Genomic DNA, 120,909 nt, shown 5'->3' with positions numbered 1-120,909 from the left:
AGGATCCTTGGTATTATGGAAACATAGGGCCACAGTAGAGAGAAGTACTCAATTGAGGAAAATAGGGTTAGAAAGTAAATTTGCCAACTTATTTCAGTAGGGATGATAATAACAGATCGAAGACTGTGCAAGCAAGACATCTAAGAACTCATGCAAATACTGAAAATTAAAAGTGTGGCCAAATAATATTTCAGATAGTGATCTATATTTTTACTCTTCTTATACTTCTCCCCTGCCCATTCAAGCTGGTGGTCACCCTGTCCTCATCGTCTCGAGGGAGGGATGCCGCATGTTAGCAGAAATCTGCAAGACTTCCTGGCTTCTGTTTCTAAGGGGTTAAATTCTAGAATAGGGAGAGAGTAGATAATGTGTCTGTCTGAAACCAAAGCAATAGTGGCTAAGGGGAAGGGAAGTGATGAATGAACAGAGATCTCTGGGGCCTGGAGCAAATGAGGGTGGTAGGAAAACCCTAAAGAGGAAGTAGCTTCATGGTGCTTCCAGGCACACAGGATCCTAGGCAGCCTTGCAAAGATTCTGGTGCCCAAGCGTGGGGCAGGAGCAGAGGGGCATGCTGACTGGACTGTGGGACATCTCCACTGCAAACTGGGCAGGCTTGTGACCTGGAACCAGATTGTGACCCCTATTCCCTCATCTTTGGCACCATGTAAGGTTCTGGAGCAATGGCACAAGCCAAAGTGAGTGAGGGGAACCCCCAAAGAATTAAGGCTGCTTCCCTGTGAGATGAGAGCTCAAAACAGAAACAGAAATTTAGAAAATCAAGTTATATTTCCTTGACACTTGGGCCTATGGTTTGAGATTTATACCCACTATAATTCGTCTATTTTCTGTAGAAATTAACAAAATTTTCAAAAATCCTAAAAAGAGTACTAATGGGAAACAGTGTCATTCTCAGCTATATTGCTTCAAATCCAGGCATATATTTTTATGGGGCGTAAAGCTTTCTGGGGCAGAGTGGTAGGACATAATCCATGTAAATTTTGATAATATCCTGGAGTTATTTAAAAATATCTGACATTCCTTCACACCATTTCAAAGGAATGAAGCAGTGACTTGGACATTTTAAGAATTGATTTATAATATTTAGAAACTTTAGAATTTGCTTTAGAAGTTTAAAAGTATGCTTTAGTGTTTATATTAACTTTCAGTGCAAGTTAACAATGTCACATGTTTTACCATTCAGTAAAGTCAATTAGTGGCTTATCAGGGTCTCTAATGTTCTAGCTTGATCTAAGAGTCAAACTTAGAGTATTTACATCATGAGCTCTATTCTCTCTGGCTACCCTGCAAAGATAACATTTCTCATAACCAGATTTGTGATAAGGATCAGACAGAGAACATTGCAGGTTATATTATCTGGTAAGTTCACATTGGGCAACTTTGCTTTGAAGTCTTTTAACCTGATCTGATTGGCCAACTAACTCTCAGAGGACTTGATTCAAATATAAGTGACCTAAGGCTTTACAGGGAGATGTGGAGATGAGAGAGAGAGAGAGAGAGAGAGAGAGAGAGAGAGAGAGAGAGAAATAGATGTGATGGAGAGACAGACATCGAATGAATGGATAACTGCTTTTCTAGGGGGGTCTGAACTAGAGAATTAGAGTCCTAGCTCTTCCTCGGTACTTATGTGACCTGAGGTAAGCGGGTTAAACCTCAAGGCCCCCCTCCTCCCCACCCCGTCCCTGTCCCCTCATCCCCCAAATTCCTCCCCTTCCTCATGTGCTCCAAGAATGCTAATAGTCTCCACCGACTTCCACGGGGACAGGCTCACGTGAGAGATGATGTGACCGAATGCTGCAAAGGCCCTGGCTCACCTGGGCACTCGGTGTTCACGCCCCCAGGGTCCTCCTCTTTTCTGATGAGGCTCCTTAAAATTTAGAGAGAGACTTATTTATGGAGACTGGCCATTTTATAATCCATATCTCCTTCCAGCAGAAGTGTTTTTTGGTTTTTTTTTAAGTAGCAGAAGGACAAACTTGACCGAGCGCTCTGGCCCTAGTTCTCTTTCTCTGCGCGGTCTTGGTGTCCCGGAGACGCCGGATCGAGCGGCCAGTGATAAGACCCCCTCTGCGGTCGGCAGGGGCGTCAAGATCAAGGCCACACCCCGCACGCGTGGCCAGTAATTCCTCTTCGCCTTTTACTCGAGGTAGGCACGGCCGGCCTTCAGGATGGGCTTGTCGTAGCGGCCACCTCCGGGCACCACGCCGACCACAGCTCTAGAGGCTGGCCAAGGAGATGACCTTCTTAGAGCCCCAGGCAACTTCACTAGGGTCTTCTTGGTCTTGAGGTTGTGGGAGCTGATGGTGGCGTAGTTCCCGGAGGCTCGGCCCCCTTGTCCCAGTCTCCAAGCTTCTCCTCCAGGTAACACAGGACAGTGCCCTGGGGCATGGTGCCCATGGGGGGCGCATTGCTGATGTTGAGCTGGGCCTTCTTGCCGCAGTACACGAACTGGCCGACGTGGATGCCCTCGGCGGTGACGAACAGCTCCGTCCGCTTCTTAAACAGGCACGGAACACGGAAGACCACCTAGGTGAGTGGCGCAGCCCGGGTCGTGGGTGACATCCTTCACGATGCCCTTGATGTAGCCGTGCCGCTCCGCGAACTCCACAGCACGCAGACGCGCGGCGCCCTTGCAGGGTTTCACGCGCGGACGGCAGAGCCAGCGCCTTTCCTTTGCCCGTGAATCGCGGGGCGCAGTGTGGCTCACGGTCAGCGCCCGGTCGCACCAGGCCCCGCAGCTGTCCCCCCAGGAGAAGTTTTAAGGCTGCTCATCGCCAGGTATGGCTCTAAAAGCAGGTAATTTCTTTCTCTCCCTGTCCACAGTTTAAAGACATTTTGCACGAACTGGTCATAACTGTAGATTCTCTAGGTTTTATCCTCAAAGCTGTTATAAACAGTTCCGTGGTCATCGAGCTGGTCAGATCTTGTCTCACGGTCTTAGGTGAACAGAGGAGAAGGACAAATGCAGGGATTCTTGTTCGCTCTCGTACTTTGGAATCCGACCCCGTGGAAGAAAGAAAGGACTGAGAGGAAGTCGAGTTGAGATCTTTCCTGGAACGCGCTGTTCCACGAAGTCAATTTACATTAGCCATCCTCATTTACAGAGGATGTTACAGCAGAGTTCGTGGAACACTGATGTTCTTCTGCAGCAGAACGGAGAAGTGAGGTTTTTGGGGGTCTTTCTAACTGGGAATTTTCAGGTCGAAGCAACAGTCAGGCAGTGATTCTCAAATGCATGCAAACAAGTCTGGGAATCTCTTTGTGGTGAGGGGAAAGGAAGGGCATGTAAAGTTTGAAAACCCATATTTGTATATATGTTTAGAAGATAACTACTTTTAAAATAACATGAAGTACATACGATGTGACAGTGTTTTTAATTCTTATCTAATGGGGATATGAGTAAATAAAGCTTGAGAAACTGCTTTAGGCTGCAAAAGAAGGTGCCAGAAGGTATAAAAGTATAGCCCCAGTGTGTGCTAACTAGGAAATCAATAGCAGTTTAATCAATATACAGAGTTACAGAGCTGGAGGGAGCTTAGAGACCACGTGGCCCAGGGATCAGCAAACTATAGCCCCATGAGCCAAATCCAGGCTGGCTGCCGGGTTTCTTTATGACGCGCTAGCTAAGAATGGTTTTTACATTTTTAAATGGTTGAGAAAAAAATCAAAAAGAGAATAATGTTTTATAACATGTGAAAACTATATAAAATTCCAAGTTCAGTGTCCATAAAGTTGTATGGGAGCACAGCCATGCTTATTGGTTAATGCACTGTCTATTGCGGCTCTCCTGCTACAAAGGCAGAGTTGAGTAGTTGTGACAATGTATGGCCCGCAAAGCTTAAAACATTTATTATCTGGCACTTTACAGGAAAAAATGTTCTAACTCCTGATCTAGCTCAGGGTTCAAGCCAAGAAATTGAGGCCCTGAAAGGGTAAGTGGCTTGCCCAAGCTCAGACGGCTAAATAATAGTAGGTTCTTAGTATTATTCATGATATCCCTTTTCATTCTATGTCTTTTTAGTTGTCATTACTACGTCAGCAGTTCTCTTCTCTCTTTGAAGTTTTTCTAGCTCCAAAGATCTTCCCTAATGGAATTTTCTAGAGTGTACCCACAACTATTTTTGACAAAGACAGGATATGTTTTGCTTTGCTTCAAATGCCCTTTTAAAGGATATTCAGGATTTTGCTGACCTTTCCAACTAAAGCATCTTGTGACCTGCCTGAAATTTCTTTATAAGTTAGTTTCCGAATCCATTAACAGGCAGTTTATTACCTTTTAAGAACTTTACAGGCAATTAGGATCTATTGCCACCAAGTGGCCAATGACACCTTGGTATGCTTGCCCAACTGAGCTGTCATAGAATTGTCATAATATCACAAGGTCTCATAGTTGGAGCAGACCTTAAATTCCAACCACTTAACAATGAGTCATTGGTTAAAGAGATTGTAAAGCTCTCTAGTCAATTTTAGAAATAAAAATAGAGGGTTTATTTTAGACAAGCATGCATACTTAGTTACTTTTAAAGCCAGATATAAAGAAATGCAAAATCACAAATACAATTTGGTGCTATCCGCAAGGCTTCAATTGTTGATAAAACTGACCCTGTTGTTAGACTATATCACAGCTTTTTAACTCGTTCTGTTGTTTACGTTTAAGTACCCCTCAGAGGTGTTTTAAAACAACCTGATATTATCAGCCCTCGCAGCTTGCTGGTATTTATCTTTTTATTAAAAGAGAAGTTGGTGGCCTCTGTAGCTGCTTACCATCCATCAGGACAAGCCTGCTCTCCTTCACGGCCCTTTCTCCTGTCACGTAATGGTGAACCGTGTGTTCATATCTTCTACCCATTTTTATACTGGGTTCTTGGTCTTTATTTCCTTTGACTTCTAAAAATAATTTATATATTAGGGATATTGCGCCTTATCTGTGATATATGTTGCAAATATTTTTCTGTCAGTTAGTGATTTGTCATTTGACTTTACTTTTGGTGTTCTTTTATGTGATGTGACAATTTTTTTATTTTTACATAGTCAACTATATCAGTATTTTCTTTTACTGAATCTGGATTTTGAGTCACAGATAGAAAGTCTTTCCCCAAGTTCAGGTTGTACAGGAATTCACCATTGATTTCTTCTAGTATTTATGTGATTTTATTTTTTACATTTAGATATTCTAATCCATTTGAAGTTTGTTTTTGTATATGGTTTGAGGTATGGATCCAATTTTATCTTTTTCGAAATTGTTTTCAAGTTGTCTTCACATTATATATTTACCCCAGTGATTTTTAGATGCTTCCTTTATCGCATTCTAAATCTCCACATATACTTAAGGTTTAATTCTGGACTTTGTATTCTGTCACATAGATCTGTCTGTTCATGTGCCAATACCAAACTTAATTATAGAAGTTTTATAATATATTTTACTATCTGGTACAGCTGCTTTTCTCTTATAGCTCTTCTTTTTCATATTTTTTAAAAAAGCTATACTTGCATGTTTATTTTTCCATATGAACTTTAGTATCAGCTTTCTAGTTCCAGAAACAAGCTTATTGGTATATTTATGGAGAATCCCATTTAATTGAGAAATAAACTTGGGAAGACATCTTTTTAATGTGAGTGATCATATTTGAGAACATAAAATGTCTTTCCATTTGTTCAAGTCTATTTTTGGGTGTTTCAGGAGGTTTTAAAGTTTTCAGGTTTTTTTTTTTTTTGGTGAGGAAGATCAGCCCTGAACTAACATCCATGCCAATCCTCCTCTTTTTTCTGAGGAAGACTGGCCCTGGGCTAACATCTGTGCCCATCTTCCTCCACTCTATATGGGACACCGCCATGGCATGGCCTGACAAGCGGTGCCTCGGTGTGCACCTGGAATCCGAACCCGGGCCGCTGGCAGCGGAGCACGCGCACTCAACTGCTACACCACTGGGCCGGCCCCTAAAGTTTTCAGGTTTTAAAGTTTTCTTCATATTGATTTTGCCCATTTCTTGTTAAGCTTATTTCTTTGAATTTATTTATTTTTGTTGCTATTGTAAACAGGGCTTTCTCCTTGATTATATCTTGTAACTGGTTATTGTTATCTAAAGGCTATTGATTTCTATACATTAGTTTTATATCCTGCTAATTTTAGAATTCTTTTGTTACTTAGTTTTACCATGGATTCTCTAAGATTTTTTGGGTATACTATTGTGTCATCTGTAAGATGCGGGCTTTAGGACTGAGGTGTATATATTTTATTACATTAAGGAAATATGAATTAATTCCTATATTCTTGAGTGCTTTTTTACATCAGGAATAGGTGTTGAGTTTTGTCAAATATTTTTCCACCCTTTATGGAGGTCATCATATGATTTTTCTCCTTAGATCTATTAATATGGTGAATTATAGTAATTGATTTTCTAATAATGAACCACCCTTGTACTCCTGGAATAAAGCCATTGGACATGGTGTATTATTTTCTTAATGTGGCATCGGATCTTGTTTACTAATATTTTAATTTAGGATTTTTGCATCAACATACATAAGTGATATTTTTCTGTCATTTTCTGTACCTTATTTTTGTCAGGTTTAGGAATCAATGTTATGCTTTAATTCATGAAAAGAAAATTTGGATGTTTTCTCTCCTCTAGAACAGTTTGTGTTGCATTGGGATTATCTGGTCTTGGAGGACATGATAGAATTTTCTTTGAAACTGAGCCTGCTGCTTTTTTGTGAGTAGTTCTTGCATAACTTTCTCTATTTTTGTGTGGACGTTGATGTGTTGAAGCTTTTTATCTCTACTGGAGTCAGTTTTGATAGACTGTATTTTAGTAGGAAATTATCCATTTCATCTAAGTTTTCAAATGTATTTGCATAGTGAAGTACAAAAGATTACCTTGTGATTTTAAAAAATATTTTCTTTGTTTCAATGATTATTTCCCTTTTGTCATTTATTATTTTGTTTGATTTTTGTTAGTTTTTCAGAGAACCAGAGTTTTGATTTATTAATTAGTTCTACTGTTTTTCTGTTCTTTACCTCATTGATTTTGGCTTTTAGATTTATTAGTTCCTTCCTTATCCTTTCTTTTGGTTACTTTGTTTTTATTTTTCTAGCTTTTTGAATTTAAATCACTTATTTTCATTGTTTAATTTTTATTGCTATGAGTGTTTAAGACTATGAATTTTCCTCAGATCACTTTTAAGTGGATCCCATAGATTCTAATATGTAGTGTTTCAGTCTTGTTTTTTTTTTCAAATTCAATAATTTCAAAGAAAATAATTCATATTTTCCCTTTGATTCAAAAATTGCTTAATAGAAGGTTTCTTAATTTTAAGGTGGAATGGCCTTTTTGTCTTTGATTTTGCCATTAATGTCTAGTTTTATTGCATTGTGATTATCTTAATTCTCTCTCTCTCTTTCTTATTTTGGTGAGGAAGATTGGCCATGAGCTAACAGCCGTTGCCAATCTTCCTTTATTTTATATATGGCATGCTGCCACAGCATGGCTTGATGAGTGGTGCGTAGGTCCATGCCTGGGATCTGAACCTGCAAATCCCAGGCTCCCAAAGCAGAGCATGAGAACTCAACCACTGTGCCACTGGGCCAGCCCCTCTTAAATCTCTTTTTAACTAGTATCTCCCTTTTTCTCCATTGATTTATTGGAGAAACCAGGCCGTTTATCTCGTATAATGTTCCATGTCCTGGATTTGGCTGTTTGCTTCCTCATAATGTCATTTAACTTATTTTTTAATATTTCATGTTTCCTGTAAATTGCTGTTTACACCTAGAGGTTTGATGAATCTGATTAATGTTTTATGCAATAATACTTCATGGGGATGCTATATACTTCCCATTGCAATATGTCATGAGCATGGAATGTCTTGTCCTACTTGAGTGATGTAAATCTTATTCATTGGGTTTAGGTGAGTCAGCCTGATCCTCCATCATAAAGTTCACTATCAACCTTTTATGTAATGGTTTTAGCATCCACTGATATTGTACCCTCCACCCGTTATTTCATTGGGTGTAGCAAAATGGTGATTTTCCTGTCATTCCTTTTGCTATTTTTGGTTGTTGTAGTGCTATTTACTTTTTAAACAGCTTTACTGAGATATAATTTATGTATAAGAAAATGCATGTATTTGAAGTATACAATTTAATTATTTTTGACAAATTTTTATTCCAACACAGATTATTATATAATGTATTAATAAATATTATATATTAATAACTGAATTCTTCTATAAAGAAGAATTTTTCATCATCAACTATTTGATTACTCTGAAATACAGTTAATTTGTCAGTTAATTTGTAATGAGTTGGTGCCCTGGAAATGTCCACTGATGACAAAGTGTTTTTTTTTCAATTCTTTTTTTTTGAAGGGAACTGGGTTAGAAAGGTATTATTATGAACTCATGGATTTTTATATATTTGAAATGTTCCAATCAATTAGTCACTGTCCTTTTATTAATGCTCATCTTTTCCCATGTTAGGCTCATTGGGGCCCCTTCAAATTGGCTCTTATGTCTTTTTGATACAATTCCAATAGTCTTTGATAGCTTCTTTGCTTTTTGGTACAAAAAGATGTCATCAATTTGTCTTATATATTTCCTACCACAGACCTGGAGTCAACGTTTTTCTAAAGACTCTTGGTTCCTTTTGGTGGAGAATAGTATTTAGAGCTATGGGCTTTTTAAAATGTTTTTATTTTTAATCTTTCTAAAATTATCTGTTGGTTCATTACTAATTACTAATGGTATACATTATTGACATACATTATTGGGATAATTTTTTTATATTAATTGTTTAAGCTAATAGTGTTTGTGTGTTTTTTTTTTTTTTGGTGAGGAAGATTGGCTCTGAGCTAACATTTGTTGCCAATCTTCCTCTATTTTGTGTGTGGGATGCCACCACAGCATGGCTTGATGAGCAGTGCATTGGTCTGCGCCTGGGATTCGAACCTGTGAATCCCAGGCTGCCAAAGCAGAGCGTGCAAACTTAACCACCACGCCACCAGACTGGCCCCTAGGTTTTTGTTTTTTTTTTTTTTTTGGGTGAGGAAGATCAGCCCTGAGCTAACATCCATGCCAATCTTCCTCTTTTTTTTTTGCTGAGGAAGACCAGCCCTGAGCTAACATCTATTGCCAATCCTCCTCCTTTTTTTCCCTTTTTCTCCCCAAAGCCTCAGTAGATAGTTGTATGTCATAGTTGCACATCCTTCTAGTTGCTGTATGTGGGACACCGCGTCAGCATGGCTGGACAAGTGGTGCATCGGTGTGTGCCTGGGATCCAAACCCCGGGCCACCAGTAGCGGAGTGCGTGCACTTAATCACTAAGCCATGGGGCCGGTCCTCCAGGTTCGTTTTTTAATGTCAGAGCTAAATAATAGTTTGGGGTTATTTCAAGTAACATTATTCTTTTTTGCCTATTATCTTTACTCATGTGGTCTGACTTTACTTACCACAAAAATTATGAAGAAAGGGCACTGGAGCCAACAAATCAGGAGACCTGGGGACTCAGGCTCACCCTGCAGGTGGCATGAACTTGAGTGAACTACCTGCTCTCTCCTTTATGTTTCTGACTCCTGGTCTACCTAGGCAGGGGTGAAGACGGTGGGCTGTCTCTGTGGACGGCCTACAGCTGTGTATGCTGCTTGGTGTATATCACCTACTCATTTGGGTTCAACAGTCGGTTGGTCTTAGCCAGAGAAGCAAAGGCAACCAAGAAAGGTCTATGTGAGGGGCCAGATAAGTTAGAGACACTTGTTCCTTTCCATCTTCCAGACCCAGAAGAAGGAGAGGAGTAGGAGTGAAAGGATAGACCATGACCATTTCTCATTCCATTTCTTTCAAGCCAAAGTTGGCCTCGTGATGGGAGGAGGAGAATGTGATCGTTAAATTGGATATGAAATGCAAATTTTGAACTCAACCAGACTATTTAGTAAATGAAAGTGACTGGAAAGGTATAGATTCTGCCCAAAATGTTGTTAAAGGATGGGAAAGAGAGTTTCAACAAAGCCTGATCAAAGGCAGTGGCGGGAGAAAAGTAAAACTGTTTGAGTTTGTAGCCCATTGTGTTCAGAATGTTCAATAAACTAGGTATCTTTGGTAACCATGATGGGAGAAGTTAAATTTTTATATTCATCAGTGTAACAAAGAGAGATTCTGGAACAGAAAATTTAGAAGGAATTTCTTTACTTTAAGCTTGTTGTTACATGCCTTCAAGTCAGCTCCGACTCCTGGCGACCCTATGAATGAGTGCTGTCCACAGTGTCCTGTCCTCAACAGCCCTACTCAGCTTCTGTAGACTCATGCCTGTGGCTTCCTTTATGGAATCAATCCGTCTCAGATTTGGTCTTCTTTTCCTGCTACCTTTTGCTTTTCCCAGCACTGTTGTCTTTTCCAAAGAATCCTGCCTTCTCATGATGTGCTCAAAGTAGGACAGCCTCAGTTTATCATTTTTGCCTTGCGTGATATTTCAGACTTATTTTATTCTAGGGCCCACTTGTTGGTCTTTCTGGCAGTCCAGGGAATCCATAGAGCTCATCTCCAACATCATATTTCAAATGAACCAATTTTTTTTTCCTATCAGCCTTCTTCACTGTCCAGCTTTCGCACCTATACGTGGGAATTGGGAATATGAGGGTGTGGGTAATCTTGGCCTTGGTCTCTAATGACGCTTCCTTCCACTTGATGATCTTTCCTAATTCTTTCATTGCTGCGCCTCCAAGTCTCAGTCTTCTCTTGATTTCTTGGCTGTAGTCTCCATTTAAATTGATGACTGAACCAAGGTAAACAAAGCCATTAACAATTTCAGTGTCTTCATTGTCTACATTAAAGTTGTGTAGTTCTTCTGTAGTCATGATTTTTGTCTTCTTGATGTTCAAAGGCAGTCCTGCTTTGGCACTTTTTTCTTCCTCTTTCGTCCGAAGTTGTTTCAAGTCGTTGCTGCTTTCTGCCAGTAAGATGGTGTCATCTGCATGTCTTAGACTGTTGATCTTTCTTTCACCAATTTTAACTCCCCCTTGATCTGAGTCTAGCCCAGTTTTTCATACGAGATGATCTGCATACAGATTAAACAGATAGGGACATAAAATACACCTTTGTCTGACACCTTTGCCTATAGGAAACCATTTTGTATTTCCATATTCTGTCTCCACTCCTTGTCCACAATACAGATTACATGTGAGGACAATCAAGTGCTGAGACATGCCCATTTCTTTTGGAGCAACACATAGCTTTTCATGATCTATGCGGTCTAAGGCTTTGCTGTAGTCTATAAAGCATACAGTAACCTTCTGAAATTCTTTGGAGCACAGAGGTTGATTGTCTCCCCTACTCACTCACTTCAGACTTTTCCTGTAATTCATGTATGCTCCACTAGGTGGCAGCAAATAGCTTGGCTACGCCATCCATGAGCTCAAATTATAATTTTCTGCTTAAATTTCATTGTAGATTTTTAACTGTATATTTTTCAAATAAAAACTAACAACGTTATTTAAGTATTTTAATAAAAACTTTAAATTATTAAGTATTGCTTTATACTAATAGAAATCAATATTGACCAATCAGATGTTTTTTAAAAACGTCTAAAAGGCCGCATAAATAAAGCTATTTTTCATTCTATTGCTAGCTAATCCTGTTCTTTTTTTTTTTTTTTGTTCAGGAAGATTGGCCCTGAGCTAACATCTGTTGCCAATCTTCCTCTTTTTGCTGAGGAAGACTAGCCCTGAGCTAATATCTGTGCCCATTTTCCTCTATTTTGCATATGGGATGTTGTCACAGCATGGCTTGATGAGTGGTGCGTAGGTCCATGCCCAGGATCCAAACCTGCAAGCCCTGGGCCACCAAAGCAGAACACCTGAACTTAACCACTACACCACCAGGCCAGCCCCAGCTACTCCTGTTCTTATCTCTGGATTGACTAGAGTACTATTCCTTAATTCCCTCTGATGTTCTCTTGTAGTAATGTCAATAGGAAATGGCTGGCATAGCTCTGAGACTTCAGCTAAATTGGGTAACACAAATTTCTTGTAGTTTCCTTCTGCTACTGGCTCTAGGATGTTGGGGTTCAGGTAATAATTTTTGTGTCTGCCTTTTTTTTTTTTTACTTGTCCGTAAGTTTCCATTTCTTATTTTCAGAGTTTCGCTTTTATCCCTTCTATTGGCAGAATCAAGAAATGAGAATTTCTGACCTGCTGAGACCAAAAATCCCCATTCCGCCAGGTTACTTTCTTCAATTAGAGGACAGTAATTTTCCACTGATTCATAGAATGACATCACTTTTTTCCCATCAGCTTTCTAACTGGAAATTCATTTAAACTACTTTACATAGGATAGTACTTACTTTGCCACATCGTAGCCACAAATCTGAATTATTTTAGAAAGTTCTAGACACAGAGGGCATTTTAAGCCAAAATGTAAAGTTTCTGAGCAGTAGTTCCACAAACATTTATATAGTTTTAAAAAATAAACTCTCAACTTTTCATTACAAAATTTCTAAACATTCAGAAAAATAGTGCACTGAACACCCATATACCACCACTCAGATTGAACAATTATTAATATTTTACCACATATTTTAATATACGTCTATAATTTTTTGTGAAACATTTAAAAATTGCGGATATTGTGACCATTTACCCCTAAACAGTTCAGCCAGCATCCCCTAAAAATAAGGACGTTCTCCTACATAACCACATTATCACCCTAAGAAAATTAACAGTACTTCCTTAATTTTATCTAATAAGTAGTTTATATTCACATTTCCCAAATTTCCCTCAAATTCAAGTTTCACACATTACTTTTGGTTGCTATTTAGAATCTTATAATCTAGAAAGGCCTTTCGTTAAGTAATGATATTGACTTTTGAAGAGACCAGAACAGTTGTCTTATAGAATGTAGAGTATTTTGGATTTGTCTGACTTTTGCTTGTAGTGCAGTTTGATTCCTGTCACCATGTGAAAGTTTTCAGAAGTTGCAGTGGTTTGAAGCCACAAAATCTTTTGGTCTGACTGATTCTTTCTGGAAGACTGTCAACCATAGAATGTCAGAGCGGGAAAGCCCACCCCCACTGACCCATGAGAAAAGGGTGAGTATGATAGTTTCCTGCTGCTTCTGGAACAAGTTACCACAAACATAGTAGCTTAAAACAACACAAATATGTTATCTTATAGTTCTGAAGGTCAGAAGTTCAAAATGGGTCTCACTGGGCTAAAATCAAGGTGTGGGCAGGGCTGCATTTCTTTTTGGAGACTCTAAGGAAAACTCTGTTCCTTGCTTTTTCCAGCTTCCACAGACCATCTTCAGTCCTTGGTTTATGGTCCCTTCTTCCATCTTCAAAGCCAGCAGAGTAGCATCTACAAATCTCTCTAACCCTGACCTTGACTTTCCTGCCTCCCTCTTCTACTGATAAGGACTCCTGCGATTACACTGGGCCCACCTGAATACAATCCAGGATACTCTTCCTGTCTCAAGGTCAGCTGATGAGCAATCTTAATTGCATATACAACCTAATTCTCCCTTGCTGTGTAACATAATGTATTCACAGGTTCTGGGGATCAGGATGTAGACAACATTGGGGCCATTATTCTGCCATAACAGCAGGTGACCTGACAAAGAGTTGTAAGTTACTCCCAAGAGTCCTTTTAATACACTGCAACCTTATATGTTTGTTTGTTTTGTATTGGAATTCTGTAAAAGGTGATCCTATGTTGAAGAAAGTTTAATAAAAGAGGCATTAGAAGGATTTTATGACAAAATTACTTTCTTGTAACCAGGTGGATCCACAGTTTGGTTCTGGAGGATAGTGCTGATTTGTGTATCTGATATACCTGAAGTCAGATTGTTTCACTTGCCCATTTTATTTTGATAAGGAAGTTAAATGTTTTCTTTGATTATAATTAAAGAATCTCCATGGCTTAAATCTTATAATTCACTTCAACTCAACGTCTCAAATTGTAGTTATCTTCTTCTATCATGTCAAGCTACAGTAAAAGAGCCCAAAAATGTAGGTGGGGTCACATATAGCTCCTTCTAGGTTATCTGTTCAAGTCAGAACTGAGGTGTGGATCATGAGATTGACTCCCAGACTCATGTAGTGTCAAGACTTAATACTTTACTAAAGGGTGAGGTTCTAAAGTGGTCTCAGGCCCACTCAATATCCGCAGGGCCCTCTGGGTGCTGATCTCCTGTTATGATAACTTTTATAACTACTAATGCAATAGAAATTTTTGTTTCTGCTTCACATATTTTTCTCAGATTTAAGAAAAATCAGACTCATTGATGTTTCGTTAAATGCAATAAAATCTGTCCTACTAATGTGGGGGTTTTCTGAAGTGGCAAATGAAAATTGTTGGGTATTATTGATCAGATAGGAAAATCTAGATTATTGGGAAAGGAAAATTATGAGGTTTTAGTTAGTAGAAGTGAAATGTTTTAAGTTAGTACATTTAGGGGGCTTATTGAGGGAGTCAGACAAAATAAGAAGGAAGAAACCACAGAATCTTGAGTTGAGCCAAGAAAATAGCTCGAGTTGAACCAGATGTATGAGAGAGTTCAGTTCAAGTCTGAAATTTCTACTCTTGGGTGCCCTGATTATGAGGCTTACTCTTTAAATTAATGATATTATAATGAGAAAAGCCACAGCCTCCACCTTGGGGGAAGGTCTGGAAGGAGTTTGAGAGGGGCTTGTGAAGTGGACTGAGGAAGTGATCTTGAAGGCGTGGTCTTGGATTGCAAATAACAGTGATTATACAGGCCTGTGAGCTCAAGAACATCTTGGAACTTCAACTATGTTGAATGTCCCACTTAGGTGGTTGTGTCAGGGGAAGTAAACTGAGTGTTTTTGTGTGGTATCCACATTGTGTCATTTGTTCTGCCCAGTGGCCATTGCTACCTGGGAGAGAAACCCAGGGCCATGGGAATTTAGAGCTTATTCTTCTGTGTGTTCTAGATCCTGACCAAGAGGGCCACCTGCAGGGGTCAACAGAGAAACTAGAGATACTGCAGGATGCTTAGAAGTAAGTGAGGAGAATGCATCACCTCCATTAAGGAACCTGCAGGAGAGGGTTTCCCAACAATGGAGGGGGTCTCACACCCATGAGCAAAAGAGTCAGCTATGAATACCCACTGGGTACCAGTCAATATGGGACTTTTCTGTCCAACTTGCATTTTCTTCCTCCCTGTGCCGCAACCTTGGAGGGGTTAACCATATATGTAGGGTGGAGAGGGCACAGCACATCTGGGGTAAATAGGGAACTAGCTGACCACATCCCCTTCCCTGACTGCTGGCTTCTCTCTCTGCAGGAGGCGTGAGCTGAGAGAAAAGGAGGACACCTTAATTAAACCAAGAGTTTGACTAACATGAAACTGGACATTTTAATTACTGATTAGAACCTCGTATCACCTAAGAGTTACCAGAAAAGTCATACCCAAGTTTTTCATTTAGGAGCTGGAGAACTAGGCTCACAGAGCAGATTTGGATGGATATGTGAAACAAAAATAAAGTTACTTTAGGATTATATCCCACGAGCCTTGCTTGTTCAGTATGATTGTTACAGTTGTGGAAGTCCAGGATGGAGATGCCTGGTGCCTTGATTAGCATGCTGGGGGAGGGGAGAAGGGTCAGGAGACTGGAAAAGAGGAGAGACTGAGGAATGCTAATGACATCTTGTTTGTGTTATATTTGTCTTGAAGTTTACTTGTCATATCTGTATAACAAAGAAAGTGATTTTTAAAATTATTCTTTGAGTGTTTTACCTTCCACCTTATCTAAGGTCACTTAATATTGGCCAGGGTGTAGGAAATGGATTAACATTCTCGTTGGCCTATCCAATCAAGAGTTCTGGTGGGTTTCGCTCAAGAGCCCACGAGTGATTTCTTCTAATTACTGACAACTATAATCTTGGCTTTCTTAGTCCTTAAATCATAGCTAAACTACCTCAGGTGAGGCTGTGTTTCTTCCTCTTTCCTTCCTTCCCTTCCACATTTCAATGATGTTATATAACATTACAAAAGTAAACAAACGATAGACTCTATTTTCCTCCCCTGTGTTCCCTCTTCTTCCTTTTCACTGAAACTTCATTGATGTTATTCTGTGTGGACATACTCTTCTGTGTCCTGCTCTCCCCTTAACGTTACTTCTAAACTTGATGACGAGTTTTGACATAGTGCACACACTTGTCATATCTGATGGCTGTGGGCTCTTCCACAATGGGATTACAGCGTAACCGCCTCGGTGTTGGGCGTCTGGATGCTTTCCTGTTTGTGTCACAGGACCTCAGCAGTGTGTCAGTGCTCCCCTGGGTGCAGTCTCCCTGCACGTGGCCCCGGCAGGTGCTCATTTAGCTGGAACACGGTACTAATTAATTTTGCTGCCTATTGGATTATTTCCTTAGGAGTGTGTACATAAAAGAGAAATAACTAGCACAAAGGCTAAGAAGGGTCTGTTAGACTTTTAAGCCTTTTGCCAGAGGATGGTCTAGAAAACTTGAGCCAGCTGACAACTGGTTCATCTAAGGATAAGATCATGATAGATCACATCAGAAGATCCAGGGAAACTTGTCTTTCATCAAAATCCAAGAAGGCCTTTCTGATAAGCTTCAAAGAATTACTTTTGGAACCATGTTGTGAAGGTCTTAATTTTATTTAAAAATTTTTGTTTTTCAACTAAAATTTTAGCTTCTTGGCAGACTTTTAGATTCTTTCTGTTTCTGTGAGTGTTTGATGGACTGACGTCTCTTGTGACAAATGGGGCCAGTCAAATCACTGAAATTCTTTTGTGTGATTTTTTTGACTGGTGAATTCTTTTTTATCCTTTGGGTGATTTTTAACATATTTTTTTTTTATTATGGAAATGAAATAACCTTAAATTTTAAAAAATTAAAAAAAATGGAAAGAACAGAAAAATGAAGCCCCATGTACCCATCACCCAGCGTCAACAACCATGAACTTTCTGCTGTTCTTTCTTATCTTTCTCCCGATATACTTACTTCCTCCCTCATTGTGGTATTTTAAAGCAAGTCCCAGGCATCATATGATTTCACATAAATACTTCAGTGTGCATCATGTTTTGTTAAATGACTTCAGTCCGTATGACAAAGCAAATGGGGTAAAATGTTAACAATAAGTGAATCTGGGTAGAAGGGGTACCATGTTCTTTGTACTACTTATTTTTGCAAGTTTTCTGTAAGTTTGAAATTATTTCTAAATAAAAAGTGAAAAAAAAGAAGAAAAAACATGACCACAGCATCACCACATATGATACTCCAAGGAACAGATTTTCCTTGTTTTCCTATAAATCATGCTCATAGAAAGGAATTAAACGAAAAAAACAGAAAAATATTAAAAAGAAAATAAAAATCACTTATAATTCTAACACCAAGACATAATCACTATTAAATGATTATGTATTTTTTTCCAGGCTGTTAAACAGACGCAGATACACACAGACAGACAGGCAGACACAAACATATGCATATCATTCAAAAAATCAAGTAGCACTAAAGGGCTTATAATCAAACACGCTGATTCCCATCCTCCCATCCCCTCCAGTCCTGTCCCCTGAAGTGCTTGCCCCTGCTTGCTTTCTCTTTTATCTGCCAGCAGGCTCTCTCTCATGGCAAAATGCCAGCTGCAGCTCTGTTTTCAGCACAGTATCTTTCTGGTAAACCACAGCTCTTAAGATGAAAGGGAATCATATTTTGCTTGTTTTTTCTCAGGAGAGTATGTTTTTCATTTTGTGTTTGATCTTAAAAAGGCTTTGTTTGTGGGTGATGGATCCTGAAGATTGGCTTATTCATCACCCACTTTGACCTGCTTCTAGCATGTCTTCCTATACTATAGAGGCTAGACAGCAAAGGCCACATTTCCAGACTCCCTTATAGCTAAGATTCTGCACATGGCTGATGGAAGACCTGGAAAGTTGACGTGAATGGGACCAAGCACAATGGCAGAGAGGGTTGGTTCCTCCAGGTGCAATGAAGGTTCTAGTGTCTGGTTTCCTGTGTCATGGGTGCTGAAGGGAAGGCAGGAGAGGTAGTGAGATTTTTGCCAGAACAACCTCATGGAGGAATTAAGTATTTCTCCTGGGTGCATTGTTCCTGGTTGTGCAGCATTCAAGCTTGGATCATCAGAAGTTTATAAGCATCCTATACCCTATAACAAATCTCTTTCTGCTTAAACTAGCTAGAGTGGATTCCATTGTCTCTGACTAAGAAATTCAATAGAAGAAATCATTGAACTCGATGGTATTTCTTGAGTATTTAAAAGCAAACCCTCTAAACTTCAGTCACTGTGGTTTTAATGATTTTCCGTATTTTTCCCATACTTCCCTGGAGGCAATAATTTTACGTCACTTATTTCATTTGGCAAATGACCATAGTTGGTAATTATGGCAGGTAATATTATATCCTCTTTATATAAGAAACTGAAACAAAGAAAGATTAAGTACCTCATCCAAAGACATATAGTTCATCTGTTATGCTGCTTAGAAGCCCACTCCTAGTTTTCCACTATTTCGTATGCCCAGCCTGTTCATGAGTAAATAAAACTAATAAAAAAATAGTTCCGTAAAAGTCCTGGGCCCCATTATAGTTCTAGCAAAACTGTATAGGAGTGGCAACTGACCTAACAGGGTGATTCTTATCTAAAATGGTATGCTTATCTGTTTAACACTTCATTACATGGTTATTAAATTCTTTTATTTTTCTGATCTAATTTTTTTGCTCGACGTACAAAATCTGGGAAGTATAGACAATTTTAAAGAAGCATAAATGATTAGTGCACCATCAAGCAGCAATCTGTTTATTTATTTAATTATTTTTTTTGTGAGGAAGATCAGCCCTGAGCTAACATCCATGCTAATCCTCTTCTTTTTGCTGAGGAAGACCGGCTCTGAGCTAACATCTATTGCCAATCCTCCTCCTTTTTTTTTTCCCTAAAGCCCCAGTAGATAGTTGTATGTCATAGTTGCACATCCCTCTAGTTGCTGTATGTGGGACGCGGCCTCAGCATGGCAGGAGAAGCGGTGCATCGGTGCGCGCCCGGGACCTGAACCTGGGCCGCCAGCAGCGAAGCGCGCGCACTTAACCGCTAAGCCACAGGGCCGGCCCATCAATCTGTTTATAATTTGAATATTTTTAGAGGTCAGAGAGTAAAACAAGACATTTAAAGAAAATTGGAAAATTTTGAGCAATAACCACATCTTTGGGTTGATGTCAAGGAGAACAGGCACATTCTTCCAAAAACATTTTCTGTTGCTTTTGTCAGAGCTCAAATCCTGTACTGACCCTGAGGGTTATTCTCTTACCTATCTTCCCTATACTTGCAAGCATTTGCCCTCCATGTGCTGGGAACTCAGTCCTAGAGTTAATTGCTTTTATTGGTTCTGGCCTCCTACTCTAGCTAGCTATCCAGGTAGCTAGTGTCCAAATTTCAGAGGGAGGCAGCTCATGATGTGTCTTTTCTCCCCTCTTCCTTCAGTCCAGCTCTTGATATAAACAGGTGCCTCTACCTCCAATCCCAACCCCCCCACTCTTGTGCAGGATTCAGGGGAGAGGAGGGACATGGTGGTCATTCCAGCAGAGGAGATGGTCCTCTAGCCCCACTTGATGCCTGGTCATAGTTGTCCTTCTAGTCCTCAGAGGCATCTTCGTGCTAGTTCTGCCTGGTGGGCTGCCCCTGTTGGGCCTTCTTCTAGTAGTTCTTCACTTCTCATCCCGCTGGCTGAGCAGCTCCCCTAAGGCTAAAACTCTTCTCCCTGTCTTTGGAATGCGTCTTTGTTCCATGACTGGTCCTCCCCTGTACTTGTTGTGTCCCTGACCCCTACCTCACTCCTTCATAATAGCAAAGTTCTCGTCCAACCCCTAGTACCCCTAATACTTTTCCACGATCCAGGACAGGAAATCCAGGTTCTCTTGGAGACCAGTGATCTCACTACAACAACTTCCTTCCACCTATCCCAATTCCACCCACTTTTGGGAGATGCCTTTTTCTCCAACGGACTCCTAACATGGCCAGCCAGGCTCAGACCAATGCAGGCCACCTCCTCTGGTGATTAACCAGCACCCCTTACTGATGTTCTCTTGCTCTTCCAGCACTGATGAGTTCAAATGCAGGAGAGGAGCAGTGGAAACTGGCTCCATGCAGAGCGGGCCCACAGCTTATACGACTTTAGCCAGGCCAACAGGAGAGACAACATTGCCCTGCAATGCAACTTTTAGAGACAGAGGTAGGGCAGCCCCAATTTCCCCCAGATTGAAACTAATGCAATTAGACAGGTTTCGATAATCATAGGGACTTTTAGGGTGATAATGTTATGTGCTGATTGTTACCTCTAAAGTTCGAATGTAAATTCTTAAAATCTTCCAGGAGACGCTTTCATTTGAGTGAAAATCCTTCATAACTATATAATTCATTTTTATTTTCAAAAGAAAGATAGAGAAATAGTTTCACATTGCCAATGGACTCTAAAGAATCTTTCCCAAAACTCCTAACTTATTTTACATCAGAGAAAAACAAACCCTAGTTTGTTGAAGCTACTGTTTTTCAGGTTTCTGCTACTAACAGATAATAGATTGAGAGAACATGGTTGTTAATTATCTAAAACCAAAACCCAGGAAGACTCAGAACACAAGGTTTATACTTTCCCAAACAGATCTGGAGGAATAGCACATTGGTCAGAACTTTTTTCTAGGAGGAGAGAGAGTGAGCGGGTTGGAGGGCAGAGAGCTAGAGTGAGAGCAGGTGTGGATCTCTGGGGAAGGCCCTGGTCTGTTGCCCTGAGCTGGCAAAGCTCAGGGAAGGAGATGACAATAAAAATGCTGTGTTAGTTTTCTGTTGCTGCTGTAACAAATTACCACAAATTTAGTGGCTTAAAACAATATAAATTTATTATCTTACAGTTCTGGGGGTCAGAAGTTCAAAAAAGGTGTCTCAGGCTAAAATCAAGGTGTTGACAGGGCTGGTTCCTTCTGGCAGCTCTGGAGAGAATTGGTTTTCTTGCCTTTTCCAGCTTCTAGAAGCCATCTGCATTCCTTGGCTTGTGGCCCCCTTCCCTATTCAAAGGCAGCAGTGGTTGGTGGAGTCTTTCTGACATCACATCACTCTGATGGTGATTTTTCTGCTTCCCTCTTCCACTTTTAAGGAGTCTTGTAATTACATTGGGCCCACCTGGATAATTCAGAATAATCTCCCTATCTCAAGGTCAGCTGATTAGCAATCTTAATTCCATCTGCAGTGTTAATTCACCCTTGCCATGTAATTTATCATCATCATAGGTTCTGGAGATTAGGGCATCTTTCCACAAATGCCTATACTGGTTTGGAGATATGCACCCTATTTCTCCTCTGGCGTCTTGGAAGCTTGTTAGCCTCTGTGAATACTCCATACCAGCATGGGGAGGCAGCAGTCAAGTAGACATGGCAGTGCAGGGGCCGGGAGGGAAGGACCTGAGAGCTGCAGTAGTTCCCAGGCCCCAGTGCCCTCTCTCATGAGACAGCTGGCAGGCCTGGGAGGGGGGCTGGCAGTTGGGACAGAGTGACGCAGCGTGAAAATCATTGTGGATCCCATGACTGGGGACCCTATGGGAATATGATGCCTTGGAGGATGGCAGCCTGGAGGCCTAATAATGACTGAGGGCCAGATAAGAATGTTCTCAGAGACGTCAGCAGGAGCTGCTGATGTTTGAGGGACCCCCCACTCCCTTTACACTACAAAGACCTTCCCGGAAGGTGGAAGGAAGAAACTTCTGAACTGACCCCCAGAGATCTAAATTGATTCAGAAAACTCCAAAGTTACTGAGAAAACCCCTATTTGACTAGATGAAGTTTCCATCACTAGGCTGAATGGGACTTTGAGACAGAAACTAGGTTGTTACAGAAAAACACTGACAGTTCATATTTTATACCCCAGATTTTGTGCTGAGAGTTGTGCCTGTTACGTATAAATAAGGACAATGATGTCTGGTCTCCCTTTCTGCCCAGAATATTGGGAGAGACTACTTTATTTGCAAGCACTTGGTGAAATGAAGCTCAGCGTAAACGGTGCGTGTGTTCCTTGGTGAGCCTCCTCCTCCAGACCAGCAACGTGAGTGAGCTGCACATTGAAGTCAAATTCGGGAAGGATGAGTGTGCGACATTTTGCACAGCAAAACTGCTGTTTCCACATAGCTATTTTGACACATAAAAGCCAAGCCATCAAATTTTCAGCTTTTTTTAAAAGACCAAGTAAAATGTTAAATAGAAATCTTCACTCAGCCCTGTGCCTTGCTCAGAGGTGTGACCAGGAGCGGCAGGAGGGGTCTTCCTGTGCGTGACCTTCTCTGTTTCTCACAGTGGTGCTCCTACAAGGTGCCTTCTAATGCCTTTTCATCCAAATTAACAACTGTCATATCAAGAAGTTACTTTAACAGTCATGGACAGGCAGCCCTTTGGAAGAACGTGGTCAGAGGAAGAAGTCATGGGGAGCTGTGGCGTTTGAGGCCTTTATTGCTATATTTGGCCTCGGCTTAAGAGCAGCGTTTAGAGTGGTCTGAGAAACTACTGCCAGACTGGGACAGTCTTCTCTTGGTGCTGCTAGAGATCCGCGTGTCGGTGCCACAGAGGCGGAGCACGGGGCCCTGTGGGGGACTGGCTGACCTTCCGGTTTCTTCACCATGAGCCAGTGTTCCTAGGGCTGACCCCTTGACCTGGGCCCCAGAGTTCTTGGGCTTATTATGGAGAATGTTATTGTGATCAGTGGGCTTGTCATTAAAATCTGTTATTAAAATCAATAAATAAGCTTTGTTTTTGTGAAAAAGTGAAAAAGATAATTACAATATCAGTAATAATATTAACTAATATTTATTGAGTGCTTACTATGTGCTAGGCACCATGCTAAAGTACTTTACATACATTATCTCATTTAATCCACATAAGAGCTCTGAGGGGAAAGAACGATTATTACTCCCTCTTGGAGACAAGAAGCTGGAGCTTAGCGAGGTTAATGTTCCTTGCCTGTGGTCGCCCAACCTGTAAGTGGCCAACCCAGGGCTTGAACCCAGGTGTCTCTGGCTCCTGAGCCTGAGTGCTCTACAGTATGCCATTCAACATTCAACCCCTTTAACTACCCGTGGACAGACTCCCACTTGGAGGGACATAGGTATGGCATTTAGGGGGTGGAGTGCCTGGCTAATGCCGGTGAGAGCTCTCTTGGAATCACACTTTCTTACCCCAACAACTGGTAGGGGGCCAATGATGCGTGCTTATTCTCCGTAGGGGCAGACATGGATCTGAATCCAGGACGCCTTTGGAGCAGAGATGGGGGTGGCTTCTGGACCCCTGAAAGGGCTCACTCACGGGGGTGTGGGTGGTGGGTGGGCAAAGAAAATGGAGCTCAATAATACTGCGTTGTATAAACCAGACTGTGACTTTTTTTCAGTTTCTATCGTCCATGGACTATTACAACAGAAGCATTTTCTTAAGGATAAAGCTGCATATAGCAGTACTCATTACAGATACAGCTCATGGATTCATGCAGTCCCTTCCCAATAATTTGAGGTGATTCTTGTGATCCTGGACCCTAAGCATGGCATCACTATCACATTCCAGACAGAACCAGATGTACTGGTACAGGAGGGATGCCGACTTTCTGGATGTCACATGATAGCAGCAGCAAGTAGGAGACCAAATAGCTTATGGTTTTCATAAATAGGAAGGGACATGTTGACCTTACGGTTTTGAACATTTAAAATTCTTCCTATTGTCAAGGTGTTGGGCAGCACCGGTGACATTCTGTCTTTCGACTCTTAACTCTAGGGGTGGCCAATCTGATGTCCTGTCACTGCACACTTTTGTCTCTGGGCGAGGCTGTCTGCAATGTTCAGGGCAGGCATTTCAATATTAGAAAAATAAAACAACAGAGAGAGTAGGTGGGTAGCTTAAAGCCTTGGTTTCATCTCTGGGCTTTTGGTTGGGATAGAACAGAGGAAGAGGACAGAGGAAGAGACACAAACAGCAAATCTGACTATGGTAACCTCAACGCTCTGACAAATCCAACCACGGAAGCACATGGCTCTTCTGTTTTTAATTTTAAAGGGAATGTTAGTCAATTCACTGTCATTTAAAACAGTGCAAATAAGTTCAAGGCGTTTGCTGTGTCTTATTCCTCCTTCCTTGGAGGAGAGAGTCTGGGGCGATTCCTCATCCCTATCTGAGAATGTGATCCCGGGAAACCTCTCCGGATTCTCCCTGGACTGGTCTTCTCCTTCCATTTTACGAATGCAGTATGTTTTCTGTGACAGTGCTGCCTCCACCGCTGATGACAAAGCTCCGTGAATTGGACATTACAAGTGCTGGGGACATCTCTTCAGGGCTCTTCTTCTCTGGCTGGCGGTCCCCACCCATAGGCCCTTGCAGGCGTGTCTCGTGGGCGCTCAGTTGTGAGTCTGTCTCTCCGCACTGCAGCGGGAGTAACGCCTGGTGTCTGGTCAGGGTATCGTTGCTTTTCTGGGCCTCCAGGGAGTTGTGGTGTGTGGAATTCCTGTGAGCCATGGCACTCTTCTGAGGCTCGTCAAAGCTCAGCGAGAAGGTGACTGTGCCACTGCCGAAGATGACCTTCTGCTTGCATCTGGGCTGCTGCTGCGGTTGCTGCTGTTGCTGCAGGGTCAAGGGCTGCTGCGGCGGTGGCTGCTGCTCTTGCTGCGTCAGGCCCAGTGGCTGCTGCTGCTTCTGCCTCTCGGGCTGTGGGAAGGGGTCTTCGCTGTTGCTCTTGCTGCTGATGGAGGAGGAGGGGGTGGAGCCCGTGGAGCCCCCAAGGCTGCTGGACCTCTTGCGGGAGACGTTGCTGCGGCGCAGCGTAGCCCGGGCTGCCACCTTGAAAGCGTGAGCAGCGGTGCTACAGCGCACCTCCTCAATGGTGTTACGGGATGGCTTGAAGAGGATGATGTAGACCTTATTGAAGAAGATGCAGGCCAGCAAGCCAAAGCTGGCTGCCAGGATGGCAATCACCTCCACGGCAGAGACAAACTTGCCGTAGGTGCTGGCGTAGGCTGGAATGAAGGAGATCCAGACGATGAAGAAGATGAGCATGCTGAAGGTGATGAACTTGGCTTCGTTGAAGTTCTCTGGCAGCTTCCGGGACTTGAAGGCAAAGAAGAAGCAGATGGCAGCCAGCAGGCAGGTGTAGCCAATCAGGAAGCCCAGGGCCATGAGTGAGCCCTCATGGCATGTGATGAAGATGATCTCATCTTCCAGCTCGTGGTTTCGGTAGCTTGAGGGGGGCGCTGTGTAGAGCCAGATCACACAGATGACGATCTGCATGAAGGTGCAGAGGAAGACCAGCAGGAACTGCAGGTTGAGCCCCCACCACTTGCGGTGGAAGCTGGTGGGGATCTTGGCCTCAAACACCAGGAGGACGCGATTGGTTTTCACCAGGATGCAGGAGATGCAGAGCACGAAGCTGATGCCAAAGGCTGGCTGGCGCAGGCGGCACGTCCAGTCCTGGGGCTCACCAATGAAGAACAGGGAGCTGGAGAAGCAGCAGAGCAGGGAGAAGAGGAGGAGGTAGGAGAGCTCTCGGTTGGTGGCCTTGACGATCGGCGTGTTGCGGAACTTGATGAAGACACCCAGCACGAAGGCTGTCAGGAAAATGCCCAGCACAGCAAATAGGGTGAGCGCAATCCCAAAGGGCTCCGTCCACGACAGAAACTCAATCTCTTTGGCAATGCAGGAAGTGTGATTCTCATTGGACCAGAAGTCATCGGGGCACTTGTCACAGGCACTTGCATCTGTAAAACGTCCCAGTGAATAGTTAGTTACTGGGTCAAATTTGTGAGTGTGAATGTAGTGATGAGGGGGCACAGGTTATTGGATGTGAGCACCTTAAATTTTCTTTATTGATTAAAAACTGTGATTTTTACATTATTAAATAATATGCTGAATCTTGACTTATGTTTAATTATATTCTTAGTTAATTTCATGTACCTTTGATGGTTCTGTATTTTTTCCCTTTGTACATGGTGGAGGGTGCTACAGTCTCCTTTAATACTACCTGCTGATGGTTAAGAATGACCATTCTCAGCAGAGTATGACCAATCTTGTTGGATAGGTGGCTGCCAGGGGTCTGGTGTAGTCCATCGACTTTTCACAGAGTGATTTAAGCTCAGCCTGACTCATTTTGGATATATGGATGGGCTTTGTAGACATGCCAGAGCAGACTTCTCTTAGATCAAGGCAGAATGTCCCATGCATATGACCTATGCCTCCCTTACTCCACATCCATGGCTTTCCAGTGAGGGAGGCTGCCGACTCATTCAATAAACAAACATTTATTAAGTCTCTGCTAAGTCCCTGGCAGTGTGCAGTTTTGGGGAGGGAAAGGAGCATGGGCTTTGCAGTCAGAGATCTGGTTGGGAATCCTGACCCTGCCATTTACTAGCTGTATGACTTTGGCCAGGCTCCTTAACTCTCTGAGCCTCAGTTTCCTTATCTGTGAATGAGAGCAATAATAACCCCATTATTGTGGTGAGGATAAAATGAGATAATAACAATTACAGTTGATAGTTATAGAGTATTTCCAATACACTAATCAAGGTTTTCATTTAACAGACATTTATCTAGAACTTACTATGTGCTTTACCAGTATTAACTCATTTAATTCCCATTTTAGAGATGGAGAAACTGAGGCACAGGAAAACCATAAGTAAGACAGCAAGTACAGTGCCAGGCACCCAGCAGGCAACTATCATGGCCTATTAACTCTGGCACATTGAACAGACAGAACTTTGTCTATTCAGGGCCACTGAGCTATAAGAAAAGGCAGACAATATTGGAGAGTAATATCAAAGTAAAAGAAAGGTGTGTAACAGGTGTGTTTGTAACCTTTATTGGTGTTACAAGACATCTACTATTCCTTTCCCATCCCCCTCAGGGCCCAGCCCAGCACGATGCTCAGACGTACCTTGTATAATGAGAAACTGTGCTAAGCACCATCTCAGCCCAGCCATTCCAGGGACTTCACTGACTCCAGGGCCTCAAAGTGGACCCAGCCCTGCACAGTGTCCATGAGGGGCTGTTCCTTTACCTGTCTCATCACTGTACTCCCCATCGGGACACTCCACACACTCAAAGCAGCAGGTAGGCTCCCCCTCAATGATTCCTTTCCTGGTCCCTGCCAGGCAGTCTCGGCTGCAGTTGGAGAAAGGCACCTGGAGGATGGAGAGCACAGAATTGGGGGGCTGAAGCTGTGGGATCAGTCTTACAGCTCCTTTGACAAGTGCAAGGGGGAGGATTTGGGCACAAGGACTAGTGAGGAAAAGGGGCTAGGGCTTTCACACCTACACACCACTCATTGGTTAAGGGTCATCTCAGGGAAATGTAAATTACTAGACTCCTTTGCCACTCTGAGCCTGTAGGCATATTGGGTTCCATTAGCCTGCAGGCAGTCTTCTGAAAAAGAGCAGCAAGTTCTGGTTATTGGAAGCAAACGTATACAGAAGTCCTGGAGGTGCATATAAGTCTAAGGAATCTGAAAGGATGTGGGAAGAGTACAACTATTTTTCACTACTTGAAAATAGATGAAGAATACTAAAACATGAACAAACAAACTCGAAGGGCATACAAAAGAAAATACACCATGCTGATGTTGGGTTTAGGCCAGGAACGCGAACAAGTTTAATATTAGAAAATCTGCAAGTGTCATTCACAGCAGCAATAAATTAACACAGGAAAATATGATCATCATTAGAGGAAGAAAAAATATTTGATGAAATTCAACACAAACTAGTGATACAAACTTCACAGAAAAGAGTAGGCAGAAATATCTTTAACTTGAAAAAGGGTAACATAAAAAAATCCTTAGAGTAGACATCATTCTATATGAGACAATATTAAAAGCATTTCCTCTAAAACAAGGGTGCCCACTATTACCACTATTATTAAACTTTGAACTGGAGTTCCTAGCTAGTGGAATAAGACAAGAAAAATAAGGATGTAAATATTGGAAATGACAAATTAAAACTATTATTTGCAGATGATATGATTGTCCACATCGAAAACCCAAAAGAATCAACAACCAGATTATGAGAAATAATTGGAGAGCAGCCCCAGGCTAAAATGCCACAAACTGCCACCATTCTTACCCAAGTTTCATTAGTTTCTCTTAAAAAAATGTACACTTTTGTTGTATGCTTTTGGTCGATTTCCAGGTACTTAAATTGTTATTTTTGATGGTTTTGTCCAATTTATCATCACTTAATCATTTCAGAAAGCCTGCTTCTATCTCATTCTCTGGTCATCCTAGATAACTGAGTACTTACTCTAGAAATTTATTACGTATTTACTATCTAATAGTCTACGTGTAGCAGAGATAATAAATATACCATAAGAATGAAGTCTGTCTTTCAAAAGCATACATTTCTTGAAGGTAGGGAGCAAGTCTTACTCATCTTCGTAACCCCAGTTACAAAGCTTTGAATAATGCTTGGTACATAGTAGGGCTCATACTATTTCTAAAATGTCTCTTTAATAAGACTCTTCTCCTCCTTCCACCTACCTGCTTGAATTGGAGACATCTTACAGAGTTAAACACATGGAAAGCAATAAAATAATTATTATTGCTTCTAGCAGAAAAGAAATAACTGGTTTGACAAAGATTTTTTAAAAACTTGAACAGAAGATGATTGGCATTATCTTCTAATGAAAGAGGAATAGAAATGGCAGTATTGGACCTGATGGTTGCTAAGACTCTCAGGACCCTGGGAAGGAAAGGAAAGGAAAGGAAAGACTTAAAGTCAGTACACATTGGCATGTTCAACTATGGTAACAAGGCACCCTCAGAGACTTTCTTTTAATCCTTCTTATCAACCTATTTGATCATCTAATGAAAGCGATAGATCCAGTTTCCCAAACCCACACAATAGCGATGCTTGTAAATTTTTCCTATTGAAGAATGATGGTTGCTATATCCTTTATCAAGGTAAGGTAAGGTAAGGTAAGGTAAGGTAAGGTTCCCTTCTACTCCTAGATTGATAGAGTTTTTGTTTTTAATCTGAAAGAGTGTTGCATATTACAGAATGCTTTCTCTGCATGTTGACATTACAGTAGAATTTTTTTCTTTTATTCTGTCAATGTGATAAACTACATTTAAGAACCTTATAATGTTGTGCTATCATCACATTCCTGTAAGTTCACTGCAAACTCTACTGCGTCATGATGTGTTATATATTTTTTCATTGCTTTTCTACGTTTTCTGATATTTTACTTATGATTTGAGCATCTATGTTTTAAATAAGATTGGCCTATAATTGTCTTCTCTTTTACTGTCCTTGTCTGTTTTTGGTGTCAAGATTATATTAGCCTCATAGGATGAGTTTAGTAGCTTTCCCTCTTGGCTTCTGTTAGGCTGCAAGTGGCAAAAAACCTCAAAATAACAATGGGTTAAATAACACTGAAATCAGTTTCTCTCTCATATCCATGTCTGGGGAGGTGGTCCAAATTGATATGGCACTCCATGGTGTGGAGACCTAGACTCTTTCTATCTTGTTTGTCTGCCATATTTAGTCTTGGCATCATAGTCCTTGCTGGTGGCATCTGGTTTCCAGGAAGCAAGATGGAGGAAGGGATGAAGTAGAGAGCAAAGGATACTTTCAAGCATTTTCTTAAAAGAAGGTTCCCAGAATCCATCACACAACACTACCACTTGCATCCCATTCTCCAGGATTTAATCATGTGGCCACACGTAGCTGAAAGAGAGACTGGGAAATATCTTTATTCTGGTGGCCATGTGCCCAGCTAAAATTGAGTTCTGTTATTAAAGAAAAAGGGGAAAACAAATATTGGGGGCCTCTAGCAGTCTCTTTCATGCCTCTTTTTCTCTTCTTGATAATGGTTAAGGAACAGGCTCAAGGTCATACAGTGACCCATTGGAGAGCTGGATCCACACCCAGCTCAGTCTTCCAAAGTCTGCATTTTTCACTTTACCCAATCCTGCTTTATGATAGTCAAATATTAGAAGGATGCCACCCTCTGAGTCCTCTTACTGCATCCTTCTGCATCCTTCAGCTAAAGAGAAATCCCACCACCAAAGGAGCGGGCTGTGGCAGCCACGAGAAGGATCCATTTTGCAAAAAGTCATCAAGTGTCTTCAAGTATCCCCAGCAACTTCATCAAAGATGCCTCTTCAATTCTGGCCAAGGAATCCCATCTGAATTCCAAGACCCCAATGAAATATCCCTTTTCCTTCTAATTTGTTGCAATAAAACAAGGAAATAATTATGGAGAGTATAGTTTAGAGGATGGAGCACCAGGATCAGAGCTAGGGCGCTTGGATTCTAGCCTCAGCACTTACACTGACCATCTGTCTGGCCTCGGAAGTCACCTTTGCCTCCCTAAACCTCAGTGTAATCAACTTCAAATTGTGATGTTGGATACAAGGATCTTTAAAGACCCATGTACCTCTAAAGTGTTTCCTTAGAAAGTAAATTGAGGACATTGATTACGATGGTATAATGCTATATTAGTTAACATTTTGCATTTGTATAGTATAATTCAGTTTATAATATACTTTCACTTCCTTGATCTCAATAACAACTTTGTGAGATATGTAGGGAAGTTATTAATACATAATGTATAGTTATACATGGCATTTTTTGTGGTAATTTCTACAAAAAGCACAGAAAAAAGAAAAAGAGTGGACTAGACCCTAATATTTGTTGAGTGCCTAAGTGTGCTAGGTTTGAGGTAATGCTTCTATGGAAAAATTAGATTTAACTTATACCTCTGTCAATTATCCCAGAAGCATAAATGACGGAATTTATAAGGATTCCCTGTGTTACTTATTTACCAGTGTTGAAGCCCATGATGTGCACAGGCTGGTAGAGGACATTTGTGTTATAGAAAACTGTACCGGATGTCGTTTCCATGCAGGAGGCAAGATGAGACAATTAGAGACAATCAATTATGTGCATTAATGGAGGTAAAATATAACCTGGATAATTCAACAGCAGGGAATCAGTGATAGCAGAGCTGACCAATTTAGGCTCCAGTCAGTTGAAACTGGTGATAATTTAGACAACAGTGTAATTAGTGGATAGAGGAGTATAACCTCTGGAAGCCCAAAAATCTCTGTCTGGAAAAGGTCATGACATGTTTATAATTGAGAATCCACATTCTGAGGTAGAAGTAATAAAGACTCGCACACTGTGGATGAGATTCATGATCTGTAGGAGACCTTCCCATGAGTAACTTATCCTACATATAGGGAAACAGTGACATTGTAGCATCTCATCAGAAACCCAGCAACCTAAGGGGCATTTGGTAAAAAGATGAAGTTGAATCTTTGGTCATGTTATTAAAAAGTGGTCCAAGATGCTCAAAGGTGATAATAGAAAGGCAAATGCCAAGAGGAATGTAATGGGTCTCATCCTGGCTTCTTGGTAGCGTTAAAGAGGATGTCCTGTCCAGGATCTGTTTCTACAGAGGATCTGGGTCCCGAGCAGCCTTGTACATTCTAGGATACAAACATCATAGGATGGTTATCATTTCAGCATTTCATGTGTCTTTTCTTTAAGTGCATATTCATTGGGTGATGGGGTTCTGATTATTAATCAGGCTTCTAGATGCAGTGATACTTATGGAAGGAGGGGTCCTGTTTATGTCACAAGCATCCTCCTATTTGTTACAGGTCTCCCATAGTAGGAGAATAAATTGTCCTTTTGAATTATAGGTCAGTCCCGAGCTTTTTGGGTGACAGGGAACTACTTCCATGTGACTTATCCATGCCTTGCCTTGAGTGATGTTTATGTTTGCTTCAATATTTTGCTTTGGTTGGGAAAAGTTTTAGTTAAGGACACTATTACTAGCCAGGGAGTTAGATTTGGAAGGAATAAAATTGATTCACTATAATAAGAAGGCATGGGGCTCAGGTTCTGAGAATTCTCCTCTGTACACTAAACACTCGTGGATTTCACAGGGAGCCCTGGCAATGCACTTAGTGAGTTGAGGGAAGTGGACTCATCGTTTTGGAAGTCCAGTGGTGAAGCCCAAGGCCCTGCCAAAGCCCAGCACAGTTTCCTGCCGTGGTGGAGGCATCTGGTGTTCTGGCGGACAGCACGTACCTCCCTGGAGAACCCACTCCACAGGATTTTCTTCTCATTGATGAAGAGCCTTTCTCCCTTCTTGGCATAGACATTGTAATATCCGACTTCCTTAAACACGATGGAACCATCCTCTGGGGACAGGTGCCAGTTGATGATGGAATAATTCCCCACCAGGTCACCACATTCATCAAAAGTCACCTGCTCCCCCATATTGTTGGTAAAGTTTAGGTGCCGTAGGTGCTTCAGGACCTAAAGAAGAACAGAGATGAATATTCTGAGTACAAGTCCCAGGGCTGCCACATATGGTTATGTAGGTTGTGTACTGCATAAATTTTGTTCTGACAAAGTGAAACGAATATGACTTGAGGAAGAGTCTCCTTTTTCTAATTTACACTAAGGTACTTGCCTGTGTTAGCGGCAGCCCTGCTAAGTCCTGGGCTTTACTTGGTACTCAAATTGTAACTTGGGTAGGAAACACTTTCTTGAAGTCAGAAAAGGAAAAGGAATACATCTCACCATGGCCGCTGGCTAAATCAAGTCTTCTGCAGGTGCACCATCACCCGGTGGAGCCCAGGAGGGGGTGGGGTTTGTAAGCCACGGCCATTCCTGGTGTCTTCTGAGATAGGCTTTGGGGAGGAGTGGAGGCACTAAGTGCTCTTACAATCTGCACCAACTTGCCCTATGCTACTGCTCTGTGGAAGCGTCTTGCTGCCAAAAATCACAGAGAGGGGGTGGAAGGAAGAAAGATATGAGGCTGTGGGTGGAGCCCTGGCCATCACTGTTGTAATAGTCATGGCCAATCCCTTAATTTTTACATGATTTTATGGGTCACAAAGCCCTTGTACAAAAAAAAAAAGGTAGTCATTTTACTACCTTTGAGGCACAATGCTAAATACTTTATATTCATTATCTAATCTAATCCTCACCACAAATAGTACTATTACCCCCATTTTATTGATGGGGAAACTGAGGCACAGGAAATGGAAGTATCTTGTCCAAGGTCACACAGCTAGCAAATGGTGCAAACCCTGCACTCTTAATGGCTTTGTCTACTGCAGCTTCATCAGGTTCCTGGCTCTGCTTCCTACTTGCCCCTGACATGAATCAAGAGGAGGCAGTGGGCACTCGGCAGCTTATCTTTCATGCATGACCTGTCTGGTGCCAAGGGTCATGGAGGCACACTAAGACAAGGTGAGCCTGTGAGTATAGGGGCTCTTGCTTCCACTGTACCCTGCGAGTCACAGGGCTTTATCATTCTCCCGCCCTGAGCATGCTTCCTCACCCGTGTAATGAGAGGCCCAGGCCAGAGAGGCGGCAGGGTCTCCCCAAGCTCTAGTATGAACTGCTCTCTGTGCTGTGGTTTGGCAGCCCCGGGAGTACATTTAGAGGCACCTCTCCCTGTTATCATTATTTTCAAAGTACCTAAAAATGAACATCTAATCTGACACTGGGGAAAAGTTTGGGTTGCGTCCATCTAATGGATGGCCTTCCTGAGGCCCAGCACCTGTTATCCACATTAATCTAATTTGCGGGACAAAGTGAGCAGACTGGGCTAGTACCCTGAGGGCACCTTTCATGTTCCATTTCACTCCAAAGATGACACTGCTTTTTAACAATTTATATCCACGTTGACTTTATTTTAAAATAAACATTTGTTGTACAGAAAATTAAATAGGGAAAAGAAGTCACCTGAATTCACTCATAAGCAGCTCTGGGATGAGTTCAGGGGCAGCAGATCACATATGCACACAGGCACATACATCGGTGCCTCACCTAACCTGCTGTGTGTGGTTTATTCCTTAGTGTCCTCACTGCTGCCCTGGCAGACCCTGGCTGCCCAGGCTTTTGTCCCAGCGCTAGGGGGGAAAAGGGTCCCTCAGTCTCTGCTATCTGGTTCTTTCTGCAACCAGAGCTGCTGAGCCATCCTCAAAAACAATGGAGAATGAATCCTGCGAAGGATTTGTGCCGCCCGTGTTGTCTCAAGCTTTCCTCGATGGTCATCAATCTTACATTCTTTCCTTCATTTTTAGTCCTTAAAGCAGTCTGCAGAGAGGGGGTGCCCCAGATGTGCTCCTTTCTTATACCTCCAACTCTCCTTCCTTTTCCACCTCGCTCTTGGGAGGACCTGACCTCCTCTTACACAGAGTGGTGTACATCCCTTTGTCTCTACCCCAGCACCCCCCTGTCTTGTACATCCTTCCTTCCCTTAGAGGAACACACAGCACCTCTGCTCTTTAATGCTGATCCCCTCTTGTAGCACTTAGAACCTCATTCCTCTCACTCACTGTGGGACCTTTCTGACATGGCCAAGCCACTCTTCTCCATTACATAATCATGCCCTTCCCACTCTCTGCTGGGGCCCTACCATAGCTCAGATGAAATATGCTTTAAACTTCCCTAGGTAGCTTCCAAAGCCTTCCGTACTTTGGCCTCACGTATCTGCCATTACTTGTCAGTGCAAATGTTTCATCCTAATCGTATATTTCTACTGTGTTTCCCACATGTCATGCTAACTCTGTCTTTGCCCTGATGTGGGGAAAAGGAGATGAGAGGAGTGGAGATGTAGGGAACTACCGCTTATTTACACTTCCTATGTATCAGGCATTGTCCTAATCCTTCACATACACTATATCTCATTTAGTCCTCACCACAGCTGTATGTTGTGTGAGGAACTAATATAGGAACTATTATTATCTTTATATTATAGATGAAGAAACTGAGGCATAGAGAGGTGAAGAAACTTGCCAGAGTCATATAACTAATAAGGGTTGGAGCTGTGATTTAAACATGGGCTTTTCTGCTACACCATCCTGCCTCCAATATAAATTGTTTAGAGTGTCCATGGAAAATATTTGTCAGAGGTCAGTAATATTTCCTCATTAAATATATTTTTTTAAAGCATCATTATTATTTGAAGAATACTTTAGAAAGCATATATAGTAGTAAAGCTAGAGTAGTTAGCAAATTTTTTCTCCTCCTATTCCAGAGGAATTCTGTTTCAATTCCTTGGTTCTTAATATGTCAGGCCACAAGCTCCCTCTCTCCTTTTCTCTATCCACAGGTTCTCTGCAATGAAACTCTCCAGGCATCAGTAAGTGAATAGGGAGGGGAGCTGGAACAACGTCATTTCGTAATTAAATGGTCATCTTCCACATTGGTCACACTGGACAGAAAAGTGACTCAAAGATCATCATGGGCTATAAACCTTCTGCATTGCTTTTGGCATGGGCTGGAGATTTCCACCATGATCCTAACTTAAAAGAAGAAGGAACCAATCAAAAATCATTTTCTTGAAGTTTCCTTTAAAAAATTCATTGTAAATACAAAGTTAGATTTGTATACTGTTGGACTCAATCAACAAGAAAATATTTATAGAATATCCACGGTGTGTTCTGAACTGGACTACAGAAGTACAAGACAGTAATATCGTCCTCATGGGGTTTACTTACAGATTAAAGTGATAAGATAAAAGACATACATATTGGATGAAATACCAAACAGTGTAAGATAAAATATAGTTTAGGGCTAACTTATGGGGTATCAACTCTAAGTACAGAGAAATTCAGAGGAGATAGAGATTAAAAAAGGGCTGATGGTCTTTGCAGGCTTGAAGTATGGTAGAGATTTGGACTGGCAAAGGACAGAGGGAAGGAAGGTGTTAAAAATAGTGGGAACAGCATGGGCAAAGACATCAAGTTAGGGATAAACAATAAACATGAAGTGTTATGGGGGCATTGAAGGGATCAACATCTCAAAAATTGTGTCTGCGCTAGAGAACAAGGGGAAATAAAGTATGTACGTAAAGAGGAGCCAAGGCAAAGAGACTAGATTTCATATTAAAAAGGCATAGGATCAGATAATAACAAGTGTTAATGAGAATGTAGAGAAACCCAATCCTCCATACACTGTTGGGATGTAAAATTGTGCAGCCACTTTGGAAAACAGTCTGGCAGTTCCTCAAAAAATTAAACAAAGAGTTAACATTCAAACCAGCAATTCCACTTTTATGTATACATCCAAGAGAAATGAAAACATATGTCCACACAAAAACTTGTAAACAAATGTTCATAGCAGCATTATTCATAATAACTAAAAAGTGGAAACAACCTAATTTTCCATCAACTGGATGAGTGGATAAATAAAATATGTTATATCCATACAAAAGCCATAAAAAGGAATGAAGTACTGATACATGCTACTGATACACGCATGGATGAACCTTAAAAACATGTTAAGTGGAAGAAGTCAGTCAAAAAAGACCAAGCATTTTATGATTCCATTTATATGAAATGTCTAGAGATGTCCAAATGTATAGAGATAAAGTAGATTAGTGGTTGTTTAGGAATGGGAGTATGAAGGGGTAGGGGTGTTAGCTAAAGGGTATGAGGTTTCTTTTTGATATGGTGAAAATGTTCTAAAATTGATTGTGGTTATGGTTGCACAATTTTGTGAATACACTATAAACTACAGAATTGTACACTTTAATGGGTGAATTGTATGGTATGTGAATTATATCTCAATAAAGCTGTTACAAAAAAGAAGACCTTGATGACAAGGTCTCTTGCTAGGATGCTTAATGCCAAGAGTTTACTAATGAGATATGGCAACTCTAGCCTCAAATGGGACAGGGAGACAAGGGATAGGCAGAAGTAAGAGTCACCAGTGCAAAAAAACATCTTATCCAGAAAAGGAAGCACCCCAGAGTCTTTGTGGCTAGAAATTCTATACCCACAATTTATTACATCAAGCTCCTCTAAAGCAAGCACTGTCTTATTCCTTTCTGTATCCCCAGTGAATTGTAGATAGCCTGGATTTTAATGGCTACTCAAGCTGTATCTGTTGAGTGTTTGGTTAATAGAGTAGACATTAAACATGTAGGTTTCCAGCACTGCTAGATGGACAAGTGGTGCCCATGATGAAGTTTTCACCAGTCTGAGGATAAATGAGAAAAATAAGGTCAACGTGGTATCTGTATTAATTAAAAGAACAGGTAGATAGAAAATCAATAAAGACATAAAAGACTTGAACAACACTATCAACCAACTTGGCCTAGTTGACGTTTATAGAACACTTGATCCCACAACAGTAGAATACATATTCTCTTCAAGGGCACATGGAATATTTAGCAAGATAAACCATATTTTGGGTCATAGAACAAGTTTCAATAAATTTAAAAATATTCAAAGTATGTTCTTTGACTCCAATGGAATTAAATTAGAAATCAATAACAGAAAGATATTTGGAAAATCTCCAGATACTTGGAAACCAAATAACACACTTCTCAATGACCTATGGGTTAAAGAAGAAATGAAAAGGAAAGTTAGAATGTATTTTGAACAGAATGAAAATGAAAACATAGCATATCAAAATTTGGGGGATGTAGCTAAAGCAATATTTAGAGGGAAATTTATAGCACTAAAAGTCTATATTAGAAGAGAAGAAAGATTTTAAATCAATGTCTTCAGTTTGAAAGTTAAGGAATTAGAAAAAGAAGAGCAAATAAAATTCAAATAAAGCAGAAGAAAGGAAATAATAAAGATCAGAACAGAAACCAGTGAAATAGAAAACAAAAATAATAGAGAAAACCATTAAAACCAAAAGCTGATTTTTTGGAATGACCAATAAAATTGATGGATCTCTAGCCAGAATGATCAGAAATCAGGGAGAAGATGTATATTTCCAATATGAGGAATAAGAGAGGTGACATCACTACAGATCTTAGAGACATTATAAGGATAATGTATAAGGATAGTCTGAGAATATTATAAACAATTTAATAAACAATATTCTAAAGAAATTTATACCCATAAATTTGACAACTTAGATGACGTGAACAAAGTCCTTGAAAGGCACAAACTATCAAAAGCTATCTGATAGATAACTGGAATAGCTCCATATCTCCAAGACATTGAATTTGCAGTTAAAACTTTTCCCACAAAGAAAACCAGCCCAAGGTGGCTTCACTGATGAATTCTGCCAAACACTTAAGAAAGAAGTAATACCAATTCTACACAAACTCTTCCAGAACATCAAAAAGGAGGCAATACTTCCCAACTCATTCTATGAAGCCAGCATTACTCAGATACTAAAACCAGACAGGGCTATTAGAAGAAAATAAAACTATTGGCCAATATCCCTCATGAACATAGAAGCAAAACTACTTAACCAAATTTTAGTAAATCAAATCCAGCTAACTACAAAAAGGAAAACACACTGTAACCAAGTAGAGTTTATCCCTGGAATGCAAGGTTGGACTACATTAACATGCCACACAAAAAAAACCCAAAACATATGATCTCAATAGATACAAAAAAAGCATTTGATAACATCCAATCTCCATTCCTGGTAAAAATTCTCAGCAATCTAGGAACAAAAGGGAACTTCCTTAACCCTGTAAAGGGCATCTATGAAAAACCCACAGTTAACCTCATACTTAGTGGTAACAGGCTGAATGCTTCCCCTCTAAGATCACGAACAAGATGAGAACGTCCATTCTTACTGTGTCTATACAACACTGTACTGGAGGTTCTAGCCAGTGCAGTTGGGTTGACTCATACTGAAAATGTAAAGATCTAAGTTCTACCCTCAAACAAAAACAAGCAAGCAAACAAACAAAAGAACTTCCAGATAAAGTGAAAAGGCTTAGGATTCACTTTTTGAAAAACTTATCATTAAGGACCATAAAAATTAAGGCTTTTATATAATTGGTTGGAACTTAAACCTATATATTAAAAAGCAACATCCTTAAAACTATGCTATAGGATTAAGGGCCACAACAATTTCTCCCTTTGAGGTATAACTATAACCTATGTTCTTGCGTTCTGATTTAAAAGAAAAATAAACCTTCCCGATTAAAACAAACAGGCAAACAAGCAAACCAGGAAATATTAGCAGAATTTGTTTAAAAATGTGCTAAAAGATTTATGTGCTTAAGAGTGGTAGGGTAGACACATCAGAAGAATTATAGTTTTCATAGGATATAATGTTAACTTTCTCTTCATAAAGGAAAAAGAGGAGTCTTGGATTTTTCTGGGGAAATATTTCCTTTGTGGTCTTTTTAGAAAGTTGCAGCTAAATATTTTATTTTGCATGTCATGTTTTTGGTTATCGGCACACATTTAATTCTCAGTAGAGGTTCAAAACATGGAATAAACTGATTATAAAACTTCCATCACTTTCTTGAGGAAAAGAAAAGTTGGAATCACCATAATGCAATAATGCAGTAACAGCTGGGAGGTGCCTGAAGAGATGGGTAAGTCCGAAAAACAACTGTTCCATATAAGAATGATGACAGCGGTACGCCAGAAGATGAAGGGAGCAACTGACACCCGAAATGTAGGACTGAAAGTCTTTTAATAGATAGAGAACCCAGAATTATTCAATTAGCTATAATAAATCAATTCAGATGAATTGCATAAAGGACCAGCCTTTCTTTTTTTAAAATAAATTTAAAAAGCCCAAAATAGATTTTAAAAAATAGTTTCCTTTCTTCTTTTAGGCATATTCCTTATTAAAAATTAGGCTAACACATTGTTCCTGATAAAGATTCTTAGGAAGCCTGTGTCAATTAAAAAAAATAACAATAATTTAAAATTTAATGGTTTCTGGATCTTTATGTCTCAATAATCCTGTTTATACTCTTAAAATCCTTCCAAAGTGGTGTTTTCCCCCAGTCATTTACCTCCTTGATAATGAAGAGGTACATTTCAGCCCAAATTTATAAAGTCATAATCATTGCAGTTTTATTGTATGAGAGTTTCCTGCCGATTTCTCTGAGACCACTCACCTTCTCCCTATCTATACCCGTATCCATGTACTGACCTACTGTCATTCACTTAACACTCTGTCTTCTCTCAGTATTTACCTTTGTCCCATTCTCTTCCTTTAGCTATTTGTTCCTTCAACAAGTATTTACTGAGCAACCAATATGGGCCAAGCAGGCACCTTTTCAGCGACAAGAGATACAGTAGTATTCAAGATGGACAAAGAGATGTTCAAACACTCTAACTTGGTTAGTTGTGTCCACTCTCATGTATTTGCACACTGTACTTTCTCTTTGTGTATGAACCAGAGTTTCAGGACAATTGGTTTCTGGTGAACACCCAGGGTTTAAGACTATGGACAGGTGTCTTCTCTATGAAACCATTGGCTGACCTGGCAGTCTCTCAAGAGCTAGAAATCATGTGCCCAGAGGGACAGCTGGGTACATGGTGGTTGTTTTAACAGTTACCTTGGCCTCATCAGGGAACAGACTGCCTGGGGCAGATGTGAGCTTTCTTACTGGCTAGATATATTTCACCAGTATATAGACTTTGGGCAAATCATTTGGGCTTCTCTGGGTCTTAATTTCCTCACCTACGAAAGAATAATACTCGACTAATATTTACTGAACACTTATTATGCGTAAGCAGTATCCTCAGCACTGTCTCTGTATATTAACTACCGTTATCCTCATAATAAATATATTTTGTTATCTTCTTTTTTCAGGTGATGAAAGTGAGGCACAGGCACATTAAGTGACTGACCAAGGTCATAAAACTGTTGGGATTTAAATCCAGGTAGTCTGGCTCTAGAGTCCAAATGCTCAACCATTGCACTATATCCTACCTATATAGGTGTAGGAGTCAGATTAGACAGTCTATCTATTAGGTTGTCTATCTCTGGTAACAATAGGTTAACCAGTATAAAATTTAGGTTGAGAAGATGGACATATTTTAAAAATGGGGCAGTAGAGACACATATAATGCTTGTGGCAACACAAGAGGCCATAACCAGAAAAGTGGTCGAAACTGAATGATATCCAGATCTCCATGCATGGCCTGTACTTTCCCACCCTGGAAACTTTCCATTGTTTTCTACTTTTTTTTTTTTTTGGTGAGAAAGATTGGCCCTGAGCTAACATCTATTGCCAATCTTCCTCTTTTTGTTTGAGGAAGATTGTCTCTGAGCTAACATCTGTGCCCATCTTCCTCTATTTTGTATGTGGGACACTGCCACAGCATGGCTTGATGAGTGGTGCATAGGTCCCGCCTGGGATCTGAACCTGCGAGCCCCCAGCAACCGAAGTGGAGCACGTAAACTTAAACCACCACGCCATGTGGCCGGCCCCTGTTTTCTATTTTTAGTCAACTTTATCGAGGTATAGTTTACATAGGATAAAATGCACCCATTTTAAGAGTATAGTTCTGAGTTTTGGCAAACATAAATGCCTGTGTAACCACCACTACCATCACCCCAAATGGTTCCCTGATGTTCCATCCAAGTCAATCCCAATCCCCCCTTGCAGCCCTAAGCCACCATTGATCTTTTTCTTTCTATAATTAGAGACAGAATATCGTATAAATAGAATCAGACAAAATGTACTCATTTTTAGTCTAGAATTTTTTTTTTTTTTGCTCAGCATGATCTTTATGTTGCTGTGTGTATTTGCTTTTGCATTTGACATTTCCTCCAAGGAATAAATCCTTTCCAAAAATCCTATCCATCCCTCAAGGCCCATCTCAAATGATATCTTTTATTTTCTTCCTTACTTCAAATCCTAACCTGCATAGTACTGAAGCGTTTCATCCTCACAGCAGGTGTATAAATAACATCACATGAGTGTTGAATTGTTCGAGTCAGAATATTCACCCTGTCCATTAATAATGAATTATTTGTTTACTAAGTCATCTCTTTAGACATCTTTAATATTTCTTTTGGCATGTTGACTTGCAAGCTTTGCATTTGAGCACCTAATTTTCTGCATAATACCTTGCATAACAGGCAAGGTGGAGATGGAAATCATTTCACCCTTAAGAGCAATGACAGGGAATCTTTAAATTGATAATCATTGACCCTGAAACAAGCAACATAAGTTACAAAATAATTTAGATATTTCCTCCATGGAGTACATTCTTCTTCTTTTACAATTTTAAGAGAAGCAACTAATAGTGCCATTGAAAAAAGAAAATATAAAATTTTACTTGAGATTATAATTCAGTATAATATGCTTTCAAATTATTTATTTTATTTGGGGAGGAATATGAGGAAAAAGAATAAATGAAGGAGAAGGAAAGGAAAAAAGCTAATAGAAAGACTTAAACATGGAAGAGAATATACAGACATGAAGAGACTGACAGGCTCCCAAAGAAAACTAAATCCTGAGAAAGACACATCCTAAAAGAGGGACAAGTACATATAACATGCACACACTTAGAAGGTGACAAATTATCTTTTATATGGTAATATTTCCATCTTGTGGCCTTTGAGGGTATTTCCTCTAAAGCATTTTAAAGTCAATTGTTGCTCATTATAAGCATAAATGGGAATCCTCTCTTGGCTTGTACTCTAAGGGTTACTTGAATTAAGCCAACGACTAGAGACTAGAAACCCCCAACTCCTGTCTAGGATTTCCAGCTCTTATATCTGGCATCACTTCTTAGCACAGAGGGAAGATGGGATGGGATGCACAAAGCACTCCATTTACACAGATAATGAGGAACAGTTCACGCACATAAGGAGCCTATTGCTTCTTGCCCACTTTCTGTGCTAAGAGTGTAGGGAAGATCCAGGACAAATTCCCTTCTCAAGCCTCAGCCAGATTTTCTTATCTCCCCTCCACCTCTTCTGGCTCTTGCTCCAATTCATCTCCCCTCTCCCAACCCCCAAACAGTACCAGCAATTCCTGGAAAGATTCATTCCACTTGACTTCTGTTATCACCATGGTTCTGTCATCATACATCCCTGTTTTTTGACCTCTGAGAGGTTGGTGTAAGGTGGAGGAAAGTAGGAAGCATGCCTTTTGCATGATCATCCTGAAAGAAGGAAGAAGGCTGTTCCATACTTACTTATATGATGTCCCATTCAAATTGCATTGTTGGGCATATGACCTAGGCTCATCCAATCAGAGCCTAGAATACCCTGGCCATAGTGATTGATTCAAGGATGGGTTGTTGGGCTGAACAGTTTTCTGCAAAGGACTCTAGATAGTGTTGTCAGGTCAAATCAACCAGATTGCTACTCATTCATTCATTCATTCATTCTACACACATTCAGGTGTCAGGAGTTCTGGACACAGTGCTGAACAATACAGACATGCTTCCTGCTCTTATGAAGCTTAGAGTACAATGGAGGAGTCACAGTGAAGACAGAGCTGAGGAGCCATGTGAGGAGGACTCGGGATCACTGTGGAGGTCAGGAGGGAATTGTGTATTGTGTGCTCACAAATTACCTGTTAGTGTTACTTTTAAAGCACATGAGTTGATTGATAAATTTTAGGGGGAAAAGGGTCAACAAAAGAAAAAAAATGTGATTGACCTTATTTAACCAGAATTTTAATGAATAAGAATCTATTTCAGTCAACTGAAGAGGTGTGGAAGCTTAAGCTGGGTATAAAAGTGACAAAAATGAGGAAGAAAGAATGGTCATAAAGTGGGTGTGTGGGAGTATGATATGAAAAGACTTCCAGGAGAAAGTGAATTTTGAAAAAGAGTTAAAAGTTTGTGGTGGACAATGATAGAGGAGACAAAAGTTGATGGCCCTTCAGGTATGGGATATGATCTAAGCAAAAACGCTATGCCAAAAACTCATAAGTTCTTTGTGTGGAGGTGCCAGGCAGGTTGGCTTATAAGATAATTGAGAGAAGGTGGGGGTAGAATTCCAGGCTGATATAGTTGGATTAGATTGTATAGATTGTATGGGTGATTGGCTTCCGCGTAGGTCTTAATAATGAGAATAAATAATTGCTGGTCCATATCTTGATAGAGACATGGCCAAGATCTCAAATTCCAAAATGCCCATCCAACTGCCTGGATTCCTGAGGTTCAAAGGAGACTTACAGCAAGCACACAGGACATTTTGTCCAATTCCCACGTTATTCCTTCCTAGAGCTCTGATCTTATTTTCCTATCTGTCTCTTCTCCTGGATGAAGTGTGCCAGACTGTTTGGGAGCCAGGAGGACACATCTTTACCTGTACTAGGTTCAGCCGAGGTGTCTGTGTAGTGGACACCTTTTATTTTGGCTGCTTTGCTTCTCTTTCCTCCTTCTTTTGGCAGCAGCATCCTGATTTCCCTTTGGGGATGCACTCCCTGCCTTACTCTCAGTCTATGTAGTTCAGGAGGACGCCACTCCTAGCTTCAGGGATGGATATGTGACCCTGGACTGGTCAATCAACATAGTTTCTGGAACTTTTACAGGAGATCCTAGGAAGTACGGAGAGCCTAGATGTAAGGATTTTATGAGCCCGAAGCTGTTGCAGAGGATGAAAACTGTTAACCCTAAGAAATAAGGAACAAAGAAATGGAGATGAAAGCATCTAGTTGTACCTGGAATACTTCTGAGATTTTCAGTATTATGAGCTACTAATAATGTTCCTTCTTCTGTTTATGCCCGTTTGCTTTGGGTTTTCTATTGTATGCAACTGAAAGCCCCAATCTTGACCCAATCACTGTTCTTGGCTTTTTTCTCATATGCCCAAGCTTTGGCTTTGGCCACCTGGATCTTACTTCCTTGTCTGGGAGAGGAGTCACTGAAGAGCAGAACAGTCAAAATGCCCACTGGAAGCCTCTTTTGTCTTTAACCCCGCCCTGATCCTGCAGAGTTTTCAAGAGCTGGGTCCTCCTTCCTGGGGACATGGAATGAAGGAGAGGAAAGACAATAGTAGTTACTACTCAAAGATTGTCCCTTCATTCCTCCTTAAAAATTCACATTCTAGCATCATGGATCCTGAAGTCTTCTTGGTCTTTGACCTTCATTAGAGCTCCTCTTTCTTTGCCAGAGAGGGGGGCGGGATGCAGGGCAAGGAAAGAAAATTTAAGTACCTCACAGAGATTAGAAACTTTAGCCAACAATGATGTCTGAGTGAGATTGTCCCCACACAAGAAGGGCTAAGAACTTGCAGGTTCTGGCTCATTCTACCAGCCTGGAAAGTCATTCTTCATCTCATGAGAATCTCTAAAATGACTGACACAGGTTATACATTCTGTGTTTCTTGGTATCTTTTCCCAGGGGTCTGTGGTGATTGGGTTCTGTATACAAAGCTATTTTAGTTATCATTTTTTGCCTAATTGATTGATTAAATAGAGGCATATTGAAATCCTACTATAATAATCACCATCTATTTAGAGCCTGAAAATTTACAAATTGCTTTCACATATATCATCTTATTTCATCTACAAAAGAAACTTGGGCAGAAAGCAGCTAGGTATTAAGGCCATTTTATAGATGGAGAGACCATGCCTTAGAGTAGTGGCTTGCCTAAGATGATGCAGCTAGTAAATGAGGCAGCTGGAGCTGAAGCTGGAGGCTGGGTCATTCAACTCAACTGGGATTTTTTCCCCCCACTATCATGTGCTTTCTCTGGTAGGTCATCCGGAACTGAGGAAAATACAAAAAGAGTACAAAACAGTCTGAAAAATCAAGGTACATACGCAAGACATGAATGGCTATGTAGGACGTAAGTGAGGCCAAACTTTTATCTTCAGAAGTTCTAGGAAATGAAGAAGATTACGATGTGTCTCCCACGTGTAATTCAAAAATACAAAACAAGACTAAACTATAAAATGAGTGTAGGAATTCTATGTAAGTTCTGATTATTTTCTATGAGAAGTACTTCAGTGCTTCTTTTTGAAATATCCGATACCAAATCCTTTTAAGAAGAGGTTTTTCCTGTGCCCTTGATTTGCCTATGTCTTAAGCTTAATTCGCCTGTTGGGTGGTCTGGCACAGCCTGTGAGTAATATAATAGCAAAAATGGTGGCTAGACACAAGAACACTTAGCATATGGAATGTAATAGGTACTCCACAAATACTTGTTACTCACAAGGGAACAGTACCTTTAATTTAAGCATTAGAAAAACACTCCACTCAGTACTAAATCTGTTCCAGGATATTTAAAAACTTTTAGGGGCTATATTTTAAGTATTCTGAACCACTGGACTAAAGAACAGTAGAGCTAAGGCTTTAAACAGATAATCAAATTAAATTACTATCAGTTTTGCAGAAGTCACTTGCTCAGACATTTGAAAAGGCAATTTGAATCCAAAGCTACATTAGTGACGTCATTTAGATATTGCCTTTTTTGAGGTAACCACTTTATCTGTCTTGCCTGGATCAGCCCAACTCTGTTTTACTACACAGCAAACTGCTATCTCAGTGAAGGATGTACCTGCCAAGCCTCAACCTTCTTGATGTCTGCACAGGAACCATTGGTGAAGAGCCCTCTCCCAGGTAAGCAGGTATATATATCTTGCAGGGCATGAGCAATGGAGTAAACCGCTAAGTAGACGTTGTAAGATATTCGTAAATGTGTATAATCCATGTAAGGAGTCTCGACACTGCTAATGTTCTCATCCCCTGTACAGAGAGGTCGGAAGGCAGTGGAGCTATTACTTATCCTGCCGCCAGCTTCTTCATGACCTCTCAGGAAAGTGTCTGCGGGTAAAGGTCCTTTAACACTTTCTTGGAGGTGGCAGTTAAAGGTTTCTTCCCAAAACTCCTTGGCAAAACCATTGTGGACAGACTTCCTGGGATGGACTTTCTGCAGGAATTCCCGGAAACCTGGGATCTGCCCAGCCTTCAAAGCAAATCCAATGGTGCCTCCAACCACGTGGAAATACTCAGGCATGGCAATCAAGGAAGAGCTGGCCCAGGCCTCGCTAGCCAGCCAGATCTTGCCCGTGATATTGCGCCGGACGATCTCCTTGATGAGGGGTTCAAGGTCTGGGCCACTAGAGAAAACGACGATGACTTTGGCTGTGGAATTCTGGATCACCTCCACCACGTGCTGGATCTCTTCCTCATCAGAGTACTGGGAGATGAGTTCACTGAAATCAATGCAGATGTCCCTCTCCTCAGCTTCCTCGCGGAACTTCTCAATCCCTGGCCGGCCATAGTCATCATCAGCTGCAATTGTGCCCACCCAGTTCCAGCGGAAATATTCGATAATGTCTGCCATGGCGGTGGCCTGGTGTTCATCATTGGGGATGGTACGGAGGAAGGACTTGAACTGATTCTTATTGCTGAGGAGTCTGCTGGAGGAGGCGTAGCTGACCTGGAAAGAACACAGAATTAATGAGTGAGTAAAGGTGCCAGATGAGCCTCAAGGCTGTGTGGAGGTGGCTTTTTGAGTATTCATTAAGCAAATTTATCAAATACGTTGTTCACTGCAGACAGGATGAAAGAGTGAGAACAACCAGAATCCGTTCCTCTCCAGTGTGAGCACTCAAGCATCTGTCAGTCTATTGGGGAGCATTCTAATTGCCCGAGGGTGGTTCTTCACAATGCTACCTTCAAAAATGGGTCTGGCCATGAAGTCAACCCAACAATACTAGGGTATACTTATCTCTTTAAGGAGAGTCTTTATGCACTGTTCTGTAGTTTCTCCTACCCTCCTCTGTGCTGCCTCATTGTTTATAACATATCCGTTCACATCGTTTGCCTATTGGGTCCACGCTCTCATCTGAACATTTTAGCTTCCCCTTTAGTCTGATAAGTACTTTGTGCATGACTCACTTCTGGAAGGAATCAGGTTGCCTATGGGTTATGACCCTAAGGCTCTTCGGAGGAGTCCCAAGGGGTTCCCCTTTCCTATTCTGCTAGTTTCTCTCTTCCCGTCTCCGGCTATTCCCTCTCTTCCCTCTTCTGTCTGCCCCCGTCCCCAATGTACTTTAGATAAAAGTATTCTCAATTGCAGTCATTTCTAAGAACTGTTTATCTTTTAGGCTCAATTAGCCATTTAGGTTCATTAGGCTCAATTCCTCTGCACCACAATAACAATGATGTACCTCATTAAATACAGTCAGAAAAACATCCTTTCCTCTCCTGGCTTCTCAGTGAGTTCAACCACCACCCAGAACCCTTTCCTCTGTTAAGTTCCAGCTGACGGCTGAAGCCTCTTGACGGGCTTTTGATGTGGGTCTCCAAGACCCAGACAGGCTGAAAAGAAACGCTGGAGAAGCTGCCTTGATGTGTTTCCACTTTCTTAAGACATAGCCAGTTCCGCATTTGAGCATGGGTGTGGGCCACCAAGGGGAGAAAGCCTTACCTATGATGGCAAAGGATCATTGCCTGAAGAAGTATCCAGATGTCATGGAAAGCATTTGTGCAGAGCTTCCCAACCTTTTATCACATTGTGGCAAACACAGAAGATGGGGTTAATGGAGGAGGCTGACTAAACATGGAGGAGGTGCTCTGACCACCCTAGGCTTCCCCTAGCCACCCCAAACTTAGAGGGGATCAATATCTCGGCAGGCTTCAGCTCATTTGCAGCACCCCGTGTGTCCTGGCTCACCAGTTAGGAAGTTCCAAGGTACTGGACCATTTCTTCTGAAGTCCAAAGCATTTTTATACTTAATGGAATTTCTTCTTGGTAATGAAGCAGTGTTTAACATCTCTTGTTCTCCAGTTTTCTAGAGAGATTTTTAAACTTCTCAAGAAAAACAAGTTGAAGACATTTGGGTGAATGCCTTTTTAATATTTCTCACCAGTTGAAACAGTTTTCTATGTTCAGTGTTTTAAAATGAATTTTTCCAATATATTTCTTCTTATCAATGAATAGTTTCTGCATCAAAAACCTAAAAGGCATTGGTATAGGAAAGATCTGGACCAACTTTTCTAAAGGGCAGGTATGATTTTTCTCACAAGAGCTTTGAGTTTGGAAGTTATACTATGAATGTGACAATTTTTTTTTTCTTTTATCAAAATAAGCCCCTTCTTGCTCTACTCTGAGAGTTCATGAAGTAGGTAGGTAGTTAGATTAAGTAATTTGTTGAGATGTTATGTTTTTAGAGAGCTCTATTTCCAAATCCAAACAACAGTCTTCTGAATCACGTTTTTGCAAATGAAAAACCTACTCAGGCGTTTTTTAAATTCATCCATTTTTGCTTCTTGATCTTCTTTTGAAAAATGGGCTGAAAAGGGTTTTAAAGGGATAAAAATGACAAACAAATATATCCGCCATGGATACTTGTCTTAAAGAATGCATTTATAATATTTGTCCAGTTTTTAAAAAGCAAACTAGAAAAGTGGGAGTAAACACCACTTCATTATCCATCCCCCCAAAAAAACCCTTAAAAACACACAAAACTTTCTTATTGTAAGAGGGGAGAGTTTCATGAATGATTCGGAAAACTTCTGACCACAACTTGGTCTAGCTGATCTGTTTGTTCCATCCACTTGGTGGCGTGAGTGGCATAAGAAATGCTACCGGGCCTCTGTCCCCACCCGGCAGAGCTGTGGTTCCCAACTCTGCTGCACAGTAGAATCATTCTAGGGAGCCTCTAAAACTCCTGACGCCTGAGTCGCATCTCATATCAATTAAACCAGGATCTCTGCAGGGTAAGACCCAGGTATCATTATTTTTAAAGCTCCCAAGTGATTCCATCATGCAGCCACAGCAGAGAAACACTGCAGTAGATACACTTACATTGGTTTGACTGATAATCATTATGGTCTTTTCAGCACTTTTATAATTCATATTCAACTTAACCTTATCTTTCATCCAAACCACAAAGAACGAAAACCCTCCTCTTCACTTTCTTTATTTACTTGATGGCAATTACATCTTATGCTTGTTGGCCACAAGAACTTACTTTAACTGTGTATTTAAAATAATCCTGCACAATATGCCAAATTTAAAAGATGCATATTTGCATCTTGCCCAACACATTTACTGATGTGGGCTTTGTTAGATCATTTTGGCACAAAAGTTACAGAGCCAGGGCTTCCCCATGGGAAACACCTTTAATTCCCTGAAGTAAGGATTCGGGAAATGATGATAAGACTTCTCAGCTATCATGTGTATATAAAGGGATAATGGCTATCACCAAAGAAATAGAGACCTCCCAACATAGAAATGTGAATTTATGAAATGTACTCATATAAATTTTAAATATTAGACATTGAAAAAATAAAATTAACGTGGGATTTATAATTTAATTTAAAATTTGATATAAGGGATGTATCACAATTGAGCTGACTCTCCCATCCACGGACATTTAGGTTGTTTCCAATTTTTCGCTACTATAAAATGCTGTCATAGATCTATAAATATTAACATGAAATAAGGTTTGTTCTATAGTGTCAAAGGGGAAAGAAGCAGGTTATAAAATTTTGACATTTAGAGCTTGCTATCTTTTTTTCGTGAAAAAAATCTGCAACTTTGAACAAACGTTTATTAAAGCATTTGTTTCAATGAACTGTTAGTATTTGAAAATGCAGACGTCTCCCCCCCAGGCTGAGTTCCTACAGGGTAGAGACTGCTTATTCATATACGCTTTATAAATACTTTTTGAATGAAATAGAATATTTTCCATTTCTAGAATGTGCAAGACAATGATGAAGTTCCTGTTTTGTGAGAAAATTTGCTCTGCTTCTCTCTGAGCTAAACTTTCAACTAGACAGTAGAGAGGCAGACTTTTAAGGGAATAGGATTAGAGACAGACATTTTGGGTTTGAAAGGTGGGATTTACATCATATGGTCTCATTCCTTTTAGTAAAGATCATTTACTAAAGGAATGGAGTGGAAAATAAATAACTGAACACTTTGGAAAAAAAGACGAAGTTTTATACAAGGTATGTTTAAAAGAATTTTGGAGGGGTTGTGAGGGTCTAGTTGATGTTGCTGGCACTGGGGTCTCAGAAATCCCAAATGGTCATGATACAGTGCCTGGACTAATTAAAATGTGTTTTGCCAGTGTAAAGCCAGAGACAGGAAAATAGCAAACTATATGGACACTGGGCAGGGCACTCCTCCGAGCCTGCTTCCCTGACCCCTACCCACATTGCCCCATCCAAGAAGGCACGGGTACCTGGGGAATGTAGAAGAGCCCCAGCAGGTTTGCCACTGCTGTGGAGATGCCCGAGCCAGTTGCTCCCACCACAGCGATAGTAGAAGGGATGTGCTCTGAGCAGTTGCAGAACTCATCAAGGTTCAAAGAATCAATTTTGTTCTGGGCCACAAAACTCAGAGTGGCCTCCAAGGCTTTAGAAACGGTGTTGCAAGTGTCGAATATCCTGTATCCCAGCGTCATGTTGGGAAGAAGGGCCGGGCTGCTGTTTATTTCCTCTATGGCAAATATCATAGCTTGTAACCAGCGAAACCCGCGGAAATTATACCTGGAAGAAAGAAGAGATGGAAGGAAATGGAAGGCTTTCTGGTCAACTGTTTAGAGTAAGAACTGGTCAAAGCTGGGTTTGAACTGTGGCTCTGTTACTCTTTGGTTTCATGACGTCATGTTTTTTGAGACTCAAAGTCCTCTCCGTAAAATGGGGATAACACCTACCTCATAGGGTGGCTATGAACATGAGATTATGTACAGCTCTCAGCATGGTATCTCAACAGAGTTAGGGAGTAATAATAATGAAGGTTGTTATTAGTAACAGAAAGATAATTTGTGTCTGCTTCATGCAGAAAAGAATTTGAAGTAGCTGATGTGAGGTTCTTTAATAAAAGTAACATAAAGATTTAAAAAGAAAAAGGACCAGGGAAAATATAAATAGATTAGGATTTTAATATGTGGGAGCCTAAAAATAACTTCAGATTTGCAGAGTCACAAATTTAGACTATGACATTCCTGGAGGTCAAAGGGGAAAAGGAAATCAGTGATCTCATTTTTGTAAACAAACAAACAAATATTATGCATTGGAAGGCTGTTCACAAACAGTGGTTATTTCTGGGTGGTAGAATGATGAGTTTTAAAATTATGTGCTTTTGTTTTATTTATACTTTCTATTTTTAAAAAATGAGCATGCGTTGCTTTTTTTTTTTTTATTGGTTTATAACATTGTAAAAATTTCAGGTGTACATCATTGTACTTCTATTTCTGCATGGACTACATCATGTTCACCACCAAAATACTAATTACAACCCATCACCACACACATGTACCGAATTATCCCTTTCACCCTCCTCCCTCCCCCCTTCCCCTCTGGTAACCACCAATCCAATCTCTGTCCCTATGTGTTTGTTTATTGTTGTTATTATCTACTACTTAATGAAGGAAATCATACGGTATTTGACCTTCTCCCTCTGACTTATTTCACTTTGCATTATACCCTCAATGTCCATCCATGTTGTCACAAATTCAAAGAACATTATTTTAAATAAAAATCAAGCAAATTAACAAAGAGAATTAAGGTCAGTGACATAGTTTTCACTCTCCCAAGACTTGGCTCAGACTGAGGGCTCAATAAACATGCTGATTCAGTATATCAGTGCCCCAAGGAGAAAACGTAACAGCTCTGCAGGTTCTCTCTTTATATCATGGTTTCACTACTTGACCTCAATGACAGGAGGTGAGAAATACAATGTTATAGAAATACAGAAATACAATCTGTTGTTTAGGTTCCTAAAAGTCCTGGTTTAATTGTTAACGTGACATTTTCTCTTAGTCATTTTCTTTACGTTTCCTTCATTTGTTTGTTTAATTACTTGTTTTAAACTTGCAAAGTTATTAAGAGGTATATACACGGCACATGCACAACTCTGTCCAGCAGGGTACAACAAAGAGGATATTTGTCCACCCAGGTTATGTGAAGGATATAATCAGTCTCAGTGAAACTCTGCACTTAGTTTTTCTGCATTCATAAGAAAAATGTGAAAATGTTATCTAATTTGCTAGCTCTTATTAGAATGTGAACAGAAATCCAGTTTTCTTAGAACAATCCTAGTTTTCATTTTCATTTTCCAGGTATCAGGAAGACCAAGGAAAAGTGCTGGATCCCTTCTGGAAGTTGCAAGACTCAGAGAGAAAGAGCTTCTCTCTCCTAGAAGATGGATCAGGACATGGGGTGCAGTAATGGTCTCTGATGTCCAGATTAAGGGAGGTGATATACAGCTCACTGTACTCTGCAGAAGTCAGATCCTATTTGAAGGAATTGTGTCTATTTTTAGACGCCATATCCTAAGAGTCATGATAATTAGGGAGCATCAGATGGAGGGCATCCAGAATGGTGAGGGGTCTGGACATCATGTCATGAAATAATTGTTTAGAAAACTGAGACTCTTTGACCTGGAAAAGAAATGATTCAAGGGGACATGTTAGCTGTCTTCAAATGGCTGAAGAGAGAGGTCCAGTGAGAGAGTTAGATGGATTCTGTGTTTCTCCATCTGTGTTAGATGGATTCTGTGTTAGCAGGGGGATTTCAGTTTTCTATAAGAAAGACTTTCTAATGGGAGTGGTTCCAAAATTCTATGGGCTGCATTTCGAAGATGCCTGGGTCATGCCACAATGATGACTCAGTTACCAAGTGACCAGGCATGTGCTCCAACAGGCCATGGATTTTTCTACTCAGTATCTTTGACATTTTATTTTTGGCAAAAATTCCTTAAAAAAAATTCTTTGAAAAAAATTTATTTAAATTCTTTAAATAAAGATTCAGCATGAGTACCAATCACTATTTTTGTGTGTGTGTGTGTGTGTGAGGAAGATCAGCCCTGAGCTAACATCTGCCAATCCTCCTCTTCTTGCCGAGGAAGACCGGCCCTGAGCTAACATCCACGCCCATCTTCCTCCACTTTATATGGGACGCTGCCACAGCATGGCCTGATAAGTGGCGCGTGGGTGCGCGCCCGGGGTTCCGAACCTGGGCCACGCAGCGGAGCGCACGCACTTAACCACCACGCCACCGGGCCGGCCCCACCAATCACGATTTTTGAAAAGAGAGAACTAAATTTGAAAAAATTCTTTTGTGTTTAGTACAGCTTTTCTCCAACCACCCAGAAGAGAGTCTTGGCTCCTTCCCTTACCTGATACATTCCACAGACTCTGGCCTTGATTCTAGATCTTGATCTTTGGCTGCTACTCCAAAATGGATAGGAAAGAGCCCCCCGAGGATAATGTCCCCTTTTTTCTGGGCTCGCTGGTCGGGCCCATAGGCGGAAGAGCACCAGGTAAAGGCCAAGAGGATCAAACAGCAGCTATAAAACGCCATAGTTCTGCTTTGTCTCCAGGGGGGAAGACAAGAGTGCTGGTGTTTTGGGGGCCCCGAGGACTTTCCCCCTTGGTACAGTTCACTCCCTGTGGTGGGGGCACATGTCTACAGATCAACTAGTAATAAGATGGAAGCCATGGTGTTTGAAATTCCATTTCTGCCTTCTCCGCTGCAGACTAGTGAGGTGGGTGGTCCTTGAGTCTTTAGAAGCCACATCATGTAGAGACTGTCTGTGGTGCTTTCTAAAAGAAAAGAGAGACAAAATGAATTCAGCTAAGCCTAAATCCCATGTAGTTATGATGAGTGCAACAGAGGTGGCTCAGAATTTCCATTGAGAGAGGCTGAGGGATAGCAGGTGGGGAAGGCATGGCTTGGAGTCTTCTTTTTATAGCATTTCATGAAAGGTACAGAAATTTCAATTGCCTGTATCGGAGAAGGACTGTGTTCAGCTGTAAGGGGCCACATTTTAAAGAGGCCGTTGATAAGCTAAGGCCTCCACTGATGCTGCCACTAGATTTTAATCCATTCATTTTTATGCATGAATAATGCACAGAGTTGGCCTGGTAGTAGCATGATAATATTAATGATATTTTATTCAGCACATATGTTCTTATAGAAAATACAGAATGAGTCATATTTAGGTTTAAATCTGACTTTAAATCAAACCAAAATGTCAGAAAAGGCCACTTATTCTTTATTTATTAGCCCCCCTTTTCTGTGCTTCCTCATCATAGATCTCTGGTTCCAGTTTGTAATATGACACTCCATAAACCTTTGAAGAACAGTTCTTGTAAAGGACGCAGATAAATCAAGGGTCAGATTATACTCTACAAAGCTCAACAGCTGGATCTGGGGAAAAGTCCTTCTGCTTTAGCACCATTATCCTAGTAGGAACTCTCTGCTCTTTTCACTCTATCTCACCCACCCTGTGGGTCAATTACCAACTATATGTCAGTGTATCTAACTACAGACCCTCTGCTGAGGTTGAGGCGCAAGCATTGAACTGTCAACTGGACATCTCTACCTGGATGTCCCAGAGGTGCTTCCAACTTGACAGGCTCTAAACTCACCTTCCTCCCAAACTTGTTTCTCCTTCACTGTTTTCTATCTCAGCAGATGACGAGCCATCCACAAAGACACAAAATAAGGTGTCATCCTTGCCTCCTCCTTCTTCTCATCATTGCCCTTCATATTCAAACCACCACCAAGTTCTGTAGATTCTACCTCCTAAATCTCTCTGGAATCCATCCACTCCTTCCCATTTACAAGGCCTTCTTAAGTCCACCAGCATTTCTTACCTGGATTTCTCCAACTATTTCCTAACTGCCTTCCTGCTTTCAGTTTTATCCCTTTGCAGTCCACCTTTGCAAATCTTTGGATGCCATGGAACAAGTGGTTTGGAGCACAGGCTCTAGAGTTAAACCTGGCTTTGAAGCATAGTTTCACTATTTCCTAACATATGACTTTGGGAAAGCCACTTAACCTCTGTGATCTCAATAAAATAATGCATGCAAAGCCATTAGCACAGTGTAACTAGTAAACTCACAGAGAATGCTAACTGTAATGAATACGTGTCCAGCCTCACTCTTGCCAGTCTTCCCTTTGAACTCCACAGCCCAGCCACACCGAACTCCCTTCAGTGCTTCAAGTACACCAGAACTTCTTTAGATCTCACACATGCTGTTTCCCCTCCTTGGTCCCTCTAGCCTAAACTTTGCCTGGAAAACATCTACTTATCGTTCAGCTTTCAGATGTCCTTAACTGCGGGGGCATGGCTTGGTGAACTGTGGAGCCTTTGTGTGAATGGACAAAAGAACTCCTGTGGGGCAGACACAGCCTTGGGCCAAGGTGTCCAGCTTGGGGAGTGGAGCACAGGCCATATTTCCACCCTTGCTAACCCCTTAGTTGTGCAGTGAGCAATTTATAGGATTCTTCAAGGAAGCCTTCCCTGGATTCTCAGACTAGGTAGGTTCGCCTGTTATAGTCTTTTACATCTTGGATCTTGGAGGTCCCCTCTTGGAAGATTCATCATACTTTATTATAATTACATGTGTAAAGTCTGATTCCAGAGCCCAAGCTCTTAACCATTGTCATCTGCAGCCACTTGCCCTTTAGGAACCACACCTTACCCCTCAGGAACCCCAACCCCTCCTCCAATAGCCATTCTAGCACTGGGCCCCATTTGGAAGGAGCATCCCAATAGACACTCAACATTCATGGAATTGTCTCCAATAATGTCTGAACATCCATGACCATCCTAGTTCTCTGATTCTAGCCCCGCTTTTAGATTTTTGGGTTGGACCTTGGTCATATATTCATTCATTTAATAAGTACATGTGCTAAGGCCTGGGAATATAAAGGTAACAAACACACGCATGTACCCTGTCCTCAGGAACTTCCAGTGCAGTGGACAGGCACACTGGTGTAGAGCATCAGAATTTACGTCAACATTGAGCAGTGAAAAAAAAATATTGTAACTTTGTTTTCTATGACTACATTCAACTTTACGCCTCAACATTTAGCACGGTGTCTAAAGTAGTAACTGCCAAATAAATGTTTGTCGAATGAATGAATAAAAAGAGAAGGTACTTTGGAAAGAGATAGAAACTAGCATTTATTGAACCAGGCATTGCTTTAAACATCCAGTCTATTTTAAACTTCACAACTGTAAAGAGGGCAATACCAACTCCACTTTCTAGATTAGGGAATAGATTCTCCATATTTTCAGCTTACTCAAGTGAGAAATTCTGGCACTTGAAATAAGAATGCCTCAAGAACTCGGAATTTTATGGAGTCCCGTGTAGTGTACTGATTTAGGAGAGGGAACATTACAGCTGGCTAGGGTGAGTCACTAAAACCTGCGAAATCTTTCTTGTGAAAGATTAACCACTAGGAGAAGTTTATTAACTTCATTAGCCCATTCGACAGGAAATTCATGGCCAGAAGTAATAGACGAAGGAGAGATTTCAGGTCAATTTGCAGCAGTTAACTCCATCAGTCTCACATAATCTCCAAACCACCCTTTTTAGTCCAATTACCAGAATCTAATTTGCTTTCAAAGCTGAGATTCACTCTAGATCCTCCCCCTCCCTTTCCTCCAATATCCAATCACTCTGTCCTGTTGATTCTACCTTCTCTCTTCACTCCTCCTCCTCTCCATTCCTGTTGCCACTGCCTTGGTCCCCTCCCATCATTTCCTCAATTTCCCTGTTGCAAATGCTTTCTTTTCTTTCTACCTCCTCCTCCTATCTCCTAGGTATCGACAACTAGAGTGGTTCAAGTATGATCGCAGCATGGTGGATGAACAATTGGAGTTCATCATTGTGACTTCAGCTTGCAATAGTTAGAGTACAAAAGTTCTTGAATAATCACTAAGAACACTTCAGTTTTAGTATCTGCGAGAGAGACTTCTAATCGTATCCCTTGTATCTGTACTCCTTTTATGCCACCGTAAAATAGATTTTAGTTGGACAAGTGTCCAAAATAAAGACTACTTTCTCCAACTTCCTTTGAAATTATATGTGGTCATATGACTAAGTTTTGGCCAATGGAATGTAAACTGAAGGGCTCTGTGGCAGCTTCCAGGAAACTTGGTGTTTGCCCTTTGTCCCTTCCTCCCCCTCTTTCCCCATTCTGCTGCGTGGAGGTGGATGTGACAACTGGAGCCCATCTTGAACCAAGAGCCATATCCTGGGGAATGATTGTGCCACGAGCTGAGGATTTCATGGAGCAGAACCTTGATTTCAGACTATTCCTGGGCTTTTGCATGACAGAGAAAAAGAGCTTCTAGCTTTTTTAAGCCACTGTATTTGTATTTTTTCTTACTGTAGCTATATTAACAGTATTTATCCAAGAGTTACAAATTAGCTCATTTGTTCTCCTTACTATGAGTTTATTTCATTTAAACCATATATAATCATGTTTGTTTTCCTGCAAAAAAAGTACTGCAAACACAAGCTGAAGCTAGTATTTGCTCTTTCTCTCAATGGCAGATCCATTCTGGAAGAGGAAATGACCCATGGACCAGCTGGTATTATGTTTAGAAGGTCCTTGAAATCATGAGGAGTGTTTGAGTACTGACAGATGATTGATCATTGAGTTCCCCACCCAAGAGATGTAGGATGGGAGATCAGGGCAGACTGGTCTATGGTTCCACAGGTCTGTGCATTTGTAAATTCATGCAATTATTTACTCATTCAAAAAACATTTATTGAGTTCCTCTATGTGCTAGACACTAGGGAGTGCAAGGTGCTCAGAAAGAAAGTTGAGATTGTTGCCTTCAAGGTGCTCATGGTTTAAAAGGAGACAGAAAGATGTATTATAATTACAGTGATGCAAATGCTAGGAAGAGGCATAAACTAAGTGTTGAGGGAGCAGAGAGCAAGGACTTCTTTCTGGTGACGGCAGGAGAGAGAATTAAATCAAGGCGGGGACTGGGAGCTTCATGAGGGTAGGGCCTGTCTCTTTTCCCCCTCATTGTAGCCTCACACCAAGCACAGGGCCTGAAACTTAGTAGATGCTCCACAAATGTTTGCTGAATAAATGAGTGAAGCATGAACAGTAAAAACCGAGGCTTTGGGCAATTTTAGGACAGAAGAGGGAAGGGGTCACCCCACAAGATGGAAGGTTTCTGAGGGCAGAGGCTTCTCATCGTGATCACAGTTGTATCCTGGCATCGAACAAGGAGCCTGCTACTGAACGGATGCTGAAAAAATATCTGCTGAACATGCATTTGTCTAAAAAGTTGGATGGCTCATCCAAGTCAAGAACAGATTAACAGAGGATAGCAAGACAAGGTTAGGAATCAACACTGCAACATTTCAATTGCCATCCAAGTAAAAACCACTTTGGCTCTTGCTCTTTGGCTTTAACATTTCTGGAAATTGTGTCACTCTAGAGCACAATGACTTTGCCCACATTTCCAACTAGACCAAACCGAGGCATAGATCTTCTGACCATAAAACCACTCAGTAAATTAGAGGCATGGCAAGCTCAAAAGCTACACTTTCTCAATTCCTAGGCTGCAGAAATAAAAATTCTAGGTTGCCTAGAAAAAAGGTAGTTATGAAACCAAAATTGATTTCCCACAGAGATCATTTATCTTCATATGGTGAGTACACTGATTTGTCTCTGGTTTATTGTACTGAAATCTTTGCTTTCTTTTGTCACACTGACCATAAAGAATACCAACAGGACCCGGCCCAGTGGTGTAATGGTTAAGTTTACACACTTTCCTCCATGGCCCAGGGTTCGCAGGTTCAGATCCCGGGTGCGGACCTAGGCATTGCTTATCAAGCCATGCTGTGGCAGGCATCCCACGTATAAAGTGAAGGAAGATGGGCACGGATGTTAGCTCAGGGCTAATCTTCCTCACCAAAAAAAAAAAAAAAAAAAGAATACTAACAGTAAGGTGTGAAGCCACCATTGCAGAAAGGTGAAATGCGTTATGTTTTATGAGGATGATTAAGGAGAACCCTGAGAGGGGCTGGCCCCGTGGCGCAAGCTGTTAAGTGCGTGCACTCCGCTGTGGCGGCCCGGGGTTCACCAGTTCGGATTCTGGGCGCGCACCGACGCACCACTTGTCAAGCCATGCTGCCGCGGCGTCCCATATAAAGTGGAGGAAGATGGGCATGGATGTTAGCCCAGGGCCAGTCTTCCTCAGCGAAAAAAAAAAAAAGGAGGAGGATTGGCAGATGTTAGCTCAGGGCTGATCTTCCTCAAAAAAAAAAAAAAAAAGAGAATCCTGAGAATGTTCAACCAGTAATCCAAAACCCATGTGCCTGGCTCTGTTTACAGCTTTCTTTACCTCTTGCTGAGGACACATGCACAGTGTGGGTTTCTATACGCACTTGGTGCACATTTGCCAAAGAATTAAGGACATCTTATCTGTCATCACCAATGTGACCATCCACAGTTCTGTGTCAGACTTCATTCCTTCTGTGTTACAGCAAGGGACATCTTGTTTTACAATGAGGGCCCTCTTTCAGCGCTGGAGGAACCCACTCTGCTGGGTCACACTCGGCTGGAGGAACCCACTCTGAAGGGTCACACTCGGCTGCCTCCCTCCAGCCCTGCTTGCCTCCGCCCGCCCAGCTGCCAGGTTCTTACCCTCCATCTCCCTGACAACAGGTGTGACTTTTGGAGAGTCCATGCCTCATTTAGCCCTGGTAATGGCTTAATTGAGTCGGAAAAATGCAAGGACAGGAGCGTGATAAAAACCAGCTGAGCTGGGTTCCTGTTAGTCATTGGAAAAAGCTATCAGGGAAGGGAGGATAACGGATGAACGAGAGCGGGGAGGAGCAGCACGGGGCACCGAGCAAAGTGAGGAGAGGGAGCCTAGACAAAGCAAATAAAGGAGATAAACAGGAGAGGAAATGAACATTCATTAATGTTGTACTGTACTATGAGCTCCTTGACGACAGGGCTGGGTCTGTCCCCTTCACGGCCTGGAACGCGGAGGGGCTCAGTAAATGATTGAGTGAGTGAATCAACACGATAAACTCTGTCTTAGGGGTTTATGAAGCTATTGCAAGAAGAAAGAAAATGACAGGAGAAGGAAAAAGAAATTGAATGAGAGTTGGGGCTGAGGTGAAAATTCGAGGTTAAAAAATGATGAGAAATGCTCATCCCACTCCACAATCTTGTGAGTTGAAAAGGTGTGTGGCTTTGGGCTTTGACATTGCCAATGCCTGGTGTTCCTCGACAGGACTGACTGAGTTCTTGGGGACACAGGCCCCGAGTTAAGAAATTTCTTGTTCTGAAATATTTCCCTTCATGCCTTTAGTAAGCTCTGCTGTTGATGTGTGGACACCCACAGACTTAATGAAACAGTTCAGGTGAAAAGCAAAGATGTGCAAGTCATGTTTTTACAAAGAAAAATGCCAGACCTTCAAATCCTACATCAAAGAAATATTTCTGTGGAATAACCTCCTGGTATTGCCATTCAAAATCGCAAGGAAGCCTGACTATCCAGGGTGGCATTTTTCAGTCTGGTGTCCCAAGATGTGCTACTGTAAAGTGTTCTGGGGTAAAATAAGTTTGGGAATTGATAGGCACACTGTGTCACAAGGGCATATTTGCCTCCCAAAGCCTCTGAGAAGTCCTGCAGTAAAGATAACTGCTTAACTTTAACCCATTAATTTCCAAATTTATTTCTGCATGGGACAGTCCCTCCCCTCCCCCAGGACTCTTGTTGCAATGCTGCGAAATACGGGCTTGGGGAGTGCTGGCCTAGTACAAAGCAAAGAATCCGTCCCCTGAGCCTCTCCCAGTCTCTCTGGATGCATTTTTGACTGGGGAGATATATCTCCCCCTCACTGGGTATGGCATTTTTTTTTCCATGAGGAAGATTTGCCTTGAGCTAACATCTGTTGCCAATATTCCTTTTTTTGCTTGAGGAAGATTGTCCCTGAGCTAACATCTGTGCCAATCCTCCATTTTGTATGTGAGGTGCCGCTGCAGCATGGCTTGATGAGTGGTGTGTAGGTCTGTGCTCAGGTCCAACCCCAGGAACCCCAGGCCACTGAAGCGGAGCATGCAAACTTAACCACTACGCCAGGGGCGGGCCCCTGGTATAGCATTTTTTGTAACCCCAGGTATGAAATTCCAAAGGGTAGTATTGGAAAGAAGGAAGGACTGAGGGGGGATAGGTGAATGCTGACGCATACTCCAGTCATTCTCTGGTCTCGGGCATATATTCCTGCTCTCTTCTGCAGGATGTTTCTGCCGCATGCAACAAGCTTGCACACCGAGCCTTTCTCCCTCCCACCTGCAGCTCCCCTGGCCTTGCATAGCGTCCTCCTACAGGGACCACTGGAACATGCAGTGGTGTGCTGGTAAACCAGCTCTCCAAAGGCAAAAAAAAAAAACAGAAAAAAACACCCTGATTTGTAGTGTTTGCTGATTACTCCCACCATGGCAGATTTCAAGTTACCAGTGGTTTAACAACCAACTTGTAAAAATTCTTGATATTGAACCGTTGGCTCTTACGAGCCGATAGAAGCTTGCTCCAGCATACCACTGGACATACATCTAAGCAAATGGAAATACTGGTTTTCTCTGGAAAAACTGACCCAAATTATTTTATAGGCATTATGAATCTTCTGCCTCCTCCTGGTTCCCTCTCTGCCCCAACTGTTAGGAAGCTGCAAGCCAAATTTGTGGCCCTGTTCTAGCTAAGATAGAAACTAAAAGCGTGCATTTTTGTGTTCCACTATTACTCAGAGTGTTACTTTTTATTCTTGTTCCTATTTCACCCCAATTTCCTCACCATATTAAATTTTTCATTTTTTTTATAACCAGTGATAAGGATATAAACACAAAAACAAATACCTAAGTCTAGAGTTTTGCTGCGGGCAACAGGAAGCGTCCCCAGGTGAAAGTCTCTGTGTAATTAGGAGGAAGGGGTCTGGGAGAGTCATTCTCGCCTCATCAACTGAGTGGGTAGATGTAAGCAAACTGTTTTGGGGCATCAGGTCATTAACCTAAAATATAGAATTTTAGAGGTAGAGGGACCTGGAAGCTTATGTGGTTCACACTGAAACCTTCTGACACAAAACAATGTTTGAAGCATTGTGGCCAATTTTATCATATATAGGAGTTGGAATTCACAACTCGTGGAAAAAATTGTGTGAAGTTGATGAAGAAAAGGAAGGGAAATGATTTTCCTTTTATTCCTGACTTGTCAGTGCACTCTAGTGCATCTAAACAATATCATTTTAGGTCTTCAGAAGACTAAACTTACTTCCAATTACAGCATAAAATCAATTATGAGAATTTTCATAGTTTTAATTGGACTGCAGGTGCACAAAACTGGATTAATCATAATTCCTGGTTGGTGACACATCCTCATCATTTCCATACCTGGCCCACTTTTATTTCTTTATCAAGTTACTTTTATTTTTTTCTGTTCAAATATCTTTCCCGTTTTTCTATCAGAGTTTTGGTCCCTTTCCCCTGAAATTTTAAGCATTCTTTATATATTATGGATATTAGCTCTTTATCTGTGATATATGCTGCAAATGTTTTCTTCTAATTTGGCAATTCTTCTTTGACTTTATTTTACCATGCAATTATATATATATATATATATTTTTTTTGAGGAAGATTGGCCCTGCAATAACATCTGTTGCCAATCTTCCTCTTTCTTTTCTTTTTTCTCCCCAAAGCCCCAGTACATAGTTGTGTATCATAGTTGTAAAGTTATAGCTCTCATATGTGGCACACTGCCTCAACATGGCTCAATGAACAGTGAGTAGGTCGGTGCCCAGGATCCCAACTGGCGAACTCCGGGCCCCTGAACCCCGGGCCACTGAAGCGGAACGCACCAACTTAACCACTAGGCCACCGGGCCAGGCCCTACTATGCAATTTTTAAAAACATTTTTATGAAGTCAAATTTATGAATTATTTCTTTTATTGCCCCTGGATTTTAAGTCAGTGTTGGGAAGCTTTTCTCAACACTGAGTTTATATAGGAACTCAACATATTTTTTCTAGTTTAATTTTTTAAATTATTTTCTGTCTAATTTTTGTTTTTACATTTAGTTTCCTGATCAGTGTGAAGTTTATTTTTGTGTATGGTATAAGATATGGATCTAGTTTTATGTTTTTTCCAAGTGGCTGCCTAGTGGTGCAGCAACATTTATTAAAAAGCCCATCTTTGCTTCTGTGATTTAAAATGCTACCTTTATTATTTCCATATTTATTCAGACCTAGCTCAGGACTTCTTTGTTCTCCTGGTCTATGTGTCTATTGTTGTGGCAGTAACACTCTGTTTTAATTATGGAGACTTATAGTATGGTTTCCTACCTGGTATGACTAGTCCACCTTTGTAGTTTTTATTTCTTAGTGTGTTCCTGGTTATTCCTGAATGTTTGTTTTTCCCTGTGAACTTTAGCACCAACTTGTCTAGCTCCATAAAAACAGCTGTGGATATTTTTATGGGAATTGTGTTACACTGACATCTTTATGATGTTGAGTTGTCCTATCCAAGAACCAGGATGCCTGTCCTTTTGTTCGAGTTTAATTTTGTGTCTTTCAAGAATGTTTCCTCTTATAGGTTTTGTATATTCTTGTGACGTTTATTCCTAAGTATTTAATCATCTTTGTCACTATTATAAATGGGGCTTTTTTTTCAATACCATTATGTCCTCTAGCTGGTTACTGTTGGTGTCTATGAAAGCTACTGATTTTTGTATGTTAATTATATATCCTGATACCTTACTGAGTTCTTTTGTTATTTAAATTAGTTTTATTGTTCATTGATTTTCTAGTATTTTCTAGACATATTTTTACTTTTTTTGATTGAGATGTAATTGACATATAACATTATATTAGTTTCAGGTGCACAACATAATGATTCATTATTTGTATATATTGTGAAATGATCACCACAATAAGTCTAGTTAACATCCATCACCACACAGTTACAAAATTTATTTTTCTTATGATGACAACTTTTAAGATATACTTTCTTAGCAACTTTCAAATATATAATACAATATTATTAACTATGGTCACCATGCTGTACATTGTATCCCCAGGACTTATTTATTTTTTAACTGGAAATTTGTACCTTATTTTTTAACTGGAAATTTGTACCTTTTCACTACCTTCACTCACTTTTATTTCTTAAGTTATTTTAATAACAAATAAGCACCTGTGAATCTACCATCCAAAACAAAGGACATTAGTAGTACCCTACCTGTAGGTTCCCTTCTTGTATCCTATTTTCCTCTCTCTCCCCACAAAAAAATCACCATCCTGAACCACATGTTCATCACTTCTTTGCTTTCCTCTCCAGCCCCCCAACCCCTGATTTTAAAATTTTTGAAAGCATAATAAAGACTGAGAGGAGACACATCAAATGTTAAGAGTGTTTAGATCTCAATGATGGGATGATGGATTTCTTCCTTACTTTGTTTTGAAATTAAAAAAAAAAAAAAGTATTATTTTTTAAATCAAAAAAGATGTTATTGTGAAGTGTTATTAAAAATGATGGTTATGTAAATAGACATAAGCATTAGACATGAAGGAAAAACATTGCAAAAAATATTTTACTAAGATTTTACTGTCTAGTCATACTATATATACTTTGAAATAGATTTTGAAAAATATTCTTATGAATACTTCTTACTTCGTCTTCCATCTATTTCGTTTTTTTCCTCTTATTTTCACCTCCCTTTTTCTATGTCTCTTCTATTGCTCTCTTAAAATACACCGTTCATTGAAGTATAAGACATCAGACGTGCAGGAATCATAAGTGAATTTTCACAATGTAAACACATCCATGTAACCAGCATCCGGATCAAGAAATAGAACCAGAACCCCAGAGGCCCCGCTCATGCTTCCTCCTACGCAAGGTAACCAGTAGCCTGACCTCTCCCACCACAAATTAGTTTTCCATGTTTTTGAACTTTATGTAAATGGAAATTATGTAATATATACTCTCTTGTGTCTGGCTTCTTTTGTCCAACATTATGTTTTCAAGATTCATCTATATTGTGTGTAACCATAGTTTGTTTTTTCTCACTGTTGTATAGTATTTTTATATGATTACATCACACATTACCTATCCATTCCCCTGTTAATGAACAGTTTGGGGTTTAATGAATAGTGCCGCTATGAACATTCTTGAACATGTCTTTTGGTGAAATATGTTGGGTATATACCTAGAAGTGGAATTGCTGGGTCATAGAGTTTGTATATATTCAGCTTCAGTAGATACTACCAAAATTTTTTCAAATGCTTGTAACCAAATTATCTTCCCATCAGCCTTATATGAGAATTTCTATTGATCCATTTCCTTGCCCACCCTTGGTATTGTCAGTCTTTTTCATTGTAGTCATTGCTTGCTTTCCTTTTATATGGTTATATTGTATCTACCTGTATTCCTAAAATGTATTAAAATGTTTTTTAGTTGTTTTAAGCTTCATAAAAGGGTATTTACTGTATGTAATCTTCTGAGACTTTTTTCACTTAATACTATATTTAAAGATTCATCTATATTATTGTGTGTTACTATAGTTCATCATTTTGACTGCTGTATAATAGTCTACTATGTGAATAGATTAGAATTATTCATGCACTTTCCCATCGATGGGTATTTGGGCTGTTTCAATAATATGACAATTCTTTCCTTCAAGTTTGCTTCAGCACTGTGCAGGAATCATGGAGGAGCTCTATGTAATTCTAAAGGCACTTAACATGGATAACTGCTATTAGTTGCTTGCAGATTTCCAAGGCCAAAAATGGCCTACCCTCAGTGTTTTATCATCCTGTTTTAAAGAATATTTTTCCTCAAAGTTAACTAAAATCACATATATCTTAAAAATTAAGGCCATTTCCTCTCGCTTATTTTACCGCTGCAGTGAAAGATCAGAGGCAGAAAACTCTCATTCACTTAAAGGTAGAATAGAGTCGCCTTCATTTTTTCCAGGCCTAAAAATACAAATTTTCTTCACATCCTTCTCCTTAGGGCAATTTCATATTTTTCTAGAGATATATGTTAACATCCCATGGACTTTTTCTAACTTCTTCATGTCATTTTTTAGAGTATGCTCTACAAAAATTGGTACCATGTTTGAGACTGCCCTGAGGTTGAGAGGCATTGTGTCCCAGCCCTTATGTGACAGATCTCAGGGTGTATTTGTTACCTTTTGTCCATAACACCGTATTTTCACGGATTCGCATCCACATTCTGGTCATGGACCTTCTCCTTGTTTTTCTAATATACGTTTGCTTGAGCAGTCCTTTCAGATCCTCTATTTGTATTTTTTTAATCCCCAAATATATCACATTGCAACTGTTCAAGCTGAATTTTATTTTATTTCTGAAGAACTATAGCCCCCTGTTAAATTCATTTTGAATTTTGTTCCCATTTTTGAAGGATCATGTCACCCTGTCAGGAAATGTCAGGAAATATTTATTGACTCATTAACTGGCCTCTCCAGCTTTGCACGTGTTGGTGAATCATGAACCATCATTTAAAAAAATAAATGGAGGGGCCAGCCCTGTGGTTAAGTTCAGCACACTCCACTTCGGCAGCCTGGGTTCGCGGGTTCGGATCCCAGGCATGGCCCTACACCATTTGTCAGCCACGCTGTGGCAGTGACCCGCATACAAAATAGAGGAGGACTGGCACAGATGTTAGCTCAGGGCTAATCTTTCTCAAGCAAAAAAGAAAGAAGATTGGCCACAGATGTTAGCTCAGGGTGAATCTTCCTCAGGAAAATAAATAAATAAATAAGTAAATAAATAAGTAAATAAGTAGATAAATAAATAAATAGAACCTGCTACATTCAGTTGCCCCTGTGAGAAGACTCTCCATGGTTAATGACACCTGCAGCTGTTCTGGAGGAAGACTGTCTCAAACTAGTAACCCTTCCCCAGGTAAAGCCCATGTATGTTTCTGTAAGCCTGACTTTGAAGCTAGATTATCCAACATACCCTCACACATGGTGGAAACCCATCCACTTGATTTCCTGTAATGTAGTAACCCTCAGGCAGAAATGTTATTGTGTAGAGCCACATAAGTGTCAGGCACCGGGCTGGGTGCAGGGCAGTGGCTCTCAAAGTGAGGTCCCTAGACCAGCGGCAGCAGCAGCAGCAGCAGCAGCAGCACCTGGGAACTTGTTGGAAATGCAAATTCCTGGGTTCCACCCCTGAATTAGAAAAACTCTGGGGGTGGGGCCCAGCAACCTGGGTTTTAACAAGCCCTGTGGGTGAATCTGATGTATACTCAAGTTGAAAACCACTGCTAGACTATTTTAGCAACTCTTATCTGCATTGGCTTAGGTTAGTAATCTGTTGGCTTAAGGTTAGTAGGGCCTACTAATCTCTTAGGTTAGTAATCTTGGCTCTGAAAAATCTGTTTCCTCAGAATGATTTCAAAGTGAACCCTTTTCTTCCAACAGTATAACCTTTTTCCCAAGCATAACCCAGCAAAGCAAAAATGCATGGGAACAGATACACAACGGTTTCCTGTCAATATCAGTTCATTTTTCAGTTTCCCTGAAATTTTCCTCATGCAGTAACTGCAAACATTTTATGACACTAGTATTCCAGGAAACACAGTTCAGAAACCATTGCTGTAAAGCTAGGGTAACTTTCTGAATCTATAATCAGTACGCATGATCTGTGAACTAGAGAAAATGGCCATGAACCACAGCTCAGCCACTTCTCGCCTTCTCTCCCAGCCAAATGGAGGGGATTTACCTATGTGGTTATCATTCTCCTCTGTCTTTCCCTGGCAGAATCTTGGGAGTTCTACTTTAAACCTAAACCTTTCATTATTAATTTCCTCTTTCAAATTTGCAAAATGGATACGTATTCCTCACAACCAGTGCATTAGCCCCAGATGGGAGGGTCCAGGACCTTGTTTACATGTGGCCATTACAAGTCACCTTCACAAACCCCTCTGCCCAGCACCCCCTGTTCTCTTCTGCTCTCTCTGGGAGCTCTTCTAGGGGCTCAGAAAGGCCTCTTCTTCAGGAGCTGGAATGATTCTGAACATTCTGCCATCTGTGGCTATCCAGTGCGCTCTCGGGGTCTCTCTGCTGCCCCTGAGCCAGTGAGCGGCTGCTGAAGAGCGGGTCAGGGTAAGAAGAGGCCACCTTACAAAGAGCTCCTTCCACCTTGATTCCCTCATTCCTCTTTTGAAATAAAATCCTAGTCTCTTATTTTTGCTTTCTTCTCTCTTCTCTCCCTCTTTTTCTTTCTTTTGTCTTCCAGAAGTTTCCAAACTGATTTTTAAGTCTTCTCCCAATCTCCCTGATGAGAAATAAGCTCTTTTCAAAGTTATGGCAAAGGTAACTATTCCCATTCTTATTCAGCTATGTCCATATGCTGACTACATTAGACCAGGGGTTGCAAACTGCAGCCCGTGGGCCAAATCTGGGCTGCCTGTTATTGTAAATAACCTTTTATTGAAATACAGGCATGCCTATTTACTTGCATATTATCTATGGTTACTTTTGTGCTACAGGGCAGATCTGAGTAGTTGCAGCAGAGATTGTCTGGCCCACAAAGCCTAAAATATTTACTATTTGGTCCTTTACAGTGAAAGTCTGTTGACCCCTGCGTTAAACTGAACACAGAGAAAACTCTACTTTTGCCATGACTATACGCTGACAGCTTTGGAAACAGTTATGTGCCTGGTGTGAGCAATGGTTTCTATAAGTTAAAAGGAGTTGAATCTACTAGCTTTCTCAATCAGAGAAATGAGTCCAACAATTTTGTGGCCAAACAGGTCACTTCTTCCCCTTGGTTGCCATCTGACTCAGGAGGCACCGGGGGTCTTGTTTGTTTACCACTTGCTCACATGGACAGAATGGAGTGGGTTGTGTGGTGGGGACTGCCCCCAGTGAAAAAATTTTAGCTAAGGATGGGAAGTCCAAACAGAGAAGCTGAATCACCAGCAGCAATAATTTTTGCCCCCCTTTGATATTGCCAAATGAGTCAGTTCCCTGGGAGCTGGTTACTTTCCTGTGAAGATGACTTTAAGGGAGGGTATGATTGGTGTGGTTTGATTGGGAAACAGAAATACTACTACCTCCCAAGTAGCCCATGCATGGTCTGGGCAGGGTGTAGGCCTGAAAGGAGGAAGCCCAGAGCTTCGAGTGAGGGAAGAAATGTTTGCTCTGGAGATAGTTTTAATTCTGCTCCCTCATCATTGGATGGGAGCAAATTTCCTTGTGAAGTCATCCTCTTGCATTTCCCTCCTCATTTTCTTCTCCTCCTCCACTTCATGGCTCCACTCCCCAACACCCCGACTCCATGAGTAGGGTGCTCGTGGTGAGATTAGAGAGCATCAGGAGAGGCAGGGGCAGATGTCAACGCCCTCCAGCCAGGGACTACCGGGACAGGGCTCAAACTAGGGGGAAGAAGGACAGGCACCAGGGTGCAAATGTCAGAGGCACTGCTTGTTATGGCCGGCCCGAGTCCCGGCCCTGCTCAGGGAACAGCCCTGTGGTTGGACAAGTTGGGTTTGTTGCTCATTGCAGAGAAGTAGAACCGTGGGTCATCTCAGAGAAGACGCTAGAAAGGACCTACAGGGTCGGGGCTTGTGTGAAGTGATTCTGGGGAAGGTTTAAGGAAGCAGGGCTTTGTGCTGTCAGGAAGCAGGTGTCATTCTGTGATTGAGTATCTTAGTAAATCTCGTCTAGCAGGAAGGAAGACCAGAGCGAGGCTGAGGCTGTAACCGGTAAAGCAGCAGTAGTCATCTGAGCCAGAATAGGGGAGTGTTTGGTTGTTTTTGTGGTTTGGACAATGTTATTGTTTTTGTCTGTGTTCAGACATGATTGTGGAGTGGTCTTATTTTTGTCTTTATCCATCAGGGTCACAGAGTGGTCTTGTTGGATGGTGATGTTCTATGAAATTGCTTATGTTCCTCAGGAGAACATCAGGGCCTCACTGGTAGTACCACAGATATCAGGGGTCATTTTTCTCTTTCTCACTGACCATTTCACTTTCTTTGAAGTCACCAAATCACAAGACAGTGGAGCTGGAAATGACTTGAGAAACCATCTAGTTCAAACCTGTCATGTTTAAGTTAGGGAAATGGAAGATCAGAGATGTTACCTGCCTTGCCAACGTCACACAGCCAGTTAGTACTATGTCATCCACACAATGTCACATAGCTGATACTGGGACCCATGTTTCTTGACTCTGGGAGCCCTGCAACCACTGGCCCTGTCCCCTTCAGCAGGCTCATCTGTAGGTATAGGGAAAGCCTAGACAGACCACTCCTCCTCTTTCTGCCCTCCAGTCTGCCTGTCCCTTCAGTTCCTCCAATGGGCCGGGTTCTTTATTGTCTTGGACCCTTCCCACGAGCTGTTTCCTCTGCTTGGAATGCTCTTCTACCCCTCTGACCCGTACCTCTTGCTTAATTCATTCCTACTCATCCTTCAGGGATTGGGTCAAATCCCACCACCTCTCAAAAAAGGCCCTCCTGACCCTCCAGACCTCACTCTCCTAGTGCTGTGTGCATCGTCCTAGCACTTTCCTGCCGGAGTGCCCCTGAATCTCCATACAGTCAAGGATCTGCTCTATTGTGTTCACTGCTGTATGCTTAGGACACAGCAGATGCTCAAGAGTGAACGGACGCTTTACCCCAAGCCTGGCGGAGGCTCCACCACTAAAAAGTACAATAAAAAAAGGATTCTGAAATCTTTTCTTGGGGCCTCTATATAAACATAGAGTCTGGCTGCAAGCAAAGAATATAACGTCTAGAGCAAAAATGCTGAGGTGTTGCAAGTAGGTGGAGGATGAATTTGATGATCCCATCCCAACATCGTCCTTCCTGTGATCACTATCTGGACATGCGGGTGTGCTTGAAAGGCCAGTGTGCGGCCAGGAGCCCTTCACACTCCTGGGCTGGAGAGGGGTCCCAGAGCCTGAATTGTATCATTATTTAAAATGTTAGAAAAGAATATAGAGTGGACTGCTTGGCATAAAAAGGCTGTAAAGATGAGACAGTCCAGAGAGTTTATATATAAATATACATATTTTTGGTGGGGGCACATATGCATCTCTCCGAGAAGCTGATGAAAACTATGGCTTCTCTTTCCAGAAAAATGCACAGCCGCACATAGTTCTATTTGTTTTAGGTATTTCATGTACCTGAAAAGCAAGGTAGAGCAAGAATGGAAGCCAAGTGTCCTTATTGCCCATCTAGCACACTTTCCCTTACACCAAAATCTTTATTCCATCATGAGAGGCATAGGGCATAACAGTTGAAAGCACAGGCTCTGGGTGAACCCACGGTTCAAATCTCTGCTTCGACAATTACTAGTTGGTGACTTGGGGCAAGTTGTTTAATTTCTGTGCCTCTGTTTCCTCATCTGTAACACAGAATAACAATGGCAGGGTTGTTGTAAGGATTATATTAGAATAATTCTTGTAAGAACTTAGCACAGAGCTTAGCACTTAGTAAATTCTTAATAAACATTAGTTCTTAATATGATGATTGTAGTGAAGCTCCCCACTCCCTTACTGGAATTGAGTAGAACAGCACTTTGCTATCTCCCTCTGGTTCCAGAATACACTTGTTTAGCTCACCCACAGCATGGCTACTTTCAAACAGCAAGTGTATGATGACGAGAAGGGACTGGGGCAGAAAGCCAGGCAAGCCACCCCACAGCTAGATTAGAGAAATGGTACCCTCTGAGATGCAGTTAACATCCCGTCCACAGGGTGGATGAGACTGGCTGTGTGACACACTCCTACAATAGGATCCTGATCAGAATGTTTTCTGACATCTCTAAGGTGACCACAGGCCAGATGATGATGACACTCAGAAAGCTGCAAAAAGTCTGAACCTATGGCACGCAGACCAAGCAAGGAAGGTCTACCACAGATTCCACAGGGAGAGACGGGTTTCAGGTTTCAAACGCGCAAATCTCCGATCCTTTATGTATCAATCTGATGGGTCAATGCAACAACTTGGGAGCATGTTTATGAAGAAACCAAGAGAAAGCCCTTTGGCCGAAGAAACCAGGTGGAGGAGACAGAGGACTAGAAGGGGGTCAGACAACCGTGGTTCTAGTCTCGGCTCTGCCACCTCCCCTGGGGACCGGCTGCTGCCCTTCTCTGGGCTTTGGTGTCCACATCTGTAAGATGTCCGAGTTGGGCGGCACGGGTTGGTGGGTCCTGCGAAGTCCCTTTTACGCAGGCAGAGCCTCAGTAGAGGGCTGGGCTTAGAAGTGGCCACTCTCTGTCCCCTCCCCTCCTTCAAGTGAGAGGGTCTCCCTCCTCCCTCCCACCGTCCACTCCCTGGAGGCTCGGCGACCGTCCGTGGCCAGGGGGCGGCGCGGGGAGGGGAGCCCTCGGGAAGCGGGCTCCTTTCCCCGCCGTCAGCAGCCCGCCGGCCGCTCCCGCGCCGCCCTCCGCCTTCCGCCCGCGCGTCCGCGCGCCCGCATCCGCCGCCCGCCCGCTGTGCTGGAGCGGAAAGATCGCAGATCGATTTCCAGCCCCGGCCCGGCGTGGCGTCAGCAGGGGAGGGAGGTAGTTTTGACTTGTAGTGCGTGGAGCTAAAGAAGAGACCCTCTCCGGCCTTGACGCTGCCTTTGCGCTTTCCTGGTCCCCGCGGGCGACTCTTCCAACGCCGCCCCTGCGCGCCGCGGCTGGGCTTGGAGGAGCCCCTCCCAGGGTCCTAGGCTCCTCGAGGGGTTATTTATAACTCAGGACCAGAGACACACTCTAAGCAGAATGAATTCACAGTAATTAGAATCCAATAACGCCCGGGCCAGAAGGCATCTCAGAATATGTTTAGTCTAAATCTCCCATTTACAAGTGGGTAAACTGAGGCTCAGAGAGGGGAAGCGGCTTGCCAAGGTCACACGGCCAGACTTGAGCGGTGCTAGGAGTAGGATGTGAATGTTCATTCTCTCACTGCATAGAGCTTGCTTACGTAAGGAATGGAAGGCTTCTTATTTTTAATTTTTAGTGTGCAAACTTTTTATGAAAGAAAGGAAACCACAAAGGAAAGATCCATCCCACTGGCACATTAAACTGTTATGTCTAGACGATACAGAATTTTAAATTGAGAAAGGATATTCGAGGTCTTCTGGCTCACTCTCTCATTTCCGTTATCAGCTGCTTAGTGGCAGAGAAGAGCATAGACTCCCTCGGCCCGGCCCACTGCCACCAATGTTATTAAATAAACAGAAACTCACCTGAACAGAAATGCAAATAGGTACACTACAGTAGGAGAGAAGGAAATTTTGCTGGTAGTGTGTGTCTTGATTGAGGGTGGGCTTGGGGTGGGGGGGAAAGTATAGAGCCTGGCAAAAATGTTTAGCACACTTAAAAAATGTCTATGATTTAAATTTAAGATTATTTACAATAAAATATACACTTAGCATAGAGTATCTTCATAGTGTTGTCGGATTATTAAATTTTAACAATAATTTCAGAAAAATAAGGAGTTTTTCTATTCTGTAGTGACTTTATTGCACACAGGTAAGGCTGTGTAAGTCAATTGTGGTAACCCTACGAATCTGGGAGTTAGATCATTTAAATAAAATGCTAAATATGTGATTGAGAATTCCAGAAAGGCTAAATCAGAGGGAATCTGAGGGATGTATCTGAGATGAGTGGGGCATTGGGGGATGGAAGGAGTGGACAGGAGAGGAGGAGGGAGGGGAGGATGCCTGGTGGGGAGGACCAGAGTAGGTGGAGGCCCAGGAGGGGGTGGCACAGGGTGGTTCTGGTCCCCTCTTAGTTTCCCCTCTCAACCTGGTAGCCGTGAGCACGGATTCAGTTGAGCCCTTGCTAGGACAAGTATGATGGGGATAACCCTTACCTCACAGGCTTGTTGTTCTAACACATGTCAAGGTGCCTGGCGCATCAGTTCCCAATAAACAGAGGCAGCTCCTGCCCTGTTCTACTCAGCCCCTTCCTCTCTTCTAACGGACCAGTCTTCCAGGCCCTCCTGTTTTCAGGGTCTCAATTCGAGCCAGAGACAGATGGGTCTAGGTAAGCAGAGCGCTAGAGATGTGATCTCGATTTGAGGAGCCCAGATTCTTTCTTTTTCTCTGCACCTGGCAATGCTACTTCCAACAGCAAATAAGGCAACTCCGTGTCCAACAAGTAAGAATTGGCAGGCAAAGATGGTACAGTCTCATAATAGAAGACTGTGCAGTCCTTAACAACGTGTAATAAAACTACCTAAAGACATGGGATGATACTCATGATATGCTGTTCAAGAAATTAAAAAACAAACGTGCAGCACAGCATGTACTGTGAAACCAATTTGTTTTTAAAATATGAATAGACATAGGAAGAAAAGATAGAGCATTATTAACATCCTTGTGAGCCAGACAGGGAAGAGATGACTAGTGCTGGTCCCAGGATGCTGAAACAAACAAACAACGGCAACAACAAACTTACCTGAGCTTCAGGGGGATTAAGTGGCTTGTCCAATATTACGTAAGTGATAAGTGGCAAAGTCTCAGCTGGAAACAGATTTCAGATTCTCAATTCAATGTTTTCCGCTGGACCATTCTAATCCACTCCTTCCTCAGACTGCTGGTTGTCCCTCACAGGGATATACATTTCGGAAAGGACATGTTACTCTGAAGTAGCCATACTGACATGGCCACAGAGTCATTTAGATGCTCTTAGAAAAACAGTTTTGTTTTTTTTTTTTGGCTTTAAGAACTGATGCGGTAATGTACTCACCAGACATCCTCCCTGCTTCCTGAATCTCTCCTGGGCAAGTGGTGTGGGCAACCTGCCAGGCGCTTTATGCACACACTCTGTGTACCTAGGCTATCAGAGCTGGCGGGGACTTTGGGAATTACTTAGCAAATGAGAAAACCAAGGGTCAAGACAAAGTGAGTTGTCTTTACGCCAAGTTGGGAACGGACCCTCCCCAGGCTCCTTCCAGTCCCCATTATCTCACTTTGTAGACTCTACTCTGAAATACTGCGATTGTCTTTTAGAGGCTATCCCAGAATAAGACCAACCCCCCACCCCTGCGTCCCCGCCCCCAATCCTGGAAGAAAGTGGCCAGCCAGCTCTCTGGGAGAATTCTCATTTACTGGCCTGGGGCGAGAAGGAGGGGTTTGAATAGATGTGGATTCAAGTGTTTGTGTGGAGAATGTGCTAGCTTAATGGATCTAAAAGGAAGTGGGAGAAGATGGGAGTTAAATGGACAAATAAGAGAGAGGTGAGTGAAAGGTAAAAGGTATTTTATATTTGCCGTAGTTGTGGGTTAAATCCTTCTGCAATCTGCAGAGATGTCATCCTTACTTACAGGATAAACTCTGTGAGACTCAGAGAGGGGAAGCGACTTGAGCAGGTCACACTGTAATAAATGATGGAGAAAATTTAAACCTTGGTTGGACTGTTCCCAGAAGACTTCACTGGTGTACTGGAGATTTTTGTTGTTGTTTTGATTGTTACTGTCGTTCTAGCTGCAATAGATCAGTAAAGATTCTGCATCTTTAACACGAGGTTCATTGAGTTCAGAGTTCAATTCTCAAGGTGGCTTAATAAAAACTGCAGAAATAGAGCCTCTTCCATACCATCAGGTTCAGTCTTCACATTTGCTGAATGAAAGACTAGTGAATTCAGAGCTTCCTCCAAACCCCTGTAGATCCCTCCTCTGCCCCATTGTGGACCATCTAGTTGAAGATGTGCCATAGGTAGGGATGTTCTGAGGCTGTGGTAGGGAGAGGCTGGGGCTGGGGCTAAAACAAGAGAGACTTTAGCATCAAGATGGCAGCTGAAACAGTGAGGGTTGATGATTCTCCAAGGAAGGGAGTGAGGGGAAAAGAAAATGAATGATAGCCTTAAAGTAGAATTTCCCAAAGTGTTCTTGGTCAAATATATATGGAAACGCTGTGTTAAATAAAAATAACCATGTCTCTTTACTGCAGGATTTATCCGAGCCTTTAATAGTCTAATGCGCATTGCAGACTCTCCAAGAAAAGGGCAGTAAATAAAGTTGAAAGTTAAGAAGACAAAAATAATGTCATTCTGTTAATTTTCTTGTTCTTCTTTTTTCTCTTCTACTGGATCTCAAGTTCTAAGTGCTATAAGTCCTTCATATCCTGTGATTTATTTAATTCATTTGTGGTTAACTGTGATCATCAAGGATGCTGATGATGACTAACAGGGATGCTGCTCTGTATTCCTCTAGAAATTCTCAGTCTGTGTCACACTGGATATCCAATGGTTGGAATAATCAGTACTATCTGACACTTCACTGGCTCCTGGCTTCTTGTCATAAGTTGCCAGCCTTTCTGCATGTTGCTGGGTAGCATTTAGCATTGGCTGGGGATTGAGATTGGAAGAAGAGCAGGAAGGAGCGGTCAGATGCAAGCAAACTCCAGCAGGAGGCTCGTTGCTGCTTCTTGTGATTGACAGCGGAATGGACCCTCCTTCTTTGTCCTGTCTGCATTGGGATCAGGTGTCTCTTCTATTTCTCTGTCTCTTTTATAAAAACATTTTTTTAAGGTATAACTTACATATAATAAAGTTCACAAATTGTAAAAGTACAACTCGATGAATTTTTACAAATGTACAACATCCACGTAACCACCATCCAGATCAAGACATAGAACAGTGCCAGCACCCCAGAAAACTCCCTCATGCCCCTCCCAGTCAGTTACACCCCCAACTACGATTCTGATTTCTGTCACTTTAGATTAGTTTTGCTTGTTCCTTAACTTCACACGTAACTCACAGCCTGGAGAGGCTTGCCTTGCACAGTAATGCCCCTCGATGTGGCCATTACTCACACCCCAGCTGCCACACGTGCTCCTCATGGTTGACACAATGTGTGTATACGCACATGTGCACGCAGCTATACCAGCATGGCAGCAGTGAGCTGAAACTTGTCACAGAATTCTGAATATTTTACCTTATGTGCAAAATGCTATTGAGATGGCAGGGATTAAGAGAATGGGATCAGGAAGGCAAGTATGTTCCCAGAGAGGCTACCAAAAGGCCTCACACTCTAGATCAAACCAAGTCTGCAAGGCAGGGACTCCTCTCGTCTAAGTCACAAAGAGCTAAAGAACACTGGGATCACACTATTCGCTATTCTACAATAGATCTCAAATGTCTGAATCATCCATCAAATGTCTCATCAAACTGGTGTCATAGATGGCACATCTCCATCCCTCTAATCTTTAACTGGTGGCTTTGCCACTCTCACTTCCACGGCTGGCTCAGCCCTATACCAGGTGTTGAACTAGTTCTCACTTCTGGCTCCAGGAAGGCAGTGCTTGTAGAAAGCTAGCCCAACTTTGGGCTGCTGTGACTTTGTTGACCCTAGTCTTGGTGAACCCTGATCCCAGTTACCCTGGTGCCAGGTTTGGGTCCCTGACCCCTGATCCGGGTTGGGTCTCCCTGATGCCAACAACATGCTCTTCTGGACCTTAGACAATTGCAGCCCCATCCTTGCCTGGACTCAGGAGATTCTGTTTCTACAGGCAGGTTACACCTGGTGGTCAACCTCTGCAACTGAATCAAGCCACCACTGCTTTAGGGTCTTTTGGATCTTAAATGAGGCCAGTTGAATTTATCTACAAAAAGCATCTGTCTACCTCATATCTGTCTACTCCTTCCTGATTCTCTGACACACCCCTAGTCCAAGCCATCATCTTCTTCTTTTTTTTTTTTTTTTGTGAGGAAGATCAGCCCTGAGCTAACATCCATGCTAATCCTCCTCTTTTTGCTGAGGAAGACCGGCTCTGAGCTAACATCTATTGCCAATCCTCCTCCTTTTTTCCCCCAAAGCCCCAGTAGATAGTTGTATGTCATAGTTGCACATCCTTCTAGTTGCTGTATGTGGACGCGGCCTCAGCATGGCTGGAGAAGTGGTGCGTTGGTGCGGGCCCGGGATCCGAACCCGGGCCACCAGTAGCGGAGCTCACGCACTTAACCGCTAAGCCTCGGGGCCGGCTCCAAGCCATCATCTTCTATCGCCTCAATAACAGGCTCCTAACTGGTCTCCCTGCTTTCACTCTTGCTCTAAAATAATCCATTGTTTCCTCATTTTTCACACAGCAGTTAGAGTAATCTTTTAAACACTGACCAATAATCTGCCTCTCCAGCCCTATTCTGTATGGCTCCCCCTTTGCTCGTATTTTCAGCCACCCTAGTCTCCTACCTGCTCCTGGAACACGCCCAGCTCTGGTCTTGCTGTTACCTTTGCCTGGAATGCTCTTCTCCCGGCTGCCTCCTTCTCAACCTTCAGGTCTGACCTTAAATGTCACCTCCATAGGTAGGTCTTTCCTCACTACCCTATCAACAGCTGCCCTCACCCCAGTTTTCTGACATCCCTGTGTATTGTTTCTTCATAGCACTTATCTGTAATCACACACTCTGTAAGACATAACTGTAATTTGCAAATGCAAACGTGATTGTTTATCTGTTTACTTATTTATTATCAACTCTCTAGCTCCAAACCTAGATTATAACCCCTGTCTGTGTTGTTCAGTTTAATCCTCAGTATTTAGAACAGTGTCTGGAATTTAGTAGGGGCTTAATAAATAGTTGCTGAATGAACGAACAGATTATTCACCCCTCCTCTTTCCTACCTCCTATATCCTACATCACAATATCCTGTAGATTTTGCCTCCTAAATAACTCTTGATTCTTTCCACTTCTTTCCAGCTCCACCACTGCCACCCGGGGTCAAGCTACCACCAACCCTCACGTGGCCTCCTACATTGTCTCCCCGCATTCACTTGGGCTCCCTGCCAATTCATTCTTCTGCTTGCGGTGAATACAGAAATCTGGTCATTTCATGTCCTTGCTTAAATCACTTCAATGGCTTTCTTTGCTGTGAGGGTCAAGACCACAATTCTTATTATGGTCTGCAAGGCCCTACCTGGTGTAGTCCCCTCAAGCCCCAACCTCATTTTCTGCTCTACAACCCATCACTCTCACTACTTCAGGTGTGACTATGTCCTGTTCCTTCAAGCCTCAGGCCTTTGCATCTGTTGTTCCTTCCACTGGGAATCTGCTTCTTCTCACTCTTTGCTACATTAGTCCTGCTCATTATTTGGCTCTCAGCTCACATGTCAGTTACTTAAGGAAGCTTTCCCTGAATCCTCCCTGCCCACTCCCCATTCATCCCACACAAGATTGGGTCTGCTCAGCTACATGACCTCACAGAATTATAGTTGCCCATCATTGCACTTAAAACAAGTTCTAACAGAATACTCGTTTCTGTAATTGTTTGTTTACTGCTTGTCTCCTTCATTAGACAGCAAGCTCCATGGAGATGAGGGCTATGTCTGTTTGGTTCACTGTCATATCTCCAGTGGAAGGCAGAATGCCTTATATATAGTAAACACTCCATATATGTTGAATGAATGAATACAAATAAAAAAGCAAAAATTCCAAAGGGTGAAATTATATCTATCAATTATGTGTGAGTAACAGTAGCTCACTATTGATGAGGCACTCTTTCATGTGTCAAAAGTCAATGATAGCATATACACTGCCATCTTCCTAGCTCATAGAGTCTGTAAATTCCAATCTTCGTATTAATAATAATAATACCAAAAATAATAGCTAACATTTATTGAGCACTTTTTATGTCCCAGACTGTACTAGTGCCTGAAATTTCATCCTCCCAACTACCTATTAGGATGGTACAGTTATTACTCTCATTTTTATAGATGAGATAACTATAGTTTTTAATCTTTCTCCCCCTTTTTAATGCATCATGGGAACTCCTAAGAAACCTTCTAGATCTCAGATTCCCTTGTTCTGTGAAAGATGAGTTGATGAGTTTTGAATGTCAAAAGAACTTTCAGGTAAACAGTAAATTGACCAGATCCTTTTAAAATTCCAAAATAGACACCTCAGGCTGAGATCATTCACCGCCCCCCCCCCCCGCCCCCAGGATGCTGAAAGCTAGAAATGCCAATGATAGTGATTCAAACTGTGCCTCACCAGCCTTCTCTGATTTCCCCTGCCCATGCTCGGGTTCCAGTATTAGAAAAATGATCATGAGGTCAAGGGCAAGGCAGCCTTGAAGGAATAAACCTGCAGCCTGAGGAGAGCAGAAGGGGAAAGAACAGTCCCATCCACTTATGCTTTGATGATGTGGTTGTCCAAGGAGTGACTGCATCCGTAGGAGGTGTGGCCATCAAGAAACAAGATTAATTTGACAAATATACTTAGATAATAGTGCCTTATATTTGTATAGGGCTTGACAGTTAGCAAAAGAGCTTTCATGTCCATGACCTAATTTGATTTTCATAACAGCTTGTGAAAAGCAGACATTATGAACATCCCATTAAAGATGAGCAAACGGAGGCTCCGCGAGGGTAAGGACCTGATCGAGGCCCATAGCCCTCAAGGGGCAAGCCCTGGCTCAGTTCCAGAGGTTATGGTTCCCAAGGCTTCTGCCACCCCACGCACATGTCCTTCAGAGACAGCCCCTTGGAGGGCAGCTCTTGTTGGTGCTCAGAACACTTCTGACATGCGTGCCCCTCTTGGAGCCAATTTCTGAGCTGTCCAAGAAAACCAATTACACCTGACTTGGCACCAAAATCTTGTTACTTGGCTTAATCATTACCTTACTCACCAGACTTAGCTGGCTCCTGGCAACTCCGACCTATTTCCAAAAATCAAATCCTCCCTCAAAGGTGGAAACTTTGCCAAAACTGCTGATATTCAAAAGAATGGGATATATAGAGAAGTGTCTAGAATAGTGTTCACCAAATATTAATGATGGACTTGTTGGTGTTTTAAAAAAAAATCTTTTAATGATGTTTGTTCTTTTTCACATTATTTGAAATCTGTATAATAAGCCATGTTTCACTTTAATGGGAAACAATAGAAAGAGATTTCTTAAATAAAGAAAAATATCAGAAGCAAATATGCCAAAATATTAATAGTAGCTAATTTTGAGTTGTAGATATAGATGGTTGTCGTGTGTGTGTGTGTGTGTGTGTGTGTGTGTGTGTGTTTTCCTTCACTCAATTCCCTGACAATCTTTTGAGCAACAGAAGTATCATGGAATGAGTGGAAAGCCTTTCAAGTGGCTTTACTTAAGGGGAGACCATACTTATTTGGCTGTGCATACACCAGTTTGTTGGTTTAAAATAAATCAGTAAGTTATTTTATGCCTCATTCATAGCCCAACTGTCCAGTTGTGCCCTTAGTTGACTCCTGGAGGCAGAGGGCTGTAATCATAGTGTGGCCCAGCTTCCTCACATGTGTAGGTAAAGACTCTGTATCCATCTGTTATTCAAGATGGTTTGGCAGCCGTGTCTGGGACAGCAGCAAAGGCAAGGATAAACCTACTTCCTCCTCTCTTCTACCCTCCCCATTAGCAGGCCAGAAAACTCTGGTTTATGGCCTTTTGGTGGCACAGATTAGTTTCTTGGTGATGCATTCCACACTCCCGAGGTTAATAAATGACTCTGAAGAAAAGCAAGTCATTTATCATGGGCTTTTGTGTGACCCTTAGTCCAGTCAAAGAAAAGATATTGTGCTTTAGGCACTTTCAAACAAGGAATTGGCCTTACTGATCCATTGGCACATGTCCAGTTAGGGGACATGGTCTTTTCTTGGTCACTTTCATTCCAAGAACTCCTTAGCATCTAAGAAAGATTTTATTCGGCTAAATTCTAGCCATTAGTCTAGACTGTAAAGAGTTCCTATACAGTCCAAGTACCAAGTGAACAACAACCGAGTTTACCTGAATAGTAGTTCACCTTTCCCTGTTGGGCGACAGTGGGGACTCCGATGTGTTCGGCATGTGGCATTAGATGATCTTGATGTTCCCAGCCAGCCCTAATAGCTCTCTGAGGTTTATGAACATTTTGAACTAAGAGAGAACAGTAAGGTTGTGTCTCCATCCACTTGTTTGAGCCATATAAGTGAGAGATTGGAGAACTAGGCTCTTTTCCAGCTCTGAACCTGCCTATCCACACCCCCCTTTAAGATATCAGAAAGCTACTGTGGCATATTTTTAGAGAAGTTCTAAAGAAAGCTTTTTTTTTTTTTTTTTAGAAGACAGCACAAATCAAAGGCTTTAATGAGTAAAATGGATATTCTCTATTAAAGAATCTTCAAATGGATACTGCAGGTAGAAACAAGGAAAGCAGAGTCATAAAGTAGGATCAACAAACCTAAAAGAGCAAATGACAGAATTTGGCACAGAGATCAGAGGGACAAAGGGATAAGGAAATAGTATACAACCACCACAAAAATGTAGGCACTTCCAAAAGCCACCTTGGAGTTTTCAAGAAGAGGGGATGACACAAGGTCAAGTGTTGAGGAGCTAAATGTGGGTGGAGAATGCACTGATATAGGTCCAGGACAACTGGCAGTATCTGGTCAAGAGGAACAACCACATGGAAGGAATGAGAAAGATATCTTCAAGTGGAGGGCTTGCACCTCTTAGAAACCACAGTTGAAACAGTTAGGAGCCAGGTTGAGCAAGTCATCCCATATTATCTTTGACCTTTCTTTGCTATGATCATCAAAATGGCAGATAAAAAATGAGTGTTGATTTCAGTAATTCAGATAGGTGTTTTTTACACCGGCTTAGCTACTGTACCCAAATACAGTCTCGTGCCGCATAACGATGTTTTGGTTAACCACAGACCGCATATCGCATATACAACAGTAGTCCCATAAGATTAGTACCATATAGCCTGGGTCTGTAGTAGGCTATACCATCTAGGTTTGTCTAAGTACACCCTATGATGTTCACACAACGATGAAATTGCCTAACGACGCATTTCTCAGAACATATCCCCATTGTTAAGCGACACATGACTATAGTTAAAAAATATATATATATTGCCTATAAGCAATATACGAATCACACAGTCAGCAGTGAGTTGTTAACAAGGACTAGGAGGACCAAGAACCCTCTTGCATTCAGTATTGGCCTAGACTTCATACGTAGTATGGTGTCCAAGTATGTATATTTCAATCTTAGAGAAGGGGACCCAGACAAACTAGTCTATGCCCAGAGAAGTCAAACAATGAAAGCTTGGAAATGAAGCCATGAGGAGGAAACAAACTGTGAGAACTAACCCTGAGAGTTTGCCTGGAGAAAAGAACTCTTAGTTGGACATGATTGGGGTCTTTGGAACGCTAAAAGAGGTCTTAGATTTTTTCTAGGTGGTTACGAAGAGTAGAACTGGACAGACAGGCAGAAATTCCACGGAGATAGATTTTGGTGGGATGTAAGGAAGAATTTTCTATCAGAACTGTACAACAATGCACTAGGTTTCCAACATAGCATAAGAAAAATGTCCTATTATATCAATTATGACTAGGCAACAATGGAAATACATGCCTCCCAAAGTGAGGGCGTAAAAGTGTTCAGAAAGAGGCTGGGTGATCAGGTTTGAGGGAAGCAGAGAGGGTATCTGGCCCTTGGTGAGTGTGGACATGAGATCTGCATGCCCCACTAGAAGAATCTGCAATTCTAAGAACTTAGAATTAAGTTATTAGAACTTAATAAATCTTGAATTTATATTGCTCCTTTCTTTCTTGGAACTTAAAGTGCTTTTACCTCTAGTCTCACAAGAGTCAGTGAATCACAGAAAAATGAAGCAACTTGCATAAACATTGTTTATAGCTAATTTGGGATCAAAACCCTTCCTAGGATATAATTCTCAGTGGTTTCTATAAATGTATATATATGAAGCTACTTGAGTTTACCCAGAGGCAAGATACTATATAAATCCAAGGCAAGCTTTTCAGATTGTATAGAGTCAATACGGGGATAGTGATTTATGTTTTAATATGTCAATAAATTGAATCAAGGCAGTCCTAATGACAAATATGCAAAATAAAGTAAATGAATGCAGTTACTCTGGTTGACCTTTGGTAAGTCACTTCTGCTATATGGGTCTATCTGTGGCCCATAGGAGACCAGTGAGGATCACTTCTACAGTTCCTGCCAGCTCTGGATGTTGTACATTATCAAAGCCAGAGGCAGCTTTAAGACATGATGTCCCAGAGAGCCAGCTAGCCCTTGATAGGGAGGTGGCTGGCAGCAGGTATGGAAGGGGATGGAGAACTTACGCCCTTCCTATTTTTATCAGTTGCTTATTCACATTCTTGATGAGTAAAAACTCAGTATCAAAAGCATCGTATGATTCCAGTCCTGTGTGCAGACGTAGTCTGCCTCTCTTTGGCACCTCTGGTATTGCTTTCCATCCAGCAGGGCAATGGCCCCAACCTCTTTTCCCTTGCGTGACTCTCCCTGTCCCACATCTGCCACCTCACTGGCCCTGAGCAGGGACTGCAGCTCCTGAAGTGAGGAGCGTGACTTTAAGCCTTGTCCATTTGCAGTACCTCCCCTTTTCTTTTCTATTTTAAGAATAAAGCCAGTTTATCTGCTTAATAGGAAACTTACATTAAGTCTGTTACTTCCTGGGGCTTGGGTTTCTGTTTTATCCAGCACTTACTGTCTTACTTGGCAGAGGCCCATCTCTATCTCAGGCCCATCTCAGAGGAAGGAACTGTCACTGAAATGGCTGTCCTGGCACTTCCCCTCCCCAAAGCTGTGCAGGTCTCCCTGTCAGCCTTCCCCTCTATGTTCTTTGTAGGATGCAACCTGAATAACAGCCCCACCTGCTGTATTTACTTATTTGTGGTCTCCCTGCATACTTTCCCATGAGTTCCTTCCATTGTTCTGTCCCAAAGCTTCCATTTCCTCCTGTGCTTCCCTCTCCTTCCCTTCTCCCATGGAGGTGGCCATCTGTCGTCCTCCAGGGGTGGTACTCATGGTAGCTGCTGTAACGTTTTGCAGTCTTCCTCCTTCCTTCTCAGACACTTGAATAATTTTGTTTCCTTGTCTCTGGACTGTCCACTTTGGGACATTTTAAAGAGACGGCATTAGGACAGTGTTTTTCAAAGTGTGATTCCAGGACCAGTAGCACCAGCATCACCTGGGAACTTCTTAGAAATGCAGATTCTCAGGCCCCATCCCAGACCTGCTGAGTCATAAACTCTGGGATGGGCCCAACAACGTGTGACTCTGATACCCACCTACTGCATTAGGAGGTGGTTTTGGCTGGGGATTCAGAACTGCTCAAATCTTGCCCTCAAGGTTTCCAAGGAAAATGCAAGTACAGAGAACATTAGCTGGGGCTTTGGCCCCAAATCCCAAGGTCAAACTCTAGTGACTGAGGGTGGACCACATGGAGGATCCTTTTTCTCTACTGTGTTAGCCTAGGTAACCTAGGTGTAAAGCATGCAATCTTGCCTCTTTCTCCAAGGCTAAATTCGAGTTAAGCTCTTCCCAAACAAGTATGAGAGCTCCAAAATACACGGCAACTCAGAGCTAGAGGTGCCAAACACTACATGTAATGATGAAATTTAAAAGCCTCCCCTCCGAAACCAGGAACAAGACAAGGATGCCCCATCTTTACTTCTCTTTAACATTTTCCCAAAAGTTTTAGCCAGTTTAGTAACACAACAAAAAGATATCAAAGGTGTAATAGTAAGGGCTGGCCTAGTGGCATAGTGGTTAATTTTGCATGCTCTGCTTTGGTGGGCCAGGGTTCACAGGTTCAGATCCTGGGCACAGACCTACACACCACATATCAAGCCATGCTGTGGCAGGCATCCTACATATAAAGTAGAGGAAGATGGGCACAGATGTAAGCTCACGGCCAGTCTTCCTCAGCAAAAAAAAAAAAAAAAAAAAAAGTAATGTCTAGAAAAGAAAAATAAAATTATCAATAATTACAGACAACATGATAATCTTAGAATCTACATACAAACAATTAGTATTAATATGAGAATTTAGCAAAGTTGCCAGATATATAGTATATAAAAAGTCAATTGCATTTCTATTAATCATCAATAACAGAAATATATACTTTGGAAATAGATATTATTTATAATAGAAAAAAAGGTAAATTCCTCAAGAATAGAATGAACTAAAGATGGACAAGAACTTTACGGAGAAAATTTCAAACATTATTGAAAGACATTGAAGAAAATCTACATAAATGGAGATCTCTACTGTTAATGGATAGGAATACTTAATATTGTTGTGATGTCAGTTCTCCCCCAATTGATCTATAGGTTCATGGCAATTCTAACAAAAATCTCAACAGGTATGTGTGTATGTATGTGTGCACTTGACAGCAGGTCTGTGTATGTGTTACATGCGCACAACTTGACAAATTATTCTAAAATTTATATGGACAAGCAAAGGGCTGAGAATAGTCAATATTCCTGAAGAAGAAGAACATGGGAGGGAGGCTCACTTGACCAGCTGCCAAAACAACATTATGCTGGAATAACTGAGACAGTTGATAATGGCAGGAAGACAAAGAGTACGGGACAGAGAGCCCAGAAACAGACTCATGTATACACGGAACCTTGATAATTGACAGATGGCATAGTGTATTGGTGGGAGAAAGGGTGAACTATGCAACAACAGTATTGGGACAACTGGTTAACCACGTGGGAAAAAATAAATGTGGACCTGCACTCAGATCATACACAAAAATCAATTGCAAATGGCTTGAATATTTAAATGTGACAGGCAAAATGTTTTAAAATTTAGAACAAAATATAGAATGTCTTTATAACCTCAAGCATGGAAAGATTTCTTAAACAAGTTAAAAAAGCACAAACAATAAAAGAAAAGATGATAAATTCAACTAAATGCAACTAAGAACTACTACTGTTCATAAAAAGGTCCTATAAAGTGAAAAGGCAAGCTGCAAATGGGAAGGGGAGAGTTGCAGCAATGTATCTGGAAAAGGAGTAGTATCCAGAATACAGAGCATTCCTACTGAAAGAAAAATAAAAACCTCCCAACAGAAAAACAATGGGCAAAAGACATCAACAGGCATTTCACAGAAAAAACTACATGAATAAACAAGGAAAGAAACACATGACACATTGGTAATCAAATTAAAACCACAACAATTTGGCAACAACTGGACAGTTGGCAAGGATGTGGATAAATGAGAGCTCTTATACACTAATGGTAGAAGTTTAAATTGGTAAAACCACTTTGGAAATCCATTTTGCATTGTCTAGTAAACATGAAGATGTGCTTACCCTAAGCCCAGCACTTTTACCCCTAGGTAGAGTGCCCCAGAGACTTACATATGTGCCAAGGAGTCATGTACAAAAATGTTTATCGCAACATTTTTTAATAACAGCAGGAAACTGCAAATACCAATTTCCTACTGACAGGAGAATAGATAAATAAATTTTAGTACACTCATACAATGAAATTCTATACATCAGTAAAAATGAATGAACCACAGCTATAGTTATTAACATGGATTACTCTCACAAATATAATATTTTAAAAAATGCACATTGAAGAAGAATGCAAAGAGCATGACTCCATTTGTACAAAATTCAAAACAATGCAAATTAAACAATGTATCGTTTAGAGAAACAGATGTTTCTGATATAATGTAATACATGTATTAAAAAAACACAATGCTCTCATTCTGCAAAACCATTCATTAAAAGTAACAGAGATTATGGATCGTTTTCCAATAGAAAAAAAGAAAAAAAACCTACATAATTTTGTAAACAAAATATTAATAAAATCAATAAAAATCCTAATAAAAACATTAGTATAATTACAAGACATATTACATTCTTAATAAATACATACTACTGCAAATATGAGAATCAATATTACAGAAAACAGAAGGATAGCTCCTTAGGAGAAGGTTTAAGGAAGGTTGAGGAAGCTGCCTTAGGACCAAATGCCTGAAGATCAGGAAGAACTGTTTCACAAGCACCTCCCAGACAGGGTATGAGGCCAAAGCGAGCCAAGAGAAGAATTTGGCGTGAATGAGCTTTGTATACAGCAATTCACAGCTTGCTGCATTCAGCTGTTAGCGTACTTTGCAGTCAGCTGCTGCTCCTTGGTGGTACAGAACATTTATGTGTGGGGAAAAAAATCATATGAACAATGTGACTTCTGAGTATATTGATACAATTCCCTTATTTACTGATTGCATATGAACTAGTGTGCATTACAGTAACACAAGTTGTAGCATAATGAACTGAATATACATATCTCATAAAACTATAAGGTAAGGGAATGTGAAATATAAATTCAGGAGTGGTTACCCCTCTTTGGAGGAAGGAACAGGATGGACTTGATTAGAGGCACATAGAGGTTCCAAACAATTAATTTTCTTAGTTGCATTATGGGTACACAGGTATTATTCTTTAAACCATACATACACATTACGTATTATCTCTTGTATGAATGGCATATTTCATATTAAGAAGTCAGGCAAACAATGTTTGATATTGTCATAGTAAAATGTTAGAAAAATATAAAATGAACAATCAAAAATTGAAGTTAGTTATGTAATTTACTAAGAAAAGAAACTAAGATTTTTTTTTTGTTTAAAAACATTATTTGCTAACTGTAAAATATACAAGCAATGTAGAAAAGTATAAAGAAGAAATCAAAAGAAACAGAAAATTAAAAATCACCCAAAATGTCCATCACCAAGAGACTTCCTTTTGTTGACTATATACACATACATGTATAATTTTACAGAGGGGAGATCATACCATACATTCTGGTCTGCAACCTGTTTTTTTCATTCAACAATATGTATATTTATTGACGTAAATACATAATCATATTTAATGAATTCATAATGGTTCATGGTATATATGAGTCAAAATTTACATAGCCAATCAACTACTGCTGGGCATTTAAGATATTTCTTATTTTTTTACTATTACAAACAACATTTCAATTAACCCATTTTCAAATACCTTTTTAACACTTGTCTGATTATCTCCTTAGGATTCATTCCAGAGGTGGAAAAGCTGTGTCACAAACTTTTTTTTTTTCTAGGGATAATTAGCTCTTTTCAAAGATGACTTGCTTTTTCTAAACCAATATTTTGGGTTTTTTTAATAGAAGGAATGCTAATTGGTGTTTTGTTTCAGTACTCTATTTTCTGAGGTTAACCCGCTCCTTCCACAATTGATTATGCCGTAAAGAAAAACGCGTGAGTCAGAAAGCTCTGCACCCCTCTCAGGAGGCCGAGTGGTGGAACTTGTTTTTAAAATATCTGAAAAAACTCTTCAGAGAAGGCCCAAATAAAGGCTGAAATGATGAGACTAAGGATTACCAGCGGAATGGAGACTATAAATAGATGAGAGACAGATGGGTGGACTCTCTAGAAACAGAAATGGGCAATGCAAAGGGGTGGATGAAGGAAACGGGCAAAGAGAAGATCAAAGTGATGAGAGCAGAAAGAAAAGCTGAGGCAAGAAGGAAGGCACTTGCTAAAGACACCTTGAGGCCTGAAAGAAGGGGAGGCAAGGTGATGAGTTACAGGAGATCGATATGAGTCAAAGTCACGGGGCAGCTGGGAGGTGACCTGGTCAGGAAACCAAAGCACACCGGGTCAATGAGAAAAACCTCATGAAACCCGCATTAAGGAAAAAACGTTACTACAGAAATGAGAAGACAGAACTCAGTGTCTGTAGAAATGCTTGTTTGTGGGGGAAATTATAAATATAAAATGGGAGTGCTGGTAAATATGAACAACAGTCAAAGATCTTGTAACAAAAAAAAAGTGAAATTTCCTTCACAGCATGAATGAGAGTAAGGAAAGGCTACCACCCCAAGAGGGAAAAATAAGGGCCAAGGTTCACAAAACCAGGTAGCAGAGCGAAGTGGGGAGGGTATTTAGGTAGTTTAGATCAGGAAAAGTATTTAGATGAAAACAAGCTATGAATTTCCCACCAAAACCACACAAGGATACAAAATGCCAGACAAGAGCTCAGTTTCATGCAAATATTTTCAGCACATAGGATCAGTTCCCCAGCTCAGCCTGGCAGGTATGTGGGTAAAAAGCACAATCTGAGATATCCTTAGCATGAAACACCAACAGAGGGAATGACTGAGATGGAGTTCCAAAGACTCTACATTTTCAAACAACACACAGATATTTTCCCAATTAAAAAAACAAACTAAAAACAAAAAGTTAAAAAAAACCCTCAATATCAATTTAAAAAGTAATTATTACATAGTAAAAAAGATAAAAGAAGAAAATTAAAATTAGTCTTAATTCTATCTAATCTCATAACCCTTCAACTCTTCTTTTATACACATATAAAAAGTATATATATATTTTTTATATATACTGCATATCTATGTCTCTAGTGCTATATCATTTCTCTTTGAATCTATTTTGTAGTATCTGTTTTTACACAAATGGATTTAATCTGAAATCCTATCGTACGTTACTTTTTATGTCATGAACACATTTCTATGCCACTGAATATTCTTTTTCCGTATAATTTATAATGACTACTTGGTGTTTCATCGTCTCTAAGTATCATATTTTATTTAGCCAATTCCCTTCTGTTAAACATGGAACTTGTTCCAAAATTTTATATCATGAATACTGCCACCTTGAACTTCCTTAGGGTTAAATCTTTGCACATATTAACGATTATTTCTTTAGCATAAATTCAGGCATGGGAATTGTTAGATTAAAGGATAAGAACATTTCAAAAGCTTTTAATGTATATTGCCAAGTTGCCCTCCAGAAAGGGTGTATCCATTTACACGGTCATAGCAGTGTATGAGAGAGCTTTTGGCAAAATCATTATAGTTTTTGAAGAATACAAGAAAGCTCCCAGAAACTAATTTTTTTTTTTTTTGTGAGGAAGATCGGTCCTGAGCTAACATCTGCCAATCCTCCTCTTTTGCTGAGGAAAACTGGCCCTGGTCTAAGATCCATGCCCATCTTCCTCTACTTTATATAAGACGCCGCCACAGCATGGCCTGACAAGCGGTGCGTTGGTGCGTGCCCGGGATCCGAACCTGCGAACCCTGGGCCACCGCAGTGGAGCGCACGCACTTAACCGCTTGCGCCACCGGGCTGGCCCCACCCAGAAACTAAATTTTGACATGTGCTTTGGAATTATGTCACCTAAGTTTGAATCTAGACTGTCCACTTACTGGCCATGAGACCTCAGGCAAGTCACTTAACCTCACTAAACCTCAGTTTTTCCATTGTATTAAGTTTTTGATAGGATTAAACAAAAGAAGGCATAAAAATACTTACCATAATGCCTGATACACTGTAAACATACAACAAACAGTAAATGGAATTCCTCAGAATGTTTTTTTCCCTAGGGTTTCGCTATGAAAGCTACCAAGAATAGCACATGGAACGAGGCACCAGTGAGAAGGAATTCAGATCACGGGAGACACTGAAGGAAAGCATCAGGACCACCACAAAGCTGGTTCATAAATGTGGGTCAGAAAATGCCTTCTGAACAAGAAAAATAATTGAATCTAAAATTATGTACTAGCGATGGTGTCAGTTTAGCAGTGTGGCTACATGAGGCTGCAACACAACACAATCAGCACTTTCATACTAATGGACAGGGAGGAAATGAAAGCATCACGGAATCTCACCCCTCTGCAGTGAGGCCCAGCTGCTCTTACAAAGAGATAATGACAAGTTTTGGGAAAATTACAAAAGGAAGATCACAAGCCTTGAGATGTGTAAGCTGTCATAGTGGGTTGATAACACCACCCAAAGAATAACAGGAATAACGACTTCAAGAAGGAGGAAGGGAGAAGTGGAGAAAGAGAGAGGGAGGGGGAGGGGGAATGGGACAAGTGGGAGGGGAGAGGGAGGAGAGGAGGGGAAGAAAATAACCAAAGTGTACAGACCAAATGAATATGTCCCACCATACTGGTCCCAATACATCTCATTGGGGGGAAGTAGCTCTACAGACGTATATGCTGGGAACGGGCAGGTGAGAACTTCTGGCTTGAACTTGAATGAAGACAAAGACGCAGAGTGAAACTGGGAAGTAAAATAATGGAAATAGAGTTTGAGTAAATATGGAAGGAGGGGACAGGTGTCTGTAAACCATCAAGAAGAGCCAAGGGTTATAGGCATTGCTGGCACTTCTAGGCAAAGTACAGGGCCTCCTGGAAAAGTTCCTTCTTAAGACACCGTTGAACAACAGGGCAAACACCAGAAAACCACCCACAGCTGCAATGTAGGTAAGGGATTAAGAAACGTCAACCTGGCTATTTTTTGTCTTCTTGTTGGTGTGGCTTGATTTCACCAAGGTGAGAAGGGACAAGTGGTGGGGTTAGGGGGACAGGAAGGGAGAAAAGTGGGAAGGGGCGGTAAGAAAGGCAATCAGTCCCCACCATGGCTGTTCCAAGGGGGACCCAGAGATGCCAGAGGTGGGCCCTGTCTTCAAGGAGTTCCAAGTCCAGTTAGGAAGGCAAATCCCTTGGTACAAAAAAGCAAACACATATGATAAATGGCCAGGTAAGAACAAAAGACGCAGTGGGGTGTGGGCTGTGGGAAGGCATAGCTGGGAAAGCTTCCTGGCATAGAAGGCCTGGGTGGGATCTGGATAGGTGATGAGTAGAGAGAGGTTCCAGATTGGAGACTCGGCAGGAGCTAAGCAGCTGAGGCAGGACTGAGAAGGCACATAGACTGGAGACCTGGTGACGTGTACCACCATGTGAAAAGGCAGGACAGTAAAAGGGAAAGAGCTTGGGCCCTGGGGCCAAGAGCACTTGTTCCTTCCACTTCCTGGGAGTCCTAGGACCTCAGTTTTCTCACTTCTAAAATGAGGATAATAATATCCTCCTTTCAGAGTTGTTGAAAGAATGAAAAAATAATATGAATAAAGCACTAACACAGTTACTGGCACATGATAAGCGCTTAGAAAGTGATAGATAATTTTATTATACTACTCTAAGAAAATAAAAGCACAGCATAGAAATGAGATGATAGGAGAATGACAATATAAAAAATAAGTTGAAGATTTCCAGAAATGAAAATCTTCAAATAAGAAAGGTACAATGTCTAAGGGGTGATAAAAAAGAAGGGGTGGATTAGAGCAGAGGTACCTAACGTGTGGTCCCTCCATGGATCAGCGTCACCAGCATCACCTGGGAGCCTGTAAGGCATTAGGCCCTACCCCAGACTTACTTAAGCAGAATTTCTCACGGTGGAGCTCAGCAAGGTACACATTAATAATATCCTTCACTTTCAAGTCTGAAAGCCCTTTTGTTAGTGCCACTGAGTTGATTCAGCACAGCAGAACCCTGCCCAGTCTTTTTGTGCCATCCGCTCACCTTCTAACACTATATCAGACAATGCTCTGCTGCTAGTCACAGGGTTTTCATAGCCAATTTTTTTGGAAATGGGTGGCCAGGTCCTTCTTCCTAGTTGTCTTAGTCTGGAAGCTCTGCTGAAACCTGTCCACCATGGGTGACCTGGCTGGTATCTGAAATGCCAGTGGCATAGCTTTCAGCATCACAGCAACACGCAGTAGCCACAGTATGACAACTGACAGTATGACAACCGACAGGTGGGTGGTATGGCTCTCAAACCAGGAAAGGAACCCAGGCCGGAGTGGTGAGAGAGTCAAATCTTAACCACTAGACAACCATGAGGGTGGGCTTTGAAAGCCTGCGGGGAGGATTTGGAAAAGTTCCTTGGCCAAGAGATTAGCTCAAAGTAGATACACCTGATTCCAGTTAGCACTGACCTCAATTAATCCTTTCACATGTGCATGAGGGTTATTAATTTATAAACAGAACCTCAGAGATTCTGCAAGGAAATAAAACTATAGAAAAGGGTTAAGATTGACTATAACGGGCTGGCCCTGTGGCTTAGCGGTTAAATGCACACACTCTGCTACTGGCGGCCCAGGTTCGGATCCCAGGCGTGCACCAATGCACCGCTTCTCCAGCCATGCTGAGTCCGCATCCCACATACAGCAACTAGAAGGATGTGCAACTATGACATACAACTATCTACTGGGGCTTTGGGGAAAAAAAAGGAGGAGGATTGGCAATAGATGTTAGCTCAGAGCCGGTCTTCCTCGGCAAAAAAAAAGAGGAGGATTAGCATGGGTGTTAGCTCAGGGCTGATCTTCCTCACACACACAAAAAAAAGATTGACTATAACCACAGAATATAGTCACAGTAAGTGAGATAAAGCTATGTCAGTTCAATCATCTTTTGCTGCTAATAAAGTTACAAAAAACCTTTAGGTTTTTAGAGCTTTGAAGATTTTGGAACTGTAGACCTACATTGATTCATTTAAGCCACATAAAAAACCTATGTGGTAGGTACTCTTGTCATCCCTACTGTATAGACGAGGAAAGTGAGGCATAGAGAGGTTTCCAAGGTTACAGGGCTAATATGCGGCAAAATATTTTTGGCAAAATCCTAGGTTTACCAAGATTTGAACCAAGGTGGTGAGATTCCAGAATCCATACTTTTAGCTGCTAGTCTACGCTATTTCACCCTGACCATAATTTATTTAAATATTCCCTTATTATTGGACACATAGGTTGTTTCTAGTGTCTCGCTTTCATCAATAAACACTGTGAAGAACATCTTTGGGCATAAGTCTTTATTTTTTAAAATTTTTTAGGTTTGCGTTATACTTCTTCAGCTCTTTAGCTATTGTGGCCATACAATAACACCAAGCATTTTTTCTTTGTAGTTCTTAGATAATTTATTTATTTTGGGGGGGGGCATAAGTCTTAAATCGCATTTCTGATGATTTCTTTAGGATAAAATCCCAGAAATTGAATTCCTTGGTCAAAAATTATAAAAAAATTTAAGGTAATTATTTTCCAGATAATTTGTTATGAAGGTAACCATTTTATCCCACTCCACCAGCATTATCTTTAAAGTCTTAATATTCTTGATAAGCAAACTAGTATATCATTTTAAAAATTCTTATTTCTTTTACTCAAGTAAAGTTAAAATATTTTTATATGTTCACCAAACTATGTGCTTTTGCTCACGTGAAAACTGTTACGTCTTTTGCCCACTTTTTTGAAACCAAAGTCTTAATGTTCTTCCTATTAAATTCTATGAGCTCTTTAGCTACAGAAACTTTTAACCTTTGGGTGTATTTGTTGCAATTATTTTTAGTTTGTTTTCCTTTTAATTTAATTGCAACTTTTTATATATAAGTATTTTAAATGTTTATGTCGGAAAAATCTGTCAATATTTTCCTTCATGAAAATGAATGAACTTCCTCATTCCCATAAAATATCCTCTGCTTTCCTCCCCATCACCAAAATGGAAACTTTACAAACGTCAAGTTTTAACTTGAAGTTACAATTGGACTGAGTGTATTTACAGCAAGAAGTTCATTTCTTCAGAAAGCTAAATAAGCTACGTGTGTTCATTTTTGCTGGTGGATATCCTTTGATTTCCACGAATCCTGCATAAGATCAAGAGGCAGCCAGCAAGGGGGAAGATCAGAGGGCTAGGAATAAATGGAGTCCAGAGCATTAACCAGGTCTGTCATTTATAGGTGTGTTTTCTTTGGCAAGTCACTCCACCTTTCTGTGTTCTGGTTCCTCATTTGTAAAATGGAGATGATGGTACCTATCTGCCCATCTCCCTTAGTTATCTCCTGAGATGTTCTGAGGATCAAGTGAGTTAACGATAGGAAAGTGCCTTGTCAATCACTGACTGCTGTACCAGCCTACATGTTGAGATCTGTCCACTCATTCAGCTCTTCCAGTGTGCCAGGCACCACACGGATTCTAGGGTTTCAACGTTGAATAAGACACGCTGCCTGTGCTTGAATGATATGTATTAGCTCCTTTAAGTCTTTTAACAACCAATGAGGTAGTTAATATTAATAACCTCAGTTTATAGATAAGGAAACTGGGACACAGAGAGGTTAAACAACTTGCCCAAGGTCACACAACTAGTAAGCTGTAGAGCTGGGAGACAGTCAAACTCCAGAGCCCAGACTTTTAAGCACTATACTGTGCTGCCTCTCAAAAGATGAGGGTGAAAATTGGCTGATAATTCCATATGGTGAACCTCTATTTGGAATATTTTCATTTTTAAGAGTGCAAAAAGAGAAGGACACTTGGTCTCCTCACTACATTTTTCTCCTGATCTCTCAGTCAACAATTAGCAGAAAAAGGGCTACCATGGGCAGGGCCTTAGGGCGTAGATATGAGCAGACCAGATCCTGACCTGAAGGAGCTCATGATCTGATGGACTGGGGTCTGAAGCTGTGGTAGAGAACTCAGCCTGAGGGTTCCCCTCTGATCGGCTCTCTCAAATCAGCTGACACCCCTCTTTCCTCTCCCCCCCACCTTCTTCCACAAAGGCTACCAGCCTGGAGATCTGGGGTACCACGCTGGCGTCTCTGAGTTTGCAGTGCCAACTCAATGCCTGACACGCAGTTGGAGCTCAACTGATGCTTGTTGAACTAAATTAAAGGTCTATGTCAAATTACAGAATATTTAGAAAAACTATATGGAGAATATGATTATTCTTTCAACCATCAACTCCTAATAAGAGGAGAAAAAACTTTTTTCCTAAGGACAAACAGCTCACAATTATTGGAGGAAACAATTACAATCTCTTTGAACCTGCTTCTTTCTTTCTACATGAAAAACAACAAATAAACAAGAAACACACTTGTTAGGAACTCCACCAAGAAAAAACAAGAGAGAAAGATGTCAAACCACTCCATTTTCTATTTGTTAGTCATTTTGCTTGTGTGTCTGGGAAAGACTTATTGAAAGAAGAACAGCTAAAATTAGTTTCCTCTCTGTAGGTATCATATTACCTTTGCCCCCCTCATCACTGATAACGCATTCCCTGAGCATGGAGGAAAACAGGTTTCCACCCTGGTTCCCAGAGGAAAAAAATCAATTATAGATGAGAAATATATAAAAGCCAAGTAATTCAGGTTACCTAACTTAAGAAATCTTCATTCTTCCTGCTTTTTCAGTGTAAGGAAAGACCTCAGAGACAGTTGAGCCAAAGGATATGGTCCAGTTAAGCACCTACCATATGCCAGGCATTGTGTTAAGCACCTTCCATGTATAAGCTCATTTAAACCTCACAACCATCCTTTAAAGGAGACATTATCTCAGTTTTACAGACATCAAACGTTTATTCGCCAGTAAAAGCTGAAGCTCAGAGAGATTAGATATCTTGCCCAAGGTCACAGAGATGGAAAGTCCACTTTTAACCAAACTCTAGACTGCACATGGCAAAGGCAGCCCTTATTTTTCCTCATTTCACATTTTGCCACCTCACTCATTGGCCCTGCCTAATTATTATGTCTGTTCATTTCTGTGGCTTCAAGTAATGATACAGTTGTTCAAGCAACTGAATCCAACAGTACTACACTCCATCAGCATTTCTCAGGACCGACATTTGGGGAGAACAGGCATAAAACTCCTGGCAACTTTTCAGCAAACACTATCACACACGTCTGGGTTATTTTGTGTCTTATGAATGGATGATGTGGTTATCAAAATTATACTGAATTATAAAATAGGAACCACCTAAATACTCTAACTTTCACTGGCTTTAATAAAGGCACCTCAGCCAGTGCTCACTGGATTGCTGGAGGACAGTTGAGAAAAAAGGAGAAAAAATTCAATCAGGCTAGTGTCAGGCAAGAGTTGAACCAAAACTACCAGGCATGAGTGAGGGTTATATGTGCCACTTCATGACAATGGCAAACGGATTAAGTCTAATGTCCACTCACCTCAAACTAAAAGCCTCCCAGAAATAAGGGGGGGGGGAGGAAGACAGAGAATTATATTTGTCATGGATCAACTAGATCTTCCTGATCCTATTTTATGTTATGACATAAAAGTTGTGAAGGGGTCTTCTCAATTAGGCTACTTTTTTGATACCAATCATTAAGTCCTCTGCACATAAGCACCTCCCAGATATCTGATCCCCCGTCCTGGTTGATAGCCAGCTTCCTTTCGTTTATCATAAGATCACTTGAATGACAGAACCAAGGGGGGACAGACCAGAATCCCAGGCACATCTCTCCACATCCTCTTCCTCGCTGCACACATCTAATGAGTAACTGAGTTCTGTGGAGTCTACCTTGCAGACATCTCAAGCATTTGGCTGCTTTTCTCCATGGCCTCTGCCATGGCCACCATGGTTCAGGCCATCATCACTATCATCTGAATGGTTATAATCTCGTTAAGCGGTTGCTCTGCTCCAAACTTACTTGCCTTTAACCCAGCATTCACATGCAGCCGGAATGATTGCACTCTAAACAAAAATGCTCACTAAGCCACCCCTCTACTTAAAACCCCCCAGTGGCTCCCTTTGCCCTAGGATAAATAATGAAAATAATAGCCAACAATAACTGGGTGCACAATCTGTGTCAGGTACTGCACGACATCGCAATTCTTGCAGCAACCCTATGAGGGAGGTACAGCCTCACTAGCGTTACTTACTGAGGCTAAGTTACTTGACAAGACCCCACAGCTAGAAAGTGGCAGAGTCATGACTCAAACCTGGGTCTAAATGACCTCAGAGTGCAGACTTTAACCACCACGCCATCCACGTGGTGGCATGCAGGTTCTCTGAGACCTGGCCTGCCCACCACTCCAGCCTCATCTCTTAATGAGCCCCTCTTCTGCTTACGCTTCAGCTCTTTGAGCCACTTGCAGGTCCTAGACCTTGCCATGCTGTTTTATGCCTCTGTTTTTGTTTATTTTTGCACACAAATCCCTCTTCTATAATGCCCTCTCCCCTTTGTCTATCTTATGGAATGTGTCATCTTTCAAGATTCTATTCAAGTGTTAACTCCTCTATGAACCTTTTCTCGACCCCTCCTCTTCTTGGTAGAATTGACCACTCCCCTCCCTGTGCATCACTGTATCCTAACTATGCTTCTGTTATAGCAACCACAATACTTCCCTACCCTTGCATGGATGAATATGACTCCCCCTCTTAGACATCTATGAATTCCTTAAATGCTGGGACTGTGTCTTACTAATCCATTTTATCCGTGGGATCTAGCATAGTGCTGGGCATATAGAAGGTTTACTGTAAATACTGTAGAATGAATGAAAACATTTGTTTGCACATGAAATATGTTGCTTGGTCAGAGCACCCCATGCCACTACATTGTGAGATTGATAGTACTTTTGCTTCCAGCATCAATGCAATTAACAATTTTTTTCTTTACTTAAGGACTATATACAAAACTTTGAAGAGGTTCATGCAGCTTTAGGTAACTAAAAATTTTGACATCCTCCCAATTAGAGCAGCGGATAAGGGTAGAGAGAAGATATTGTGCTTCACCTGCCACACCTATTTTCACTCAGGAAAGTACTCAGTGACAACAATGAGTTGTCACCATACAAGCCAAATTTGGTATGGGACTTATATACATATCTACCTTAGCAATGGGAATATGGATGATTCACATTTGAGCCACAATGCACAAATTTTATTGTGTGCAATGAAGTGATAACAATAAAATTAATTTAATCATTTATTTTGAAAGCAAGAATAACAGCAATGAAAAACCATGATCCACTCAAGACAGCACAAACTATGCCGTGATAAACAAAGCATTCTTTCCCCAAATTCCAGAAATGCCAACTCTATATGTGTACACACGCACTATGGCAAACACTACATGGCAGCCAGACTTCTTGCTGCCAAATACAATTCCTAACCAATGCATTCTGGTCCTACCTCAAAACCGTATATATCCCCAACATTCCCATCTACCCTTGAATCTCAGCTAAGGAAAACCTTCTTGGGAAAGCCTTCCCTGGTCTCACAGTGCAGTCTATAGATCCTCGAAGAACTTTGTTTCTTTCCTTTAGACAACTTACTTTGTAATTACATATTCAATACTTAGTTATTCTACTAACAGTTGTCTCCCCAAAGCATCTATAAGCTCCAAGAGATCAGGGACCTTGTCTGGTTTTATTCACCATTTTTTCCCCCAGTGACTGGCACATAGCCAGGCACTCTATAAACATTTTGAATGAATGAATGAAGAATGATTTCTTCACCTCTTATTCATTGCCCTGTTCTCTTAAGAATTATATCCAATTCCTTACCAGTCTGAAGCTGGTACTCAATCTATACCTCTTCATTATTCTCCTACCCTACGACAAGGATCAGTCCTTATTTTCCAATCCTCTCCCCTCCCAATCCCCCATTCAAAAAGTCTTCTTAGAAGTGACAGTTTCTAACCAACCTGAACTTTCCGACACATGTGGGATCCAAGTCCAAGTGATGCAACATGAAAAAATGAACAAAATAAAGGAAGATGTAGTGACCGGGGTAGCTATTAGGTTATTTAAACAATCTACACAACTCCTAAAAAACCTATTAATTCAGTAAAAATAATTTAAACCGCTTCTGTTCCTACAGAGGGAAAATCCTATGCCTGCCACTCTGCTGGTCCTGGGTGGAGGGGGGAGAGGCAATAGTGTGACTTGCGGAGTTTTGCTTTCAGGAACAGGAAGGAGCGAGGTGTTAATTTCTGGAAATCTAGAGCATTTTAGGAGATAGCCTTCATTAATTCCCCTCAGTACCAGACTCTACTTAAATTGCTCGTGGAAACTCCAGTTTAAGTTAAAGAACAGATAGCATAGAACCTGTCAGGGACTGGTCCCCAGTGCTCCTTAGAATTGCTGGGGGTGTTCAGGCAAGTAAATGAAATGTCCTCTCGGTAGTGGGCTCCCTACCCCAAGGGCCACCACAGTGAAAGACTTTGAAGACAGCAGAGGTGGTGCCAGCGGGACACAGTGGAAATGAAGGGATGCGGGCAGTGGCGGTGACGTCATTTTCTGCTGGTACTTTCATTAGGCAGGAGGTGGGATAAAAAATCAAAAGGAGGGGGCAGGACAGGTAGAGTGGAGGAAAAGATACGGGCAAAAAAACAAAGCGGGTATAAACAGACACAAATGCTAGTCTAGAATTATCTCTAGAAGATAAATTTTGTATTATTCAATTTTTAAAAACCTTGTGCATATATTATCTAGTGAAACTATTATTTTAAAATAATAAAAAAAAAATAATGAAAGACTCCATCCATCTGGTACTTTTATTTCTCCCCAAGAAATATGTTGGCTGGTGATCAGGCCTGGGGACTGACACCCTAATTTGGTGCCACTGCGGCAAGGTCCCCAAGGCAGCTGGAGGCTTGGGCCAAGGATCCTGCGAGGGGACTCACGGCCCAGGAGAAGTGCCGACGCTGTGGCCCTCCCTTCCATACGCGAACACGCTGGAAAACTGCCTATTCCCTTGTTAACTCACAGAAAGGGGGTTCTTTCTGACCGTGTCACAGGCAGAAACAAGGCGGAGGCACAACATGCTACCCACAGCTCGCGTCTGGGTGAGCACTCCCATTCATCCGCGAGGGCAACCCAGCGTCCCTTCTGGGGGTAACCGAACAGTCTGCTCTTGCGCCCGGGAAGCCCTTGGTTTTGTAACCTGGGCCCGACGCCCCGCACCCAGTTTCCAGGTGCGAGCTGCTCCGGCGTGCGCCCTTCGTGTGGCCCCCGAGCCCGCGGCCCCCAGACCCCGCCACTGCCCCTCCCACACTGGGGCGCTTTCCGCCCGCCCTCCTCGCCGCCGTCGGTCCTACCTGGCGCCCCGGCCCGGGCTCCCTCACCAGGGACAGCGCTGGCCCGTCGGCTGTGGGTCTCCCCGAGGATGGGCTCGGGGCCGAGTTCAGGACGAGAGCGCGCGCCCCGCGCTCGATGCCAAGGTCACGGTCTCCGAGAGACGCCCGTCCTTGGGTCCAGCCACCGCAGCCCCTGCAGCCCCTCTGGGCGGCCGCCGCGGCCCGGGCCTCGGAGCTCCGCCCCTCTCCCGCTGCCCGCCCGCCTGCCCCCTCGGGGTCCCCGACCGCGGAGCCCAGCTCCCTCGGAGCCCACGCGCGGGCTGCTCTCTAACCCTGCACCCCGGGCGGCTCCGCTTCCCTCACGGTCTTCCCAGCCCAGACCGAGCAGAGCTGACTCCTCGGATCCCGGAGCCGAGGGCGCGTCTTCCCTCCCCCGAGGGCCGCGCGTCGGTTCTGGTCCCCGGAGACGCCGGGCCCCGCGCTCGGGTCCTCTCCTGTCCTCTCCGATGTCGCGCCAGGAATTCCCATCCTCCAGATCCTGCTCCTGCGGTCGGAGAGACCCCCTTCCCTCCTCCTCGGAGATGGAAAGAGGCTCACGACTTTGGGGGCTTATGGCTCCCCCAACGTTCTCTGTGCCAAGAGTGGGAAACTTTGTCTGATAAAAGGCCAGAGAGCAACAGTAAAATAAATAAAAATCCCGTGCCAAAACTCTTACTCATTCTGCAAGATTCAGGTCAAGCGCTGCCCACGCTGCAAGACTTTCTCCGTGCACGCAAACAGCTCCCTCCTTCCACTCTCCTGCGTGAAAGTGCCCGCGATCCTCCCCGGCCAGAGGCAGGCACCTGTTGCGTGTCGTTTCCTTTACCAGACCGACTGTGCATTCCTTGAAGACCAGGACCCGGCCTGCCTTACTCATCCCTGTCCCCGGCCCCTGGCATGGTGCCTGCCACCTATCATGCACTCGAATATTTTACGAATAAGTGGAAAATTAATTTCTTTCGTGGAAAACCAGTTTGCTTTTTATCTTCCAAGAAATACGTACTCCTTTGGGTGGGCAATTTGTGGCAATAAAGACCCACAAAAAATATTATCCTCTTTGATGTAGTAATTCCATTCTTGGGGAAATTTCCAGAACAAAATAATACTGTGCAGATGTTTGTAGCAGGATCGTTTATCACCGAAAATAATAATTGAAAAAACCACAAAAAGCAAACACACAAGAACAAAGCTGGAGGCATCAAAGTTTGAAAGCTGATTTCAAACTTTCAAACTATATTACAAAGCTATAGTAATCAAAACAGTATGGTATTGGCATAAAAACAGATCTATGGAACAGAATAGAGAGCCCAGAAATAAACCAACAAATATGTGGTCAATTGATTTACGACAAAGGAGGCAAGACTATACAATGGGGAAAGGACAGCCTCTTCAATAAATGATGTTGGGAAAACTGGACAGCCACATGCAAAAGAATGAAACTAGATTACTTTCTTACACCATACAGAAAAATTAACTGAAAATGGATTAAAGACTTGAATGTAAGACCTGAAACCATAAAACTCCTAGAAGAAAACATAGATGGTAAACTCTTTGACATCAGTCCTGATGATTTTTTGGATCTGACTCCAAAAGCAAAGGCAACAAACAAAAATAAACAAGTGGGACTACATCAAACTAAAAAGCTTCTGCACAGGAAAGGAAACCATCAACAAAATGAAATGAAAAGGCAACTGAATGGGAGAAGATATTTGCAAATCATATACCCAATGAGGGGTTAATATCCAAAACATACAAAGAACTCATACAATCCAATAGCCAAAAAAACCCAATCTGATTAAAAAAATTGGTGGAGGATCTGAATAGACATTTTTCCAAATAAGACATACAGATGGACAACGGGCACCAGAAAAGATGCTCAACATCACTAACCATTAGGGAAAGGCAAATCAAAACCACAGTGAGATATCACCTCATACCACTTACAATGGCTGTTATCAAAAAGACAGGAAATAACAAGTGTTGGCAAAGGTGTGGAGAAAAGGGAACCCTTGTGCGTTGTTGGTGGAAATGTAAATTGGTGTAGCCACTATGGAAAACAGTATGGAGGTTCCTCAGAAAATTAAAAATAGAGCTACCATATGATCCAGCAATTCCACTTCGGAGTATTTATCTGAAGAAAATGAAAACATTAATTACAAAAGATATATGCACCCCTATGTTCATCACAGCATTATTTACAATAGCCAATATATGGAAACAACCTAAGTGTCCATTGATGGATGAACAGATAAAGATTTTGTATATATATGCAATGGAATACAACTCAACCATAAAAAAAGAATGCAATCTTGCCATTTGCGACTGTATGAATGGCCCTTGAAGGCATTATGCTAAACGAAATAAGTCAGATAGGGAAAGACAAATACCATATGATTTCACTTATATGTGTAACCTAAAAAACAAAACAAATGCACAAACAAAATAAAACTTGTAGATACAGAGAATAGAATGGTGGTTGCCAGAGTGGAAGCGGACTGTGGGGTGGTCGAAATGAGTGAAGGGAGTCAAGAAGTACAAACTTCCAGTTATAAAATAAGTAAATCATGAGGTGTAATGCATAGCCTGGTGACTACGGTCAATAATATTGTAGTGCATATTTGAAAGTTGCCAAAAGAGTAAATCTTAACAGATCTCATCACAAGAAAAAACAGTTTTATAACTCTGTATGGTAACAGATAGTAACTAGACTTATTGTGGTGATCATCTTGCAGTGTGTACAAATATCAAATCATTATGTTGTACACCTAAAACTGATATAATGTTATGTTGATCATACCTCAATAAAAATAAAAACTCCAAAAAAAAAAAAAAGCAAACAAACAAAGCCAAACTGTCAACAATATGAAATTGGTTAAATAAATTATGGTAGGGTAGCAATGGGATATTATACAACCATTAAAATGATAAACATCAGGGGTCAGCCATGTGGCATAGTGGTTAAGTTCAGCACACTCCACTTCATGCTTTCGGATCCCAGGCATGGACCTACACCACTCATCAGCCACACTCTGGCAGCGACCCATGTATAAAGTGGAGAAAGATTGACACCGATGTTAGCTCAGGACTAATCTTCCTCAGCCAAAAAAAAAAAAAAAAAAAGATAAACAGCAAGGTAGGATTGCATAAAAATGTTTTTAGAACACGGAGAGAATATTCATTTATTTATAAAGGAAAATATGAAGCAACATGTAAGCCAAAAGAGTAAAAAATTGCATGGTTACCATGCTTAACAACTTCAGGTAAAACTGCAGATTTCTTCTCTGTAAAATGGGGAACACACCTACCTTAAGGGGTTCTTGGAGTATTAAATGAGCTATTTGAGAAAAATGCCTGAATCATAGTGGATATTCAAAAAGTTTCCATTTTCTTGCTTCAAAGGATCACAGACTTACATCTAGAGTCTCATACATCCGCGTCACAGCCCAGGTGTGCCCATTTGACTTCCTTCCTCTAAGTGCAGGGCAGGAGGAGCTGAGGGAAAGTTCAAGCACCGGGTTAGTGTGAAGGGGGATCTAGTGGAGATGGATTGTGGTAATGGTTGTGTAACAATGTGAATGTACTTAATACCGATAAAGTGCTCATGTAAAATAGTTAAGATGGTAAATTTTATGTTATGGGTATTTTACCACAATAAAAAGGTTTTTTTATTTAAAAAAATGCAAATAAAGGGGCTGGCCGGGTCGTGCAAGCTGTTAAGTGTGCGTGCTCCACTGTGGCGGCCCGGGGTTTGCCGGTTCGGAGTAACTTACATTGTTTTTGTGGTACCTCATCTTTATACCTCTCAACACTGGCTAATCTCCTGTTTTAACAAAGAGAGAGCCTTCCTCCGGCTCGGAACCTTTTCTAGGCAACATTTCCTAAGTAGATTTAATGTTATCACTTTCTCTTCCTCTGATATTGTTCTTTATGCTGTTAATTTCCAATTGATCTAGGTTTTCCACTTACAAGGTGATGTAGTTTCCACTTAAGGTAAGTTCACTTGTATAAGAAAATTGGGGGGCCGGCTGGTGGTGTAGTGGTTAAGTTTGTGCACTCCGCTTTGGCAGCCCAGGGTTTGCAGTTTCAGATCCCAGGTGCAGACCTACGCACTGCTCAAGCCATGCTGTGGCCGCATCCCATATACAAAATAGAGGAAGATGGTCCGAGGTGTTAGCTCAGAGGTAACCTTCCTCAGCAAAAAGAGGAGGATTGGCAATGGATGTTAGCTCAGAGCCAATCTTCCTCACAGAAAAAAAAAAAAGAAAAAAAATGGGTAATTTGAAAGAAAGATATTAAGGAACTAATAGGACCAATGCTATTTGGTCATGGCAAAAATGGCAAAATGGTAGAGGTGGTGCACAGATGCCTAATATTTGGGAAATACTTCCCCATACTCCATTAGGACCAGTGTATGGAAGGTATGATGAGACAGGTTTCAGTTCAAAATGAATGAGAACTTTCTGACAATCTAGGAAGACGCGAAAGGGCTGCCTTGGGGGTGTTAACCACATTCCCTTCACTCCAGAAGTTGAAGAGGTTAGATGCCTGACTGTCATGGATGATGCCGTGGGAGGTCAAACGCCAGGTGGGCTAGAAGCTTTAAAGTTCCTGCCAACCAGGAGAGTCTGAGATTCTTGACAGCAGAACTTCCCAGAGACCTGACCACTGGAGAGACTGGAATTTGGAGTGAGTTATATTAACTCCCTTCGAGGACAGATCCCAAAGAAGAGTTCCAAGTGAGCTTTGAGCAACAGCAGCACCACTGTGACAATTGTGTAATTTATGGAGAACTAGCAGATTACCCCCAAGGTAACTGCTCTGAAAGAGACAACATTTTGGGGGATTTGAAAATGTTAAGGTGTTTGCTTATAATTCACTCATTTACTCTCTAATTACACTTTCTTCTGGGGTAGGCTCTGTTCATAACCATCCCCAAGGGCCAAGAGGATGGGGCTGCTCCTCCTTCCTTCCACACGTCAGTGTCTCCCAGCCCCAGGCTTCACCTTCTGCGGTGTCTGCTTACCCCAAAGCAGCTGGCTCTGCTGCTCGCTTTAACCTATTTTGACCAGTATAAAAATGCATGTGTGGTGGAAAAGGTACACAGCAGTTAAAAAGTTACTTTTGTAGGAAATTTACTTTGCAACCATTTAGGCTAAAAATGTATGATATACAGAATCGTGTTCTGACTGCCTTAAAGTTCCAGAATATTTGGCCAATGAGATATCTTAGAGGTCACCTGGGCCCATTGCCTCTAAGGACAGAAATCCTCTTAGGAGCTTATTCGGCAGGTGAGCTAGAGGGAGAAGAGCTTTCAGATGGCCCTAGGAAGGACTAACTGCCTCCTCTAGAATAACAGCACCAAGGGAAAGTTCATTTGATTGTCAGACAGCTCTTTGGGTTAGAAATTTATTTCCTGAGGCATCCCTGATGCCTTTCTTTCCCTCACACTCCATATCCAATCCATCTGCAAGTCTTGCTGGCTCTAATTTCCAAATACACCCACAATCAACCTCTTTTCCTCATCTCCACCTCTACCAGCCTCCTTCAAGCCAGCATGATCTTTCTCTCAGAAAACCTCCTAACTGTTCCTGCATCCACACTTGCCTCTCTACAGTCTATTCTTGGCACAGCAACTGGAGTGATACATTTAAAACAACTTAGATTGTCATTTCTCTGCTCAAACCCTGTCTGTAATGGCTTCCTATCTCAGAGTAAAATCCATGGCCCATGAAGGCCAGCATCATCTGGCCCCTGGCTATTTCTCTGATCACATCTCCTACAATCTTCCTTGGCTCCACACACACTGGTTTCCTAGCTGGTTTTTTAATGTGCCCAGCACATCCTGCCTCAGTCTTTGCATTGACTTTTCTCAGTGTAGAACACTCTTCTTCTTCCCTTCTTTTGCTCTCTGTTCAAGTGTTACCTTTTCAGAGAGGCATTCCTTTGGGATGCCTATCCCCTAATAGCATCGTCCCTCTTTCGCCCCTCTCCATCACCACTTCTTTATCCTGCCTTACTCGTTTTTTAAGGGTGTTGTAAACTTTACCAATGGATTGAGAGCAATAAATTTTGGGGGGGGGGTCATGGGGTCACAGAGAGGTTAGAGCAAATCACAGTGCAAAAAACAACTTACAAATGAATATTAAATACTCTGTTCTTTAAAAACATTTAGAGAATCCAGCTACCGTGAATTTCTCATTGTCTGTCTTTCCTCCTGGGTTCCCAGTCCCCTGTTTCATTACTGTAGGATTTTCTCACACTGTCACCTATAGCCCATGTCCTCTTTTTACGCTAGGCCCTCTCAGGCTGTGTACTCTAAGAAACTCAAATGGGGCCTTTTTTTGTTCATTTTTGTTTTAATTAACTAAGTTTATTGAAGTATAACATATGTTTAGAAATATGTGCAAATTTGACCAGCACTCATGCCCTTTTCATGCTGGAAAACCCCCAGAGAGTAACTACTATCTTGACTTATAACATCATAGATTATTTGTATTTATATTAATGGAATCATTCAGTAAATACTATTTTATGCTTAGCTTCTTTCACTTAACCATTTGTGAGATTCAACCATATTGTGCAGTGGTTTGTTCCTTTTCATTGCTGTATAATATTCCATCATTTGACTATATTACAACTTTTTGATCCATTTTACTATTGAGGGGCATTTGAGTTGCTCCCAGTTTTGAGCTATTATGAATAGTGCTGCCATGAACATTCCTTTATATGTTTCTTGGTGTACATGTGTTTGCATTTCTGTTGGGCAATATATAGGAGTAGAATTACTGGGTTGAAAGGTATGCATATGTTTAGCACTAGAAGATATTGCCAAAGAATTTTCCAGAGTAATCATACCAATTTATATTTCCACCAGTAGTAAATGAGAGTTCTTATTTATTCATCTCCTTACCAACACTTGGTATAATCTTTTAAAAAAATTATTTATTCCTCTCGTGGGTGTAAAGTAGTATCTCATTGCAGTTTTAATTTGCATTTCCCTGATAACCAGTGGAGTCTCTTTTCATATGTTTATTGACTATTTGGATATTGTCTTTAATGAAGTGTCTGTTCATGTTTCCCTCCTCTGCCTCCTTTTAAAAATTGGGTTATCTCTCTTTTTCTTTATCAATATATGTGTTTTTTTTTTAATATTCTAGGTTTATGTTCTAGGTTTTGTGTCAGTTATTGATATTGAAAATATCTTTTTCCAGTTCTGTCGTTTGCCTTTTCATGAACAGAAGTTCTTTTTTTTTTTTTTTTTTTGTGAGGAAGATCAGCCCTGAGCTGACATCCATGCTAATCCTCCTCTTTTTGCTGAGGAAGACCGGCTCTGAGCTAACATCTATTGCCAATCCTCCTCCTTTTTTGTTTTTTTTTTTCCCCAAAGCCCCAGTAGATAGTTGTATGTCATAGTTGCACAGCCTTCTAGTTGCTGTATGTGGGATGCGGCCTCAGCATGGCCGGAGAAGCGGTGCGTCGGTGCGCACCCGGGATCCGAACTTGGGCCGCCAGTAGCGGAGCTGCTCACTTAACCGCTAAGCCACGAGGCCGGCCCCAGAAGTTCTTATTTTTAATGTAGTCCAATTTATCTATCTTTTCCTTGTGGTTAGTGTGTTTTGGTCCTGCTTAAGAAATCTTTACCTACACGAGGTCATAAATATATTCTCCAATGTTATCTTCTAGAAGACTTATTGTCTGCCTTTTACATTAAAATCTATAATCCTCCTGGAATTGATTTTTGTATGGGCCAACTTTCATTTTTTTCCCAATGAATATCCAATTGACTTGGCACTATTTATTGAAAAGATCAACCTTTCCCTACTGTTCTGTGTGTCACCTTTGTCATAAGTACTCATATATATGTAACTCTGTTTCTGGACTCTCTATTGTATCCTATTGGTCTATTAGTGTATTCTTTTGCCAAAATACCACACTGTCTTATTTATTGTAGCTTTATGATAAGTTTTGAAATCTGGTACAGTAAATTCTCTAACTTTATTCTTCTTTAAGATCATCTTGGCTCCTCTTGGACCTTTTCATTTCCATATACATTTTTAGAATCAGCCTGTCAACACACACACACACACCCCACTAAATTTTTTATTGGGATTACATTGGACCTCTAGATCAATTTTGGAGAAAATTGACATCTTTATAATATTTAGCCTTCCAATCCACAAACATGGTATATCCTTCCACGTATTTAAGTCTTCTTTAATTTCTGTCGTTAATAATTTATAGTTTTTTGTGTATAAGTAATACACATATTTTGCTAGATTTATTCCTAGGTATTTGATGCAATTGTATTTGGCATCCTTTTAAAATTTCATTCTTAGTTGTTTGTTGCTGATATTTTGCTGTATTTTTTTCCTTAGGCTACATCACCAATTCATCATCCGACATAGTATATATTTATATGTTATTGTCTATCTCTCTTACAAAATGTAAACTCTATGAGAATAGAGATCTTGTCCGTTTTGATCATTGCTTTATCCCCAGTGCCCAAAACAGATCCTGGCACATAATAGGTGCCATAAAGATTTGTTGAATTGAATCGACTCATATTGAGCTGAAATCTTCTTGCAAATCCTACTTCCTTCCTCTAGACCAGTACAGAATAAGCCTCCTTCTTGTATATGATGGCTCTTCAGCTATCCCCCAGCAGCACCCTCTTCCCAAAGCCAAGTGCTTCAGTTCTTTCAGCAGTTTCTCCTAAGGCAGGTTTTAGAGACTCTCTCATCATATCATCTGCTTCCCTTAGTATGTGCTCTGGTTTGCCAATGTTCCTTTTCAATCTGCACTCCCCAGAGCTGACTTGACCAATGCCTATGGTAAATTTAGAATATTATTTACCTGAGCTGGCTCATTTTTATTTGCTGTGTCACCATATTGATGCACAGTAAGATTGTGGTCAAATAAATCCCCCAGCCTGTATTTTTGAAATAAAGTTTAATTATTTTAAAATAAATGCAGAACTTTTGCCAAAAGTAGTTATACTCTGAAGCTAATAAAGCTTAAGCTCCAGAGTCACTCGTTTTCATGGCCCCTGTGAGTGCAGAGAGATGCTGGGAGTTGATTAAAGGGAACTAATTCCATGGCTGTGGTGATTTCTTTTTCATCTAATAAATATTCACTTCTGTACTTTATTTTTGTGTGTTCATAATGTTATAATTTTTTTATTAAAGAGGGCCCTCCTCCTTCTATAGGCTTCAGGCCCCACAGAACCTGGATCTGCCCCTGCTAAATTTAACCCAGCATTCCAGTTCATTGAAATCATTTTGAGTCTTGATCCTGTCATCAATCATATTATTAACCCCTGTGTATCTAGACAATTTGATAAGCAGGTCCTTTTCTTAAATTATCCAAGTAACTTAAAACCTACAAACCTAGACAGGGCTAAAGACCAGGACTTGGAGATTTTCACTCATTTATACCTTTGGGTAAATGCCAATCCCTTTACCAGCTCTCTAGATATACGTGGTCAATCAGCTGCAAAATTGCTGACCGTATTATCACTGAGTTCTCATTTAAACATCTAAATAACATTACTACCATAAGAGACTTGCCAAACTCAAGGAATCTAATAACACCCTCCCCATTATAATCCCAGTAATTCTGTAAAAAAAAAGAAATGACATTCACTTGGTTCAACTTGTATCAGTGAACTCAATGTGACTCTTCATTCTAAATACTAAAAAAAAAAAAAAAAAAAAGTTTAATTATTTTTTTTTTGGAATTTTGCCTGGAATCAACACCTACCTTTTCTCTTGTTGAATCCATTTGTTGACCATTTTTTTTGAAAATAAGGAGAGTATTTGCCTTCTTTATCCATTCTTCATGGTTTCTCAGTGTTGTATGCAGGGATTCTTAGATCAGACCTTCAAAATTTTCTACTTCACTAGAATCAGATTCCTGGGATCTGAGGACTCAAACCCCTTTATGGGGGTTAGTTGTCTTTATTATCTCTCCATCTATGTCCAGACTTTCTCTCTAATGTTAATTCTACCCTTGTCTGTTGGAAGGCCATTTTGATTGACTGAAAAGCTAGAAGTAAAATACATCTAGAATAGTTTTGCCTTTTCTGTGCCAGTAAACAACTGCCTAGGCATTCCGTTGGAGGACATTCAGTTTTTCTCTCTTTGCCCCAGTCCAGTCCCAACAGATATCCTCCCTGAGCCACAATCCTTTAGGAGTATTAGGATTGCTAAACTCTTCATATTTACCAGGCTCTATTGTCCTAATCCAGCTCTTTTCCCCAGTCTCTCACGGCTCAGCACTGATAGCCTGGTTATAAATTAGTTTTGAACTAGCTATTCCATTCCTTTTCCATAGGGAGTTTTAATCTCATTGGCGAAAAAGAGACCACACTCTTTAAAGTATCAGAGAATGAGAAAAATACACAATGAAGTCATTTGTTTAGCAGAACTTGCAAAAGTCCTAGGACAGACAAATACCACACTTCAAAGGATGTTATTTGCAACTTCAGACAGCTTTCTGGACCCAAGCTGTTGACCATCACCCGCTCCAGCTTCCATACCCATAAGAACATTCTTTCACCTTCCCAATTCTTCACCTGTAATAAAATAGGGGCTAGCTGGGCCAGTGGTAGGTGTGCTGCAGAGAACACACTCCCTTTCCTTACCTCTGCTTCTCTTTCATCTCTCTGATTCCACCTTTGCTTTTGTGTTTTTCTCCCATTTCTCCTCCTTTTCCAGCTTGGAGGAGAAGGGGGAGGAGTTGGAGGAGCTCCCAAGTACTGGAGAGAAGATGGAGCTGAGCCAAAGAGGCAATTTGCAAGTTTTCTTCATTCAGTTTTATGGTGGCAACAAAGGAGAGCTAGAAGATAACTCTTTTAAAACCACTAGAGGAAAAAAAAAAGTGAACAAAGAAAACTTGATCAAGCAACAAAAAACAGGAAATGAAAAAACAAGAGCCAATGAGAAAGCATAATAAATAGAGAACATAAAAGAATATGACTGGAATAGATCCAACATATCATTAGTCATAATAAATTATTAAAAAGCAGAAAATCTCAAGAATAGTTTTTAAAGAAATCCAGCTATATGCCGTTTCAAAAGACACGCCAAAAATAAAATGAAACAAGGAGCTTTAAAATCACAGGAATGAAAAATATACCTGATAAATGCTTACAAAAAGAATACTAATAACAGACAAAGCTGAATTCAAGGCTAAGAGCATCAAATAGATGCCCTTCTACATTGATAGAAGGTATAATACATCAAGAAGATATGACAGTAATCAATTCTTTGTATATCTATCAAGTTAACTTTGAAATAGATCTTGTGAGTATTTTTTACAACCTCAGATATAAAAATTAAAATGAAACTTGAAAAAATTTTCTGTAAGTGAACTTAATTTCTGTTTCAAGCCTTCATGCTGCTAGACGGCAGGAATGTAATCTCATTCAGTCAGGCTAATCTCAGTTAATGCAGATTTCCCGTATTCAATTCACACTACCTGCCAAATTCTTGGAGTTGAATTTGTGTTCCAGGGGACATACTTAATGCCAAGGGGGCATCATTTTCTCTATTCTAGCGTCTGCTGAGATGTGTATTCCTGATAGGTCTCTGATCATTGGTTCATGCAAATCACTCAGGCAGTATTCTTCTTGTCTTCATTTCAGTGTCTCTCCAGGTCCAATTCTCTCTTGGTTACCTCCATGTCCCTCTTGGGAAAATTTGGAAAACTCTATAACACTGTATGAAATATTTGCCTAGTCAGCCAGTGCAGCCACCTCTAGTCTACTGTTCCCATTCCATGTTTCATGCTAGAGAACTCTGAGTATTTGTCACTTCCTGAAGCTTCACCCAGGAAGCAACATGCAGATCCTCTCTGATCTTACATCCTGCAACCCTGTCTGTAGTCTTTAGTGTGTCTTGTAACAACAGTGAGTTAGCCCAGTGTAGGGAGTGGGGACGGAGCTGGTCAGTTTCTCAAGGAGGCATACCAGTCTCCAAGACTCTTAATTCCTTTCCAGTCTCCTGATCCTCGCCCAGGGAATACTGATCCAGTCTGAGGTAGTAAAACTAGCTATTATAACATCACGAATTCTTACAAATCAATTTTATGGCTTTGGGCCTCTAATCCATCACGATTTAAAAGATCCTCAAACCCCAGGCATGTGCAACTCAAAAGCTTTTGATTCTGATGTTGGACTTTCTTTTCTTCTGTTTTTCTGTAACAGCCTGCCTCCCTTGAAGTAATGAATGACTCAAAGTGTAGTTGGAATGGGGGAAGAAACATTGGGAAAAAAGACATTACCAAGAGCAAAAAGTCCATCAGCTAATATACCAAAAATTATCTTGAAACATATAAAAGAAAATGTATTACAAGCACAAAGATAATTGTCAAATTGACATTCATATAGGGAGAATTAAGACAACTTTTTAAAGAAATTAAAAGATGAAGTAGATTAAAAAATAAATAGGGATATAGAGTGCATGAGTAGTACAACTGAGGTTGATTAAACATATACACACATGTATGTATTTAATAGAAAATACTCATTGTGTTTAGTTACTTCTAGAATATGTTTAAAAAGCTGACCACGTATTAGACCACAAAGAAAGTCTCAACAAGTTCTCCAAAGTAGACCTCATAAAAGCCACATTTCCTAATTATAATAAAACAATGAAATATACACACACACACAATTTAAAATCTCTATAGATGGATATTGACAAAAAATATTCTAAATAACACTTGGGTTAAAGAAGAAATCAAAATTGACATTACAGATTATTTAGCAATAAGTAGAATACATTAAAACCTGTTGAATTTAGCCAAAGCATTATTCAGAGAAAAATGTATAGTCTTAAATTTTTTCCCTGGAAAAAAAACAAAGACTAAACATAAAGTAACTAAATATTTAAATCCATAAAAGAACAATAAATAGACTAAAAATGTAGAAGACAAGAATTAATAGAAGTTAAAGACAGAAATTAATGAAATACAAACATATGAAAAATCTAGTGCTTCAATGAAATCAGATACTATTTTTTCTGAGACAACCAATAAACTAGATAAATGTTGCCAAGTCAAAAAAGACAAAAAAATCATAAAATCATTAGAAACAAAAAAGTACCCATAACTACAATGATAGGAAATTCATTATACTAATATCCTTGACAATGTGGATAAAATGGAAAAATTAATAGGAAAATATAAATGATCAAAATTTAATCATGACCTTGACTTCTGGAATGACAAAACAAGAACTTCTGAAAATCTCTTCCTCCATAACAGCAATTAGAACACTGGCAAAAACGGTCAAACCAAGTTTTTCAGAACTCTGGAAATTAGCTAAAGTCTCACAACAATAAGAAAAGTATTTACTCAAGAAAACTAGTTGAACCTCAATACTCAATAGAAACAGCAAGACTTATGGCATTTTACCTCGCCTTAATCCTTTCTCCCTCTCCCAGCTGTTAGATAACCTTGAAAGCCAACATTCTTGCAATTACAGTAGCTGTGAAAACCAGCAGCCTAGAAGCCACGGGAAGACACAGAAAGAGTTTGGAGCTCCCCAAAGCCCCATGCCCAGAGAATAAGCACCATTTTATCTGCCTGGAAACTTGTTAAAAAGCTCCATTCTCAGGGTTTGCCTTTCTTAGACCTGACTCAGAGCTCACCCTGTGCAAACTGCCCTGTCTTCAGGGCATTTGTTGAAAACAATCAGCAGTAATTAACATCACAGCTGCCTGAGGTGACATTACCAGTTGAGTCTAACAAGAAGTTGATAAAAAACTAAAAAAAAAAAAAACCTGGAGAATAAGATGTCCATAGGGGACTTTAAAAAGCTCTGACATGTTCCTGGGAACCTAGAAGGCTACATGTATGTGCAGGGCTATGTACATGACAAGAAAGATCTGAGAAGGCTCTAACTTCTCACTTCGGGCCTTGAGGCTCTGCAGAAACAGGAAATGAAGGCTAAAATAGAGTTGTAAATTGCCTGTGGGAGCATCAAAGTCATATCTTAATACACAAAGCCCTTCAGCAAAGACTGAGAGGTGTATTGGTCCCAGGCACTTAAGGAAATCTCTGTCCAATCATTAAATGACCACTAAACTAACTGAGCAGAGAGTTCAGTGCTGCACACAACAAAGAATACAGACTTTACAGAACGAGTCCAGAATGTTACCAAACAAACAAACAACAATAAATAGCAACAACAACAAACTCTGCAGGTAGCAGGATCTGATTTCCATAATTGATACACTATATTATTTAAAATGTTCAGTTCTCAACAAAAAAAATTATGAGACTGCAAAGAAACAGGAAAGTATGGCCCATATGAAGGAAAAAAGCAGTTAATAGAAATTGTCCCTGAGGACAGGGACAGCTCTTTTATATGTTAAAAGAACTAAAGGAACCTATGTCTAAAGAATTAATGGAGGGGACAGCCCCATGGCGTAGTGGTTAAGTTCAGCAGCCTGGGTTTGCGGGTTTGGATCCCAGGCACAGACCTACACCACTTGTCAGCCGTGCTGTGGCAGTGACACACATACAAAATAGAGGAAGACTGTCACAGATGTTAGCTCAGAACTATCTTCCTCAAGTAAAAAAAAAGAAAGAAAGAGGAAGATTGGCAACAGATGTTAATTCAGGGCAAATCTTCCTCAGCCAAAAAAAAAAAAAAAAAAGAATTAAAGGAAAGTGTGAGAACAATATCTCATCAAATATCAAATAGAGAATATCAATAAAGAAACAGAAATTATAAAAAGAATATAAATTCTGTCGTTGAAAGGTACAATAACTGAAATAAAACTTTTGCTAGAAGGAATCAACAGCATATTTAGACTGGTAGAAGAAACGATCAGCAAACTTGAAAAATATTCATTTTGAGGGAAAAAAGAAAAAAAGAATATTGTTTATTTTTCTTAATAAACAGAGCCTCATAGACCTGTAGGATAACATCAGGAATATCAATATACACATAATGGGAATCTCAGAAGAAGAGGAGAGACAGAAAAGGGCATAAAGGATATTTGAAGAAATAATGCTTGGAAAACATCTCAAATCTTATTGAAAAACATTAATCTGCACATTCAAGAAGCTCAGTGAATCAAAGTAGGATAAAAATCAAATAGATCCATACCTAAACATCATAATCAAACTGTTAAAAGGCCAAGACAAAGAGAAAACAGCTGAGGAAAAGCAACTCATTACATACAAGAAATCCTCAATGAGATCACCTGCTGATAGAATTCTCAGAAACTATAGAGGTCTTCAGACCCCACAATATAAGGCAGAGGGATGACAGGTTCAAGTACTGAAAGAAAAAAAAAATTGTCAATCAAGAATTCTATATTCAGCAAAACTATACTTCAAAACCAAATGAGAAATTAAGACATTCCTTGATAGACAAAAAGTGAGACAATTGCCCTACAAGAAATATTGAATATAGTCCTTTAGGGTCAAATGAAAGGACACTAGACAGTAACTTAAATCCACACAAAGAAATAAAGGGCACCAGTAAAGGTGATTATATAGATAACTAAAAGGGAGGGTATAAATATATTTTTTGTTTTTAATACTTTACTTTTCCTATCTAATTTAAAAGACAACTACATAAAGCAATAGTTATAATGCTGTGTTGATGAGCTTATAATGTCTAAAGATGAAATTTTTATGACAATAATAGTACAAAAGAAAGGGAAGAAAAGGACCTACATTGGAGCAAAGATTTTGTATACTACTGAAATTAAGTTGGTATTTATCTGAATTGGATTATTTTAAGTTAAGAAGTTAATTGCAATTCCCACAACAATCACTAAGAAAATAACTAAAAATTTTACTGTAAAAGAAACAAAAAGGGAATTAAGATGGCATATTAGAAAATATCTATTTCGTCCAGGCAGGAAAGGAGGAATAGAGGAACAAAAAAGACCTAAGACACACATAAACAAACAGCAAAATGGAAGACACAAATCCTATCTTTACAGTAATTTAATTAAATGTAAATGGATTAAATACTTCAATCAAAAGGCAGAAATTGGCAGAATGAATAGAGAACATGATACAACTATATACTATGACAGGAGACATACTTTAGATTCAAAGACACATATAGGTTTAAAATAAAAGAATGGAAAAAGATATGCCACACAAACAGCATCCAAAAGAGAACTGGAGCAGCTGTACTACTATCAGACAAAATAAACCTTGAGACAAAAATTATTACTAGAGACAAAGAAGGTAATTTTTTAGTGATAAAAGGGTCAATCCGTCAGAAAGACATAACAATTATAAACATACATATACATAACAAGAGAGCCATAAGATATGTGAAGTAAAAATTGACAGAACTAAAGGGAGAAATAGACAATTCAACAATGATAGTTGGAGACTTCAATGCACTAGTTTCCTCGTTGGATAGAACAACTAGGAAGAAGATCAACAAGGAAATAGAAGACTTGAACAATAGTATAAACCAGTTAGACCTAAACAGACATCTGTAGAACACTCCACCCCTAAAGAGCAGAATACACATTATTCTCAAGTACACATGGAACATTCTCCAGGATAGACTAAGCTAGAGACTGAAAGTTTGTGTCTCCAGAAAATTCGTATGCTAAAATGTAATCTCTAAAGTGATGCTGTTTGCAGGTAGGGCTTTGTTGAGTTGATTAGGTCATGAGGGCAGAGCCCTCATGAATGGGATTAGTGTTCTTAAAAAAGAGGCCCAGACAGCATCCTTGTCTCCTTCCTACCATGTGAGGACATGGCAAAACGACAGTTTTCTCTGAACCAGGGAGCAGGCCCTCGCGAGACACTGAATCTGCTGGTGTCTTGATCTTGGACTTCTCAACCTCCACAACTGTTAGAAATAAATTTCTGTTGTTTATAAGCCACCTAATTTATGATATTGTTATTGTAGCCCAAAAGCCTAAGACAGACCATATGTTAGGTCATAAAACAAGCATCAATTAATTTAGAAGAATTAAAATCATACAAAGTATATTTTCTGACCACAATGGAATGAAATTAGAAATTAATTACACAAAGAAATTTAGGAAATTCACAAATATGTTGGAATTAAACAACACACTTCTAAATAACCAATATGTCAAAGAAGAAATCATATGGTAGATTAGAAAATTCTTTGAGATGAATGAAAATGAACAACATAGCAAAACTTATGGGATGTGGGTAAAGCAGTGCTTAAAGGGAAATTTATAACTATAAACATGTTTATGGAAAAGAAAGAAAACTCTCAAATCAATAATCTAGACTTCTACCATAAGAAACAAACAGAAAAAGGCAGGCAAACTAAACCCAGAGCAAGGAGAAGGAAGGAAAAAAGGACTAGAGTGGAAAGAAAACTAGAAAACTAATAAAGAAAATCAATAAAACAAAAATTTGGTTCTTTGAAAAGATCAACAAAATCAACAAAAGTTATCTAGATTAACTAGAAGACTAGAAGACACAAATTATTAAAATAAGTAATGAAAGAGGGGGCATTACTATTGACTTTACAGAAATAAAAAGGGTTATAAGAGAATATTATGAAAAATTATATACCAACAAATTAGAAAACCTAGATGAAATGGATAAGTTTCTAGAAATACACAAACTACCAAGAATGACTCAGGAAGAAATAGAAAATTGGAATAGACTTATAATAAGTAAAGAGATTGAATTACTAATAAAAAAAACTTCCTACAAAAAAACTTCCAGGCCTAGTTGGTTTCAGAGATGTATTATGCCAAACGATTAAAGAAGAATCAACATCAATCCATCACCAACTCTTCCCAAACATAGAAGAGGAGAAAACACTTCCCGACTCATTCTATGAAGCCAGTATTACTCTTATACCAAAAACATTCCAAGATATCACAAAAAAAGAAAACTACAGACCAATATCCCTCATGAATATGGAAAAAAAGTCCTCAACAAAATACTAACAAACCAAATCCAGCAACATATAAAAAAGATTATATGCCATGACCAATTGAGATTTATCCCAGGAATGTAAGGTTAGTTTAACATCTGAAAATCAATTATTGTAATATGCCATATTAATAAAATACAGGACAAAAACTACATGTTCATCTCAGAGATGCAGAAAAAGCATTTGACAAAATCCAGCACCCTTTCATGAAGATAAAAACCGAACACGCTAGCAATAGAAGAGAACTTCCTCAACCTGATAAAAGGTATCTTTGAAAAATCCACAGCTATCATCATACATAAACGTGAAAGATTGGATGCTTTCTCTTTCAGGTAAGAAATAAGACAAGTATGTCTGCTCTCACTACTTCTATTCAACATTGTTCTGGAGGTTCTAGTGAGGGCAGTTAGGCAAGAAATAGAAATAAAAAAACATCCAAATCGGAAAGACAGAAGTAAAACTATCTTCATAACATGATCTTGTATAAATGGAATATTAAGAAATCTACAAAAAATTATAAGACTGAACAAATGAATTCAGCAAGGTTGCAGAATATATGTTCAATATACAAAATCAAGTGTGTTTCTATACACAATGAACAATCTGAAAATGAAATTAAGAAAAAATTCTATTTACAATAGTATCAAAAAAATGAAATACTTGCAATAAATTTAACAAAACATGTGCAAGACTTGTGCTCTGAAAATGACAAAACATAGTTGAAAGAAATTAAAGAAAACTAAAGAGAAAAACATCTCATGTCCATGAATAAGAAGAGCTAATATTATTAAGATGGCAATACTACCCTAAATTGGTCTACAGATTCAAGGTAATCCCTGTCAGAATCCCAGCTGACATTTTGGTATAAATGATGAGTTGAGTCTAAAATTCGTATGGAAGTACAAGGCACTCAGAATAGTCAAACAATCTTGAAAAAAAGGAACAAAGTTGAGGACTCACATTTCTCGATTTCACAACTTACTACAAAGCTGCAGTCATCAAGATTATGTGGTACTGCCATAAAGATAGACATATTGAGGGGCTGGCCTGGGGGTGTAGCAGTTAAGTCTGTGCACTCCAATGTGGTGGCCCGTGGTTCACAGGTT

The 120,909-nt window shown here is 40.9% G+C and overlaps 1 protein-coding gene and 1 pseudogene across 2 annotated transcripts; both read right to left on the bottom strand.

The window, feature by feature from the left end:
• Positions 1–1,785: 1,785 nt before the first annotated feature.
• On the bottom strand, positions 1,786–4,867 carry LOC131415077 (large ribosomal subunit protein uL2-like; annotated as a pseudogene).
• Positions 4,868–24,248: 19,381 nt separating this feature from the next.
• On the bottom strand, positions 24,249–54,164 carry CASR (calcium sensing receptor). 2 transcript variants are annotated; one of them, XM_058555542.1, is made up of 6 exons: positions 53,798–54,164; positions 50,859–51,165; positions 46,217–47,101; positions 32,090–32,320; positions 27,058–27,211; positions 24,249–25,762 (listed from the first exon to the last, which is right to left on the bottom strand). In XM_058555542.1, the coding sequence occupies exons 1-6, from the start codon at positions 53,980–53,982 to the stop codon at positions 24,249–24,251; spliced, it is 3,276 nt and encodes a 1,091-aa protein (XP_058411525.1). In that variant the 5' UTR covers positions 53,983–54,164. The 2 variants fall into 2 exon arrangements, with proteins under 2 accessions (XP_058411525.1, XP_058411526.1); XM_058555543.1 differs by having other exon boundaries at positions 27,058–27,181.
• Positions 54,165–120,909: the final 66,745 nt, after the last annotated feature.

The sequence above is a fragment of the Diceros bicornis genome, chromosome 15 (genome assembly GCF_020826845.1).
Source record: "Diceros bicornis minor isolate mBicDic1 chromosome 15, mDicBic1.mat.cur, whole genome shotgun sequence".
Lineage (NCBI taxonomy): Eukaryota > Metazoa > Chordata > Mammalia > Perissodactyla > Rhinocerotidae > Diceros > Diceros bicornis.
This window is presented reverse-complemented; position numbering and strand designations above follow the sequence as displayed.

Coding starts and splice junctions, on each gene's coding strand:
- CASR (XM_058555542.1), bottom strand. CDS start 53,982: ATGGCGTTTTATAGCTGCTGTTTGATCCTCTTGGCCTTTACCTGGTGC. Junction 47,102..50,858: donor GGCTCTTCTACATTCCCCAG/GTACCCGTGCCT, acceptor TGTTCTTTCCAG/GTCAGCTACGCCTCCTCCAG. Junction 25,763..27,057: donor GGAGTACAGTGATGAGACAG/GTAAAGGAACAG, acceptor GACGTTTTACAG/ATGCAAGTGCCTGTGACAAG.